This window comes from Cornus florida, unplaced genomic scaffold (genome assembly GCF_030987335.1).
Source record: "Cornus florida cultivar Cherokee Brave unplaced genomic scaffold, ASM3098733v1 CherokeeBrave_3.0.0_Hap2_Chr06, whole genome shotgun sequence".
Classification (NCBI taxonomy): domain Eukaryota; kingdom Viridiplantae; phylum Streptophyta; class Magnoliopsida; order Cornales; family Cornaceae; genus Cornus; species Cornus florida.
Genome location: NW_026775576.1, coordinates 94439298 through 94583476, shown reverse-complemented (window position 1 = coordinate 94583476; position 144179 = coordinate 94439298). Strand labels below are relative to the sequence as shown.

Below are 144179 nucleotides of genomic sequence, written 5' to 3'. Positions count from 1 at the left end.
ACTGTTTTAGGAATTTAAATCTACCCTTTAGCATTATTTGTATGAAGTGATTGCTTTCGGGATTTTAACCTATTCTTTAGCATTATTTACACGGAGTGACTGCTCTCGGGATTTGAACCTACCCTCTCATACTTGAGAGCCCGACCATTTTTACCAATGCTCCAAGCAATGGCCACTTGCTTTAGATCTATCTTGCTGATGGAATTATTGCTTGGACATGATACGGTCCTATTTTTAGCATTATTTTGCATGAAGTGACTTTTTTAGACTTCTCTAGGAATTTGAACCCATTATCTCATTTTGTAATCTTAGGATTTGGTTGGTTTGTAATTATGGAAACAGTTTTCGAAAAACTGCTTGGTTAAGTTTTCTGAAAACTCAAAGTCATAAAAAGACCTGTTTTTAGAGAATAATATTTTATAGTACTATGTTTTTTTGAGTTTTTAAGAACTTTTTTTAGAATTACAAATCAAGCAAGCCCTTAGCATTTTTAGCAATGTACCAAACAATGGCTCCTTTTAGATCTATATATGTGATCGTGAATTTTGTGGTTAATTAAGTTGCCCATTGCCAGTTTTGATTTTCTTATGATGAAGTTACATTGAATCAGAGTTTAATGGATCACTATGGTGGTATTAACCAGAAAAATGAAGGTATTCTATTTAGTTTCCATGATTTAATTTTATTAGGTTGCAGAGCGTATTGGCATGTACAGTGTACTGAGCTGTGATCTAATAATTAATCCATTTGTGGTCACATGCACATAATGGATTATGATTAATCTATCTCTATGTACTACTTGGTACTGGCAAAAACTTGGATGAGATGTGAAACCCCTTTTTTATCTGGTACTATGTTTGATATGAAATACTTTTTAGTAAATGACAAGTGGATGAAAACTCTGCAGATTTAAATAAAGGGAACATAAAATGTAGGATTTATGTAGTTTTAAGGTTTGAAACTGCTTCTGTTTGTTCTATTTTGCTCTTTTGTTTTTTTTTTTTGTTTTGACCTTTTTCCCTTCTGAGTCAGTTAAAAGGAAAATATAATGACAGATAAATGAACAATTTGATCCTGATTTCCTTCAGAATAGTATACTGAAAATACTTCATTTACTCTGTTGAGCTGATAGGGATGTGGTTAAATAACAAGGACACATCATTTGTTACTGGCTAAAATAATAAATAAATTGAAAAACTCATTAAATCAAATTCTTTCGAGCAATTAATGGAACCAGATTGATTGGAAGATTTGATGAATGAGATAATCATAAAATCGTGAGATGAGTAGCGTCATGAGTAGTTTCCCAGTTTTTTAAGTTAGATTGATCGTATTTTTGCTATATTTTTGGCTTCGGCAACACTTCAATTCTTACCGTACTTTCTAGATTGCTGAGTTTGGGTATGTGTTGCGGTAGAAATTATTGCTAATCCATGGTAGCTTATGGTTTTATCTTTCTTATGAAGTTACCCTTGCACTGCAGAGAAATCTTTTACTGTAATGTATATATGCAACTTAATCTTCTACATAATGTTACAAACTGAAGTGTCACAAGAATTTGGACCTCGAAAGTTGAAATATTTAGTTCTTGTAGCATCATACAAACATTATGAAAGCTTAAATAAAAATAAAATAAATAGAAAAAAAAAGAAGAACAAGGTACCATGACAAATACAGTGCATGCATGCTTTCTACTTTTGTTCTAAACTACATATTATTTGTTTGTTTTTTTTCCCATGTTACATGGACTCTTTTAAAATCTCTGAAGTCTGTGTTGAGCACCTGACACTTGGACATATGAGATATGTGCATGACACTTTTGGTTTAACATGCGCCTAATAAGGACATTAAATAATATCTGTATTGAGCCATGTTCCCATGTCCTTTAGCTTGAATATTTGACATAGTCGCATACATACACCCAATACATAACCCTAAATCCATGCAAAATAGGTTATTTCTTATTTCACATGTACCCAAAGACAATTGTAAGACTCCAGTAAAATGCTGCTATGGAGGTACCACAAGCCATTTGGGATAAAAATGCTTAGTATTTGATCCCACGTTGCTCTCAATAGGAGGATGGTGCATTGATAGCACAAAAAAAAACCTTGGAAATTTGTAGAAGATTTACACAACAACTCAGTAAATTAGAGACTTTTAGACATAGTTTGAGCCATATTACTCTTCGAAGTAGAAGCAGTATATGGAGCAAGAATAATGTAGTTGTTTGGTCAATGGATTATAAGATTGTATGTGTTTCAACCAATAGCAATAAAAGCATATGTATTTTGCTTTTCTTTTTAGATTCTATTTATATTTTATACATTTAACTCCTCCTGGATCATTGCTATATCTTGAAATTTTAGTATTTTTATCTATTGGCAAAGAACTGACACATACTTTAATAAACTGTGTCAATCTAGATATGGAAACCTTCCTCTTCACCTCAGAATCAGTCAATGAAGGCCATCCTGACAAGCTCTGTGATCAAGTCTCAGATGCCATCCTCGACGCTTGCCTGGAACAAGATCCAGAAAGCAAAGTTGCCTGTGAGACCTGCACGAAAACTAACATGGTTATGGTGTTCGGTGAGATCACAACTAAGGCTAAAGTTAATTATGAGAAGATAGTTCGAGATACTTGCAGGGGGATTGGGTTCACATCACCTGATGTTGGCCTTGACGCTGATCACTGCAAGGTTCTTGTCAACATCGAGGCACAGAGCCCTGACATAGCCCAAGGAGTTCATGGTCACCTCAGCAAGAAGCCTGAGGAAATTGGAGCTGGTGACCAAGGTCACATGTTTGGTTATGCCACTGATGAAACACCTGAACTCATGCCTCTGACTCATGTCCTTGCAACCAAGCTTGGGTCCAAGCTCACTGAGGTGAGGAAGAATAAGACATGCCCATGGTTGAGGCCTGATGGTAAGACTCAAGTGACTGTTGAATACCGGAATGAGGGTGGAGCTATGGTCCCTATTAGAGTTCACACTGTTCTCATCTCAACCCAACACGATGAGACTGTCACAAACGAGCAGATTGCCAAGGATTTGAAAGAGCACGTGATTAAACCTGTCATCCCAGCCCAATTTCTGGATGAGAAAACCATATTTCACCTCAACCCATCAGGTCGGTTTGTCATTGGTGGACCTCATGGTGATGCAGGACTCACTGGTCGGAAGATAATTATTGACACCTACGGTGGTTGGGGTGCTCATGGTGGAGGTGCTTTCTCAGGGAAGGATCCTACTAAGGTGGACAGAAGTGGTGCATACATTGTTAGGCAGGCAGCCAAAAGTGTAGTGGCTTCAGGACTTGCCCGCCGTTGTATTGTGCAGGTCTCTTACGCCATTGGTGTGCCGGAACCATTGTCTGTGTTTGTTGACAGTTACAAGACAGGGAAGATTCCGGATAAGGATATATTGGCTCTGATTAAGGAAAACTTTGACTTTAGGCCGGGAATGATTGCAATCAATCTTGACCTCAAGAGAGGAGGCAACTACAGGTACCAGAAGACTGCTGCTTATGGTCATTTTGGCCGTGATGACCCAGATTTCACGTGGGAGACTGTTAAGATCCTCAAGCCAAAAGCTTGAGTCCGTGAAATAGACGGAAAATTCTTTCTGCAAACACATTTCCTGTTGCCATTTTATGGATGTGGAAGAATAAAGAGAGCTTCATTGCATACTTCATCCAACATTGAAGTGCTTTTTGTGAGGGTTCTGTGCGAGGCAGGATGATTGTTTGCTTTATATTATCACAGTTTTAGCAGCCCAGGGTGTTTGATTCACGTGTTCTCTTCCCTATCCCTTTTCTGCAAGTGCTTTTTTCAAAATCACCCTTCGGTTTGCTGAGGTTTTAACCCTTTCTTATCATTTAATTTCTCTCAATTTGAATTTATCAACAAGTTCTCATTGGAAATTTAAGTTGTTAAAATTGAAGGGCATTTGATTTTTTATTTTTATTTTTTTATTTTATTATTATTTTTTTTATGCCATACATGTGGGCCATTCTTATGTCTTAATCTTCTTGCGAAAGCAAGTATTAGCTGCTTATGCAGTTGCACTTTGCTTTATCAATAATCAAGACTACTTCAATGTTGGCACACTGGCTGCTTAATGTTTTATATTCCACTACTTGTACTTTTGATAAGCAATTGTTTATGAATAGTTCGGAACAATTTCATTTCAAGCTTGGCTCAAGTTTCTCCCTAAATAAACATTTCAAAACTCATTTAATAATTGAGCAGAATCCTAACATTGTTTTGGATACTATTATGTTTGGTAGCTCCAAACTGGATACTATTATGTTTGGTAGTACCGAAATGGTGCTCGGATTTAGAATTAAAAAAAAATTAATTCAAAATTTGTATTAAATTTCTCGAATAGCAAAATTATTTTCATAAAATGGGGATAATATCCGTGTCCCATGGTTCTAACTTTTGATTCAATTTCAAATAAATTCCAAACTTGGTCCAAACATTGAGGTTTCAATTCCGTGAAATTGTTTGTGTTCTATATTCTAGCAGAACAAACATTGACCTTCGTAAACTATATAAACACCTCAAGAAACAAAAGTACTTCTAGCTGGGCTGCAAAGAACATGAGGGGATCAAGTTGTTGCCATCATCACACAAGGCCATCCTCACAATTACAAAAATGATGCTGCCTCACGGACATCAATCATCCAACATATATAAATGGACCCTCCATTTTGTCAATAAATTTAGCTAGGGCACACAACATGCATCTTCAACACCGCAATGCAGTCAAGGCCGTCAAATCCATAACCTATAAAGTGTCGTAGTGCCCTCCTACATGTCACTGCAGAAGTCATCTTCAAGATTGGAACGCTTCTCTCCTGTACATCTGTTGCTCCAGCAAAACAAACCGCAAATTATTACAACTCCTTTTAATAGCCCACATTGTCCTCTAATAAGGAGCACAAGGATTATTGGTTAAAAATGAAGTATGAGAGTACTGATTTGACTTGATTCAATCAACAAATAAAAAACTCATGAAAAACCCAAAGGTAATTATTCCGACTTGATTGGAAGCAGCAGTACTCAGATTCCATCAAGTTGACTTGGAATCAAATGAAAACAATAAAATCTTACATTTTCAGGTTGTTTAATTTTAAACCTAATTTAGGGACACCATCAGTTGCAAGCGCATCCCACTTCATTAACTGACGAGCATTTATTGAATGTTTTGACCATAGTTAAACATAAACATTTATTTTTATATAGATATAAATAATCTGCACCCACCCCCCGAGTACATGCTTCAACAGGAATCACACAAGGGTAGATTAGAAACCACTGAAGTCTAGATTTTCTATACAATCTTGTTTAAGGAAATCCAAATGGACTACATTCCAAGTTCAACAAACCATCAAAATAACCCCAAAAACCAGTAGAGAGCAACCAAACTAACCAGTCTGCACTTCCAACGCTGAGTGACATGGATCCATATGTGGCGACAAACAAAAGAATAACATATAAGCCAGTCCCTTGCCCGATAAGAAAGGTTACCTGCAACAAAATTTAGGGCAGTAAGACTAAAGCAATAGTAATTGTTGTATTTATTATATTGATTCCCTCACATTAATCATGATCCAACCCAAGTATTCAGAGCAAGGCACATTGATAAAATTATTTCCAATATCACTCAACAATACGAAGCCTGATCTCATTTATCCGGGGTTGGTCAATTTAAATTATCACTTGAAAATATTTTTCTTGACAACATGATGGACTGCTATGAGAAGTTACAGAACCAAAAGCTACGCGTATGTTTGGACATCCCATAAGTCGTCAATGTTTCCATGGCTCTTTGAATACAAAAATCCATCATCTTTAAAACCAATATCAAATCTGAAGCCATCACCACGAATGACAATAAAAATGTTAAATGATGATATTCCAAAATTTTGAATTGGATGCAGGACAATCTTTAAAGGTTAGAATTCGATGTGGATCCTGAGGTGTTATGGGTTGTTATTTGGTGCACAATTTTAAAAACAGTGGTGGTTCAAAAGGTCTAAACATCTTTTAGTCATTTACATGATTTTTGTTGGCTATACAAGGTTTGGTAATTTGTGCATCATGTACACCATTGTCTACATTTCAGTGGGAAAAAATGAAAAACAATACAAAAAATGAAAAAAGCCTCGTAAAAGTTACATTGTTGTAGCAAATTTTAAAAGAGTCAACTGCCAAGTAATATTAAATGGAAAACAAAAGGGGGAAGAAAAAAGAAAGAAGTAAGCTTTGTATTGATCACGAACATAAACATTTAGAAACCTAACTTCTCCCAAACTTGACCAATAGAAACTAGAAAACTTTGGGTAGAGATTCTCAACTTTATAAGTTTTTTCAACATTCTTGTAATTGTTAGCGTGACCAATTTGATGAAAAAGAACTAACTCAGAATCATAGATAAATTAGTAGCAGCATCAATACGCAAGCGCGTGTGTGCTCACACACACACACAACCGTAAGATATAGCTCAGAGAAAAATGGAAGTTTAAGAGTTATAAGCAATTGACATAGCTGGACTGATTCTGTATATGACAAAAAAAGTCCACATAAATGAAGTGAAATTGGAAAAGGACACAGGAAGTCTACTGCAAAAAAGGGAGGGGGTGAAAGAAAGGAAAGTTACCTTTCCACATACTTGGAAGAAAAAAGTTGTATGCTGTCCTCACTCAAACAGCTGAGTAATCCGGTGCTTAAAGCATGTGTATACTTCACATCGCGAATAGGATGTTTCAGTGATTTGAGATGCTCAACGACCATTAAAGAAGGCAAATCTTGCAAGACCAATTCACCTGTTACTTCATCCCCATAAGCAAACAATGGGTTGTGGTTCTCTCTGTCTATAATTGCAGATTTTGGCAGTCGAATATCATTTACATTGGCATATGTAGATCCTAATATTTGATATCCTTTGCTACCCACTCTCTTATAAAGAACATGTGAGCCCCGCACTGCTTGCCCCATGAGAGAATTGGAAGGGGTAAGTGAAATTTGAGAAACAGCCATGTCACTAGACAACTCAACCTTAGGCCGGAATGAAGCAACAATGTCATTACCGCTAGGACAGTAAGCAAGAGATATACAAACTCCTTGATTCTTCGATTCAGGAACCAAAAATGGCCTTCAATAGAAGTTGATAAATTGTTAAATCATTCAATCATAAAGCAGATGGTATAACAAGGGGGGGGGGGGGGGGAGAGAGAGAGAAATTGACCACATAAACATTACTGCCATTCTTATGTTAAAAGGCACTCCGATTTGAATCACTTAGAAAAAGTTGGGTATTTATCCACGATGCAATTAAGCTCCAATTACTCCTGATATGAAGCATTTTAACTTAAAATGTCCATGGAAATTGATTTGATGTGTTTTTTGGTCAAGATTTGAATCTTTGCTTGTAGGAGGGAGTGTCAATAAAAATTGGAACATTTCTAAAGCAACAAAAGTGACGTTCAGTCACGGAGAGCTCTCTAATGACACAGAAACACTTGAATATAAGTGGATACATGTGTATGTTTTAGTTGGTGGCGGTGATTGGAGAGAGGGAGGCCACTTCTAGAAAGGTTGGCAATGTGTCGAGTGAAACAGTGACCCCATAGAATCGGAGAGGTCTGATGACACTATGGCTGCAAATTGTATGTGTAGAGAGTGAGATAACTGGAATTAAAGATCAAAGAATCAGCCAAGAGGGGGTACTTGGAGATGAAAAATATGTGCCGTTAAACCCCCATTTTTTGGCCAGGGAAACTATTTGCTAAGGAAGTTGATATCCACTATGCTTATTCAACTCAGTTTCTTCCCCCTTCATAAGGATGAGATGATTTCTAGAACGAATGAGAAATTCAAGATTTGCCATAACCATAAAGCTCTATAGTTAAATGATCAAAACAAGTACAATTATCGAGTTCAATACAAAGAAGTATATGGACAGACCTTTCTTCAACGCCACCAACGTTCCAATGACACAGGCCAACTGAAGAGGCGGTTAATAGGGTTCTAACACCAGGACAGAGAGTTAGATCAGGCGAAAGAGAGATCACGGTATGAATTGGGTTGCATGTCAAACCAACCATAGATTCAACAGGCCTCATAGTTTGTCGCATATCAAACACCATAAGCATGCCATTCTGCATTATTTAAAAATAAATAAATAAATAAAAATATATAGCTATATGAAATCACCACCCTAGATCATCAAAATCAGCAGAACACAATTGAGAATGGGACCTGTAATCCTGCGTACATATAATGTGAACTGTTGAGGTCCCATGAACATGACCAAGCAGCAGCCTGGAAAAACAACATTAAACAGGAAAATTACTTCTTTCAATCTAAAAAGAGGAAAAAATTTAAAAAGACTGTCTTTGATAACAACTATAACGATTTAAGAAACAAAATAACCAAAAAAAGAGGTCGAAAAGACTGTAATCGGCAAGATCTTAAATCAATAGGTGAAACAATGCTCACATTCACACATAGTAAATCATACTTTTGTTGGCCTCATAAATCAATAAACACATTTTTTTCCCTTCCTCACTTAGTATCATACATTGAAGGAAGGTTTTCCAGCATTTTCACAGCAGTTGCTATGGAATTACCCAATTATTGTACAAGGCCGACCACAGTCACATCGTAAATACATTTTTCCTTGCCTCATAAAGTACTAAACACGTTTCTCTTTCCCTGCTTTGAATCATAACTTGAAGAAAAGTTCTCTACAATTTTCACAGCATTTGCTAAGGAGTTACCTAACTTTGGCTCACACACAATCATTCAAAGTAAATCGGGTCCTGTTAACCGTAGCAATCATCCAGGACCAGAACTATGATGAAATGTACCATTTTTGGGGAACTATGATGAACCATAATCTAATATCCAGAAGTTTATTAATAAACATCAATATCATGACATGGGCAGAACTTTTACCGGTAAATCATAAGTAAGAACGATATTGTTGCTTTCTGTACTGAAACAAACAAAACAACAAACTAATATTACTTCCATGGAAGGAGAAGAATATACAAAAGAAACAGTTTCAAGAAGTATAAAGCTAAGAGCTACCTGATAACTGATAATTTCTTCCCCAAGGATGCCAGTAGTGCAAGTCTGCCATGAGGGGAAACACGCAAGTCCTTAACAGCTTTTGTATTGACAGGAAGCTGAATATTTTCTCTTTCATATGGAGCTATCAAGCTCATCTGCAAAACCAAGGTTTAAAAAACTTCAAGAGACGTTAAGAGCATATAGCCACTAATTTCACTTCATGACAAAGCCAAAAAACTTTACTTTGGTAAGCACATGCATTCCTCCAATTCCGGACAGTCTTCGGGCAATTATAAGAATTTGACTAGAAGCATCCACATCAAAGAATCGAGCACCATCTACCTGCAACTCTTTCTACAATATAATGACATTGTTCAGTTATACAAAGGCAACTGAAAAATGGTACTGGAACGATAACTTAACTCAAGAAATAAAACATATCAGAGGATCATGTAATAATAACAAGTGACGAGCGAGAAACCAGAAAAGCAACATTAATAGTAAGTGTTTGTGTATATAAAGCTGACACAAAACTTTAACTGATAATAAAAGCAGACTCAGAATTATCACTCGAACATCACCCAGAATCTGATCAAAAGTGACACAGAAGGAATGAAGCAACATTTTTGGACCTCTTTATCTTCCAAAACTCTATAAAGCTGACACAAAACTTTAACTGATAATAAAAGCAGACTCAGAATTATCACTCGAACATCACCCAGAATCTGATCAAAAGTGACACAGAAGGAATGAAGCAACATTTTTGGACCTCTTTATCTTCCAAAACTCTATAAAGCTGACACAAAACTTTAACTGATAATAAAAGCAGACTCAGAATTATCACTCGAACATCACCCAGAATCTGATCAAAAGTGACAAAGAAGGAATGAAGCAACATTTTTGGACCTCTTTATCTTCCAAAACTCCATTTCCTTTTATGTAAAGCGCGTTTAAAAATGTTTTAAAAACTTACAGGTGTTTGGCTGACTGTAAAATGTTTATATAAAACACTACTTACCAACAGGCCTGTGGCTTAGCGGTACCGGGCCCCTACTTCCCAAAGGGAGGTCAGGGGTTTGAGCCTCAGTGGAGGCATGTGTGTGTAAGTACCAACTAAAAAAAAAAAACTACTTTTGGGAAAATTAAAAATACTGTAAATTATATGAAAATGAAAGGGATTCCTTTTTTGCTAGTCATTTTTCTGAAGACACTTGGAGCTCAGGCCCAAACATTAAACATGTATATATATGTTTTTTTTTATATATATAAAATTTCATAGAAGGCACTCGGGAGCGCTCCCAAGGAATAGACAAAAATGCCAAAGGCAACAACTAAAGCTTTAAACTATCCACAAAATCCAAAAGATCCCCCAAAGATTTACAATTCCGCCTGTTAACCCAAAAGAATAAAGTATGCAATATAGTGTATTAGAGAGACCAAATAGGAGTCTCCTTGCCCTCAAAATGTCTCCTATTTTTCTCGTGCCACAAACCCCAAAGACAAAGAGGAGTGGTCCTCCAAACAACCTTGTCTCGGCTCCCCACTAGACAACCTTTCCAAGCCTCAATCAAATCCATCATGGTTCTAGGAAGCACCCAAACCATGCCAAAAACACAGACCAAACATCCCTTGCCACCGGGCAGTGAATAAGGAGATGATTCACTGATTCCTCCGTCTTCTTGCACATACAACACCAATTAGCCACGATTTGTCATCTCCTTCTAAGATTGTCAAGGGTGAGAATGCTACCGTGGGCTGCACACCAAGCAAAGAAGGCCACCTTCAAGAAGGCGACTAGAGCAGGGGCTGCTGCGGTGGTGGAGGCGGCGCAACCAGCGGCAGCACAAGCATGACATGCAGTGCTGGGAGAGGAGATATATTTGTATAGAATATCACCTATATATATATATATATATATAATAAATCTATATTTAATTTCTAACTTTCTGTTTAATACACAAACTATATCTTTAATCCAAATATTAATTATTTATCAAAATTTTAAAATGGTAAAGGTATTTCTGTCCAAGATATTATGGTTTAAATGGTAATTTCATATGGTTAATAGGGTTAATTATGTCATTTAGATGCATCTAAAGGCATTTTTGGAATTTCAGAGTTATATCTTTAACTGGACTAACTGTCAACTGGCGGTAGGGAAGGTCAGAGTAATTTCATGCAAAACCTCAAGGGAGGTTGACCACATTTTTCAAAAATCTTTTATGCAGTGTTGTTTTCTCCTACCTCAAGAGAGGTCAGAGTAAGTTACCCACAAAAATAATTAAACTGTGCAACAGAAACCAGTCAATATCAAAATAAAGGAAATTTTCAACATATTCAATTGGTTAGCTAAATCAATATACATATATCTTTTCAATTTGATATAAATTCAATTATATCAATATATAATTGGAACAATTCAAGATATGCAACACAACTAATAAAAAATTCTCTAAAACTGGAATATCAACTAAGAGGATCGGGCAAACTAATGTGCATAAATCCTTCAATATGCATTGTCTTAACCAAATTAAATGTGAAACAATAAAAACTACAATCATGTAGAACTTCAAAAATATATTATCTTAGACATTCAGAATCAAACACTACATTCAATTAATCTTAAGTAGCCAACTATAAATATATGAATTATGTCAAGTACTTTATTTAAACAATATGAACCATTAAATATGATTGTGATTTGATATAGAACATTCTAATTTAATAATCATTAAGAAAATGATATGAATAAATGATTAAAAAATTAAAAAAAAAAAGGTACTTTTTTTCTTTTTTAGCCTGGAGCCTACTAAAAACTGTGAATCTGAGGACTTTATGTGAGTGAGCATGACTGAAGAGAACTGGCAGTTGATCTTAATCCTAATTAAATTCAATCCCAGCATTAGCTCATCCTAAAAGAAATAAATAACTGATATTAATAAACTCAAATACCCGTGATACCTCAGCCACAGTTACGTGATCTACAATAGCTACGTAGTACCAGTAAACAAGAACTGTTAATTTACTATGGAAAGTACTGCATAACTTTCCCAAAATTACTCCTGCATTAGCGTCTTAATGTTTGTAACCCTACCATAAACTAAGTTAAATTCATACTTTTGTGCCTAAAAATAGAAAAGTTTTATTGTCTCCCAAGTATAACTGTCATGATTCACAAATGAAGATATATCAAATTTGTAGTAGATTTTCTTTCTTTTTCTTTGTTGAGCAAAGGAGATATACATTAGAAGAAAACAAAGAAAATGACAAACCTGCAATATAAAGCTGCTAGAGGATCCTTGCCTGCCAAATTCTTGATCATTATGTCCTATTAGACATGTAAAAAGGATCAAAATTTTAATCACAAATCAGGATATAGTAACATATCATTACCATGGAATAAATCACGCAAAAGGGAAAAAATAAATAATCCAAAACAAGTAAATAATTCAAATATCTCATCCATCAAGCAAACATTTTTCATCTAAAGGAATTATTACCGAATATCACTTGTTCTTGACAAACCCCACTTGCAGTGAATGATCCCAGTGGCCTGCTTTGTGAGTCTTCCAACAAACGCTCCAAATAACTTGACCTCTGAACCACAAATTTAAAATTGAATAATATGTTACAAAACGAAAAGAAAAAAAATGGAAATAGCTCCTTTTAAGCCCAAAAGTTAATGCTTAATATTCTGAAAACATATCCAGATATTAGAAGGGAAAAAATCTACAAATAAGCAATAACATACAAAGGGACAAATAAGGGGGAGAAAATATAAAAATAATAATAACAAATAAATAATCTGGTCAACAAGGTGCACAAGGACCAGTTACATCTTCTTAAAAAAGAGTGCGGCGGAAAGGTAAATGTTTGGATGTGTGGTAATACAAGAAAGGATAAATTTATAAGTTCATGGGACAATTGAGTAGCATTTATTGGAGATAAATAAGAGACAATCGATTAAGATAGTTTGACAATATGCGGCAAGGACCAATAATTGCGAGGAAGAAGCAGTCTACATTGGGGGATGCTGAGGGTAGAGGAAGACCAAACCTAATATGGATTCAGTTGATAAAAAAAGATAAGAGAGTGTCTGAACTGACTGAAATTATGCCCTAAGGTAGAGTAGAATACAGAAAAATGATTTATATTGTGATACTAAATAATTGGAAAAAGGCTGAGTTGAGTCAACTAAACTAGAATATGGAAGCCAAGGATTAATGTCAGCACAGTCAGGATATGCAATACATGCAAATTGCAGTGAATCACACTAGAAACATTTTCAAGGAATAAAAAACTGAAGGCAATATCCATAGTACTTCTTGATGCTGAAAAATGTGGGGAAAATGTTCAATTACATCCAGAAAGGAATCGCAAATAAAACTAAACATGCCTCCGTAAGTTGGTTTATTTTTAGGCACAGATCAGCTTCTTTCCTCTGCCACTCAACTTCTTTCTTACACCATTGAGCATCCTGCACACACAAGTGCCACATCTATCAGTAAAAATGCAAGGAAAATGGAAATGAAATCCTTGAAGTAAAGATTGCATTGCTTTGAAAATGGTATCATGGACAGTAGTCACAAAATAATTTGCAATATTGGAAACATTATTTAACAGAAACAAAGGAATCCATAGAACAGAACACCAAAACAATTTTTTATTATTATTTTTTTCTCCGTTTTAAGGGGGAGGAGGAGGAGGGGGAAAGTGTCAATCTCAAACCATATAGAATGTGCAAGTAAATGGGTTTGCCCCAAAAAACCACAAACTTAATTTGTTACACCATCTTCTTTAACCTCAAATACAATAACACATCTCCTACCTCAAAAACAAATCTGCTACCTCAAACAACTCTTTTACAAGGCCTCAGAGCTTAAAATAAGAAAATTTACTTGAAGGTTTGCTATCGCAAAACATCAGAAAAATAAGAAGTTATACAACAATTGTCAAAATCATCTCATGCAAAATATATAACACCATCCTTTTGAAAAAAAAGAAGGATCTAAGAGGCATGGACATGGACACGATATGACACGGATACGCCAACACGTCAAATTCTTTAAAAGTAGGACACGACGTGGACACAGATAATATAAATATAAATTTTCGTCTACAAATCTATTGAATGAGACGATCATAGAACTTCAATTAATTTATAAATTCTATACTAAAGTTACATAAGTTAGAAAATGACAGTATTCGAATATCAAAAAGAAAATGTTATATTTTATACGATATTACTATCCTATCTTATCATAGTTATGGTTTTTGTTCCTTAGAAGTTGAACACTTTGACGTATGTTGTTTCTAGGACTGTCGTGTATTTGTTTTATATAAGACAAAAAGTGTAGAATGTGTTGGTAGAGTTTCCGGAATGGGTTGACCAAGTGACCGAGATGTGTCGACCAAGTGCCCAAATAATAAAATTGATTTAAAATAATGGACACGGCCAGGTATTCTAGGCTAACTTGGTCAACTTTTTTTTGGTTCTGAACCCTCATCTCGTAAACATATAATGACAAGTATGTGCTACAGGGAACAATATTATAATGAGTTATTTTAGCCAAAAACAAAAGAATTAGATGGAAGGACTGATCCCCATCCAGCCATAGATACAGCAGTTAAAAGTCATATAAAATACCATGACTTTGTTGTACCAGTTAAATGGCAAAGTTAATACAACCGGACATTAAGTAATAGAATTGCTGAGCTCCAAGTCCATTAGGGCCATTTAACAGCCATTAGGACTTAAGAGTCACAGCAAACTGTAACAGTTGCTGCACACGGAGGCCATGGGGGTTCATAATGGATGAAGGCTATCTAAGGTCTTAAAAAATCATTTAAGCTCCTTTTATCTTCTTTAATGGTCAACAACTCGATAACCTCTAAAACCTTGCCTGTAAAATGTATCTATTCTCCAAATACCATAAACACGACAACTAAGCATAGTTCTCTATTAAAAACTTTAATAGTTGAATTGATAATTAAGTTTCAAAAGCTTTGGATTTTTTTCCCAACTTGAGTAGATTCAGGAAATCTAATCCAATTTTATTGTTTCTATGTGGAGTTAGATCTAGAAGAAGTTGTAGTGAATTGAGTTGCGACCTGCATATCTACAATCTATAATTTCAACTTCCCATGAAGGTAATATTTTATAATTTTATTCTCTTCTTCTATAATAAATAATTATCCAGATCCAATCCATGTAATGTTGATTTTTTATCAACGATCAATTATTATAATTTTAATGATTTAATATTTTATAAAAGATAATATTTATATATTTTTTCATTTTCCAGTATTTTTGTTTTAAATCACTTGTTATTTTCTCATTTTTTAATTTTACATTTATAGAGCCATTTATTATATATTGTCAAGGTTAACAATTATCACAAATTCCATGTTAAATACTTTGATTAGATAGCATTCAATAATCTATTGATACTGAATAAAATGTTTATTAGAAAATAATAAATAGAAAATACTAATAAACTAAAGATATTAATAAATTAATTACCTACTAGCTACTAGTTAAAAATTTAGTAATTTATTAGATATTATGTGGATACTTGATAGTATTTAATATCATATATATAAATAACAATAAATGATAACATTATATTTTATTAAATATCAAATATTTAAATTACTTCCTCTGTCCCAGAATTCTTGGGCTGTTTGGGGAATCCAAATTTTTATCGTATTGGTTTATTGTATATATAAGAGTGAATTTACAAATTTATCCTTGTTAAAAGATAAAATAGTACTCCATAGTTATTGCACTTATTTAGTTAAAAGGATAGTTTGGGAATGTTATATAAAAAAGAACATGAACTTTTGGAATGGGACATGTATTTTGAGACATCCAAAAATAGAAAGATGGACAAGAATTTTGGGACGGAGGGAGTACTAGTTAGTACTCGCTAGTTGTCAACTTGGCAATTATAGTGAAAAACAAAATTATTGATTTAAAACACATATAATTGTTATGTCAAATAGTCACTATTTGGTTTATAATTTAGAGTACATGATTGACATAGAATATGTAATTTTCATTCCAAATTTAGAAATGACACATCAAATATTGGAAGAGAATATTAATCTGAGTGGTAAATTTGATTGGACTCCCCTCCAGCACCTCAATTATTGGGACAACACTGGGATATGACCCTTTTTCTCTACATATTGGTTGGACTGCTGCAGACATCCTTATAGCAACAGAAATAAGGTTGATTGCAAACTTTGAGGGAAGATTATTGAAGGTGGATCACAGGCTTAAAGGAACACTTGACACTTTAAACAGGAATTATGATACCTTGTGAATGCCTTTCCAAAGAAGCTAGGAATTGGGATAGAAATAATAAAACATCTTCAAGAGAATAAGGAGAGCGAAACAAAAAAGGAGAGAAGAATTAGAGTCTCAACTAGGGGGACTAGTGATGAAGATGTGTGTGAAGTCTTTAGTGACTCAAGAGATGACCTACGCTCAGATATAAAGATAATAATAGCTTGACAAAAAAAAATTTGAAGCCACAACAAAAATATGAGATACAACAGCTCAGAAGAGCAACTGGAACCAACTCATCATATACTGCAGGAGGCAAATCGCGCCGTTCTTCTAAAGGTTCTAGTGCAGCGTTAGTGAAAAGTAAGCAGGTCAAGGTAGACCTGGAGATGGTAGAGGCATCACATCTTGGTCTAGTCGAGCACATAATGCTCGTGATGCTGTTGGGAATGGCCGTAAATGGATTAATAATGATAGCCTTGAAAATAGGTTAAAAGCACCGGATCCAGAATTGCAAAGGAGGAAGTTCTCCAAGCAACCAAAATTAACCGAAAACTATGAAGATGTTGAGGAAGAAATTGGGGGGATGTAGTGTCCAAGTTTATACTCCTTAATAATGTACCTTTCCATTTATGGATGCAGTCCATGCTTAATATTGCTACAGAAGTGGGAAAAGAGTGAAGGGAACTAATGCTCATGAGGCCTGGAAGCTTTACATTGCAACATAAATATGTTGCTGTGAGATAACAAAGAAAGAAAATAACTTTGAGGACATACGAAGAGAGAGAGGTGTAACTTCATGTGAAAATGGTTGAAGGATTGGAGGATTATGACTAGGAAAAACATTATAATCTTCTTAGTAAATTGTACCAAGGGTACAGTATTTCAAAAGTCAATTCATAAGTCAAGCGGACATGCATAATAACTTCAAGGAAATGGAAGAAAACCAATGCCACTACTGGCACTTCCACTTGCGCAACCATTAGCACCACAGGTCCACAACTATGACCATCCAAAGTTTCTAAAAGCAGCACCATCCAATCTGCTAAAGCCAACTACCCCAACTGCACCGTGATGCCTCAAATTTCAGTCCCGTCAACTATTTACAGACAGTATATAAAAGAATTACCAGGATAAAAGAAAATCCTGCAGCCGTTAAACCAGCAATTGAGTTGACTTGTACTTTTTTCTTACCTTCTTCTCAAGAGAAACACATACAGCTTCAAGAGATCTAACTTTCTGCAGTAAAAAATAAAAAATAAAAAGATTCAATTTAATAAAATTATAAGCTTGTGCCAAAAGATTATCTCAACGAGATTAAATATCACCTTCTGTAATTCTTGATCAACAACAACAATTTGTGATGCATAAAGCACTCTAACATCCTTCAAGGAGCATTTCCTGTTGCATTGAGGACACTGGGAGAAGGAAATTTTTGACAAGAAAAGAAATATATATAAAAAAATTTATCTTGATTGTTTGGAAAACAGGGAAATAAGTAATAACAAAGCATACCTTCCTTGAATTTCTACATTGTTTAAACCATTTGTTTATACAAGATAAACCATATAAGTGGCCGCAAGGAAGACAACTGCACTCCTCAAACCATATAATTGGATGAAAAGGAAAAAAGGTTACGTATCAAAATAACCATAACAATAATAATAATAATAATAATATGTAGATTAACAAATTGATGCTAAGTGAAGCAATTTTAAAATGCAATTCTCAAATGAAAATGAATGTGCAATACAACTTTTAACCATCCAATATGTACAGTAATATGAACATAAATGATAACAATAACAACAAAAAGTGCCTTTTGCCTATATACATAAATCGTATTTTTCATCATATTATACTTTATCTAAGGTCATTTTTTTATTTTTTCGATAAGTTACTTTATCTAAGGTCATAACCTCAGTCAAACCAAAAAGGGCTAGCCCAATGCACAAGGCTCCCGTTATTGCGGGGTCTGGAGAGGGTCAAATGTACGCAGCCTTACCACCGCATGGAGAGGCTGTTTCCGATTTCGAGTCTGTGAGGTAACAATGGTACCTCAGTCAAAACACGTCATCATATCTTTCCTTACTAACTCTACCATGTTAATTTTGGTTTTCCTCATCTCAAATGAAAATGTAAGCTTTTTGTTTCATCAAACATCATTATATACACTTCCGGCATTCAAGGCAGATATGAAATAAAACACCATGAGGCACCCTATCATTAACAAGATTCACATCTTAGCTTTGTTGTCATTCTGCGGCTTACATCATATATCCCTTCACCATCAGTCAGGTCTGTGAAAAATGGTGTGAAAAGACAAGGTCAATCAATTTTGAAAGTTTGATCCTATATGCATTTTGAAGTTGGGAAAAACTCGATTCAACTTGTCTAAATTATTGGTGCTTAACAAAGCTGGTTATTTGGACTTCTTGCAAACTGAAGAAACAAAAAATATAAGGTTTCTACTTCTCTTTTTTTATCAACATTCCATAGTACCACCAAAGGGCCTCTAGCCCAATGGTATAGCCTCCCAATCCTCAAAGAGGAGGGGAGGGGTTAGTGCCCCAGCGTGGGCAAAAGCGTGTGTGAGTACATAACTGATCCAAAAAAAAAAAAAACATTACACAATACCGCACCTTATTCTAGGTCTATTTACACTACAATTTCAGCAATGCAGATGGTGGCAACTGTGATTAAAAAAACTAAAAATATAAAAATAATAATAATAATAATAATAATAATAAACCTAATTTGCTCAACACATCAAACTTCTGTAAGAATTCTTGATAGATTGGTGCTGATACTACAACTGATAAAAGAACAGACAGAAGAAAAATTAAGTGAAAGAAATCTTCTTCCTCCTGCCCCAATAAAGTAATTGACAAAAACTCCAAGATGATTTAAAGTTTAGAACAAAAATACTAAAAAGTATAGAAGATTTCCAACAAAATTCCTAACAGGAACTGAAGTAGATAAGATTTCCTACAAAATTCCTAACATGAACTGCGATGGCTTACAGAACTAGGGACAGTGTTTGAAAAGTTGGAAATAGAACTGCTCCAATATAGAAATTGCAGGGACAATCACAAAAGACAGAAAATGTTTTAAAAGGTCATCAAATTTCATGGGAGTCCTAAAATTGTTCCAGTTCCAAATTCATGGTAAGAGGAATGTTTTCCTCATAGCTGCTTCTTCTAGATCGCAGGATTTTTAGCATAGCCTAGTACGGGGCCATCAAGGAAAATAGTCAATCCACATCGAACCAACACAAAACAGCCAGAAGGCCTGAAATACATAACATAGACTAGTATATTTTTGTCAAGACTTAAAGTGCTTGTTTGTCTTCGCACTCCATCCTTAGTAAGCAACATTTTTAAATGTTCCTTAATACAAATTAATTCCAAGTTTTTAATAAAACATATTAAACTGAATCTAGTCCATATACTTCAATACTCCCAAATCATTCTCACACATTGAGATCTTATGAATGAATCCTGCATAAGAAGCAAAAAAATTTCAAACAATTCTACTCAAGTAATAACAAATTTCATTCTTCATATATATAGATCCCTGGTCATCTTCGACAGTCCTCATTATTCCCCCAGCCATTCCTGAATTTCAGTTTGAATGCCAACTAATTCCTTAAATCAGAATTTGTTGCTACGCTGCATAGGTTCAATGTATATATGCCAAAATTAAACTGAGGAAAAGCAATAGTGTACAAGGAAAAGAGTAAACCATTCGAGAAAGTACATCTCGAATCTTGCTTTAAATTTTACTTCCTATGTCTATGTGAACTCCCAGTATTATCGTTTCTAGACCATTATTATGAAAAATTCCTGAAATTCAAAATTGATCACTCGCCCACCACCTCCTTCAATTCAAAGCTTCACCACGCATACAACCATGTGTTGAGACTACATAAAAATCTAAGTCTACGTTTATATGGTATCATATGGGTCATTGCTTGATGCAATGGCAAAGGCTTACAAGCACGAAGAATTGGGTTCAGGTACGAGATCAGTCACTATAGTACCAAAAATTCCCAACCAACTCACATGGGTGGGACCATTAACACTTGTGTTTATTATACATAGCTCTGTAATTTTTCCAAATTTTTAAAGATTTAAATTTTCTAATTTAGAAAAGTTCCTGAATCCAAATAGTTGTCTAGATTTAGTAATTTATGAGGAAATAAATAATGAAGCAAACTCGCACCAGATTTGATGTTCGCCACCGTTGGTCCAAACTTCCATGCAAATAGGGCAAAACAGACCATCAATTTCACTCCTATTCCACTCCCCTCCACTCGAATTCTCTCCATCTTCAACTCTATTACACTGGGACGATGATGTCTCACCCCCTCCCATTCTTCTCTGACTATCTTCATTCTCTTCAACAACATTCTCCGAACTCCGACCAATTACAGGTGCTGGTGAAACCCTAGGTGCCGGTGAAACCCTAGGTAAGACTTCCGCCCGAGGGGTATGTAAATAGTCTTCTTCGTGTGGGTCGTCCTCTTCTCCTTCATCGTTTTCTTCATCCTCTTCTTCGTCCTCGTCTTCGACAACAATGTCTTGGTCTTCGATAACAATGGCTTGGTCTTCGAGGAACTGTTGGATTTGATCGTACATTACTTCTTCTTCGTCGTCGTCGATGCGCTGTGCGTCGTTTGGGAAGTGACCCGCCATTGGAACACCGGAATTTCTTCTTTCTCGAAGAGCAAAAGCAATCGACCTATCGATCTGTGCGTATATAATACGAGTAGTATACAGTATATATATTCTAGAGAGAGAATAAAAGGGTTTCAGAGTTTCGGTGGTTCCTGGGTTTTAGCGGTTTCGCCTTGCGATTCAGCGCCTCTCTCTTTTCCAATCTCACTTTTGAGAAAGCTGTGGTGACGTGGATTTGATTCTCTTCTAAAAACAGTGCCATCATATAGATAAGTGTAACCGGCATACATTTGTCCACTTATCTGAACACTTTTAATGTCTTGTTTGGATTGCATTTCGAAAAACAGTTCAAGAACAAGTTTTAGTTTTTTTAAATTTCAAACCAACTTAGTTAAGAAAATTTACAAAACGAGAAAACAAAAATTCATAAAACTTACTGAATAAAAGTTACACAAATACAATATATAAAGTTTAATTAAAATTTGACTAAATTTAAATACAATAGAAAAGTTACATTAATTACTTCAAGTGTTGAGTTGTACAAACATTAATTTTAGTCATACATAACCAAAACAAAATATTAAAAAATTACACAAATAGGTAATCAAAGCAAAACATTGGAGAATTATAAAAATAACTTCATCTAGCATTGCCTCTGAATAATGCCCACATTTGATTTGTTAGATGAGTTCTAACAGCTCCCATTTGGGTGCACCATCATCAGATAAATTAAGTGCATTTACTACACCAAATGCTTTTTGGTACCTTGAATTTAAAGGAATCTTTGTACTCCTGCGTCAAATTCAAATGCATACAATCTATAAGGTCATCAAAATCTTCATTTGAATCACTAGACGATGTGTCACTCCAATCTATGTCCATCTTGATTTTCCAAGAACCTCGACAAAACAAAGTTTATGTGCTATAATTAAACTAAAAAATTGAAGAACAGTTTTTTGTAACTCCCAAAACAAAAAACTGTTTTTTGTAAACCCTTTTTCAGCAATGAAAGGAGTCAAAATATCACATTTTTTTCCTTCCTTTTTTACTGGGGATAATAAACAATTTTAACAAAGCATGACCTATAATTAAACTTTCACAACTATCTTACACAGAATTTCCTTCATGAGTTTCTAGTTTAGTTGCAATAAATTGCATTGTTAAACTTCTTGGAAATGGCTAATGGATATTTAAAGGTACAATATCAACATTGGAAGAAAAGTGTTGTGGCACTTTTAAACTATATTTTACTGGCATTTTTTCCTTTGAATATTTTATGAACCAGTAAACCATCACAAATCAATCTAGTGACAATTATAACACATTATTCACATAGGTTTGTTAAGCCCAGCTAGTTTGCAGCCACACAGGCAACACTCAATCCCTTAGGACTCTCCATCTCCATGGCATAAGTAAAATTGATTTCTAAAGTCTTCCATATTTGTGTGGAGATTGTGGAGTATTGTAGGGAAAGTTGAAAGATTATAGAACATTAGATAACTTATAGAGATTTCTAAAATATTTGGGAGTTATGTAAGTTGAAAATATCTATGATATTTATGTGGAGAGTTCTAGTTCTAAATAGTAGAATTTAGCCTAGCCACTTAATTGTAATGGGCCTACCTATATATATATATATATATGTGTAGGATCAGGGACGAAGCCAATGAAGGGCCAGGAGAGGCACCTGGCCCCGCCTTCTATAATATATGTAGTAATTTTTTATATTTTTTCTATATATATGAAAAATTATATATAGTGCCCCTCCTGGCCTGGTCCCGCCCTCTATGATATATGTAGTATTTTTTTTTTATATTTTTCTATATATATGAAAAATTTTATACAGTACCCCTTCAAATTTTGTAGTTTCTAAAAAACTTAAATTTTCCTTTCTCAATTGAAACTCTTAACTTTTTTTCTTTTAAAGTTCTCTTATTTTTCTTTTATTTTTCAATTTCTACTTCTTAAAATTCATCTTTTTAACGTGCATATTTGAATTTTTTTTTTTCTTCTTCTTTTGTATTTTATATTTGTAATGTTTACATATATATATATATATTTTGCACGGTGCTCGCCTTGACTTGAAATCCTGACTCCGTCATTGTGTAGGATGAAAGTTTAGTCGAACCAAAAAGGATGACTGTTGAAGGTGAGGGCCACTACAAAACACCAAATTGCTCATCAAATTAACAGTGAAAAAATATGAACTTAGAGTCCAAGATTGAACAAATAGAAAATAACAGAGACTGTAAATCAAAAAACAATTTTTTACATGCCACATATTTTTACCAAATAGGAAACAAAAAGTTATGATCACAATTTTTTTGATATATGTATATCGTATGTCTAATGCATATATAAAATTACATCCGGTGAAAAGCCTAAAAATGAAGAAATTGGGCAAAGTGAATCTTTTCCAAGAACCTACATCAGATGTCTTGTTATAACATGTATGGTTATGTTCTTAGAATTGACAAGAACTAAAAAGCAAATCCCTAATTCTGGCTATGTGCTTAGAAAATTCCAATTTAATCAATCAGATTATTCCGAGGCAATTAACACCATCATATTAATACCATCAAATTATTTAAGCATTTTGTTGTGAAAAAATAATTAGATGATGCCAACAACATTCTGTGAAAATGATTAAAGTAGGATGGACTTTCCATTATGTTTGCCTGAATTAAATCCCAATTGATACAAGTCAATTAACACCATTGTTTTGTTGTGCTGCATAATTTCTGTTCACATTGTTATAAGGTCAAAATGGGAGTATAGAGAACACTAATCTATCAGAAATAAAAAGAACTATGAATAGAAGACAACTTCAGAGTCAAACTGAAAGAGAAATTTAACCCCAAAATAAGAGAGATATAAAGTCAAAATTAAGGAACTAACAAAAATAAAATTAGAGCAATACCCAAAATTATAATTCAGAAAAATCCCAAGAAAATCTAACAAGCACTCAAAATCATCATCAAAAAATAAAAAGAGACTATACCCAGATGATAGAATAAATAACTGGGTTCGATGCAAAATTCTAAGCTTCAGTCAATAGATATGAATTAATAATATAGAACAGATGATTAATCAACAATATCCTCAAGAGCGACAGAGAAAGACTCAGCCTAGCTTCTTCAATTTGCTCTCTGCTTCTCTTGAGAGAGATTAAAATGGTCGAAAGCCACGAAACATCAATCTAATTAGCCTCTAAATATATGCATGCATATATATATATATATATACATATATATATTGCTCTATCCGAAATGAAAAAAAATTCTATCAATTGATAAGATCATAGACGATTGTGAGAGAAAAATCGCAGATCTTGTATGGATTAAAGAAATTTGAGGGTTAGAGAGTTCTACCTGAACAGAGAGACGATTGTGAGGAGAGAAATGCAGATTTGGCTTGAAGAAATCTGAGAGAGGGCTCTTCAAAGAGGAGGAGAATCTAGAGATAAAAGGTCAAAACCCTTGTACAGCTAATTTAACGTTATAAACAAGATCAGAAAGAGAGGTTGAAGAGAGAGATGATGCATTGCAGAGGGGTTGAAGAGAGAGAAGATGGATACTGCGCGGCTTTGTGTTATAAACGACCGAGAGTTTACGTAGTTTTTGTCTGTACTTTCAAGTAGCGTTTAGTTCTCCGTGTTTTCCAATTTTGCATCTCAGTGTTTTCAAAAAATTGTTTTTATAAAACAGATCCAAGCAGACTAATTTTGCAATTTTCAAAATTTTGTTACTATAAAAACAAAAAACAGTTTTTATAAATCCAATCCAAGCAGGGCCTAAGTTTTTTTTAGTAATATTGCATACTCACTCATTTATACCCATTCATTCTCCCAGATCTGATATGGGACAAACTCCCCCTTGTAACATTCTCCTTACCTGAACTCGCAACACCTCATTATGAATCGAGCCACCCAGTCTATCCGGGTAAAGACCCGAACGCCCTCCTGGTCGTGCGCTTGGTGTGACACCGGATCAAGGATTGGGTCTGGCTCAAATACCAACTGTAACGAGTGGACGTTTACTCATTTATCAAAAAATTTAAACTATTGGTATTGCATACTGACTTATTTATACTCATTCATTTTCCTATCTGGATCTAATGTGAGACAAGCTCCCCCTTGAAACAATAAGATATTGGGGGGAGCCAGGCATACCAAGTAGGCTAGGGGTGGCAATTGGGTTGTTTTGGGTTAGTTATAAATGGACAAGTTAGTAATGGGTCAATAACCCATTATCAGTTCATTTATAGCGGATCATAAACGGGTTGGATATTAAATGAGTAAATGAACCCACACCCAACTCATAGAGGAGAGAGAAAACGGAGGAGACCGAGAAACAGATGAAAATGAAGAAAGAGAAAAAAGGAATAATATTGAAGAGAGAGAAAATAGAATTTTGTTTGAGCGCGTTAAGATGGATACCCATCATTGACCCTTGAATTACATGGCAAGCTGAACTCACCTACACTTTTCTTTTTCGTTTCTTTTGTTTATAATTAAAAAAAAATTCAGACAAAATAAAATTACAAAAGCAACCCCAAACAACACAACACTTAGTTTTATATTTTGAATATCAAAATTGCCCTTATCTATTAAGCTTAGGACTATTGAATTTCAAATGATTCATTTTGAAAGCAACCAAAAAAAAAAAAAAAAAAAAGATGTAGAGTACAATAAGTAATTCGGAGGGAATATATATAATGATGATGCAAAAGTTTGAAGCTTCATTAGACATGAGCGGTGGATAATTTCTTGGTTATTCACTGATTTGGCTTCCTCTGTTGGAACAACATAATAGTTGCTTGTGCTTGATTCAGTCATCTGGACACTTTTCCCTATTGGAAAGTTCAACTTCTGATCCATCTATCGAGCTCTCATTCCTCCTTCCCCCTCTATTATGTAGCACACAACTCTATATGGTTTCCAAACCATATACCTCGATACTCTTTCGTCTATTGGCTTGCCCTCAGTCACAAACTCAAAACTAAGGTCAGTCCTTGCCTTGCGAATAAGATTGTTCATAATTATTGCCCTATGTGCCTTGCTAAAGCGGAGAGTCATACTTACCTCTTTTTCAAATGCAAGTTTTTCTCGTTATTATGGATATGTATTTTTCAGCATCTTGTGTGGGATTTATGTTGGGGATTTCAATGTCTTCTATACGCAAATTGGGTCGTTTCTTGTAAACTGCCAAATCCAAATCTCGAGATGCTTTTATATTCAGATTGTGCCTCACTACTTGAGGAGGCCCCGGATGACATGGGCCAGGTCCGACTCGCAAAACACAACCTTCAGTCCGAACAGCTGGGTCAGCCCATAGAAAGACACTGCCATATGGGCCGAGCGGGAGTAAGCCCATCAAGGGTGACCAGGGCTTACAGAGGAATAGGCCCAGGTCCAGCAATTAGTAAATATCTTGTAAATATCTTGTAAATATCTTGTAAGTGTCTATAAATAGGAGTTGGAATGCAGAAGAGAGGGATCTTTCCGGTTTGAGGTGTAAGAATTCTAGAGAGGGAAATAATAGAAGGAGTTTCTTGCATCTTCAATTGGCGCCGTCTGTGGGAAACGCATGAAAGTTTGGTTGATCAATGAGGAGTATCGAATGGATTCAAACCAATTCGGTTGATCGAGACTCGATCTTGCGGATTTGAATCCAGATCTGAGCGATTGTGACCTACTCTGGAGGAATTACGATTCTTGAAGCTTTGGCAGGAGTGACTTCAGATCTACGCAACCACGAGTTGCTCGATTGTGGCAGGATCTGACGGATTTAGAGTTTAGACAATTCAGATCTTGTAAACAGTGAGCATAATTCGGAGAATTAGAAGCCAGATCTAAAAATTCCTACTCACGAAGCTCAGATCTACTCGCGAACTTGAGATTAATGCCTTTACTCCGTTCGGGAATAATGATAGGTGAAAGCTCCAATCCGATGGAGGCTGTCCAGCAAACAAAGCTTGAAGAGTTGATGAACTTGATTGAAGCTCTCAGAAAAGAAAATGCAGAATTGAAAGCTGGACTGCAGCATCGGCAAATACCTGCGGTTTCGCATCCACTTCCGGTCGGAGAAGGAGGTGTTCCATCTAATATCGCGCATCAAGGCGATCAGGACGAGAACAATCAGTCAGCTCACCACCGTGACGAAAGGATGATGGACAATTTGCCGCCAAATGTTCGTCGAGTTGAAGATCACGAAGGATCGACTCACGTTGATCCGCAGCGGGAAAGGTTTGACCGAGAGGAAGTGATGGAGGTTGATCGCCGTCGAGTAGCGTCGCCTTGGCAAAGAGAGTTCATAGAGGAACGGTCGTTCGATCCGTCTTACCGGCCCTCCATGGTTACTGTCACTCATCACGGTTCGGAGGGCAGAACCGTAACTCACAGAGCTACCGCTAGACTCCAGAGAGAGAATGAAGCTCTCCGATCCGCGGCTCGGACGGTGGATTCACCATTCACCGACGAGATCTTGAATGCGCCGCATCCAAGGAAGTTTGCTATGCCAGTCTTTATTCTGTTTGACGGAACGACCGATCCGATCGATCATGTGTATCATATCCAGTTGAAAATGGCCCTGAATACGGAAAACGACTCTTTAATGTGCAAATGTTTCCCTACAAGCCTGGCCGGACCGGCGCTCAGCTGGTTCAAAAACTTGCCTAGGAGCTCCATTGGCAGTTTCAGAGACCTGTGCGATCGGTTCATAAGTCAGTACTATGGGAACAAACGCCCGCCGAAGGACATCTCGAGCCTCTTCACGATGCGGCAGCACAAGGATGAACGTCTCCAGGCCTTTCTTACCAGGTTTAATCTCACTAAGAGTATGGTGATCGAATGCCACCCTTCTACGGCAGTTCAAGCCTTCAAGTTAGCCATGACACGCGGAACTCCCTTTCACACCAGTCTGGTAGTGAACACGCCGGCTACCATGGATGAACTCAATGAGAGAGCCGATGGCTTTGTGCGCCTCGAAGAAGAGGAGGCAGCTAATGCTCGGACAACGTCGCTTGTGTCGACCGAGGAGAAGTCCAAGGCAAAGATCAGGCAGAAGCAGGCTCAGCCACAACGTCAGACCACTTGGAAGGCCGAAAAAAGGTCCAGGGAGGAAGAGTTGATTACTCCGCTGAAGGTCACTCTGGCAAGGCTGTATCAGGAGAACAAGGACAAGTTTCATCCACCACTGCCAATTAGACAACCCCTCGAGCAGAGGGATCAAACTAAACATTGTGCTTTTCATTCTGATTTCGGACATCAGACTAACGAATGCAGGAACCTGAGGAGGCAAGTGGAGATGTTGATAGCTAAAGGGGAGTTTGCGAGTTATGTTCAAGGCTCGGCGATGGAGCAGAATCGACCAGTGGAACAAATAAAAAGGAGTCATAAACAAAGCTCCCACAATTCGCAACCAGTTCGTATAATCAATGTTATCCATGGTCGACCCGAGCCTAGTGAAGAGTCAGATGAGCTGCTACGGGTGCGCCTGCGGCAGGCGCAGATGAAGAAAAGGGTCGGCAATGTGTCCACTCTACACCAGCAGAGCCCGTCAATGCAGATAAAGTTCGACTGGACAGACCTGCAGCGTGTTCAACTGCCTCATGACGACCCGTTGGTAGTCAGTTTGACAGTGGCAGATTGCTTGGTGCGCAGAGTTCTGATCGATCCTGGGAGCAGTGCGAATGTTATGCCGAGGGACACATTTGACAGGCTCGACATTAAACCAGAGAGGCTCAAGCCCACCGGAAATCCCTTATTAGGGTTCGATGGGAAGAGGGTGGAACCCGTCGGGATGGTGGAAGTAGAAGTTCAAGCTGCAGAACGAGCTCTTATGGAAACTTTTGTGGTTGTGGAAATTCACCCCTCGTATAATCTCCTGATGGGAAGAGGATGGATTCACAGAGTCCGGGGTGTACCCTCAACTCTGCATCAGGTCATGAGGTGCCTCGGGCCCGATGGGGATAGAGTAATAGACATTCGGGGGGATCAGGTCGCAGCCAAAGAGTGTTATTCCGTCACACTAAAGCATGCTGGGAAAGGAAAGGCGCCCGTCCGTTCGACAAGCCCCAGATAGCAATTACAGAAACCTCCGCCCGAACAGAATAGGGTGGAGGAGTCAGTCGACTTGACCGAGGAGCCCCTTCTGGATGTGCAGATCGATCAGTCCAGGCCAGAACGAACTGCCAGAGTAGGTATAAGACTGACCAGAGAAGAGCGGCAAGAGCTAGTGGATTTTTTGTCCCACAATGTCGACGTATTCGCATGGAATCACCTAGACATGCCTGGAATTAGTCCTTCCGTATCCTGTCATTCCCTGAATGTCAATCCCAGTTTCAAACCAGTGAAACAGAAGCAGCGAAGATTTGCTCCAGAACGTAATCAGATCATAGCGGAAGAAGTCGATAGGCTGCTTGATGCGGGATTTATCAGAGAGGTGCACTACCCTGAGTGGTTGTCCAACGTCGTTGTAGTGCAGAAGAAAAATGGGAAATGGCGAGTATGCATTGATTTCACCAATTTGAACAAAGCCTGCCCGAAGGACAGCTTCCCGCTGCCTAAGATTGATCAAATGGTGGATGCCACCACTGGGTATGAGCGTTTGACCTTTCTGGACGCATATTCAGGTTATAATCAGATTCCTATGGACCCCGCAGATGAAGAAAAAACTTCTTTTGTCACCGAGCGAGGTACATACTGCTACAAAGTTATGCCTTTCGGGCTAAAGAATGCGGGAGCAACTTATCAACGACTTGTTAGCAAAGTTTTTAAGAATCAAATGGGTAAGATTGTCGAAGCCTATATTGATGATATGGTGGTAAAGAGTAGGAAAAAGGATGATCATCTGAAGCATCTGCAAGATGTATTCGATGTACTAAGGCGATATGGAATGATGCTCAATCCGACCAAGTGCTCGTTCGGTGTGAGTTCCGGGCAGTTTCTGGGACACGTGGTCAACCGCAGGGGCATCGAAGTTAGCCCCGCTCAAGCAGAGGCTTTGATTAAGAATGCCGAGCCAAAGACGATCAGAGAGGTGCAAGCCCTAACAGGACGAATAGCTGCGTTAAGTCGATTTGTTTCAAAGTTGTCAGACCACTGCAAACCATTCTTTGACACGATTCGGAGCCATGGAAGGCAGGTCTGGGGGGATGAGCAACGACAGGCATTGACTCATTTAAAGCAATATATGCAGAATCCTCCAGTCCTGTCAGCCCCAGAACCGGAAGAAAAGTTATTTCTATATCTTGGAGTATCTGGTGTCGCGACGAGTGCCGTTCTGATTCGTTGCAAGGAAGGGGTGCAATACCCGGTATTTTATGTAAGCAAAACACTGATGGAGGCAGAAAAAAGATACTCAAAGGCCGAACGGGTGGTACTTGCACTTGTACATGCAAAAAGAAAGTTAAGGCATTATTTTGAATCCCACCCCATAGCTGTTCTAACAACTTTCCCAATCAGAACGCTCATGCACAAGCCAGAGCTCTCGGGCAGAATGACAAAGTGGGCCATAGAGTTGAGTTCATTTGACATAACGTACGAGCCGAGAACAGCTATTAAAGGGCAAGCGGTGGCCGATTTCCTACTAGAATGTGATGCCGAAGATACGGAAGAGGACCTTAGAAGCGGCTCTTGGAAACTTTTTGTGGATGGCTCCTCTAACCAGATGGGGGCTGGGATTGGGATCAAACTGCAAACCCCAGAGGGTACTTCCTTGAGCCAAGCACTCAGACTTGAGTTCCGAGCCACCAATAATGAAGCGGAATACGAGGCGTTGCTAAATGGATTAAAGTTGGCCAGAGAGCTACAGATCAAAAGTTTGACAGTGTATAGTGACTCGCAGCTGATTATTCGGCAGGTAAATGGTGAGTACGCAGCCAAGGATGACATGATGGGGGCATATCGTTCTACCGTTCTGCGTAGAGCCAAGGACTTTGCAAAGATTGAATTCATACAGTTGCCGAGGGAACAGAATGTAGATGCAGACCGTTTAGCATGCAGTGCTTCGAGTTGCGGTGAAACATTGGCGAGGGTGATTCCAGTGGGAATAGTGACCCAGCCGTCCATTTTCGAAGAACCGATGGACTCGGACCCTTGGCAAGTCAACGTCATACCGTATGAACCGAGTTGGATTGACCCAATCATTACCTATATTCGAGATGGCGTTTTGCCTATGCAAAGGGATGAAGCTAGGAAACTCAAAAAGAATGCTGCCAAGTACGCCATCGTGCGGAACCAGCTGTACAGAAGGTCCTATTCTGGCCCGTACTTGAAATGTGTCACCCCCGCGGAGTCGCAGCAGGTACTGCGAGCTATTCATGAGGGAGTGTGTGGCAATCATTCTGGGGGAAGATCGTTAGCGCATAAAGCAATGACACAAGGGTATTTCTGGCCAAACATGTCAAGAGATGCGGAGGAGTTCTCTCGAAGGTGCGATAAGTGCCAACGATATGGACCAATGATCCACCAACCACCTGAGGAATTGCACGTAATGGCCTCGCCGTGGCCTTTCGCGCAATGGGGGATGGATGTGGTCGGTCCTCTGCCAACTGCAAGAGCTCAGAACAAGTATGTGTTACTGGCCACGGATTATTTCACTAAATGGGTGGAGGCAGAACCGTATCCTAGCGTGACTCAGACTCAGGTGAGACGATTTATCTGGAACAACATTATCTGCCGCTTCGGTGTTCCCAGAACAATAGTCATGGACAATGGCACAAACCTCGACAGCAGGCAAGTAAGAAAGCTGCTGGAGGAGTATGGAATCAACCAGAAGCTGGCTGCAGTAAGTCATCCTCAGGCTAACGGACAAGCAGAAATCACAAACAGAACCATTTTCGCCTGCATTAAGAAGAAGCTGGAAGATCATAAGGGGAAGTGGTTGGATGAACTCCCGAACGTTCTATGGGCTTACAGAACCACCCCAAGGCGGCCGACTGGGGAGAGCCCGTTCGCAATGGCGTATGGTACCGAAGCAGTTATACCGGTTGAGCATTTAGTCCCCACTATCAGAAGCTTAGCATGGAGTCGAGATCAGAACGACAAGATGTTAAGACTGAACCTCGATATGATAGACGAAAGGAGGGACGCAGCGGCTATAAGGCTAGCATCGTATCAGCAAGTGCTGGCGAATAGTCACAATAAGAGAGTAAAACACAGGGATTTTGCCCCGGGCGATCTGGTTCTGAAAAGAAAGGTGGGGATGGTCAAAAAAATGATGCCACCCTGGGAAGGCCCATACAGAATTGCAGAAGTCATTGGCAAAGGGGCATATACGTTGGAAACCATGGCGGGAAAGTTGGTCAGCAAGCCCTGGAACGCCACGTCTCTGAAGAGGTACTACCAATAGAAGCTAAGTTCTGGCTTTAATTGGATGTTATTTGTTGTCAATCAAATACGTATGAATGAGCAAGTTACTGGAATTTACAAAAAAAAAAAGAATTTTCTTTTCCAATGGTCTACTATAAAAATTCAAAGCCAAGTGGCAAGTGGCATTCTAGCCGAGCGCCAGGCACTTAAGCAAGACAAGTGGCAGCTGGCACTATAAGCCGAACGCCAGACACTTGCTAAAAATCTAAAGCCAAGTGGCAAGTGGCATTCTAGCCGAGCGCCAGGCACTTGAGCAAGACAAGTGGCAGCTGGCACAATAAGCCGAACGCCAGACACTTGCTAAAAATTTAAAGCCAAGTGGCAAGTGGCATTCTAGCCGAGCGCCAGGCACTTAAGCAAGATAAGTGGCAGCTGGCACTATAAGCCGAACGCCAGACACTTGTTAAAAATTTAAAGCCAAGTGGCAAGTGGCATTCTAGCCGAGCGCCAGGCACTTGAGCAAGACAAGTGGCAGCTGGCACAATAAGCCGAACGCCAGACACTTGCTAAAAATTTAAAGCCAAGTGGCAAGTGGCATTCTAGCCGAGCGCCAGACACTTAAGCAAGATAAGTGGCAGCTGGCACTATAAGCCGAACGCCAGACACTTGCTAAAAATTTAAAGCCAAGTGGCAAGTGGCATTCTAGCCGAGCGCCAGGCACTTAAGCAAGATAAGTGGCAGCTGGCACTATAAGCCGAACACCAGACACTTGCTAAAAATTTAAAGCCAAGTGGCAAGTGGCATTCTAGCCGAGCGCCAGGCACTTAAGCAAGATAAGTGGCAGCTGGCACTATAAGCCGAACGCCAGACACTTGCTAAAAATTTAAAGCCAAGTGGCAAGTGGCATTCTAGCCGAGCGCCAGGCACTTAAGCAAGATAAGTGGCAGCTGGCACTATAAGCCGAACGCCAGACACTTGCTAAAAATTTAAAGCCAAGTGGCAAGTGGCATTCTAGCCGAGCGCCAGGCACTTGCCGTACAAACACACAGCGAAGCTAATATAAAAAGAAAAAGAGAGAAAAGATATGTATATACTGAAGATAAGTTGAACAGAGCACAACACATAGAGAAAAAGAGTTCGGCCATTTCATTAATATTGAACATTTAGTTTACAAAAGAGAGATGTCCATCATTACAAGAAGATATGAACTAGAAGAATTCGAAGGAGCCCTAGCTAGACGCCTCAGTACCAACAGCATCTTGGTCTTGCCGACTCGCCTCCTCGGCCCCATCAGCCGCCTCACCTTCATGAGGTGGGGAATCCAGGTGAATAACTGAGTCGTTCGGCTGGGGTTCAGCGTCAGCAGTGGCTACAGAGGGAGCCACGGTTGACGATTGGGGAGCGGTCAGTGGCAGAGCGGCAGGAGGAGCTGTGATGATCCTTGAGGATGCAATGTTCTGGCACTCATCAAATATACGTTCCGCTTCGGTAGGTTCTGGGTCGACATAGACCCCCAAAGGTTCGATCCCCAGATCCTTGTCTACCTCATCCGGAGTGGAGCTGGTCTGTCCCTCATCCGGAACCCGGTCGGCGAAACCTTCCCGGAATCCTTGAGCATACCGAAGAGCACCGACCCTGGAGAACCGAGCGTGAAGGGCCAGCATCCCACCACCCACTCTGCTGATAGCGTCGATCAGAGCGGTACGCTCGTCCAGAGCTCTTTTTTCAAAAGCCATCCGAGCAGACTGTTCATCAGCTAGAAGGCGTTGGAGTTCTGCCTTCTCTTCTCTGAGTGATTCCTGCTCAGTCTGCCAGACGCTCTTCTCAAGCTGGAGGGCGTCCTTCTCATCCTGAAGGGAATCATTCTCCTTTTTCAGGACATCTCTCTCTTGCTCGGCTTTGTCAAGCCGAACCAGCACCTCGGTATTCTTCATGGCAAGGAGGTCGTTTTCTTTATTAGCCACCTCCAGGCTGTCAGAATACTTTCGGGCCCTGGCGTTCCCCATCTCCACCTGCTTCTGCATGGCCATCATCCCGAACAATGTCTGCATGGGCGCACAATAAGAACGGTTAAACCAATAGTCAGAACGGGCGAAGGCAAGACCAAGTAATATAAGAGAATTCATGAGTTAGAAAATAAAAGTCACCTCCATAGCAGATTGGGGGAAGCGACTGAACACGTCCTTCTGGGAAAGGCCCTTTGCCGCCTCAATGTCCTTCGGAGTCCACATGCTCCTGTAGTAGGCCATAGCGGTCTGGCCATCCTTCAGCATGGTCTCGTTCGGTTTCACGAACGTCCCATCCGTTCGGGTGTACCGAGGGGCCCATGGCGGTAAGCTGGGGATAGAAGGGGGGCCTGAAGCAGAAGCAGAGCCACCAGCTGCAGGAGGCCCAGAGGGAGAAGGAGCTCTGATCGCTCGGTGCAAGAGAGTACCCGGCCCAGAGACTCGGGTCCTTCTAATAAGAGGCTCCTCCTCAGGATCGATTTCACTGTCAGGATGAGGCCTTTTGCCTCGCTCTTTGTCCCGACCGCCCCCCGCAGCAGCAGGAGCTATGGTAGCTGGGGAGGGCGCGTTCTGGTTGGTAGCAGGGGCGCTGGCAACAGGGTTAGTGGCCACTGCGCTCGGGACAGTGTCAGATATGGTGGCTGAAGAAGAAGCCGACGCTGGAGAAGAGGTCGCCCCAGCAGCAGGAGTGGCTGGGGGAGTATTTTTCCTCCTGCCAAAAGAGGGAATCTGCAGTCTGCTCATATTGTAGCCGAGTGATGAGAGCGCAAAGAGGTTGTCTGAAGTGAGGAGATCTGAGCAGGAAGGAATATCGTTCAGAACGTATCTCTTCAAGTAGTTACTCCTATCCCTGCAAACACTATAGCTCAAATCATCACAAGGTATTCCCAAGGAGCGGCATAAGTAAGTGCAAAAACGAGGAACGCATGTTTCACAGGGGCAGTCATGTTTATGAGATTTGAATTTTTTATAGGAGGAGACAGAGCAGACACCAAAGGCGCTCGGGATTGGGTAATCCTCTGAAGCCGGCGAAGACCAAGCCCCACTAATGCCCACTATGCTATCCCTCCAACCCTTTTCAGATTTTATTGTGTCAGTGCATATGGACATCTTCTCGAACGGGTAGAGGTGGTAGAAGGGCTCGTTAGTACGGATCTTACTGACCTTATAGCACAGAAGGAGGTCTATGAGGTCAAGGTCCAGATTTCTGTCACGCATCAATAAGAGCATAACAGATATGATCCTAAAGAAGTTGGGGTTGACCTGCAGAGGGGATATCCCCAATCTATTGAAGACATAACTAAAGAAAGGGTGCAGAGGGAACCTAACAACATTCAGTTGAAGGTTCGTGAATAAGACTTCGCCGGGCAGGAGGCCGGCGCCGGTCGTAATATTAACGTCTTGGGGGCAAACCCTAACTTCGATGTTGTCAGGAAGTCTAAGTCTCATACGAAGAACACCCAGATCTACAACCATGGTGGAAGTGCTAGAAGAATCTAAAAGAGGGAAAATGGAAGCCTGCCGAAAGTAAAAAGAACGAAACTAACCTCGGAGGACTGCAAGATCGCTGGGAGAATGACTCTCGAAGGATTTCACCGGAAAAGGCTTAGCACAGTTCTAGAAAGAGGGAGATTTGACTGATGATGGAGACGGTAAAGGGAAGTGAAGTGGAATTCTAGAGCATTATAAAGGCAAGGGGGCCCGAGGGCCGAAGCATCGGGAAGGCAAGAAATCCCTCGAGCCCCGGAACATTGATTCTGGATCTGACCGTTCGCTCCCCACGTGGTTATCTCGAGCCGTCAGCGTCATGATGAGACGCCATCAATAATTACCCCTTATTAAATAAGGGGCAATTATGGGGGCAGTTGAGGAGGCCCCGGATGACATGGGCCAGGTCCGACTCGCAAAACACAACCTTCAGTCCGAACAGCTGGGTCAGCCCATAGAAAGACACTGCCATATGGGCCGAGCGGGAGTAAGCCCATCAAGGGTGACCAGGGCTTACAGAGGAATAGGCCCAGGTCCAGCAATTAGTAAATATCTTGTAAATATCTTGTAAATATCTTGTAAGTGTCTATAAATAGGAGTTGGAATGAAGAGGAGAGGGATCTTTCCGGGTTGAGGTGTAAGAATTCTAGAGAGAGAAAGAATAGAAGGAGTTTCTTGCATCTTCACTACTTGTGTCTACTTCATCTAGAGAGAGGAGCAGACAACGTCACTTGGCCAACAAGCAATCTTCCATGGGCACTATTCAAAGATTAATCTATAGTAATGTTTGGAATTTTTTTTTTTTTTTTTGGAAGCTTCGTGACACGAGAACCATTGCTGCAGCTTGGAATCTCCCAAGCTTTGTTTTCAGTAGAAATACTTGAGTGTTTTCAGGCCGCTGCACGGCCAACTGTTTTTCAATAGTCGAAGGTGCAACGGTTGTTTAGGGATGGGCTTTTGGTTTGGTTTTTGGTTTTGTTGGCTTTTTTTGCCTTAGTGGGCTTGTCTGGGCTTTGGCCCTCCTTTTGTACAGTTCTGTTCCTTTTTAATAATCATGGATTTATTGAAGAAAAAAAAAGGGGAGTAATTCGGAGTGATTAAAAACGGTTAATAATCAAAGTGTGAGGGTGACCAATTTGTATAGAGGGGCTGCGGCAGGGTTTGATGTGATGAGAGCACAATGTTGTACTTGGATCTAGGAAGCGCGAATATTTCTACGAAGGGACTTACCTGTGTCGGACATCTACACTTTTTAGATACGTGTCCAACATTTCATATACGTGTTTATAAATAAAAATTAATTTTATTATTATTTCGGAAATACTTCGCCGACACTTTCCGAAACACTTCGCCGACACTTTTCGGATATTTCTAACATAAGTCTTATTAGTAATCTTGAAAATAATATGCATACTACTAACAGGCAGTGGTTTAGTGGTACCAGGTTCCTATTTTCTAAAGAGAGGTTAGGGTTCGAGCCTCAGTGGAGGTACCAGATTCCTATTTTCTAAAGAAAGGTTAGGGTTCGAGTCTCAGTGGAGACATACGTGTATGAGTAATATGAATACTATCTTGACAGAGTAGTGAATTATTAGTATATATGATATAAAAATCATTACAATAATATTATTACTGAATAGATATATAAAAATAAATATTTATATTTATATGTAATCGTGTCCACGCCATATCCTTGTTTTACTTTTTTAAATTTTGACGTGTTAAAGCATCCGTATTGTATCATATCCGTATCTCGTGTCTGTGTCGATGTTACAAAAACTTGGATAAGTGAAGGTGAAGGTGCATCAAAACTTTAACACTTTAAGTAATCTAATGGTTTTTAAAAAATAATAATCTCAGGGGCACCTTGCAAATTTTAAAATATATACATACAAAAATATTTAAAAAAAAAAAGAAGAAGAAAGTGGACAAGAGATATAAATTATAATAAAATAATAATAATAATAAATCACGTGATCAACTCCATTCGTAACGATGAGATGACTTTTACTCAAAACATTACAGATCCAGGAGGGATTTGCTTTCAAATTAGATACCTTTGTACTTGGGTTTAAGCTTGAATTTCGGTGCCGTATTGACTTTAAATTTTTAACATTGTGGATTTTCAAACTAAATTTAAGTATTGAGAGATCAAACCATGAGAGAATTCAACACGTACTACAACAATTTGGCTTACTTGCAACTGTTGGTCGTCGCAAATGTCAAAAAGATTGTTGGAAAAATATTTCGGTGACAGCGAGTTCTGCCGCTATTGAAGAAATGGGGTTGCAGCCATCATAATGTAAAACTATTAGAGACTATCATTGCGTCATCACTAAAATAAGGCATGTGTAACAACTAAGTATTGTCTCAAATATTTGTGACACCACCTTGCAATGACAACCATTTTCACTTTTAGCGCAATAAAAATGACACCTGACTAGTCAAGCTTGAAAAACACCTTAATATTGAGTGTCATCAAGTAATGGCGTGGGTGAAAAATATCAACAAGAAGCCAATTGTTACGAGTAAGACATATCCCACATCGAATTTGGATGGCAATTAGAGCCAATTGTTATAAATGGGACTTGTAACATGTACTCTCTCCACACTGTTTCCAAAATGTCCAACTATTTTGGGATATATATATCATGCACAAGTCAAACAGCATCCATAGACAGAAATATGTCAAGGGCAAAATAGGCAAAATCCATACATATATATTTGAAACTGTCAGAACCTAGGGCAGATATACATCATCAATAAGCAAAAATACATCAAAAATCACAAAAAGAACTGCCCTAGGTCAATATGAAGCCTATACCAAAATCTAGACTCAAAACTGCACTGTATGAATAAAATCATGCATCTGGAGGTGCAGCAGATGAAGTCGAAGCATCCTGAGGCAACCGGCGAAGAATCTCATCCAATCTGCGCTGCAGTGCCGCATACTCCGCCCGACTCTGAGCTCTAGCAGCAGTCAAATCTGTCATCAACTGGGCCACCTTAGCCCGTAACTCTAGAAACGCAGCCATAGTCACCCCTGCAGGCTCCTCTGCAGCCTGTGGATGATCATCTGCATCCATGGCATCATCTGAGTCAGATCCATCCTCTCCATCATCTGCAGCTCTCTCATCAGCAGCTCCACCTAGAGGAGACCCCTCACGAACATACTCCTCTCCTCGCTCCTCTGCCCTCACTCTACGACGCTGACATTTATAAAGGCCCCCAACTAAAGGATGGATTTAGAAAAGTCAATGAAATTCTGGAAATAGCTCCTTTTAGGCCCAAAGGTTAACGCTTAATATTCTGAAACATATCCACATATAAGAAGGGATAAAATCTACAAATAAGTAATAACATACAAAGGGACAAATAAGGGGGAGAAAATATAAAAATAATAATAATAACTAAATAATCTGGTCAACAATGCACAAGGACCAGTTACATCTTCATAAAAAAGAGTGGCGGAAAGGTAAATGTTTGGATGTGTGGTAATACAAGAAAAGATAAATTTATAAGTTCGTGAGACGATTGAGTAGCATTTATTGGAGATAAATGAGAGACAATCGATTAAGATAGTTTGACAATATGCGGCAAAGACCAACAATTGCCAGGAAGGAGTCTACATTGGGGGATGCCAAGGGTAGAGGAAGACCAAACCTAATATGGATTCAGTTGATAAAAAAAGATAAGATAGTGTCTGAACTGACTGAAATTATGCCCTAAGGTAGAGTAGAATAAAGAAAAATGATTTATATAGTGACACTAAATAATTGGAAAAAGGTTGAGTCAACTAAACTAGAATGTGGAAGCCAAGGATTAATGTCAGCACAGACAGGATATGCAATACATGCAAATTGCAGAGAATCACACTAAAAACATTTTCAAGGAATAAAAAACTAAAGGAAGGCAATATCCGTAGTACTTCTTGATGCTGAAAAATGTGGGGAAAATGTACAATTACGTCCAGAAAGGAATCACAAATAAAACTAAACATGCCCCCGTAAGTTGGTTCATTTTTAGGCGCAGATCAGCTTCTTTCCTCTGCCCCTCAACTTCTTTCTTACACCATTGAGCATCCTGCACACACGAGTGCCAGATCTATCAGTATTAAAAATGCAAGGAAAATGGAAATGAAATCCTTGAAGTAAAGATTGCATTGCTTTGAAAATGGTATCATGGAAAGTAGTCACGAAATAATTTGCAATATTGGAAACATTATTTAACAGAAACATAGGAATCCATAGAACAGAACACCTAAACAGGTTTTTTTTATTATTTTTTTCTCCATTTTAGGGGGAAGGAGGAGGGGGAAAGTGTCAATCTCAAACCATATAGAAAGTGCAAGTAAATGGGTTTGCCCCAAAAAACCACAAACTTAATTTGTTACACCATCTACTTTAATCTCAAATACAATAACACACCTCCTACCTCAAAAACAAATCTGCTACCTCAAACAACTCTTTTACAGGGTCTCAGAGCTTAAAATAAGAAAATTTACTTGAAGGTTTGCTATCGCAAAACATCATAAATATAAGAAGTTATACAACAATTGTCAAAATCATCTCATGCAAAACATATAACACCATCCTTTTGAAAAAGACAAGGATCTAAGAGGCATGGATACGGACACGGGACATAGACATGATATGACACGGATATGCCAACACGTCAAATTCTAAAAAAGTAGGACACGACGCCGACACAGCTCATATAAATATAAATATTCGTTTACAAATCTATTGAATGAGACAATCATAGAACTTCAATTAATTCATAAACTATAATAAAGTTACATAAGTTAGAAAATGACAGTATTCGAATATCAAAAAGAAAATGTCATATTTTATATGATATTACTATCCTTATCAATATAGTTATGGTTTTTGTTCCTTAAAAGTTGAACACTTTGACGTATGTTCATAATGTTGTTTCCAGGACTGTCGTGTATTTGTTTTATATAAGACAAAAAGTGTAGAATGTGTTGGTCAGGTATAATGACAAGTATGTGTTACAGAAAACAATATTATAATGAGTTATTTTAGCCAAAAACAAAATAATTAGATGGAAGGACTGATCCCCATCCAACCATAGATACAACAGTTATAAGTCATAAAATACCATGACTTTGTTGTACCAGTTAAATGGCAAAGTTAAGACAACCGGACATTAAGTAATAGAATTGCTGAGCTCCGAGTCCATTAGGGCCATTTAACAGCCATTAGGACTTAAGAGTCACAGCAAACTGTAACAGTTGCTGCACACGGAGGCCATTGTGGTCCATAATGGATGAAGGCTATCTAAGGTCTTAAAAAATCATTTAAGCTCCTTTTATCTTCTTTATTGGTCAACAACTCGACAACCTCTAAAACCTAGCCCGTAAAATGTATCTACTCTCCAAATACCATAAACACGACAACTAAACATAGTTCTATATTAAGAACTTTAATAGTTGAATTGATAATTAAGTTTCAAAAGCTTTGGATTTTTTTTCCCAACTTGAGTAGATTCATGAAATCTAACCCAATTTAATTGTTTCTATTTGGAGTTAGAATGTTAGATCTAGAAGAAGCGGTGGTGAATTGAGTTGGGACCTGCATATCTACCATCTATAATTTAAACTTCCCATGAATGATGAAAGTAATATTATATAATTTTATTCTCTTCTTCTATCATAAAGAATTATCCACACTTATTCCAATCCAATCCATGTAATGTTGATTCTTTATCAATGATCAATTATGATAATTTTATTGATTAAATATTTTATAACTAATAATATTTGTATATTTTTTCATTTTCAAGTATTTTTGTTTTAAATCACTTGTTATTTCTCATTTTTAAATTTTACATTTATACACCCATTTATTATATATTGTCAAGGTTAACAATTATCACAAATTCCATGTTAAATACTTTGATTAGTTAGCATTCAATAATCTATTGATACTAAATAAAATGTTTATTAGAAAATAATAAATAGAAAATACTAATAAACTAAAAATATTAATTATTTAATTACCTACTGGCTACTACTTAAAAATTTAGTAATTTATTAGATATTATGTGGATACTTGATAGTATTTAATATCAAATATATAAAGAACAATAAATGATAACATTATAGTTTATTAAATATCAAATATTTAAATTACTTCCTCTGTCACAGAATTATTGGGCTGTTTGGGGAATCCAACTTTTTATTGTATTGGTTTATTGTATATATGTAAGAGTGAATTTAAAAATTTATCCTTGGATAATTTGGGAATGTTATATAAAAAAGAATATCAACTTTTGGAATGGGACATGTATTTTGAGACATCCAAAAAAATAGAAAGATGGACAAGAATTTTGGGACGGAGGGAGTACTAGTTAGTACTTGCTAGTTGTTAATTTGGCAATTATAGTGAAAAAAAAAAAAAAAGTTAATGATTTAAAACATATATAATTGTTATGTCAAATAGTCAGTATTTGGTTTATAATTTAGATTACATGATTGATATAGAATATGTAATTTTCATTCCAAATTTAGAAATGACACATCAAAAATTGGAAAAGAATATTAATCTGAGCGGTAAATTTGATTGGACTCCCCTCCAGCACCTCGATCATTGGGACAACGCTGGGTTATGACCCCTTTTCTCTACATATTGGAGGTGGATCACACGCTTGAAGGAACACTTGACACATTTAACAGGAGATATGATACCTTGTGAATGCCTTTCCAAAGAAGCTAGGAATTAGGATAGAAATAACGAAACATCTTCAAGAGAATAAGGAGAGCGAAACAAAAAAGGAGAGAAGAGTTAGAGTCTCAACTAGGGGGACTAATGATGAAGATATGTGTGAAGTCTTTAGTGACTCAAGAGATGACCCACACTCAGATATAAAGATAATAATTGCTTGAAAAAAAAAATTTGAAGCTACAGCAAAAATATGAGCAGATACAACAGCTTAGAAGAGCAACTGGAACCAATTCATGGTATACTGCAGGAGGCATATCGCGCTGTCCTTCTAAAGGTTCTAGTGCTGCGTTAGTGAAAAGTAGGCAAGGCAAGGTAGAACTGGAGATGGTAGAGGTATCACATCTTAGTCTAGTCGAGCACATAATGCTCGTGACGCTGTTAGGAATGGCCATAAATGGATTAATAATGATAGCCTTGAAAATAGGTTAAAAGCAACGGATCCAAAATTGCAGAGGAGGAAGTTCTCCAAGCAACCAAAATTAACTGAAAACTATGAAGATGTTGAGGAAGAAGATGGGGGATGTAGTGTCCAAGTTTATACTCCTGAATAATGTACCTTTCCATTTATGGATGCAGTCCATGCTTAATATTGCTACAGAAGTGGGAAAGGAGTGAAGGGAACGAATGCTTATGAGGCCTGGAAGCTTCACATTGCAACATAAATATGTTGCTATGAGATAACAAAGAAAGTTAACAACTTTGAGGACATATGAAGAGAGAGAGGTGTAACTTCATGTGAAAATGGTTGAAGGATTGGAGGATTATGACTAGGAAAAACATTATAACCTTCTTAGTAAATTGTACCAAGGGTACAGTATTTCACAAGTCAATTCATAAGTCAAGCGGACATGCATAATAACTTCAAGGAAATGGAAGAAAACCAATGCCACTACTGACACTTCCACTTGCGCAACCATTAGCACCACAACTATAACCAGCCAAAGTTTCTAAAAGCAGCACCATCCAATCTGCCAAGGCCAACTACCCCAATTGCACCATGATGCCTCAAATTTCAGTCCTGTCAACTATTTACAGCCAGTATATAAAAGAATTACCAGGATAAAAGAAAATCCTGCAGCTGTTAAACCAGCAATTGAGTTGACTTGTACTTTTTTCTTACCTTCTTCTCAAGAGAAACACATACAGCTTCAAGAGATCTAACTTTCTGCAGTAAAAAAATAAAGAATAAAAAGATTCAATTTAAAAATATTATAAGCTTGTGCTAAAAGATTATCTCAATGAGATTAAATATGACCATCTGTAATTCTTGATCAACAACAACAATTTGTGATGCATAAAGCACTCTAACATCCTTCAAGGAGCATTTTCTGTTGCATTGAGGACACTGGGAGAAGGAAATTTTTGACAAGAAAAGAAATATATATAAAAAATTTATCTTGATTGTTTGGAAAACAGGGAAATAAGTAATAACAAAGCATACCTTCCTTGAATATTGTTTAAACCATTTGTTTATACAAGATAAACCATATAATTGGATGAAAAAGGAAAAAAGGTTACGTATCAAAATAATCATAACAATAAATATACTAATAATATGTAGATTAACAAATTGATGCTAAGTGAAGCAATTTTAAAACACAATTCTCAAATGAAAAGGAATGTGCAATGCAACTTTTAACCATCCAATATGTACAGTAATATGAACATAAATGATAACAATAACAACAAAAAGTGCCTTTTGCCTGTCTACATCAATCCTATTTTTCATCATATTATAAGGTCATTTTTTTTTAATTTTTTTTTTGATAAGTTACTTTATCTAAGGTCATAATCTCAAGACAAACCAAAAAAGGGATAGCCCAATGCACAAGGCTCCCGCCATTGCGGGGTCTAGGGAGGGTCAAATGCACGCAGCCTTACCACCGCATGGAGAGGCGGTTTCCGATTTCGAGCCCGTGAGGTCACAATGGTGCCTCAGTCAAACCACATGTCATCATTTCTTTCCTTACTAACTCTACCATGTTAATTTTGGTTTTCCTCATCCCAAATGAAAATGTAAGCTTTTTGTTTCATCAAACATCATTATATACACTTCCTGCATTCAAGGCAGATATGAAATAAAAGACCATGAGGCACCCTATCATTAACAAGATTCACATCTTAGCTTTGTTGTCATTCTGCAGCTTACTTTTTTATTCTTCTTTTTTTCCCCTTTTACATCATATATCCCTTAACCATCCGTCTGGTCTCTGAAAAATGGTGTGAAAAGACAAGGTCGATCAAATTTGAAAGTTTGATCCTCTGCTATATGCATTTTGAAGTTGGAAAAAATTCAATTCAACTAGTCTAAATTATTGGTGCTTAACAGAGCTGGTTATTTGGAGTTTTTGCAAACTGAAGAAACTAAAAATATAAGGTTTCAACTTCTCTTTTCTTATCAACATTCCGTTGTACTACCAAAGACCCTCTAGCCCAATGGTATAGCCTCCCAATCCTCAAAGAGGAGGGGAGGGGATAGTGCCCAGTGTGGGCAAAAGTGTGTGTGAGTACGTACCTGATCAAAAATAATAATAATAATAATAATAATAATTACATAGTACTGCACCTAATTCTAGCTCTATTTACACTACAATTTCAGCAATGCAGATGGCGGCAACTGTGATTAAAAAAACTATAAATATATAAATAAAAATAATAATAATAAAAAACAACCCTAATTTGCTCAACACATCAAACTTCTGTAAGAATTCTTGATAGATTGGTGTTGATACTACAACTGATAAAAGAACAAACAGAAGAAAAATTAAGTGAAACAAATCTTTCTTCCTCGTGCCCCTATAAAGTAATTGACAAAAACTCCAAGATGATTTAAAGTTTAGAACAAAAATACTAAAAAGCATAGAAGATTTCCTACAAAATTCCTAACAGGAACTGAAGTAGATAAGATTTCCTACAAAATTCCTAACTTGAACTGGGATAGCGTATATAATTGGGGACAGTGTTTGAAAAGTTGGAAATAAAACTGCTCCATTATAGAAATTGCCGGGACAATCACAAAAGACAGAAAACGTTAATGGGTCGGATACGGATATTGGGACAATGTGATCACTTTTTTAAAGTGTGGTGATTTTCTGAAACAGGTTAAGATTTTTTAATCAAAATTTAAAAATAATGGAGATTTTATGATTTTAATCCTAGAAACTTAAATCATAAGACCGTAACGGTTAAATTAGCTAATATTTTGTCTTACCTTCTTTATCAAGAGACGCAAAAAAATAAAAATAAAATATTATTTATTCAATAAAAACAAATGTATCACGAGCTTCTAAAGTAACATCTCGATAAAATGGATATGATCCCTGCAATTCTTGATTAACGGTGTCAATTTTAGATGCGTGCAGTACTTTATGTTACGAGCATCTCTTGTTGCATGAAGGGACATGGCAAGAAAGGTTTAAATAAACAGTTAAATTAAAAATATTAATGTTTAAGCAAATCTGAATAGCGTTCGTCGTTTTATATATATATTGTCCACTGAATCTACCTCATGTTCGTCGATAAAAGTCATAAATTTCTTCTTTCTAGGTGTACGTTGTGAGTAATTCAAATTTGCCATTAATTTTCTTTTCTTTTCTTTCTCGGAGGGTTTATGTTTCACAAGCGAAAGCAGTGAATAAGAAGGATGGATTTCATTTACCAAATTTGCTGCTTTTATAATGCGTTGATCAACTAAATTTTTTTTTTTTAAGATCTCGTATTATATTATTTGACTAGCCGCTTTTGGTTATAACTTACTTAAAATTTACCATCAAAAAGTCACAAAATATTTTTTCTTACAACAAACATCCTTAATTAGTTACAAATTAAATTTTTTTTTTTTTTTTAATTAATGCCAAGGAAACTCTTGCATCCAATTGGCATTCTGGTGCAAAGTGTTGACCCTCTATTTCTTGGTAAGTTTTGCTAAACTTTTCTCTATCTCTAGTTCTTCTACGATCTTGGGATCTCTAAGATTCTTTCTTTGTTGTTTAAAAGTTTTTTTATGGTGAAGTTATATCAACTTGTTCTTACCAAGAGATAGAGAGTCATCACATTGCACCCGGATGGCAATGGAAGGAAGATGACTTGGAATGGAGATGGAGGGAAGATTGGTGAAGAAGAGGGGAAGAATGATGGAAGAGAAATGAAGGAAATAGGGTTTGGAAGGTTGGAATTTTTAAGAGTTAATATTTCAAAAGTATCCAAAAAGAAGTCACAAAATAAAAAATAAAAATAAAACAATGGAGTAAAGTTGAAAATAAATTAATAAATAAAATTGGCATGTAAAAGGGATGTTTTACCAATGCCAAAGGAGAGGAGAAAATGGGGAGGAACCACCACACCTCCCCAAGAGCTCCCTTGCTATCTCTTTCATCTCTCTTGGCAAGGAATAGACCACTACTCACACATCTACTTTGCCCATTTGGAAGCTCGAATACTCATCATTCACTTTGAGATGTCTTTTTTGAAAATAACACATGCCACAAGACCCTTAATTCTATAGACCAAATGTCAAGTGGATGATGTAACGTAAGGGTATAATATAGTATTTTAAACTTTAGTTAGGGTGCATGTTGGGATTGTCTAACCTGAGCCCTACTCCAAACCGACTTCAGGTTTTATTAGGCCAACTCGAGCCCGTATCAATTTCGGGTTTTACCCTTACATGATATCATTCACCCCACATTTTACCCTTTAGGTAGTTGTAGATGTATAATTGTATTAAGTATACTCGTATATTAGATTTTGATCTGAATCTGACTCTATAATTAAGATATGAATTAAAACATTGAATTTGATATCTCGTTATCAATTCAAATTCGATAATTCATTAATTAGCTACACAAATTTATATGAATAGTGGTTAATTCGTTACGATAATAATTCGATTCGATATAATATATAATAAATATATTATCTAATGATATAATATAATATTACATAATATTATAATGTTTTTCATCACTATATTCTTATTCTTCTTCCTTCTCTATATATTGTCTCCTTTTATTATTATTTTCCTTAATAAAAAGTCAAATATATAATTCTTTACATTTTTTGTTTATATTTTATTTTTCTTCTCCGACTTCCTCTATTGTTCCAAATCATTGTATATTAATCTCTTTTAATATTATTTCTTTAAATAAAAAATAACATATTTTTTGTATTGTAGTATTATGTCGGATAATCGATTAACAACAAATAAAAAATATATGGATCAAACCTGATTTGGTTCGAATTTGATCACCGACCAAGTAATAAAGATATATATATATATATATATATATATATATATAATATAACGCTTTTCATTGAAACTTCTCACATTTTTCAGATAAATACCAAAAAGCTCTCCCTATGATAAAAACGCCAAAAATATAAAATAATAGTAAGAATAAGAATAATCCAACTGTTTGAACCTAAATGTTAGTTATATACGGTGTTTACCTTCTAATAATAATCTTGAAAATTAATTATTTTCTAGTCTCCGGAAATTCTGCTATTACATCCCCATACTGTAAATTTTTTCTAACATAATTAAATTTATTTTTCAATGCATTAAATTTATATATTTTAGTAAGATACAATGAGTAAAAAAATTGCTTTGCTGAAAAAATAAAATTAGTGTGTTAATAAATTAGAACACCAAATTCGTAAGTTTGTCTCACGTTGACTCAAAAATAAAAAAATAAAACTTAAGAAGAGATTTTTGTTACACAAAAACTTAGTCAACAGACTATATTATAACAAGAAAAAATAAATTAAAAAAATAGCCATGTCTGCACACAAAGACAATATATAAAAGAATAACAGGAACACTTCATTCATAAGGCTGTAACTGTTAAATTAGCAGTTGTGTTTGCAAATATTTTTTTCATATCATCTTTTCAATAGATGCACACTTAGCTTCAAGTTATGTAACTTTCTGTCAAAAAAAATAAAAATAAAAATTATTTATTCAATAAAAAAATTATATCACAAGCTTCTGAAATAATATCTCGATGAAATTGATATGACCTCGTGCAATTACTGATCAATGATGGCAATTTTAGATGTAAATAGTATTCTAATATCATGTAACGAGCATCTCCAGTTACATAAACGATACGGTAAGAAAGAAAAAAAAATAAAAAATAAATTATGGAGAAAATAAATTATGAAAAATATGTAATTATGACAATTTTGGATAACAAGGAGAAAAAAATGATAGTGAACACCAGCTTCTTGCATCTCCAAGAAAAACAACTGCAATATTCAAACCATACAATATATGAAATAACTTTAATTTAATGTAAAATATTTCTTATATAATAAGCAATTTCTATTATCATGTATTATTATTTATTATTTATTTACATTAATTATTTTGATTAAATTAGAACTGATAATATTTTTTTTCAAACTCCCATGTTAAATTTTTTCCACCAGATTTGATGGTCACAACCGCACTTAAGTATCCATGCAAATGGACATTTAACATACAGTTACAGATTTACAACTACAAAGCAACCCCACATATAATATACAGTTGCATGTTTACATATACAAATTGGGTGTATTTAACATATATTACTAACAATATTTCTTTAATTAAGCGAATAATTAGAAATGATTTACGTACCAGGTTTGATGGTCACCGTGGTTGTCACAAGCAAAAATAAACCCTGGTTTTTAGCTGTATTTACCTCTCTCCACTCGAATTCTCCATACCTTGAAATTCGTCACTCCTTCGATTTTTCTCCGAACATCTTCATTCTCTTCAAAAACATTCATTCTACCCTGTTTGACCAGGTTTCCGACTCTGTTTGAGAGAGCTCATATCATACGGTAAAATATCGATGGAGCTTCGCATTAGATAATACATCAGTCTGGTTTCATATTAACGTGTGCGTAGAATCTGAATTGTATTCATCTGTTAATAAGAAGGATGGAGATTTTATGTTTCAAAAGTGAAAGTAGTGAATAAGAAGGATGAATTTCATTTTACAAATTTGCTGCTTTTATAATACGTTGATCAATATTTTTTATATATTTTTTAAATCTCATATTATATCATTGGATTAGCAGTCTTTTGTCATAACTTACATAAAAATTTCTATCAAACAGTTTCAAAATATCCATTATTACAAAATAATAATCTTTTCTATTATTTTTTTCTTACCACAAACTTTTTTAATTTACTATAAATTAAAAATTAACCCTTCTATCAGGTCCATGTTGTAATTATTAAGGATCCCCAAATTTTTATTAAATGAAAAGGGATTATATTAAAAATATGTATATATATAATTATTTATATAAATAACATGGTTATATTAGTAAATTTATGTTGACTATCCTTTGCAAATCAATGGATCAAAAAAATTATTAAATAACCCATCTAATTTTTTACACATCTCAGCATTACATTTTGTGTAATTTGGCGGGATATCATAAACTTATAAAAGGAATTTGTTTTTCTAAAAAATATATAATTTCAAGGTTTATTAGGGAGATATGTTTTGAGAAGATGTTAACTGCATATGTATAGGGATGGCAACTGCATATATATAGGGATGGCAACGGGACAAATATTGATGGATGTGGCTAGACATTATTTTATTCTGTTAAAAAATTTGTTATATCAATTTTATTTTTATTTTAAGACAGGTTTTTAATTAGTATATTAATCCCATTCTTATTACAGTAGATAAAGTACCAACTCCGTCTCGCGTATTCCTTTTAATTATGACAAGGGTGGGGCCTGCTATGCCACTTTTTTTATGCTCTAAAAAAAACAAAAAAAAAAACCAATGTGTTTAAATTGGCCTGAAAAATAAGTTAGCATAACTTTTAAATTAGTAAGTAATGAATATTAATACCACAATTCAAAAAAAGTAACAAGGGTCTTACAAATACTAAATATTATATATATAAAATTTTTAAATGTACATATACAATCGGGGCGGCGTTGGGGCAGGTTTATCACAAATTTGCCCCACCCGAAGCTCGCTTCAGATTTTCAATTATTTTATTATATCCGTCCCAAACTTATTTAAGGGGTTATCAAATTTGCTCCATTAGAGACAAGGAGGGCGAAAATCTATCGGATCGGTGGAAATTGTCATCCATATGCAGGCATGCAATGAAGTTCATTGTTTTATAAATATGATTTCATCTATTTTTTTAAATTACTCCATGTTATATTACTCCCTTCGTTCCAAATTAATATCTATCTTTTCATTTTTATATGTTCCAACATAAATGTTTAATTTGAAAAGTCAAAGTACTATATATATATATATATATCCCTTCAAGTAGAATTATCAATTTAATCTCTTACATTAAACTACAAAAAGTAAACCACCACATCCTTTTAATTTACCATGGACATATTTAAAAATTTATTCCCTATTAATATAATATAAAATATTACTTATCAAAAAATTTATATATATAATATAAAATATTAAATTTTACAATAAAGCCTTAAAAAATTAAAAAAGACGTTTAATTTGAGACAGAGATAATAATTCTTATCGATGAGTGTACAAATTGTATAACATGCTTAACACGCTTAATATCTATACGATGTGAAGGGATTATGATCAAGAGTAATGATAGGTCTTCCGACCTCAATTTTTAACTCCTCCTCCAAATATAATGTGGTTAGGAATGAGTCGAAGAGAAAGAGATGTTTACAAGAATATTTTTTTTAAGAATTCTAACGTGACCCAATCAAGTTGTATTTAAAGAAGGAATTACAATTAAGATCGAAAAATCTATCATTTATTTTATGATCAATTACAAATGCGTTAATTTTATTGGATTTTTTTTTTCTTGTGAATTTACTATTCACCGAAACAATGTAGTCATGAATTATATTCTAGCATGCTCTTCGTGAAGTAAATTTTCGATAAAAAAGGTTCTCCGGGAAGTAGACGGAGGAGAGCTGGCCACGTTTTATAATATGTAAACATGGGAGTGGCATGCGGAATAGAGGTGTCGTGAGGACGTTGTCTGCATGATTAGATGGGATATGAGACTGGCACGTGGGGGGAAGTGGAGACTGGAGACAAATCGTGCCTCTTGGGCAGAGAAATTTATTGGGTCTTGGTAGCAAGTTTTCATCGTAAATCGATACAAGGAGACAAATGTTGTTGGCATATGAGGACGCTGCGTTGGGCATGTAAAAAATGGGACATGAGAGTGGCACGTGGAATAGAGGTGTCAAGAGGAGATTGCGTTTTTTTTTTTTCTTCTTCTAACAAAAAAATAAGTCAAACGCAATACCAATCATAAATATAAAACCACAAACACATTTAATACTAACAGTCATAAAATCAACTAAACTTAACTAACACTTATTATAATCAAAATTACTGTTTTAACAAATTAAGAAAACGTGTCAGTTACAAAAGATTGAGATTAAGAGGAATTTGAATTGGAGCAATTAGACTAGCTGGACACCGAAAATTAACTAAACTTAACTAACACTTTCTATAATTAAAATTACTGTTTTGACAAATTAAGAAAAGGTGTCCGTTACAAAAGATTGAGATTAAGAGGAATTCGAATCGGAGACTAGCTAGACACCGAATCCGAGTGGCAAAAGATTGGGACGATGTCAATGAAAAAGAGTCATGTGTCAAAATGTCCATAGGCATCATAAAAGTGTCAAGAGGAAATTGTTTGCATGGCGGGAAATGGAGACAAATACTGCCTCTTGGAAGAATGGGAGAAGAATTGTTTGATTTATTGGTAATAGTAAATAAATGGGTAGAAGGGGACAAATGTTGTTGGAACTTGGTGGCTTCAGTTGGTTGGGGTTGTCTCTTAGAAGAATGGAGAGTGTGAATGAAGGTTCAAGACTTCTCTCCAAGGGACCTATAACTCTAAATTTATTCTCAAGAAAAATTATAAATATATATATAATATATATTTGTCAGATTCTCATAAAATAGTACGGGAGCAGTATCCAAAGACTCTTGTAAGATAAAATTTTCTCAATGCACGGGGTAGCATAGTAATGTAAGGATGTTATTTACAGTATATATATTTAATTTTTTAATTTTTTTTTTTTTATAAACATATCTCTAATTTCTTTTTGAAACTTTAAAATTTGTAGAATAAAAATTTTAATTTCTTGAAATTTCAATTTACTATTTTTTATTATTATTATTTTTTGGTGTACCAATAATATGAGATGTTTGCCGCACCAAATATTTATTTGATGTGAAGAGTACATGATTCCAACCAATTATAAATGTGTTTATTTTATTTATTTATTCTCTTTTGTGTCAATTTATGATTCATCCGAACAATGGTAGACATGAATTTTTTATTTTTTATTTTTTTTTGACACCATTTCTAAGCCTGTTCGTGAGGTAGAAGAGAGAGATTTGGCCGCGCTTTATAGTGGGTAAAGCATGGGAGTGGCATGTGGAGTAGAGGTGTCGTGAGGACACTGTCTGCATGGGAAAGATGGGATATGAGACTGGCACGTGGTGGGAAGTGGGGACAAATCTTGCCTCTGGGAATTTGGAAATAATAAAGTTTTTTGGTTGGGCAGAATAGTTAGTTCTGATTTGTTGGTAATCGTAAATGGGTACAAGGAGACAAAAGTTGTTGGTACTTGTTGGCGTCAGGGGTTGCCTCTTCGTAGTCAGAAATGGGTTTTCGTGACCAGCTGGCAGCTATGGGCAAATTAATTGTTGGGAATTTTTTTTTTCTTTTGTCAGGGCCAAAAAAAAAAATTTTGTTGGGCTTCGGACCCGGTTAAAATATATTTTCACTCCTATACTCTTTAGATATGCTACATAGTTAAAAAGTATTCTGATTATTAAATATTGCTTTGTATATTATACCCAATTTTTATGTTTAATCTGATTCTCCAAAACAATATTTGTTCAAGTGAGTAAATGTTTGATTTTGCTATTGTATGAAAATGGAAACAAACAATGTAACTCCAATTTCTTGTGTAAAATCTTTATACGAAGTCAGACTTAATCCATCGTAACTTAAGTCCAATTAATCCAAAGTCTAACCATTTATAGCAATAATAATTAGTCAAGTTCATTTAATCCAAAGTCTAACCATTTATAGCAATAGTAATTTAATAATTCGAATTACTTGTATTGGATTGGGCTTTAAATCAAGATTAAAATCGAGTTCATCAGACATGTATAATAATTTAACAAAAATTGATGAAAGTTATTTTTATTAAATTTTAATAATTTTTTCTTCCTAAATATTTTATAACAACCAAAACACCAAAAAATAAAAAAATATAAATATTTTACGTCTAAACAAATGAACAAACAAATGAACAAATGGAGACTTAAATACATTATTGTTGAGCGGCAATCTTCCATTCTATTTGAACAACAAATGCCCTCAATTGTAATATTCCCACTTTCAATTCCGTCAATTCCGTCGTTACATTCAATTCCAACCTTATAAATATAAGTTCCTGCACCATTTAAAAATAAAACACAAAAAGTTAATTAAGGAAGCAAAGCAAAATCACTGTTGAGAATTATATGAAAAACTTTCATTTTCATTTTACCACTCCAAATGCAATTAATTAAACTCATAGTAAATATCAAATCTGAAAATTAATTCAATATAGCATGTAGCAAAACCAAGTCAGTAAGATACATATATATATAGACAGAGAGAGAGAGAGAGAGAGAGAGACATCAAAACTAGTAATGAAACCTAAGAAACTATATAATATTGCGATGAAATCGTGCATATATGATATATATATATATATATATATATATATATATATAATTATATTTGATAAAAGATTACAACTAAGCTCAAGAAGAAGAGCAACATGCAACAGGCAACAAAGACGAAATTAATATGACCTTGTTCTATGACACCAGTTTTAGATGTCCCTCCTTAAATTTACTACTACCACGCTCATATTGTCTGAACTCTGCTTGACCAACACCAGCTTCGTAAGTAATGCGGAGGCGTATGCCAGAACTTTCCTCTCCAACCAGAAAAGACTGTCATCGCTGGCTAGTATCAAAAGTTCATCCGCAGCCGTCCGATCGATCAAATATAACTACAACCAAACAATATTAATTAAACGATTATCTTTCCATGAATGGATACCATCTGAGCTTAGCAACAAATACATTCTAACATTGTTTCACTACATGTTGTCTTAAAAATATAATTGGGGACCCATCAAAACTCGTTATTCGAGTCGGGACAAATTTTGAGAAATTAGTTCTAGAACTGTATAAACTAAGAGAAAGAACCCACACTGTGATGAAACTGTGCATATATATAATGTGTAGATACACACACAAACATCTACACATATACATGAGTATACACTATATACACACACCACAGCATACACAGATTTAACTGTATGAATAAATTACACACATGCATGTATACACATACAAGACATAGGTTGATTAGCAAAACGATGAACCTAAAAAGAGGCCAAGCCCCATCGCACATACTCTCACCATTGTAAGATCGGGAGAGGTTCCGATGTAGTAGGCAACTTTAACAGCATTTGTGAAGAGCCCGTATTCATATTTCAAATCCGTGCACTCCATTTTACCATTATTTCGAATCCTGACCTCCAAGTCAGTATAAAACAACCTTCAAATGCATAAAATAAAAATAAAAATAAAAATAATGTAAATGAAGAAGTTCATGGAAAGCTTTTGATTCATCAATCATCATACGCAGAACTAACAAAGATAAAGTGACAGATATATAAAAAGAAATTGGATATACATAATGAGAGAGAGATGAGATTTGGAGTGTGTTTCGACCCAAACCTGACCGCACTGATGGCATCAGGAGCTTGACAGTTGAGAGTCGGAGAGAAAGTGATTGAAGGGCATAGAAAATTAGAGAACGAGAGTTAAGAGATTGAGAAAGAGAGGGAGCTCAGGGGTGTTGGTTCCTCCTCCATTTATTACCTTGCTAAACTAGGAATGGCAACGGGGCGGGTTTGGAGCGGGTTTCCCTAAATTCCGCCCCGCTCCTTTAATTTTTGTCAAGTTCATGCCCGTCCCGAGACCTGCGACGGGTTGGATTTTCATATCCAACCCCGCCCCGTTAAGAAATACTGTGCCCCCGTACCCGCCCCACTAACAAATTTTTTTCTCCCACTTTTTGGAACTTAAACTCCTGCTATTTAAATGTGCAAAGCCTAGGAATGACACAACATAAATAAAATTATGTATCCTAATAAAAATAAAAAAAATAACATGCACATAATATAATTCAGAGAACATAATAAACAAAAATAAAAGTTTAATCCAATCAAATCACAAGAAGTTCTAAGCTCCAACTTCCACCATAACCAAAACAAAAGTAAATTTAATACCAAGTTTACATCCCAAAATAGGATTGTAAGAGATGGGTAATTGGGTAAGCCGCTAAAATAACTTATTAATATATATGTGGGGCGGGGCGGGGCGGGGCCTCTAGGATATGTATATTGAACCTTTACCCGCCCCGTGACCCTCGACGGGTACAAAATTTGTATCCATGTCCGCCCCAACGGTATAACAAGTGTTCCCATATCCGTTATTAACGGAACGGGACGGGGCGGGGCCTCGGCGGGGCGGTAAAAATTGACATCCCTGTCCCTTTTATAGGCTTAAATTTGGGGTGGATGGTTCTAGTAACAATTTTATTTTATTTTATTTTATTTATTTTTTTCTTTTTTTTTTTGTAGTTTCGCTTGGGACATCAAAATTTAAAATAAAATAAAAATTATAATTCGATCGAATAAATTTTAACACTAAAATTTAGTAATTACAAAATTTATGCAGCAGACTTATTTTGAAACATTTTTATGTTGTCAAGTCGAAGTGTGTGAGATTCTTTTTTTCAATAAATCTAAATTTTAATTACCGAATTATGGAAGTCCATATATATATATATATTTTTGTGCTTATCAATTTTATACAATTTTTTTTGTTGCATTAATTAGTTTGTCATACAATCATAATTAAGATATTTAATTAAATAATATTTACCTATAATCAATACAATATTTCATTTGTTAAATTTGATTGATTTACTCAGGATTAAGAAAAACAATTCACGTTAGTAATTGATTTCAAATATACTTAGAGCCAATATTTCAAATATAGTTGAGCAAATATTTCCGATACCACTGTATTGTTTCTATGTCATTTGGTACCATAATTTAAAACTATACTTATTTTATCATTTCCTGATTTCTAATTATCTTTCTATATATTTATGCCATTCAAATCCACTTAATAAAAGATATTATCAATTTATGAAATTGATTATCCAGAATTATGGAGCTTGTGAGTAGGTGAAATGGGCGGAGGAGATTTGACCGCGTTTTATAATGGGTAAAGCATGGGAGTGGCACGTGGAATAGAGGTGTCGTGATGACGTTGTCTGCATGGTTAGATGGGATATGAGACTGGCACGTGGCGGGAAGTGGAGACAAATCTTTCCTCTTGGGCAGATAAATTTATTGGGGGTTGGTAGCAGCTTTTGATTTGTTGGTAATCGTAAATCGGTGCAAGGAGTCAAAAATGTTGTTAGTAATGGGAAATTATTACATGATTTTAGTTTATTTGATATTTAGTAGGTTAATTAATTATATTATTTAGATTATAATTTTTTTTTTTTAATTTAAGAATTTATATTTAATTGATTCATTAAGTATTAATGAATTAAGATTATATAATAATTTTTCGTTGGTAACAAGAGTTGCCTCTTTAAAGTGAGAAATTGGCTTTTGTGACCAAGAACCAAATTAATTGTTGGGATTTCAATTAGGTTATACTCAGTTTACTTTGAAAATTGTGATTTATAATTTTTTAAAATATTTAATTTTTTTAAAACAAAAAGAGTAAGTACTTGCTGTAAAGCGTAATTGTGGGCTGAGAAATTTATCGAATTTGTGGCAAACATCACGGATAGATTTTAACCCGCTGGGGGCAGTTGTAATTGTCAATAAGAAAATAATTTAATTGACTACACCAGCCTGAAATTAAATCGACTATTATAAAAATTTGACGTTGTTATATAAGTTTTAAATTAAAATAAATATTTTCTTTTATTATAATGAATATAATATTGTGAGTTTATTTTCTATTTTACCATTCAATCTGAATAAAAAATCTCTTCCATTAATCTTTTCTTTTTCAACAAAATAGAGTATAAAAGTAAGAGTAAGACAGTACCATCACGATCATTAAATACTCCTCACTTAAGTACTCATTTAACCACTAAATTGGAAATCTTGTTAGTGTATGATTTACAATGTATTTGATACTCTCCACCCATCTAAAAATAAATATCGTTTTTTTAGAATTTTAATTTTTTACAAGAATAATTTTTATTATATTAATAATGTGAATTAATTATAAAATTTATCTAGTTTGTGAGTGTGGAGGGAAAAAAAACTCCCTCCAATAAAAAGCGCACACGTCACCACCACACATATCCACATTCCAAGGGCATTTAAGGCCCATCATGCGCAAGCCCAAATTGAGGGTACTTACAGCCCAAGACCATCGTTATTTATCCTCCAACCTCCATCAAGGCCGAATCAAGAGGTCATCAGCCCAACTTGTTAATATTTAACATCCGGTCCGTTACTCAAGCCTAGCCGGATCAAAATATGTTCAGCCAGTGATTCAAGAATACACAAGTCCTACCAGTTTAAGGATTTACTGTAGAAGGAAAATTTTGAGATAGGAAGTTCTGTACAAGGCAAGTAATACGTATAGAAAGTTATACAAGGGAAAAGCTCTATTTGTAAAGAAACTCTGTATAGGAAGAATTGGAGGACAAGCAATGCGAGTCCTACCTTAATTCAATCACCCTTTTATGTATAAATAGGGGCTCAGACCTCCGATAAAAGGATCAAGCAATTCCACACTTCTCTATACATTGTTCTTATTTATTTTTATTATTTTTGAGTGAGTTGTTTTATTTTTCTCAATCATTATTGGTTGAGCGAAATTTTGCACCTACACTTTGGCACCGTCTGCGGGAAACGTATAAAAATATACTCCCACTTGTTCTTCAAATCAAATCCTTAGTCGTATCTGGAATGTCAAACGGAGAGTCAGCAATGAATCAACAAATAGAATTGATGCAGAAGATGCGAGAGGAGTTGTTGCACCAATTCGAGACACTCCGGCAAGCAAACGATACGAGTGTCGCCTAGATAGCTGCGCTTCAGCAGCAAACCCATACGCTGCACACGGCGATGGCTGGGCTAACGCCACAACCACCACCAGGCGATGCTGCACCACCACCCCCCACCCAGAATTTACCTCCAAGTCACGAGCCTTCAGCCAACGGGACACTACCCAACGAGGCTCGACCTAATGAGGTTCAGCAACAGCAGGGGACGAGGACCGAGGCAGTTGCTTCGGACAATCTCCCGCGTCGCACACAGGACGAACAGGCCGAGTCCAGCCGTAGACTTACGGTATGGTCCAATGGCATTCCAGATGGCGCAGGCATACAAGATGCCTTCGACGAAAAGAAGCTATTAAGAGTTCAGACACCAGCCGAGATGGCTAGAGAACACAAGAACTCCTTGGTCAAGACCCCCTTTACTGACGATGTGTACCTTGTGGAGAGACCAAGAAGTTCACTATGCCATCCTTCACCCAGTTCGATGGGGCAGGAGACCCCTCTCGGCATCTCGATCATTATGCGCAAAAGATGGCACTGGACAATCATAACGATCCGTGGATGTGTAAGGTTTTTCCTACCAGTTTAACCGGAGCAGCGTTAGAATGGTTCAGGAATAGGCCACACAAGTCTATCCCTGATTATGAGACCTTATGCACTATGTTCTTAGCCCAGTATTGCGGAAATAAGAAGCAGAAGAAAAGTATCGCCAGCCTTTTCACCATAAGGCAAAGGAAGGGAGAAACTCTGCAAGATTTCTTATCTAGGTTTAACATGGAGGCCTCAGAGATAGCAAATTGCCACCCTGCCACGGCAATCGAGACATTTAAGTTGGCAATGATACAGGGAACCAAGTTTCACTCATCCTTGGTCAAATATTCCCCCCCGGATATGCAGACTTTGAACGCTAGGGCATAAGTTTACATTCGGTTGGAGGAAAACGTAGCCCACCGTGCACAGCACGCTACCCTCGTGACAGTGGAGAACAAGTCTCGAGAGAAAGCTGCGAGCACAAGGGTGCAGAAGGTTCCTCATACCGCCACACAGGTCACCCAAGCACCTGAGAAGAGGCGAAGGACAGAGGACAGGCTTACCCCTCTCCGTACTACCTTAGCGCGCCTATTCCAAGAGAATAAGACGAGGTTCACAACTCCTCAGCCCATGAAACAACCCTTGGAGCAGAGGGACAAAAGCAAACATTGTGCCTACCATAGAGACTATGGGCATACCACCAATGACTGCAGGTCCCTTCAGCGACAGGTAGAAAGCATGATAGCGAGAGGAGAGTTGGTGGAGTATCTCGCCACGAAGGAGTATGTAAAGCCTCGGGAGGTTAACCCTCGACGGGCAGAGAGCGGTCAGGTAAAGGTTATCCATGCCATACACGGAAGGTCGGAGGATGATGAAGAGTCTGAAGAGTTGTACAGATCCAGGCTGAGAGAGGCTCACAAGTTACGAAGATTGTCTTCGGTAAATACGGTTGCACCAGGCAGCATCAACATTGGATTCGGTAACAATGATCTGTCTAGAGTCCAGCGCCCGCATGAGGACCCCTTGGTTATTAGCCTCCTGGTAACGAATTATATGATCAGGAGGGTGCTGATAGATCCGGGAAGTAGCGCCAACATCATTACAAAAACAGCTTTTGATCAGTTGGGGTTTTCACCATCATCCATCAGGCCAACTTCCAGCCCCCTAATGGGATTTGATGGTACTAAGGTGAATCCGCTTGGGGTGATCGATCTATCCGTTACTGCAGCAAAGAGGACTCTGAAGGAAAACTTCGTTGTGACGGAGATTCATCCATCTTATAACCTCATTATGGGGAGATGTTGGATCCAACGTATGAACGGAGTCCCCTCTACCCTTCATCAAGTAATGAGGTGTTTATCCCCGGATGGCAGGGAGGTCATCGACCTCTGGGGAGACCAGGTTGCTGCAAAAGAATGTTACATGTTAACGCTACATGAAGCAAAGAAAGCGTCGAAATCACCTCAGTCAGAGGCGAATCCCAAAGACGCAATCAAATAGCAGTTACAGTATCCTCTGCCCAAGTATCTCAGGGCAGAAGAAGAAGCCGAAGCTGAAGCACCTACCGAGGAGTCCCTCGAAGCTATAGAGGTAGTCCTCGGAGACCCTCAGAAGATCACCTACATTGGCTCATCTTGCACGGCCGAAGAGAAGGAAGCATTGATTAGGGTCATTTGGTGCAATTTGGATGTCTTTGCCTGAGATCACTCGGACATGGTGGGGATTGATCCTACAGTCTCATGCCATAGTTTGAGGGTTAACCCAGAATTCAGGCCAGTCAAGCAGAGGCACCGACGGTTCGCACCTGAACGGAATTGCATAATAGCCGAGGAAGTAAATAAATTATTACAAGCAGGATTTATTCGAGATGTGCAATACCCACAATGGCTCTCAAATGTAGTAGTCGTTCAAAAGAAGAATGGAAAATGGAGGGTATGCGTAGATTATACCAACCTTAACAAAGCTTGCCCAAAAGATAGCTTTCTTCTGCCCAAGATTGATCAAATGGTGGATGCTACGACGGGTTATGAAAGGCTCACATTCCTCGATGCATACTCCGGCTATAATCAGATTCCCATGAATCCTGAAGATGAGGAGAAAACCGCTTTCATCACAGAAACGGGCACTTACTGCTACAGAGTGATGCCCTTCGGTCTAAAGAATGCCGGAGCCACCTACCAGCGACTTGTCAATAAAATTTTCAATAATCTGCTGGGGAATACAGTTGAAGCCTATATCGATGATATGGTGGTCAAAAGTATACGGAAAGAGGACCACCCGAAGCACCTCCAGGAGGTCTTTGATACTCTCAAGAGATACAATATGAAGCTGAACCCCACCAAGTGCTCCTTCGCCGTCTCGTCAGGACAGTTCCTTGGGCACGTCGTAAATAAAAGAGGAATAGAAGTAAGCCCAGCTCAGGCAAAGGCACTCATACAGAACCAGGAGCCGAAAACCCGCAGGGAAGTGCAAGTTCTAACCGGCCGAATTACGGCTCTCAGCCGGTTCATATCCCGATTATCTGATAAGTATAAACCTTTCTTTGATGCTATTCGATCCAAAAACAAAGATATGTGGGGACCTCAGCAGCAGGAAGCTCTCAATCAATTGAAAAGCTACATGACAAAACCCCCAATCCTTTCTGCTCCAACGCCCGGAGACACTCTCATCCTGTACCTGGCTGTATCAGCTGTAGCAACAAGCGCAGTGTTAATCAAAGAAAGAGGCAAGGTTCAGAACCCAATCTTTTACACAAGCAAAACGATGATGGATGCCGAGACACGGTACAGCAAGACAGAAAAGGTAATCCTGGCGTTAATTTATGCCAAGAGGAAACTTCGACATTACTTCGAGTCTCACAGCATAGTGGTACTTACAAATCACCCTATACGGGCTATCCTAGCGAAACCAGACCTGTCTGGTCGAATTACAAAATGGGCTATTGAACTTAGCTCTTTTGACATCACCTATGCACCGAAGGTATCTCACAAGGGGCAGTCAGTAGCGGATTTCTTACTAGAGTACGAAGATCAGCCTGAGGAACCGACACTTCAAGAGCCGTACTGGGAGTTACGAGTTGATGGCTCTTCCAACCAAAAAAGGGCAGGGGCCGGGATTGACATCACAACACTCGAGGGTACCAAGCTGCAGCAGTCAATTTTGCTAGATTTCCCATCTACTAATAACGAGGCCGAGTATGAGGCGTTGCTCGCCGGACTTCGGCTAGCTAAACAGCTACAGGTACGGTGTTTAAAAGTTTTTAGTGACTCACAGCTTGTGATCAATCAAGTGACAGGGCACTATTCTCCCAAGGAGGAACGTATGAAGTCATACAAAGATGCTGTAGAGAGTGCTATCCGGGAGTTCGATCAAATCGAGTTCCGTCAGGTACCACGAGATGAAAATGCCGAAGCAGATCGATTGGCCGCAGCCGCATCATCTTCAGACGAAGAGTTGATTCGGCTTGTTCCAATCGATGTCCTCGAAGAACCCAGCATTAATCCCCGGCAAGAGGTGATGGTGATCCCGGAAGTTCCACGCGAGCCCTGCTGGATTGCTCCAATCGAGGCCTACCTCAAGGAAGGGGTTCTCCCAAATCAAAAAGCTGAGGCAAGGAAGCTTAGGCTTACCGCGGCTAAGTACGCAATCATCAATAACCAGTTGTACCGAAGGTCATTCTCCGGTCCATATCTCAAGTGTTTAACCCCTACTGAGGCTCTCACAATTCTAAAACAAATTCATGAAGGAGATTGTGGAAACCACTCGGAAGGAAGATCCCTTGCACACAAAATTCTAACCCAGGGGTATTTTTGGCCATACTTGGCTCGGAATGCCGAGGAATACTCAAGAAGATGTGACAAGTGTCAGCGCCATGGTCCAATAAAGCATCAACATGCCGAAGGTTTGCACGCCATGGCTAATCCATAGCCGTTCGCCCAATGGGGGATTGATATAGTAGGACCGTTACCCAAAACCATGGAAAAAAAAGAGCATGTGCTTCTGGCTACGGATTACTTCACCAAGTGGGTGGAAGCTGAAGCCTTCTCTAGCGTCACCCACGAAGAAGTAAAGCATTTCATTTGAAGCAACATTATTTGCCAGTTTGGGGTACCAAAAGTCATCGTAATGGACAATGGTAAGAACCTCGATAACAGAAGTACAAGAAAGTTCTTTAGTGAACATGGAATCCTGCAAAAATTGGCTGCAGTTAGTCATCCAAAAGGCAATGGGCAAGCTGAAATAACTAACCGCACGATATTCGGGTGCTTAAAGAAAAAATTGGAGAAATTGAAGACAAAGTGGTACGAGAATCTCCCTCAAGTGCTCCGGGCTTATCGAACCACTCCAAGACGGCCCACGGGAGAAAGCCCATTTGCTATGGCATATGGATCAGAAGCTGTCATTCCTACCGAGCCCATAATCCCAATCCTTCGGACATCCTTGGTACTGGAAGGGAACAATGAGCAACAACTCGAACATAGCCTTGATCTTGTGGACGAAAGGAGAGATGCAGCAGCAATTCGGCTCGCGACATACCAACAGCAGGTGTGTAACAGTTATAACAAACGCGTTAGATTCAGGAGCTTTGTGATAGGCGATTGGGTTTTGAAGCAGGAGACAGCTCATGTAAAGAAACTGGAACCTAATTGGACCGGACCCTACAGAGTTACCGAAGTAGTAGGGAAAGGAGCATATCGTTTGGCCGAAGCTGGCGGACGTCCCATTGCGCGTCCTTGGAACGCAATACACCTAAAAAGGTATTTCCATTAGTTAAGTTTGTCAATTTTGCTACAAGTTCTTCACAAATAAGGCTGAATATGTCCACAGTCAGCCAAACTTTTCTTTATTTTGCTTCTATATTCAGTACAACTCTCCTCTATTTTTGTTTCTTTTTATAAAAATGGGGGGCCATACGACTCTATGATTACGCAACTTTTATGCGCATGCCAAGTCGCACTATGCGTTAGAAGCAAGCTGCTAAAAAGCATTTACAATGATGCTTTACAATGATTTTTACAAAAAAACAAACAAACAAAAAACAACAAGCACACAAGACACAAAAAACATGAATTATGACCTGTGCTTAAAACTTTCTATCCCACATCGACAAAACAGTATGTGCTACATACTGTTATATATGGGAATATTCAAATAGTTAATTACGGTGTAAGGAGGGCCCACTGGTATTTAAGGCTGTCAAGCTCAATACCAGAGGCATTCCTTACACCGACTTTTTTGACAAAATTTAGTCTATATCCTACATCGGATAGAAATAGAAAAGAAATATGGTTCATATATGTGTGGTTCACAACAATTGGTTGCCAAGAAGGAAGTATCAGTGGAGGAGGAAAGTCTCCCAAGTCCACAAATAGGAAACTTCACAGCCATTGTTACTCGCTTTCTTGGCATCTTATCATTTTTGAATCCTCGGCCTCATGGTCAGCTGTTTGGGAAAAAATATAAGCAAACTTTCCCTCAGGTTCAGCGCCGGGGGGTAGTTCATCTCGCCTCGGACCCTAAGTGTTCGTCTCGGCAAAACCTCCCCTCAGGCTCAGCGCCCGGGAGTAGGTCATTCGCCTCCGACCCTAAGTGTTCGGTTCGGCAAAAATCTCGCCTCGGACCCTAAGTGTTCGGCTCGGCAAAAATCTCGCCTCGGACCCTAAGTGTCCGGCTCGGCAAAACCTCCCCTCAGGCTCAGCGCCGGGGAGTAGGTCATTCGCCTCCGACCCTAAGTGTTCGGCTTGGCAAAAATCTCGCCTCGGACCCTAAGTGTCCGGCTCGGCAAAACCTCCCCTCAGGCTCCGCGCCAGGGAGTATTTAATTCGCCTCGGATCCTAAGTGTCCGAGACAGCTTCGGACCCTAAGTGTCCTATTCAGCAATATTCCTCCACGACTCAGTGCCGAGGAACAATTCACCTCGGACCCCAAGTGTCCGAGACAGCTTCGGACCCTAAGTGTCCTATTCAGCAATATTCCTCCACACTCAGTGCCGAGGAACAATTTGCTTCAGACCTCTGGTGGCCAGATCAGAACTTTTTCCTCCGGATTCCGAGTGTTTAATACCCTGTGGATGTGAATATATCATAAGTTCATCATGATCCACCCCACATCTGGAACACACGAGAAAGAAAGAGTATGTATACGTCTACTGCAGGCAAGTCAAAGGCAAGAAGAGTTCACTTAACAGTTAGATCATTGTCCATATGAATCATCCTGAGATATCAATTAAGCTGTTAAAAGAATCTCCTTCTTCCCACCATCCTTGCTTTTTCTCGGATAGCATAAATCCGAAGCATAATGACAATGTGTTTTGTTTGTCATAAAAACATTACCAGTCAGAAAAGTATGAACAATCTCAAAAGCATACAGCAAAAACAAATCAGGTATTGAAAGCCTAAAACAAAAATTATATTTATCATCCCAAACATACTGTCAATAAGAACGAAATACATGGTTCTACTTCCTCTTCGGATCGAAGGGAGTAGATTCAAAAGCGTCCACTACAGTAAGACTTGGGGTAGGAGGAATTGAACCTTCTGGTGCGCCTTCACCATCTCGGCAAAGCGAACTTCAGCTTCCAAAGCCTCTAGCCCTTCATCGTATGGGAAGTGCACCCCCACTTTCTTGTCAAAGGCGTCCGGATCCATCGTCTTAGGGCCTGAGCCCTGATTATAGCCAGACCGGAACGCTTTAGCACTGGCCAGGTGTGCCAGACAGGAGTAGCGCCCCTGCATTTGCTTTCCCGCCTTGAAGCAGGTAGTAAGAGCCTCGGTCAGGCGTTGAACTTCGGCCTGAAGAGAATCTACCTTAGCCTCAGAGGCTGACAACTGCCTCTTATACGCATCCTTGGCTTCAGAAGCTATCTTCAGATTGGAAAAGGCAGTAGTGGCTCTCTTCTTTGCATTGTCAAGATCATTTTCCAACTTCTTGATGGAGAGGGATTGAGCTTCAGCAGTGGCGCAGAGGGCCATGGTGTGGTATAGACTCTGTTTAACAGGGGAGCAAATATAAGCATAAATAGAAACATAAGCAAGCAAGAGTAACTTAATTCTGAAGGAGCAATGCGAACCTCTATGGCCCGGACTGGGGCGGAGGGGAATAGTTGCTCCAACCCTATTTGGCTGATGGCTTCCTCGTCCTTTGGGAGTCACATTCCTCGAGCCACCGCCAGTGCAGCTGAAGGGTCTGTAATCACAGAATCCCCTGAGTGCAGGACTGACCTGTCAGCCCTGGTGAAGGAAGGAGTCCAAGGAGCCCCAGTCTCAGCTAGAACAAAGGCCCTGACTTCATCTTCAGGTTCGGCCTCTCCAGCCTTTTTCCCTCTGCTTTTAGAAGGGACCTTGCCCTTGCCAGAGGATGAGGGGTTGAGGCGAGATTTCTTCAGTGGTGGTTCCTCAACCTCCACCGCATCCTCAGTTGATCCAATGACAACCAAGGGTTGGGCATCTTCGGCTTTCTTTTTTAAAGCCTCAGCCCTCCGTATCTCCTCCTCAGTCATGAGGAAACTGTCAAAGGATGGTAGAGACAGATCCATGAGGTCTGCAGCAACGGCACTGGAGGCAATGTCCTTGAGGTTTGAAGAAATTAGCAGGTCCTCGATAGGCGAGGGGTCTCTCCAGACTCGTTCCTCAAGAAAAGAAAGTCTGTTCCTTGCTGCGGAGGACAGGAATGTAGCTGAAAAAACACAAAGAAACTCATAAATACGGCGAAATATTAAGACTTGGCAAGGAAAACAGCCAGAACACTTGGTATGAAGGGAGGTTAAATATTCTATACCTAATTTCCCGAATTTGCGCGGGATGGGGAGCGCAATTGATTGGGACACGAACCATTTTCCTTTAACTATAACCATCCTTTCTTTCTATTTCTTTTCGGATGAAGGAAGGTTCGTGCATATCCTCTGATGAAGGGGAGAAGTAAAAAAGAAGCGACCAGGCTCGGTCCCATGCTTAGATATATTGTAAGTAAGCAGAAGGTCGGCAAGGGTCAAATCCAGAGCCTCTAATTTCCGGCGCACCAACAGTGCCAAAAGGATGCGAAAGACATTAGGATTTACCTGAAGGGGGGCAAGACCTAGTTTATTGAAAACTAAATGATAGAAGGGATGAAGAGGGAATCGGAGGGCGTTAAGGTGCCCTACCGAAAGAAGCAACTCATCGTCCTCAATTCCCTCGCCGGAGGTGAAATCGGCACCCTCGGGATATTCTGCAATTTCTACTCCCTCAGGAATATCAAATTCTTCCATTACCGAAGCAATAGAGAACTTGATGCGGCGAATAGAGATGATTGCTTTCTTCTCTTCATGGGTAAGAACATAATCAGAGCCTGAGGTGGATGTTTCGGTTGGAAGAGGGGAAGTACCTAATGGGTTCAACGAAGGGCGATCTATAGAAACCCTAGGAGGGGGAGCCCTAATGCGAACGGGGGAAGATGAAGGTGTGGATTCAGAATCCCCAAGGTCTACACGTTCGGGAGTAGATGAAGTACTCATAATGAAAGATTGAAGAGAAAGATGCGAAACTAACCTGACAAAGCGATGGAAGCGATGGAATGAAGGACGCAGAAGTGCAGCAAGGGCAAATGTAACTCTTGCAAAATCTTGTGTGACGGAGTAATAATGAAAGACCACGAACCGTTTCTGAAGCAAAGTAAAAAAAAAAAACCAGTTTCAATTCCCTCTTTAATAGGAGCCGTCACTCAATTAAAAATGGAATTTGGGGCAAAGTGTGGAGGGAAAAAAAACTCCCTCCAATAAAAAGCGCACACGTCACCACCACACATATCCACATTCTAAGGGCATTTAAGGCCCATCATGTGCAAGCCCAAATTGAGGGTACTTACAGCCCAAGACCATCGTTATTTGTCCTCCAACCTCCATCAAGGCCGAATCAAGAGGTCATCAGCCCAACTTGTTAATATTTAACATCCGGTCCGTTACTCAAGCCCAGCCGGATCAAAATATGTTCAGCCCAGTGATTCAAGAATACACAAGTCCTACCAGTTTAAGGATTTACTGTAGAAGGAAAATTCTGAGATAGGAAGTTCTGTACAAGGCAAGTAATACGTATAGAAAGTTATACAAGGGACAAGCTCTATTTGTAAAGAAACTCTGTATAGGAAGAATTGGAGGACAAGCAATGCGAGTCCTACCTTAATTCAATCACCCTTTTATGTATAAATAGGGGCTCAGACCTCCGATAAAAGGATCAAGCAATTCCACACTTCTCTATACATTGTTCTTATTTATTTTTATTGTTTTTGAGTGAGTTGTTTTATTTTTCTCAATCATTATTGGTTGAGCGAAATTTTGCACCTACAGTGAGGATTTACATGCTCAATGCAATGCAAGAAAGACTAAATTAATAATAAAATAAAATAATAATAATAATAATAACATTGAGTTTTTAAATTAGGCACTTGTTTTAGAACAGATAAAAAGACTCAAGATAGAGTAATGATGGGAGTACAATATAAAGGAATTGTACAAAGAAGAGACAGGCCCAGTAAGGCAGGAGTGGCCCAAATGCAAATTAAAGGCCTAACAAAAATTGAATCATAATACATCAAAACAAAGCCTGGCCCAACAATAATTGGACTCTAATATATCAAAACAAAGCTGGCCCAACAATAGTTAGACTCTAATATAAAAAAACAAAGTCCACCTGTTAAAGCCCAAAACAATACAACCGTGACCCAAATACATCAATAATCGGACCCAAATATATCAAAACAAAGCCTACACCAAGGGCAGTAGTAATTTAACGGTGTTATTTTCAGAAGAAAAGAAAAAATAATAATTCACTAATAAATTTGTATTTCTCAATCTCTAGGACAGTAGTGATGCCATCCACAAGATTTATATATATATAGATATATTATCAAAAAATTTCATATAATTCATGAGATCGTATAAAAGAAGAAAATACAAGCACCACATGATCGGATTCTAGAGAAAGAATAAAAGAAAGCTTATCATTCTCTTTACAAATAATAATTGTTTACAGTGAGATGTGATAGGAATGACGAAAAATAGAGGTAGGTTGTGATTGTATCTAGGATTATTTGGTAAAAACAAATTAATTTTTTTAAAAAAACTAATAATAAAATCTATATATGGAATTTAAGTTTTTTAAAAAAAAAAAATTAAATTTTTATCAATAAAACTTTTAAATGGGTCTAAAATTTATAAATTTTAAAGAGTAAAGTACAGTGCACACTTTCTAGATTTTCTCTACAAGCTTATTTTTGAATAACGAACCCTGTGAGATTTTGAATAGAAACATAACCTAAAAAGGGGTGAAATGTTTACATTGCCGTTTAATATTTTATTCATATTTGATATATAAAATATCAGAATTATTAAATGAACTAAATAACCTTCTTTGGAAAATATAACCCCATTTCTGTCTACCACCCTCTCCAAACTCTCTCTCTCAATAGGCACAGAGGAGCCCAACAAACACTCCAATCACAACGACCCATCTTCCTCTTTTATACTGGTTACTTCCTTATTCTTTCCCTTTCTTTTCTTTTTTTTCTGCTAACTATTCTACTTTTAAATATACATAATATTTATTTATTCTTACATGTATATACATATGTATATGTATATATAAATTTTTGGGAGGCCGGTGGAAAATTAAGTATTATGTGTTTTGTTGATTTAGAACTTCAATTTGGTTTTATTTTTAATTTAAACAAAATTTTAATCCTACAGCCGTATTGAGAGAGTAAGAGAAAAAAATATATATAAAGGAATCAATTTAGTGTTCATTAGACAATATATATCTACACACACATACACATATCAAGCACTTTGAAGCTTAATAAATTAAGAGGAAATCAATGGCGGCAGCGGTGTTTTTTATTGTTGAGATTAAAGCATGGGAGTTTGATTCCTTATTTGACACCAAATAGGAAATTTTAATTTCTTGAAGTTGCACAAGATCTGGATCAGGTCATTTTTATATAGGTATACACACACACATATATAGTCAATCTACGTATATGTATAATTTGGACAAGAGAGAGATTAATAAATTGATAATTTCATAATTTAAATGAGTCAAGTAACAAGTCAAATGATAACAATATTAATTTAGCATGTCAAATGTAATTGGTGGTAGTTGAGGGTGTCATTAAAAAATGGATTAACTTGTATTTATTTGTGTCATTATAGTTTACCCAATTTTAAAAGCACAATTTAGAATGTCCTAAATTTCACACGTAGATGATTCCATGATATCCTAGCTTTAACGGCTAGATCTTTGTTTGGAAAAATAGAAAATGATAAAAAGAAAATTTTAAGGGCTAGATCGATCTTGGTAGTAAGATAAAACAATAAGACAATTCACTATTACAGTCACATACCCTATATATATATATGTATAATTGTATATTAATTGCGTTGTAAAACAAGTGGAAGGTCTAGTCCAAGTTTTCTGGTGTACAGTCCCAAAAGAGGGGAGAGAGGAGATGGCTCGGAGTATTACATACATAACAGGTTCTCAGCTTCTCTCTCTAAAACGTCGCCCAAATATCGCTGTTGTAGATGTCAGGTATGTATATAACTATATATGTGTGGATATATTTATGCAGATTATATACGAATGATGATATATATATATATCGATCTGTTTGTAATTGCCAAATTGAATGGATAATAGGGATGATGAGAGGAGTTACGACGGGCACATAGCTGGTTCACTGCACTATGCGAGCGATACATTTTCTGAGAAAATTCCCAATCTAATTCAAGCCGCCAGTGGGAAAGACACCCTTGTATTTCATTGCGCCCTAAGTCAGGTTTATTGCACTTTCTCAGCCTAATTCATTGATAATTGCATTCTAATGTTTTCTGTTTCTCAATATTACACTGACACACACGTATGTATGCATGTATATTTGTTTCATTAATAAGTATATTTAGATTCTAGATTTGTATATACGTATGCAAACAAAAAAAAATAGTTTCCGAGGGTTGCATTCAGTTAACTAGATTGGTTACAGCTTGAATTTTCTAGGTTTTCTTGTGTGGGCTCTGGATTGTGGTGATTTTTGTAATGCTGAGTTCTAGGCTTCTAGCAAACACTTGGGGTTCTGTTTGGTTGGTGGTTCTAGGCTTCTAGATTTGTATATGCACACAAAAAATTGGTTTCTGAGGATTGCATTCGGTCAACTAGATTGATTACAGCTTGAATTTTCTAGGTTTTGCTGTTTGGACCGTGGATTGGTGGTGATTTTTGTAATGCTGAATTCTAGGCTTCTACCAAACACTTGGGGCTCTGTTTGGTTGGTGGATTTTGTTTTGGGGAAAAAAAACAAGGCAAAAGGAAATCATTTTTTCCTTGTCTGGTTACCATGGCAATTGGCAAATGACTAAATGGAATGAAATATGAGAGTAAGTAAGGGAGAAATTTTAATTTTTGATGCCATTTTTCTTTACTTTTCCTTACTTCCGACCATTTTAAATATACTTTTAATTTCTAATCTCATTTAAGCAAAGAGAAAATGTGAATGAATTGCTTCTCACTTTCCTTTTTCTTTTTTCCTCTTTTTTCGCTTTATCTTTCCCTCAGTAAACCTGAATATCAAATGGAGCCTATATGCCTCAGATTTTCATTGGGTTTGTTAAGTTTATTAATCTGTTTTAGAAATATTTACATGGTTGATATATTAATTATCTTCCGCACATTGTTATTTAGCTTTCAAGCACTTTGCTCATAAATGGGTTCATGAAGGATTATCACTGGATATACGAGCAATTGTTGAATCATTTCTAATGATTTATAATAAATGTTACAAGTTGATGGTCCTGTTGAATTACTTCTAATGATTTCTAATAAATGCTACAAGTTGATGATCCTAGGATCAGATGACTGCAATGACGGTTTAGGCTTAGTGTGTTGTTATTGGAAACTGATTGAATGTCCTTTTCTGCACTTTCTGAGTTATTTGTTTTATTTTAACTACTGTGCCTATTGTATTAGGAATGAAAAATGTCACCTCATTCAGAGAGGAGAATATGTCCAAAATTTGTGTTTTCTGAATTAAAATAGTGCATCTGCTGTCTCTTCATCTGCAAAGCTGTCATTCATGCTGGATACTGCTGCTTTCCTGTGTTGTGTTTCTGGGTGCAATGGGGCACCCGAATTTACCTAGGTTTCTCATCCATTTGTATTAACGGGTCAATAGTAAAAATTGGACTCAAGAGAATCTTGTTAAAGATGCCTATACAGCCTCCCCGCATTGTCTTTGGCAGTTTGGTTAACCTATCTAATCACGTGTAGTTTCAGATGTTCTTCAAGAAAAATGGAGAAACTGATTGTTGGATGGGTATTGACTTCATTGTTGGTCTGCCCGACTTCTCCATTTATTTTTCCAAACAATTATTTCACACACTTGTTTTGTACAACACAAAAGCAGATCAAGACCTGTTCAGAGGGAGTAGATTTGGAAAATTAACAGAAATCAAACAATTCGAAACACAATATTTAATCAGTTGAGAAGTTCAAAAGCCATATTCCGCATCGATGATTGACCCGCGACTTTCTCTGTGCAAACTCGACCATACTTTGCTCATCTGATATTTCATAGCTGTCCCTCCACTTGTTTTATGTATCATCTACCTTGAAGACATAATCCTAAAAGATTTGTGCACCTCATTTTTCCATAATCTTAAATGGCATTACTGCTGAGCCATTTATATTCCAACAATTATTTCAGTGTGAAGGCATGTTTGAACGGTGCCTTTTGATTATTTACTGAAGGGCTACCTGGGAAAACCCAATTAACCTTGAGTAGCTGAAACTGCTTGTCCCACATATGATATGATTTATGAACAACCACAGAATCAACCAAATCTTTGTCCTCCTTGCATAAGGAATACATATATGCACCCTCTCCCAGTGAATAGGATGTTAATGGTGTAATTTGGAATTCTTGAGTTGGGTCAACAGATGGTCTCTCCATTCTGTTATATCTCTGTTCACATTTCCTACTACTTTTCTAATCACATGATGCTGTGTATGTTCTCACACTGTTGACCACATACTATCCTGTATCAAGCATGAATAAAGTTTAAGATTCCTAAACCACTTGCTTGCTTTATTTACCCAACTCTAGTTCTATTGACAATGATTTGTACAATCTATCCTCTCTCTTGATTGTTGATCAAAGATAACAAAATGGCCACTTTGGATTCTCTTGATTAGCAATTAAGATTATCCATTTGACCGTGTTTTAATTAATGAAAAATTCTGACATTTTGCATATTTGATCCTAATGGGTTGTCCTAAAACTTTCATTATAAAGCATCTCTAAAAAGTATTAGTTTAAATTTCACTTGACTCTTGCCTTGTTAGTCACATACATACAACGTACACAACAGGGCCTGTAGTGGAATATGTTTGATAAATTTATCCATAATCATTGCATTAAAAATATATGTTTAGTGCCAACCCCAGGTGTCGATGCATTGTGGTTGAAAATTCACAAGTTTTTTCTTCAGTGGTTTCATGATGGTATATTATATCAGCTAATGTCTGTTTGGCACCTCATTTTTCTAAAACCTGGACACTTATCTTATAGAACTCTCATATATATTTTTTCCAAGACATAATGTATAAATGTATAGTTTGGAATTCATTTATCCATCTGATTTTTTTTGTTTTTTGGTCCATCACCTACATAACAAAAGTTGTGTATGTGACAAAAGCAAATTGGTTTTGCAATGCCCTCAAATTATCTTTGTTGATTGATTTGTTGACCTCAAATTATCTTTCTTTAATTTGCATCATGTTTTTGCAGGTTCGCGGCCCAAAGTGTGCACGAAAGTTGGCAGATTATCTCACGGAACTGAAAGAAGATGGGGGAATAAAGAACATCATGGTTTTGGAGCGTGGTTATAATGGCTGGGAAGCCTCTGGAAGGCCTGTTTGTCGCTGCACTGAGATCCCTTGCAAGGGTGAAAGCACTTAGAACCAATTCAAACACATTTACCATGTTGGTCCATTTATACACATTCCCTACCGAGTGCATGTCTGAACAATGGTACTTACTTCACACTATAGAATATGGAATTTGTCACCGGTGATAATAACTGATTATATGGCTTGATTAAAACATGACTAAAGGGAGCCCACGGTGGGATGTTTTGTAATTGTTTGTTTGACTTGTGATCATATGTTTTTGTTGAGTATTGCGAGTGTTTATTTCCGATTTATCTACTTTGTGAGAAGGGGTCCTTTATTGGATTCTACTGAAAGATGATTGATATGGATCACTACCCAGAAATCTGGGCTCTGATTTTTTTGCTGTAGATTTATTTACGATGCTTCCTAAGTTTGTTAGCTTGCCGTGAGCTACCTAAGAATGTTAGCTTGCTGCGAGCAATTGCCATTGTTTCTTTCAAATATTATATGAATCTGAGTTGCTGTCTTCTCATAATATAACACTAGCTCACTGTTAAGTCATGCGACTTGGTGTCTAGTGTCTACATAATCTTCATGGGTGGTCTATGCTGCAAGTGATGCATGAATTGTCTGGCGTATGTATGGACATGAAACGTCTTAAATAGTTGAACCAAACTGGTGCAGTTGATCTACAACATTACTTGTGCACATGACTGTTTGGTGTAATCTTGAACTCTTGGAGAGATCGATGTACGCAACTTTACCATGTTTTCGATTTTAAACCCGTGATCTCCACATATCATAATGGAATAATTTTGCCATGAAAATTACAATTTAATATGGGGATTTGTTGTTATTCTTTTGTGATTAATGTGGCAATCTGATTAGGGTGATAACGGTGATTACACAATATTAAGCAACCAAATCTCAGGGGAGCTGATACTGTGAGTAGTGCTCTTAAACAGTAAGTCAAATTTGATTCCCTTATGTTTAACGCAATGTATAAACAAATAGTTTAGCCAGCGTATCCTTTTGCAGCTAGGTGGATCCTTAAAAATGATGATTTTTTTTTTTGAGACATTGTGTAAAGCAAAAATACAAATTTACTGAACTAATTTGGGCATCATTTCACTTTGTTGTGTCCATGCATAATTTTTGTATCACAAAACTGTACAAATTATTTTTACCCGAAAACAAAAAATTTGAACTGTTAAAAAGTTTGAAAGGAAAATGATACACTACCTGTGTCCCAAAAATGGATACTTCTTTTGAAAAATTGCAACTCACGATATTTTTTAAAAGAGATATTCTTTTTGGGAGAGTGTATATTTTTTTAAAACTTTCTCCTAAGACACCTTGGTAATCTTTTCACCATAAAATAGCATTATTCTACTACTTTCTGGGGCTGAGCCAATATGTGTCCAGGAAATAGGATTCTCTCCTTGGGACATCTCTCTCCTACTCTTCAAAATCAATTTGAAGGCTAATATTAAGATAAGTCATTCATTAAGAGACATCATTTACCACATCTCCCCTTTGTCTCTACTCTCAACCTCTCTCCCTCAATCTTAGATACTAAGATCAAATTTTTCTCTTTCCTTTTCAGTAAAATTTTGCTTGCCTGAATCGCCAGCTTCTTCAATTTGGGCTAAACGTAAATAAAAGAAAAAAATGATTAATTTTGGAAACAAAAATAAATAAATAAATAATACATGGTGCCAAATCTAAAATCTTAATTAATTAATTTTGAGAGAGACCCAATGAATTCCTCGATTGATTTATTGGTTTATTAATTTGTTATGATTTATTTTTTTAACTCAACATATATTTATAATTATTCCATGATGAAGTTAGCAAAACCTAAAACGTCAATTGTTGATTTTGAGGATGATACAAAATCAGGAGCAATATCCAAAGAAGATTCACCATTTGAGAAAAAGAATAGGTTATGGGTTAATGAATGACGTGTCATAATAGTTTTGAAGAAGGTAGGAGAGGATCGTATGCGTGTCTAGGGGCATATGCCCCCACGTGGGCCATCCACTACTATATATGGCTATTTTTCAATTTATTATATATGTAGTTGAAAATTGCTATATAATGCCCCCTAAAATTTTTAGTTTCTTAAAGTATCTCTTAAATTTTTTCTTCCTTCTCTTTAATTCTTCAAATTCCTTTGATTTCCTTACAAAAAAGATATATTTTCCTTTCAAGGTTCTCATTTTTCTTCTTTTTTTCCCCTACGTGTAAAAATACTTCTTTTTGCACTTAATGTAACATGTAATTTTTTTTCTTCTTCTTCTTCGTCTTCTTCTTATTTAAATTTATTATAACTGTAATTTATAAAGCCAATGGGTGTAATTTTCATCATTACTTTCAAAATACAAAAACCCTACTACTATATTCTTTGAAAATATTACCGAAAAATATTTTAGTTCCTATATTGGTCAAAGAGGTGTGCTGGTGTACTTTTATTTATTTTTTCACCCAAATGCATTAAAGAAATTATTTTTTCTTTTATTCATTTTACTTTCACTTTGTTTCGTTTTGACCAAACATAAAGGCAAAAAATAATTTTAATCTCTGTTTGTTTGAATCTAAAATATTTTTTAGAAAATATATATTTTAAATATTTACAAATATATATATATATATATATATTAAAATTTAACAAAAATGAATTACTCATTATTTTTTGATAAGTTATTTTTTGATAAGTTAATTAAAATATATATTTTAATTAGAAAAGGAAAATATTTTTCGATGAAGATAGAAACCTAAAAGAAAAATAGACTAGCTTTTTTATTTTTATTGTTATTCAGAGACAAAAAAACAACCCAACCACATGACCCGACACTTGCAATACGGACTAGATTAGGGGAGGGAATTCAACTATTAGAAGGCTTTTTTGTTCTTTTACTTGAAAAAAAAAAAAAAAAAAACACGTGATGTTTCGCATTAGTTTAGTCAACTCTTGGTTGACCAACCGCTATGTAAAAACTACAAAATAAAGGACTAATTTATAATTAACTTTTTAAAGAGACCGATATCAAAATTTGTATAAAATCAGAGGACTAAAATTAAATTAATCTGACAAACATTGACGCCGGCAATAAAATTCTCGAGGAGAATATCATACACGGATACCTTTCGATCATCGTTTCTGGACTCTGACCCTATTACAAACAATTATCAAGACTCAAACAGCCAGTACAAAGATCTGAAGATGGTAATTCCGCCTATACTTTAATATCTCCTGATTCAGTTTGATTCCAATTTTTGCTTTTGAACGATGTTTTTTCTGTCTCATGTTTGATTATTGTTGTTACATGTATGTGTATGTGTGTATGTTTGTATAGGTTTGCTTGATGTGTTTGTTGCCGCTTTTCCTCGTCCCAATCGTGAATGTATTGCCGATTCTGTATTATTATTTCATGGTAAGATTGATCTTCTTTTACTTTTCTTAATAATTTGTTTTTCTTGTACAATTTCATGTTGACCCAATTATCAAGAACATATTTTCATTATTCAATTTGGGAATTTTTGTTCTATGTTCCTTCCCCAAAAAATTAAAATTTTGTTCCATGTTTGTTGTTATTTTTCTTTAATTTTTTGTTTTCCCTTTCCTCTTTGTGATTTCTTTAGGCTAAAGTCTATCGGCTCTTTGGTTGGGAATATCGTAAGCCAGAGATAGTACCCCCGGCATGTCCCTATAAACCTGCGGCCAACAAGAGCAGCATTAGCGTGAGTAATTGCTGTGTGTGTGTTTATGTGTGTATATGTGTTTGTTTATAAGTATGACATATATTAACCTTTTTATTTCATTCTTTATAGTTTTGATCATTGAATTAGTACAAATCCATTGTAGATGTGGCAATGTAGTTTCATTTGGCAAAAATGTTAACTAAAGAGTGTTGGTCAGCTACATTGCATCAACTTAATTTGCTACCATTAGGCTTTAGGAATTTTATGTTAGGAAGATGAAGGTAAACTGGTCTCCTGCTTCGGAATGAACCGACTGCTAACTAAAGAGTGTTGGTGGCCTGCTTTGCTGAAAACACATTAACATATGGTATGGAAGATAATATAATTTATACGATGTTAAATGTCCTGAAGACCTTGGAGATGGTTTTGGTGGTGGCACCATATTGTTCTAGTAGTACATTTTAATGATAGGAAACGTAAGCCTGAATCTTTTTTGCTGGAAAAGGAACTTTCTGACGAGCTGGACAATCTAGAAGGTTTTGAAAGAGAGATTGTCAGCTAAGACAATTTTTTCACTTGTACTTTATGATAGTGTTGGGGGCAAAGGTGCTCTTTTCTGGAGCAGGATTATGTGTTCTATGATATAGTATGCAAGAATCAAAGGATGCTGATGAAGTGGTATCTTTGTTGTTGAAGAAACTGATAATCACAGATCGGTCTGTGCTATCAAGTCCAGGTGTATTAAAATAAAATTTTTGACTTGATGGGAAAATTCTTGATGGATACCAACATTTGTAAACATATTAGGCTTTAAGGGGATTCCATGTAGTCGTTTGTTCTGAATATATGTTTAGTCCGATCAGCAGGCCCCTTTTTTTTTTTTTTTTTTTTTTTTTTTTTTTGTCTCAATGTGGTGAGGGAACCCATTAAACAATTTATGGCAAAAAGGTAATCAGCTATGTGAAAAAACAAGCCATCAAATAAAATCAGTGCTATAGGTAATTGGGGAGTGATGTAGTAATTGTGTGTGTGGGGTGGGTGGGTTAAGGCATTCTAAAGCTTAAAATAGGAGTATAGAAGGTATCAATGAATTCTCAGCAGTTCCGGTCAACAATAATCAATGAAGTGATTACAAGATCCATCTAATGCAATGATAGTTGTTAGTAAAAATGCAGCAAACCAAGAACTTCTAAGGTTTTAGAAAGAAGATAAATTCATATCTATCCAGTATTTGAGAAATTAGTTGAAAATCTATTGGGTAGTTTTAAAGAGCAAGAGGACTAGTGATGACAATAGGTGAATTTGGAATGGGTTACAAAAGAGGCTTGCACTTTGTCACGACTCACTATCATTTTTTGGATGAAACTGGCAATTTTGCTTGGCAAACTTGGGAATTGGATTAAAAATTTCCATTTCCCAAGCAAAATCCATTGTGCGTTAAAAATTGAATGATTTATGTTGTTGATGACATGGTGGGTTGCCTTGATTTTCATATATGTTGGAATACCTTGGAAGATCAACCTTATTTTACTAAGGTGTTATATTGCAGAGGTGGAATTTTATCTAAGACCCTTTTCTTGTCCTGTTAATGGGGATGTTGATCTTGTTCATTGGTTAGATGAGATAAAAAAAAAAAAGAAAAAAAAGAAGGAATTGTAAGAACTGAAGGCATTGTAGCATTTGTGCTGTGAACTTTGTAATGTTCTATGGCACTCGGAGTCATAGATCATTGCTTGTTCTCCAACCATGAGCCACATCCTTATAATAGCATATTGAGAAGGCTACTAGAACGTACAAAGATTATTGACTTCCTAGCTTAGTTGGTTTACCAACCCCCTTCCTCCATTTGCAGCAATATTTGGATTAAGTTAAATTTTGATGGCTGTAAGAAGATTAAAAAATGAGGTAGCTTTAGGTTTCATTCTGAGATATCATTTTGGGATTCCAATTTTATTCTAGACAGGTTAAGGCTTAAGAGTGACCTTACTCTTCTCATGATTGAGACTCGAGGCTTTGAGACTAGTTTCATAGTAGTGATACTGTGATAGAAATATTAAAAATTTGTACACACCGAGATGCTCAATTTTATTTTTATAGGTTTATTTGTCCGTGGTAACATTCCACACAGAACAATTAATATGTCAGAGTTGTAAAAAAATACGATGAAGGATGGTGATTTGGAGTTTTTCGTTAACATATTCTTAGAGAAGCAAATAAGGCAGCTGGTTAATTGGCAAACTTGGGAATTGGATGAAAAAAAAAAGATTTTTTGGGATTTTTTTCTTTTAAAATCGATTGATATTTGTTACGAGGATATAATGCGTAGGACTACTCCTTGATGGTGTTTATTTTGATTAATCTAAATATAATAAAGAAAAATCATGTAGGATACTTGAAGCGCTCATTTTGATTGAAACAAGATACAAAGATCTAGTTACATGTAAAAAGTAACAATAATGTTATGATGTCAGAGCATATGGCCCGATCAAAGAGAGGTTGTCATTCGGTCCATCTTAGTAACAAGTTCCTCCTCCATGTGAATAAACTTTATGTGATTAGAAAGAGGGTTTACATTGAGTATATACCAAGATAAAAGTTAAGTTTCAACTGCATCATAATGCAAGTTATCTTTTATGGTACATATCTTAGATAATTAAGAACTATATACTCAAAATATGAACATTGACTTGGATGAGCAACAATACATGAATGGAGGACATAATAAGAATTGATTGCATTTGTGAGACGTTGCAGGCGTCATTGACCGAAGATGAGGGAAAATGACTTCTACATGAGCAAATAAGCAAGAATCCATTGATGTGGGTGTTTCTTATTGAAAATTGAAGGTGCCAAAAAAAAAAAAAAAAAGAATAAGGTTAGAAAGAACAATTGTTTGAGGGCCTTGAGGTTGTGAGGAAAGACCGAATTGTCAAGGATGTATTAATGGCCAATTGAACTCAGAAGAGGTTGATATAGGTTTAATTCATTTTTAGTTTATTTACTATCAACCATGTTTATAAATTGTAATACTCAGAATTGGAAAAAAACTTGAAATAGTCCGGTCGGTTTACAAGTTCAAAAAAATGTCGTCTTTAGAGTTTAGACAAGGAAGGGAAATGGCTCAAATGATTTGATTATTTAAATTTTGGACAAGTTTTTAAGAATATCTCCAAGCATGTTGCTCACATTGCTTGATAATATGCTAAAAAGAATTTTGGTGGAAGAAGTTTTTAGGAATATCTGGTTTGAGCTTCTGGGTGAAATTGTAATGTCACTATGATAGAGAGTACAGTATTTGTATTGCTGGAACAATCTTATTTATAAATTTTACATACTTGCAAATTTATAATTTTGCATAATCTGCAAACTAATTTTCAAAATCGAATTCATCAGATTTTCGATTTAATTTATTTAATGATATTAAACTTGATTTTGTATTATAGTACGAGAAGGCAAAGAGACGGTTAGAGAGAGAGGAGAGAATAGAAAACATTTGAGGGCATATATGTAACTCGAAATTTTTTCTTTCTAAATACTCTTTTAGGTTTTTCATTTTGAATATCATTAAAGAAAGCAAGGCTAGAAAAGTCATTTGTGCTCACTAGGTTGAACACAGGGTGTTGACAAACGCTGACATGGAAGCTCAGTCTATTTATTAAATGCATTTCTTTCATCCACATCACATGTAATTAGGCCAAATTACGGGGGAGAGTCTGAGCATTGAATTTGAGACCCAACAGTACCAAATGGATGCTTTTATACCTTGATATGCTAGCATCAGCTCATTATTACTATTATTATAGTTAGTTCTATCCGTTCCAATGGAGTGACTTGCAGCGAACTGCAATTCCAGTTTGTGGAAATGGCCTTGTGCTGGTTTCTGGCATCTGATCACTAATAGTATCAAAGTCAACAAAAGGAATGCACCTTGAGGTAGACTGACAAGCTAAAAAGGAAATTTTGTCTTTTCTTCCTTGGATTTGGCTATTCCAATCTTCTACAGGTGCTTTGCTTAAACGAAATTTTTGTAATGTCATAAAATCTTCGTTGTATTATTTTTTACCCATTATATTGTGGATCTAGTATCTGAAAGAGTATAAATCAATGTGTTGAATATCTTAGATGACAATATTTTGATGTAAATTTTGAGGTTTGCATGACTTATCAAAAAAAAAAAAATTTTTTTTTTGAGGTTTGCATGACTCAGACCAATTACTCAGGGAAGTAAAATTTTGGTTATTTCTTAACATGTTTTAGGTTTGTTTGCTGTCTCAGAATTTCATTGATTATTTAAACTTTCATTGTGTGCTTAGGGAATTTGTTTCTATTTAAATCATGGATGCACACCAATAATGGCTTTTGATTTCTGATTATAAAAAGACCAAGAAGGATTATGTGGACAAGTGGTGAAGGGATGTCATTGTTTCCTCCCTTTTTTGTAAGGAAAAAAAAAAAGACGATGGGATTGGGCAAGAATTACTATTTGTTGGTTTGGCTTTGAAGGGATGCTTACTCCATTTGGTTATTTAGTTTGGTTTGTAGACCACAATTGTTATTCCAGAAAGAAAGAACCATCAAGTACAAATTGAGACGGAGAACTGGAAATTACTTTGTAAATATGTGTATTGCTTTATACAGCCTTTAGTCCTTCGTGCTCATTTTAAGCCCTGATTTGGTTGATATGTGAGCAAGCAGCAAATAGGATGCGTTAGTTGATTTGTTATAATTGTGCAAAAATATTTAAAATTTCAGGTGTGCTTAGGGAATTTGTTTCTATTTAAATCATGGATGCTCACCAATAATGGCTTTTGATTTCTGATTATAAAAAGACCAAGAAGGATTATGTGGACAATGGTGAAGGGATGTCATTGTTTTCCCCCCTTCTTTTTTGTAAGGAAAAAAGGAAAAAGAAAAAATGACGATGGGATTGGGCAAGAATTAGTATTTGTTGGTTTGGCTTTGAAGGATGCTTACTCCATTTGGTCATTTTACTTTGGTTTGTAGACCACGGTTGTAAGTCCAGAAAGAGCGAACCATCAAGTACAAATTGAGACGGAGAACTGGAAATTCCTTTGTGAATATGTGTATTGCTTTATTCCTTTGTGCTAATTCTCAGCCCTGATTGGGCTGATATGTGAACAAGCAGCAAATACTAGCACGCGTTAGTTGATTTGTTATAATTGTGCAAAAATATTGATAAATCATCACTGAATTTCTATCATCTGAGGCTATAGCCTTAGAAAGGAGAAATATGATCCATGTAGCCAACCACTAGTTGGGAAAAGCCTTGGTTGAGTTGAGTTGTTATAATAGTAGTTTGGATAGGAATTATGGTTTATTTTACTCATTCATCACTTCTCAATTCTGCAAATTATCTTTGATGTTAGTTAACTAATTCTTAAATCAGTAATTATATTTTCATTGTACTGTTTGTTTCCATTGTTTAATGTTTACATTGCCGCGATTCTATACCTTGGCTTTATAGGTCCATCATGCCATGAAGTTGTTCTATTTGCTTGCTAGTCCTTTGTACTGTAAATGAAATAGTAACCGCGTTGTTTTAACAGGTGACAGCAGAACCTAAACTTGATGCATCACCAGAACCTGTTCAGAAATCAGTGGGTCTAGATGATAGAAAGCTCGACTGAAGTTAGACTGCTCTGAGTGCATAAACACAAAAACTCATGTTATATAGATTTTCCTTGTAATAAACATAAGTTGTTGTGTCCTGATATGAGAATGACATTGAATTATGCTGTAGACAAGATCAGTTGAGCTATTTAATTTTACGGGTAATTGATATCATCTCCTCAAGGAAAAGAAGGCATTAGACATGAAAGAACTGAGCTGCATTAATTAATTGTCGCGATAGATGTGTTATTGTTGAGCCAATAAATGGTTTTCATGCATGGATGCAGATTGTTGGCTCTAATGTGTATTTGTAGCCTTCAAAATGTCTTTGACTAGTACTAGCAGCATATTTTCTGTTTTGAGCTCATAGGTAGATCATCACTTGTGGTTTGTTGGTCTGAGATTTTATAACATGTTACTCTTCCACGTCTCAAAAGATTTAAAAAAAAAACTGGAGTATTGTGGTGAAATTTCTGGATAGACAGACATATATGTGAGTGAGCTTTGCTGCTGTTTTATTCTCTATCTTGATTGGGCTGCTTTTAAAATAATGGTCTTTAGAAAGTTTGATTTGAAGGCCCTGAACCATGCAGTATTTGGGCCCAAAATAGAATTGCATTAATGGACAGACCCAAAAATCCATTGGGGCATAGGACTAGAAGTATTACTATTATATTTTTCTTAAAGCATGTGTATCGGTCTCATAATACACGTTTCTCTCTCTTCTCTCTTCTCTCTTGTTTCTTTAGTACTATTCAAGTTAGAAGTGCGACTCGAAAACAAAATTTCAAGAACTTATCCCTTCGAATTTTTGCTAATGCCGTTATGCCCGTGATAACTAGGACTTGAGGTTAGGCACCTGTCACTTAGTGTTGAAAATATTTTTAAAAAATGAATCAAAATCTTCTCTGTATACCCTTCATGTAGTCTGCTGTGATGCCAATTTTTACCAACCATTATAAATGATAAATTTTTTATTTTGAAAAGTAAATGATGTGGGGCGATTTGTGTCATTCAATTTGTACAGCAGGATTCGATTTTGATCCTTTTAAAAAAGTAGGTTTGCTCAATTTATTTGGACACATTGATGGAATAATCCAACCTATGTACCGTCGAATCTATTGTAACGATTCCATGGGACCTTTTTATATCTGTTATGTTTTTGCCTTATTAAAAAATGTAAGAAAATACACACAAATATACATATAATTGTTTTTTTAAAGTTGTTGCATGTGCGATATGTTGCATTTTTGTGTTGTGGTAGTGGTTGGTGGTGATGTAATTGTGTTGCACCAGTTTACGTAAAACAGTTCCTACCTCGCCCACTCATATACGTATTCTTAAAATAATTATACTAACTTGGGTCCTAAATTTGTTCGGTTAAGCCACATGTAGCGTTGGAAAAGCTCGAGGTGGTCAAACACGTGCTCAAGTAATTATTGAAACAATCAAGTGGATTGATTAAGAACAACCTTATCACAATTAAAATTTCATTTTCAGTAGATTTATAAAACACAAATTCGTTATACTATATGCTTCCCCGTGTTAAACGAGGGTTTGCTTTTAATAGAGGGGGTCCCACATTGAAAATCTTGTTGTCAAATTAAAATCCAACTTTATTGATAATGCACGTACGTGGTGTGACTGGTGGGGAGTAATATTTGAAGAAACTTTTTGGTGAAAAATGAGTAGCCTACAATTTTTGAATTGTATGTCGACTCGATATACGTATATTTACTTGCCTAAATTAAATTACTTTAAGGTCAAAATAATATCTCATTTATGAAAAGAGATAAGAGTCAAAATAATATCTCATTTATGAAAAGAGATAGACTCAAAATAATATCTCATTTATTTCAAATTTGTGGAGGAAAGATAGGAACACAAATTTTCATCCCCTCCAAGTGGAATTATTATAAAAAAAAAAAATTAAATTAAATTACTTTAAGGTCATTTTATATTAGGAAAAATAATTTAAAATTCTTTTTTTCCCTTCAGCTACTATTCTTCTTCTGTTTCTTCAAAAAAAAAAAAAAATTGTCATCTCTTCCTTCTTCCATCTAATTTATTTATTTTATTTTATTTTATTGTCTAAAAGCAAAAGAGAGAAACTACAGAGGAGATGAACTATATTTCGGTTGTGAAAAAGTGATGCAAAGAAAATTTGTGAAAAAAAAAAACCCAGAATAAAATTAATTTATAATCAGATTGATCTCCGATCAAATCCAACACATTTAACAATACCTCAGGAGAATTTGCTTGATAAAGGTTTATCAGAGAGAAAATAAAAAACTTATTTCGGATGAATTAATATCCACCGTTGGTCTTTCTTATCACATGGAGGGAGAGTATATAGTAAAGATTTGGTGTCACTATCAGATCATATTGGTTTATGACTTTATGTGGACATGTCCCTCCTTTATCTGTCATATGTCTTAATCTTTCCGCTCTTTACAAGACACAACCCCATCATACCGACCTTTCTATTGCAAATTTAAATTTTTAGTCTTTTTTTTTTAATCTTTTATTTTTTATTTTATTTTATTTTGTTTTATTTTTTTGCAATATCAAGCCAATCCCAAGTCTTGTTACTCTTTTATGAAATGGGCCAATGTAGGGCTTTCTAAGGCTCAGTCTGAACCCAATATCCAATGCTAGCGCTCTCTCACACACACACATTGTAAAAATAAAATACCAAGAAGATTAGGATTGAAACCTTGTTCTTGTTACAAACAATGGATTTGGATGGAAAAGATTTTGAACTTATAAAGACGGGTATGCATCACTATTCAATATCTTAAGTTTTTGGTTCAGATGGAAAGCACATTATTCGTTACAAGTGATATTAAAGTCAACCTAGTTCCTAATATTTGGGTGGTGTTCGACTCCGAATCATTACTGGGAGGGATTAGGAGGGTACGCCCGTTACATTGTTCTTTAACTTGCCATTTCTTTTATGTAATTGACTTGCAAACTTTATGGATGGATCATTGTTAGGAGATGAGATCTCTTTATTAGGGTTTGAAATGGAGTGAGTTTAACTTGAGACTATTTATTTCAAAGTCCATTTTGAAGGTAAAAAATAGATTGGATAAGATCTTTCTTAAAAGATATGGATATGATATCGGTCTTAAATCAAGTATGGTTTTTATTGAACGGATTTTACATTATTTTGTCCATAAAAATAGATTCTAACAATTTCGAGTTCACATGAATCCGCTCCATTTTATCTTAATTAGACCGAGTTTTTGGATTTTATAAATTTAGAGTCACGTCTAAGCCCATACTTAGTGGGCCTAAACCCAAAATGTCAAGACTTCCACCCTACAAGTTACTATCGATTCCATCAAAAAGAGAGGACCAAAAAAATACATATTTAAAAAGTTATACATTCACATAAATATATATATACTTATAATGGTATGTGACCATGCGAACCATGTTGTCTTGTAGAGATTGGCCTTGCATACATAGTTAAATACATATACACACATATATTATATAAATCACCACTTGCTATTAAAGATTTACAATTGGACCAATAAATGTATGCTAGAAAAGTTAACAGCCTCACTAGAAACATATTTTTGTATGCCCAAAGACAAAATAAGAGCCTTTAAATCAAACTAAAATAATATATTGCGATAACTGCTACATTTTTATGTACTTTCTTGAGTGCCAAACAGAGAAAAGAACAGCATAGTGGGCGGTGCATCAATTTAATACAAAATTGAATATTCTTAACCTTTTAGATTCTAACTTTATTCAATTAACATGATTCCATCCCTCCATCGTGGATTAACTAATCAAATCATTTTAAAATTGCATAGACCAAACACTTGGTACATTGACCTCTAACATGTGCTCGATTTTAACATATAAAGCTAATAATACTGTTATAAAATATTTAACTTTTATTTATTTTGATTGTAACATATTTATTGAAGACACCCTTGGTAGTGACAAAGTATCCACCATCAAGAGTTGTATTGTATTAATAGTTTAAAGTTATGAAATGTTTATAAAACAAATGAGAATATTATTTGTGAGGAAAAACAAGAGAGTTGTGATAGAGTTTGAGAGTTGAACACATTCAATTACATTTACGTAAATAGGGATGGCGTTATTTTTCACCTATATAAGAGAAAATCGAATATGTTCGATTCTCAAATTACTATAATTTTTAATAAAAAAAGGGACAAAACTTAATTTTAAAAAGATGATCGTTAGGTGAGACTATGGTTCACCATCTGAGTTGATACACGACGTATCAACTCGTTAGTAACCATTTTTTAAGGGTTCGATATCGTTGCATATTTTCATAAACAGGCCAGTTAAGTCGGTTTATACCGATATTGGTCTGAATTCGTTACATCGCGACCGTGAAAAATACCGCAACTAATACCACGACTGCGAACCATGGGTGAGACTTATACTTTTATGTATATATATTTTGAGAAAAAACGAGAGCAAATAACAATTAGGTGAGACTATTGTTCGCCATATGAGCTGACAAGCGACGTATCAATTGGTTCGTACTTCTTTTTTAAAGATTTCATATTATTATACGTATGAACTCGCCAATTTGACCAGTTTATAACAATATTCGAATTTATTATATTGCAATAGTAAGTGATACTGTGACTGCGAAACATAGGTGGGAGGTATACTTTTATGTATATTTATTTTGAAAAAAAAGAAAAAAAAAAAGGGCGCACATACAAAATTGAAAGCTGAGACCACGAAATAAAAGGTTGAGAGAGAAAGTAGAAGCTTTCTTGAAGCCTCCGCAAAGTTAGGCACGTGATGGGAACCATCCAGGATAATAAGACACGTGATGGCGGCTGGAAATGGTGTGTACGCACGCACTGCGAGTGCGTAAGGTCAGGTGACGTGTAGCCAATTTCTCGCGGTATAAGTTAAGGTTGTTCCAAGTTATCCGTAAATGAGATAATAGTGGAGATATCAGATATCTATGGTTTAGCAGCATCATCCAATAATGCTAAGCCACGTCAATGCCACATCATATGGTTGGGAAGTTAAACATTATTTTTGTGTGGTAGGCAGAGACTTGAATTTTTTTTTTTTTGTCATAAGGGTATACCCTATTATCAGGGTACCCTATTAGACCAACATATATTAAAATAATCATAATGACATCATGTTTGTTCCCCCCCAAAAAATATATATATATATATATTATCATAATGTTTAACTTTTATTTTTATTTTTATTTGTATAAATTTAAACTGAGATATTATTCAAACCAAAATAAGTTGATTAAATAAAACGAAAGAAAAATGGTGTCTTACAGGATGTTATCTCATCAAAATTGAAAAAAAACAAAGAAAAAAAAAAGTGAGATGGTGTGTTATTGTTGACTCAACTAGAATATAATTATTATATATATAAAAACTGAAATGTATACTTTTCCTACTTGAAAAAGTGAAAGTTGTTTACTTGAATTCAATTTTCAATTTTTCTTTGAAAAATGACATAAATTATTATTATTTTAAACAGGAAAAGATACTTACACCTCTTAATTATAAAAAAATTCCTTTTATTTTTGCCTTGAAAAATAATTCCACCCATTTACTTTTATGAGAATTTAAATTTTCATTTATTTATTTTAAAAGGTAAAGAAAAATCAAAATATCTCCCACATAAATTTTTGTTGATGTTGTGAAATAAAGTTGTTGCACTATATTTGTTTATTTATTTATTATTATTGATACGAAACTTTATACCTCTTTTTAAAGGACTTGAATCTTCACAATTTTTTTAAAAAAGTGAAAAGCATAGCACCACTATACTTCGGACAAGATCTTGACTCCTTTGGAGGTATGCTAAAAAAATACTCTAATTTTGAAAAATAAATTTGTCATTTTATAATTTTTATTATAAAAATGACAAAATTATATGTATTCTAGCTAGACCTTAGATGTCAGTAGGAGACAGAACAGTAATCGCAATCATAGCAGAATAGACGAAGAAACACCACCCAAGCCCAAGTAAACAAGTTCTTAAAAAAGAGTTCTTGAAATAATTAAGTTCCTAGAAATGGCAAAAGCCCCAATCTTTATCTCTCTCAACATGACAAGCCATTTTCATCCAGTATGACAGTATATAACTAACTGAGCATCAAAGCTAGAGATAAAACCCAATTTGAACTCTCCCTTCTTTGTTGCCAAAAAAAAAAAAAAAAAAAGGTACTTGTTTATATATGTATATATATAAATATCAAAGAACAGTCGAATCCCTGTGTTAGAAGATTGAAGGGCTAAAACAATAGCAAGAAGAAGAGATGGGGATTCTATACGACGACGTAGTGATCATCAGACATTCCGAGAAAGAAGGAGATCCAACTGTAATTACTGTTAACTGTCCCGACAAGACTGGCTTGGGTTGTGACCTCTGCCGCCTCATCCTTTTCTTTGGTTTGAGCATTGCCAGAGTTGGTATTCCCAGATCACTCACTCTCTCTTTCTCTATGCGTGTGTGTGTGTATATACGTCCACAATATATCTAATGATCAAAACTAACTGTTATTTTGAACTAGGTTATGGGTATTTTGATTATTTTGAGATTTTCTCTCTCTAATTTTAAAAAATAAATAATAAATGATTGCTTGTGTCTAGGTTATATTAGTTTTGACTCTGATTTGATGTTTAAGGGCATGAGAAATGATACTAAATAGTTTCTCTTTCACTCATTTAGTGGAACCATTGATGGGTTTTGAGGTATTGGTTAATTTGTGTTTTTTTTTTTTCATTGTGTGGAATAGATGTATCTACAGATGGGAAATGGTGCTACATAGTGTTCTGGGTAATTGGGAAGCCAACTACAAGATGGGCTTTGTTGAAAAAGAGACTAGTAGAAGTATGCCCTTCTTGTTCTTCAGCTTCTGGGATATTGTTTTACCGATCCGAATTGCAGCCTCCCAAGCCTCCTGATGTGTTCCTTTTAAAGTTCTGTTGCTACGATCGAAGAGGCCTCTTAAACGGTAATAATCATGTTCATAGTTTATTTCTCATACTTCGATTTGACAACTTGTTGTGAGATGTATTGTGGGTTTTATTTGAATTGTATGGTTTGAATATTTGTGAATCAATTTTGCATATAGTCATATGTTTCACTTAATTGGTTTTTAGTGCGAGTTTTTGTTCTTCAATGACATAGCTTTTTCTTTGTTAAGTCTATGTCTTGAATGTAAGCATCCTTCCCCAATTTAACTTCTAATGAGGTAATTTTACTGTTCTTTAACCTCAATTATGTTCTATTTGGTTGCTAGAAGCAATTTATTTTGTAGGCTATGAGTTCTCATTTATTTTTCCATGTTCTCTCAGTAATTAAAGGTGTACTAGGATTGCATGATCTTCCTTTTTCTTTGATATAGGTGTGTGTGTGTGCGTGTTTTTTGGATAAGTTTTTGATATAGCTATTTTGGTTATGGATTCATCTAATTCACACTTGTTCCTTTTGTGTTGTATTGGCTACTTGATGATTTAAATTCTAGGACAATTATGAGTGATTTAGCTATCATTGAGTGTTAACTTTTAAAGAAATTTTGGGCAGATGTTACACAGGTTCTTTGCGAGCTTGAGCTTACTATAAAGAGAGTGAAGGTATCGACCACACCAGATGGGCGAGTGATGGACCTGTTCTTCATCACAGATACGAGGTTCTACATTCTTGGCACGGTCTCTGCTGAGATAATATTATTAATTTTGCCACTTATTTTTATATGTCTTCTTTTGGGGGTGCAAGTGTGGACTCTCAGCGACATTGATGCTATATACTCTGTTAACTGAGTGAGAGTAATTTGATGACATGAGTATAGCTGAAACAGGAAATCTTGAATGCAAATTTATGAGAACAAGTTTGGTACACATATTTTTGGAACAAAGATCGTCCTGTTTAACCTTATAATGCTTAATTCTTAAGATATGGAAGAGGGATAGTTGAGGACCTTTGGGTATTCGGCCGCTGACTTGGCCTGTCCGATCAGTTGATCACCTCCAGGCTTGAATAGTTGCAATCTTATAATAATGGATGATCTTCCCCATCTCCGTGTTTCTTTAGAAAGTCAAGACTATTATTACACATATTGGTTAGTAAGTAAATGAAGACTGGATTTTAAAGGACTGCTAGTGCATATTTTCCTTGTCATTTTTTATTTATTATTATTATTATTTTTAAGGATGGTGGGGACATCATTACTTGAGTCTGAATTATATTCTTCTAAGAAGAACGTATCCTTTCTCAATCCTTTCTCAGTAATACATAATTTAAGTTCTTTTGTAGATACTCCTAATTTAAAATATATTTAAGTTATTGGAATTGATGTGAATAGATGTGACGAAATCAAGGGGAATGTTCTAACAAAGCCTTTCAAAGCATTCTTGAAATCATGTCTTTTTTTTTTTTTTTTTTTTTTCTCTTTTATCTTGTTCTTCACATTCCTAAACTTTTCGGTTATTTCATTGTCGTTTTATTATCAGGGAACTTCTACATACAAAAAAGAGACAGGAGGATACATATGACCATTTAAAAGCTGTTTTGGGGGATGCCATGATAAGTTGTGACATAGAAATGGCTGGCCCTGAAATCACTGCATGTTCACAACGGCCTTCATTTCTTCCTCCTGCAATCACAGAAGACAAGTTTAACTTAGAGATTCTTAATGAGCGGCAAAGTGGATTGCTCACTTCCAACAATGTATCCATCACAATGGATAACTTGCTCAGTCCGGCTCACACGCTTGTCCAAATTGTTTGCCTAGATCACAAAGGTCTCCTTTACGATATAATGAGAACTTTAAAGGATTACAGTATCCAGGTACTTAATCTTGATAATTTGATCTGATAAATAAAATAAAAAAAAGCGTGAAAATATCGTATCATGTCTCTCAATTTATTACAGTAAATAGATTTCTGTTGTCATCTTTCTTTATTGAAACACTTGCGTGCTTGAATAAATCTCACTCCTATAAATTCTAATCAGAACAATTTTCATTTTTAACATGTTAAACACATAGTAATTGCATACAAATTCTCATTCTTCCTCTTCCATACTCCATGTTGTGCTGTGGTTATAAATCATTCTGTTTGTGCAATATCTTGAAGACCATGTACGGAATCTTGAGTGGAGATAAATGTTAGTAACTGTATGGACTGAGTGTATTGTTTTCTTAGCTTACTTGTCGTCCAATGCTTGAAGTTTGTTTAGTGTTGTGCCAAGTTATCAAATACTTGTTCTGCTGGTGCATTACTGATGTGCAAAATTAGCATGTTTGTGACCGCAATTTTTAGAATGCTTAATCACTTTAATGGCTATTTTGTTTTATGTTTCTTTAACCACATTTTTTTTTTTCTTTTCTAAACTGGATCTAAATTTGTAAATGACAATACCTTATAATATATACCAGATTTCGTATGGGCGCTTCACAACAAAACAGAATAGAAATTGTGAGCTGGACTTGTTCATCATGCAAGCAGATGGGAAGAAGATTGTTGACCCTAGCAAGCAAAGTGCATTGCGCTCTCGTCTTCAAATGGAACTAATTCGCCCCCTTAGAGTAGCTCTGGTGAACCGCGGTCCTGATACAGAATTGCTGGTAGCAAACCCTGTGGAGTTATCTGGGAAGGGCCGGCCTCTCGTTTTTTATGACATCACCTTTGCTCTCAGGATGCTCAACATTGGCGTCTTTACGGTACTTTCCTGATCTGCATACTATGATAGCTCAGAATGGGATTGGTATTTATTGTTTAGAAACGTGGATTGTATCTCAGTGACCGTTTAGTTAGCCTATGAGTGCATTGTTGGAATTGTTAGCCTCACCATGGATTATTGGCCAAGGTGCTCATTTGGTTGCTTTTTGTCCTTGTGATAGTTCCAAGAATAGGGTGGCTAGTGGGACTGTGATAGTGCATTATCCTTGTCCTCTTATGAGATACTGTCATACTGATAATCCCTAATGAGTTGAACTTAAAGGGCTTTGCCCAAAAAAATACGATTTCGCCAACCATCCTTCCTGATGAAAAGCCAATTTTGGTGTATGTGTGAAATGACTTCCAATACGCCATAATGAAAATTTTCAGCAACCAGTTTAATGAATAAACAAATTTCATAATCGGTTCTTTGTTTATTCTTTCACAGCATTTTCTTTTCCCAGAAATAATCTGATTGCTTTTTCCAGGCTGAGATTGGGAGGCACATGATTGGAGATCGGGAATGGGAGGTTTACAAAGTTTTACTTGATGAAAGGGATGGTTTATCTATTCCAGGAAACAAGATCGAGGAAGCAGTTTGGAAAATGTTAATGGGTTGGGAGTGATGAAGACTGGAGATAGTATTTCTTCGGGACTGCAACATGCTCTTTCAACCTCTGTACAGTATACTTCTGCTTGGCTAAATATTTTCTAGATGTATATATGTGATATATATATTGTGAAAAGATGAGCCATACCACGTTTTAGTCAACGACCTTTGTAAGACTAGCATACTAGTATAAATTATGAGTGAAAGTCGGTAGCATTATGTATATGAAAGCTGTAGCTAGAGGGAATTATGGTGTCATATCATTAATGTTGGATCGAATCATGCTGTCCAACGCCACTTCCTCTTTGTAAACGAGTTCTGTATGTATGGCATCGTGCACAAGAGAATGAAGGTTTGTAGTTTAAAACTGACAGGGACACCAAAGTGTTAGCCTGTATATGAATGAAGTAACAGTTTCTCTACATCTATGTAATTTTGTTATTCGGATCAACCACGAACAATCTTGTACGTGTATGTGTAATTTTTTTCTTGAATAATTTCTTGTGTCCCTTTAATGACATCTCAAAATACCCTCTGAACTCCTCCAATGTACCGGAAAAGTTCTCGCAAGTGATGAAGAAATTCTCAGGTTAATAACACCCTTCTTCAGGATAATGCATCTTTCAATTGTTTGTTGCTCTGTTCTATCCCTCCCAAGCTGTAAACATTGGACTTTATCCTGGAATTTGCCCTGCATGGATGGAATTATCAATGCAGTATGCACTAGTTTCCCGGGCTTTTTCTTGATATTTGTCTCATTTCCTATTGCAACTTGAACAGATATGTTGGTTGTCCTATCTTTTATTTTTTTTTCTTTATGCAGAGTTGAAAAAAAGAAAGAAAGAAGAAGAAGCATATTTGCTCCTAATCATTTCGATTATATAATTAACATGATGGAATGCCATTATATGAAATATGTAGTCACATCAGAGGCATCGTGATCAAAGCTTAATATCTTGCATACAGATATTTTGTACCTTTCCTTGCACCATCCATTGTCATTTTCACACAAATATCTTCCACATATATATTTGATATTCTTCAAGGATTCACGCTTGAATTAATTCATGTGGAGCCCCAACTCTGAGTTTTAAATAAATTGCTGATCTAAGGATAGTTTCTACTCACTTGAATTCAACCAAGAAATAGTTTTATAAATTGTGTACATCTATGTGGGCCTTGTCTGCTCTTATGATTGATAATGTTTACCACTGTGGCCTGTGCAAATATATATATATATATATATATCAATCTACATGTTGCTCTTTGCAAGTTCTGTGATGTGAAAATTCTTCTATAATGCGTTAAAACAGCAAGACCCTGTGTACAATTGCTGTAAGATGAGTTCAGAGTCTGCGCACTTATACTTTGATGGATCAAAGAGGATGGTGGTTCTTCTGCTCATGGTGCAGAACAACATAAGTGAGGTCACTTTGTTTTGGTGCATAACACAAACAAGGCACTTGCCAATTAGTTCTAATGTGACGTATCACATCACGTCGCCTGGGGAAAAGGTTATTGGCAGTTATACGTGTGGATGTCCCCTAAAATGGACAATACTTACATTCCCACTCAATTCATGGAGATACAAAGTATAGTTGAAGCTGATCCAAAATTCACATCCCTTCTGTTTAGACTAGTATTGAAAATACAAATGCTTTCTTTGAATAAGTTCAGATATATATATATTCTATTTTACACCATGCTCTAATAAACAAATTCTATGGCACATCCACATATAATGAAACAAAGATACAAGCAATCAAAAGCATAAGAAACCCCACAAGAGTTTACATACATGTAAGAATCTTAAAAGTATGAAAAATACACAGCTCCTTGCTTTGCCTTGCTGCGAATTGGCTCCTCACAGTTTCCAGTATATGCCCAGTTTGTGCAAGATGCCGGAAACCACTCCCCAGAAAGTAATCTCAGCAAATATCACATATAATAATGTCCCTAATCTCTCCGAGTTCCACACATCATTAAAAACATGCTCTTGAATCCAATTAACCTGCTCATTGCAATTTTAATGCACAAAATTAGGTGATATATCATATTTCTAGCTAGATAGTTGATCATCAGATTAATTTGCTGAACATTACTTACCAATGTTTTATCTTCATTCTCATAGTACCATCCATTTACGAACGCTGCAAAGATACCTTGTGCTGCCATCACATAAACTAACATCGCGTTCATTCCTATCCATTCTAGGAACAAGAATGGAGTCCGCCATCCCTTAACATCAATCTGTTCAATTATTCATCTAAAAAGTCAGTCCAAAACATACTTCCTTTAGATAATACTTGTTCAGCATTGGTCTAACGGAGCATTGAAAGCTCGGATTAGATATAATTGTTTACCAGTATGTAGAACGCAGAGAAAACAATTCCTGCTGCACCGGCTGTGAAACAAACATAGCTGAAGCTGTAGAGCTGTTTGTTGATAGGAATAGCTACAAAATAACGTAAACAGAATCACTCTAATTTGTTCTGTCTTCCGATGAAAGATGGTTGGGACTCGTTATCATAAGCTACATTAATATTAGTCAAGAAGCTCACCATCTGTAAAATGAAGAATGATGGCTAAGACAAGTAAGCCAAGCCCCATTGACACCCATTGCTTGAGCCTTTCAGAGTGACCCTGCATAAACACCCCCACTTACATTATCTTCTATGAACTTTGTGTCTTGACTCTCAAATAATGCATTTTATTTATAAATTCAGGATTGTAATGAACCTTGAAATGAATCAGTACGTGTCCATAATGGATCCCAATAGTGCCAGAGAGTATAGCTGATATTGAACTGAGAAAAAACAATAGCCAAATCCATGTTTAGTTTGTAATCATATTAAAAAGTATGAAATTTCATGTTCATTTGGGATGATGAATCAACAAACCTCAACAAGCCTTCGGGTTCAAATGGAGCACGGCACCAACTTGGAGCATTCTCACGTAATGGACCAGAACTCGGAGAACTAAGTGTGCAAGCCTATCCATCGACGAATTCCATAAAAAAAAAAAAAAGGATCAATGTCTATTCGAATGTTACGAATAAAATATTAGTCCTCATTTCTTTCCTGTTTTTGACTGACCTTTAAGCGCGACCAAACAGGTTGCGAATAGAGATGGTTGATGCCCCAAACTTGTCGATCCACATAACCAACTGCATTACATGCTGGTCCTAAATGGCCTCTCATCCCACATTTTACCTAAAAAAAACCACTGTCAGTTTCATTGGCTGCAGTTTAGAAATGTACTGTGTTAATCTTTCTAAGTCATTTATCACATACTGTGTATCTATCCGTTCTATGACGATCGTGAACTGAAAAACTCCAATCTGGCACATACAGTGCATATGTTGTGATCATGTAAACGAGGAATGCGACAAATCCCCCAAGCCTAAAACAAAGAACAAGCCATTTATCACAAAGTTTTAAGGAAAAGTTAAAATTTTGCAATATCACAGAAATAATTCTTGTTATGTTGAAAGGGACATCAAAGCTGTTCTGAATAAAAATTGTGTTAACTTACCATTGCCATTGATATGCAGTGAAAATGGAGAGATGACCTGGTTTTAGCACAGTTGGTCTGAGCTTGGTGGTCAGAGTCTCAATTAGAGCTACAACCAAGTAAACCAGTGCTATCCTCTGCTCACAAACACAAGAAAATGAGTACATGTATGGGATAGGTACATTCAATAATTCATGTTTATTATATAATTGTACATAAAATACCTTATTATATTTTACACAAATACTATTTTACCTAAAAAAATATAGGGAAGAATGCATTACCTGGAGGATGCCCATCCATCTTATCTGCTTCATGTCAACTCCATAAGAGAGATCATCAGGTGCATGAGAGTATCCTCCTGCAGTTCGTATAAGAATCTTCATTTCAAATGTCCATAGCAGAGACTGCTGGTTGATGTGTTCCATTCAATAAATCAGCCTAACGAAAAAAAAGTAGTGAAAAACCACCTTGCAAGAGAATCCCCCAAAAAAGAAGCTTCAATGTCCTTAAGATTATCTTTCTGATTGCATCATTGACCTTGGGAATTTTCTGCAACAGTAAAATTAATTTTTTTTGGGTTAATCCATTTGCCATAATACCAAATTAGGGTTTTTGAATACCTTTTCCAATTTTGAGTACATTCAGACAGTTTATCAAACACATACTCAATAAGAAACATGGGAAATCAAATACAATGCAAACAATTGCCTGATTCATCTGTTTAATTGAACCTGAAACTCCTTAAGGAGTGCAATAACAGAATAATACTACATAAACTATTGAGTACCAATTCTTGCAAAATATATTCACTTCAATTCTGAAAGAGTCGCTTCTATGTGCCACAAAACCATTTCATTGTGAATTCCCATATACTAGTTTAATATGGCATTCGAAAAGGCATTGCCTAGTACTTGTACCAACCTTAAGAGCAAGAGCAATTGCAACCCCAACTATGAAGAGAAAAAATGGCATCACAAAGTCAGCCAATGTGCATCCGTTCCATGGTGAGTGATCAATACGCGAATATGCTCCCCCAGCATCATCCACCAGTATCATCAACTGCACATTTTAACAAAGGTTAGAACTGAAAACCCTACATAGTCCTCTCTATAGTGACTACAAGTTAACACTGTGCTAAGACAATTGTATTTCAATATGATAGCTTAATTTCATTTGCAATATGTCTTATAATCTATAGCATATAAGTGTACTTACTACTATGGTGAGGCCTCTAAATGCATCTAATGTTGCAACCCTTTTGGTTTTCCGCTTAATCAGTGGTTGCTCATCCTTTGGTTCCACCGGCTGATCCAGGGACGCGCTCCTCTCCTCTTTCTCATTACCGCGTTCTTCTTCAACAATCTTTTCCTCTTTCACAGGTACTATTGTGTGGCCTAGACCTTCTTCCACCTTCTTTGGATCCTCCATAGCATACAATTGTTCTCTCTGTGTCTGCTGTCTGCTACTGCTATCACTATAGCCACTGGCTTTTATTGGATAGTTTTGTAACAGAGAGGGAGTGAGACAAAGATTGAATAAAAATGGCCGGCCATAGTTGTGTACTTGACTTAGTTGGATGAGTAGGACCAGGAGGAGAACTGAGAGAGATTGGATGACCAGTGACTCGGACAAATCAAGGGCTTTGTCAAGAAAGACAGAAAATGAGTCCCCCCACACAAAAACACACACACACACACATTACACATATATGTCCAACCATGCTTATCCTAGTATGATAGGCAGTGTAAGTAGCCGTTGGTGGAATAATCAAAGGGTACGTTGGGATGTTGTTATTAGCTGCAAACTGACAGGGAATTCTTTTTTGTTCTTGTATGGCACAACTCTATGTGCTGTACTTAAATAAAATAAATAAAATTTGACCATTCAACTTTGAAGAATTCTTTGTTGAGTGCCTGACGTAGGTCCAAAACTTCATTCGACATATGAGAGTAGAAAATTCCATTGTTTATAACACTCGGTCTTTAAAAACTAAAAAAAATTCATTTTAGTAGTCTAAAGGGATCATGTCATGGTTTGACGAAGGATTGTTAATCTGTGATGGACCATAATGACAAACCTAATATATTTTATGCAATTAAAGTTCAATGTTTGTGAATTGTGGTAACAACAATAAATCATCTGAGCTTTTTCAGAATAGTTTGGACCAAAATGAATAAAATTGATCTTAATCTCATGAACAAAACTGATTATAAAACTATATACAGCAGTGTTAAATATCATTGTAAAGAACACCCCATGGTGTCTAATGGAATGGAAAGTGTGCCCCGGTTGTAAATGAACTTTACAATGAAGCCGGCTGCATTGCACTTTATATTATGAGTTGACAATTCACAAAGAGTCCTTAAGGGTTGGAGTAATAAATTATTATATATAGCCGGCTAATCTGTATAAGCTGTTTAAAAGAAAAAAGAAAAAAATAAAAAAATAAAATAAAATTGAACAATGTGGTACTGTTCTATACATAGTTTTCAGTTAATTAAAAAAAGGGTGGATTAATGAATTATTATTATTTTTCACGGAAATAGTCTTTAAAGCCTGTCAAGGATGGTCATATCTAAAAGCTGTCAAATTCTGTATATATATAAATGAACACTTTGAATGTGAATCCCAATTATTGAGAGTGCAAACAACATTGGCGAGAAATTAAAGACAATTTATTCCCACATCGATTGCGAAGGAGCAACTCATTGTCATTCGGCTGCCACAGACAGACTCTAGAAGAAGTTCACAAAGGGTGAAGCCACGCAGTGAGTACATTGCGAACTATTCTTTTGCCTTTTACTAAAGAATACCGTCTACTCATTGCAGACAGTGGCATACCCTTATTTTTTCAAAGGGGTTTCCCATGAAGCCCCTACAATCAAGTACAAAAGATTATATATATATATACACACACATACATATTGAATATATTTTGGTAAATACTTATATGAAAAATATATATATATAGAAGTTGGGTCAATTTGGGTTCATTTTTTTTTATTATTATTATTTTTTTAATTTTATAAATTAAAGAATATAAGTGCATCTGCGATTAGACCGCAACACTGTTGAATGCACTGCATATTAGTTCATTATTATATTAACGTACAAAAATTAATAGTCCATAGGCATTAGACACTATGTTGTATAATCCCCATATTAGATTTACAATTCTGAAAAATATGCACTACATTCTTCACTAGGGACAATTTGAAAATATGCACTACATTCTTCAGTTGGGACAATTTGACATCCACCATTGTTTCTACTTTCTAACACCAATTTGGGCTGGATTGACGCCAAACAAGCTTGGGGAGCCCAAACAATGACGCAAGCCCATTACCCAAAGTTTGAAAACGAAGAGTGGAGGCCCATAACCCCAACTCAAGCGACCGTAGGCATTCCAACGGCTACTTTCACCAATGAGTCTGTGTGTTAGTCTCAACAGAGGTCCAGTTTCTTAGGAATCTTTTTCAATATTGCTCCAAAAGCAATTAGGTGTGATTAAAAATCATTTAACTGAAAATTTTCTTGATTTATTTATATAGTGAAGTAGGCCCAATCTGGGTGAAGGCTGAGTTGCATTGATAGTTTGAAAAAGTAGTATTTGCCAGCATATGAAAAGTGTTGAGCATAAGTAGGTAGGTATGTAACACTATTCAATATGAAGAGTGTTGAACATGAGTAGGTGGTTTTGTAGCACCATTAAACTTTTGGGTTAGAGGGTATGTAAGCGTTCGATCCGTTGGTATTAAAGTTAAACCCAATTCTTGATCCGGCCTTATGCTACTCATAGACCTGAAGTGTCCGGGACTACTACTCAAATAGACAAGGTGCTTTGATCAAACAAAAACATTACAAGTTCGAGAAGAAAAGAATATTAGAAAAGAACCCAGTCGCCGAATTAATTTGACATTCCTCCACAAGAAAGGGAATGAACACTATTTTTTCTTGGAAAAAGTATAGCTAAGTAGTCCTGCATTTTCTAAAAGTTGGAAAGCCATCCACACAGCATGATGTGCAACTTGTGGAATTTTAAAAGAGTAGGAACTAAAAAAGAATAGGACACAATGCCTTCACATGATATGAAGGTGACTGGTAAGATAGGCTCATTTTTTTTTGGTTTTGATCAGATTGATGTTCCTTCATTCCTTCCATTAATAGACCCTTTGAACTATAAAAGATGAAAAGAGGAGAGAATATGCCTTCCAGGAAGGGCTCTTCTCAGTGGGCACAGAGGGAAATATTCTTTGGTCTTTCACTAAAAAGAATGCCACGTGTTCGCTGCAAATAGTGGCATTAGTCTATTTTTGTTGAATTTCACTTGATTAGAGTTTGGATTAACTACAAATTGTAGTGTTTGGTTGAATATATAGTTTAGAAACTAATTCAAGTTCGTCCCCACCCCAACTGCCAAACAAGTCCTTCTGGCCATTGTCCATCAAGTTGACTAATATCTAACAGTTATCTTCTATAATTACTTTATTCAAGTAAGTCGTACGACACAGTTCACAACTCATAATATATATATATGTGTGTGTGTGTGTTTTTTTTTTTTTTATAACAACTAGCAGCAGAGAAATCAAAGAAATTCAACTGTACAATTGACGTATACAATTGCGTATAAGGGTGTTTAATTTTTTTAAAAAATAAAATAAAGGACATGATTATCAAAATCTTTTACAAATTAATTGGACGGTTTGAAGCGTACTATTCTAGGCAACTGATACGACTTTGTTAAACTTAATTGTGTCATTTGTTGAGTAAGCAATCCAAAACTACAATTTATGGCAACAAAATTTCTCACAACAACCAACAGTCATTAGATATTCGACGTATAAATTATTTTTAATTTTTCACTTGCGTATTTACTTACGAAACTAGTGATTTTGGTAGCATCTAAAAATTTCTTGACCAAACAAAGTAAAGTCCAAAGCTACGTATTAATTTATTAATTGATTCTCAATAAGTAAAGCAAAGTCCATGTCATAACCATTTTAGCACAGCTGACTCAGCTGAGGGTGATACATACAAGGAAAGAAAAAGAGGGAAAGGTTTGAGTATACGAAATATTTTATATATATATATATATATATTTGACTCCCCTATATATATATATATGTGTGTGTGTGTGTGTGTGGAAACAAGATTGATTTTATTCCCTCTAATGCTTATAACATTCCATTCATAAATAAAAATTAGCATTTTTTTAATGTATGAAAATTTAATTCACTTCTTAACTGTTTTGAACCTATTTACGAGAGTCGGAGGAAGCGAATTCGAAAGCGAAAACGCAAAAACAATAAAAACATACTCGAAAGCGTGAAAACGACAAAAATAATAATATACTTAGATTATCAACTATCATATTATTTACTATATTACATACACGTCACCAGGTGCATCATTTAACTCAAAAGTTTAAACCTTTGTAACCAATAATGCAAGGGTTGGTGAGTCTCAGAACAGACGAGGCATAAGCAATAACGATAGCCCGTACCGTATATATACTACATTGTGTCCCATCATTTTAGTTCAAAATCAAGTGATCTGAGTGTTAAAAAAGAAACATATATAGCAATGGCTGAGCTCAGTGGAGGTGGTGGTGGTGGCTGGATAGAGATGAAGGGCTTCGGATCACATGTGCTCACCGGCCGGTGGCTCACCATCTTCGGCTCAATCCTAATCATGTCCGTTAACGGCGCCACCTTCATGTTCGGCCTCTACTCTGGCGACATCAAATCATCCTTGGGTTATGAAACTCTCAATTTGGTCAACTTCTTCAAGGACTTAGGTGGCAACCTCGGAATCATATCAGGACTAATCAGCGAAGTCGCACCACCATGGGTGGTTCTCTTGATTGGCGCAGTCATGAACTTTTCCGGCTACTTCATGATATGGCTCTCCGTCACCGGACACATAGCCAAACCTCACGTATGGCAAATGTGCTTGTACATGTCGAAAATAAACTTGATTTTAGTATTTAGTATTTTCAAGTATTTTTGTATCCATGATGCATGTCTTAATTTAGCATGTTAGTGGGTAGTAAATTGTCTTAGTAGGAGTTAAGGTTATGTAAAATAAAGAGTCATGAGAGTTAAGCCTAACAAATACTATGTTAGTGGGAGTTATGCATATTGAAGATTATGTTAGTGGGAGATAGGAGAGTTATGGACATTTAAATGTAATGGTTACACATACATATGTAAGGCCTATATATTCATGTACACTAGTCAAATAATAGAAGAAGTGAAATAAAAAGTATTTTCCTCCATTTCTATTCTCTTCCAAATAGTATAGTGCTGTGTGTGTAACTAGGCCACTATTTCCAATAAAGTGGTATCAGAGCGAAAACCAACAAAGTGGTATCAGAGCCAGGTTTCATGTTCAAAGCCAGATTTCATGTTCAGAGCCTAGACGATCCTGAAGGCCAGACGAAGTTGATCCTAGAAAGTTCAACATTTGAGAAAAACATGTTTCTCCTTGATGATGATGAAGGGGAGAAAATGTATTTTCTTAGTGAAAAGATGATGTTCTCTAATTACAAGAGAATGAGAATCATCATGACTTCATACCTCAAAGCATGCGATTTGTGGGATGTTGTTGGAGAAGAGCCAAAGAATGGCATGTCCAACAAGCTTTATGAAAAGAAAGAAGATAAGGTATTGGTAGTGTTGCAAAAGGCAATACATCAAGAAATTTGGGAGTATTTTGGAGAGTCCAAAACTCCAAGTTGTATTTGGAAGATGCTCGAGACCATCGTTTCCAATCATAGAGGTGAATCACTACCCATGGAGTATTGGGTACAATGCTTTGAGAATGATGAGTTTACGAAAGATGATTATGAAAGTCTTGAAGACAAAGTTGTGGAGAATGAAGAGGTGTATCATGCAAAAGAAGTTGAAGATTTTGGAGATTCAAAAGTTGAAAGAGAATTTGAAATGGTGAATAAGGAAGAGGTAAGAAAAGGTGTTAAAGAAGAGATTGAAAAAGTGAATGAGGATGAAGTGAAAATAGAAGATTTAGAAGAAGGAAGTGCTAAAGAAGAGGCAAAAGTTCAAGTTGGTGAATTAACATCTTCAGGTATGGTTACAAATTCCACCTTGAAAGAAGTTATGTTTGACTTATTTGATGAAATTATTATTTCTTCATATTCATCAAATAATGCTTATTTTGTGGAGAATGATGAACTTCTCTTAAAGAAAATTGTTCCAAAGAAGTATGAGATTGAAGCCCAGGATGATTAGAAATTCTCATATTATTTTTTAAAAAATAGTTTGGAGAATTTTGTAATTGATACAGGTTGGGTGAATATGGAATTATTTTTTGACTCTAAAGAAGAAGTATATGTGAAGTTGAAGATCCATAAAAAATTTAAGAAGGAAAAAGATCGATGGTGTGCTTGTATAAAGAGGATGATATATGATTATGTGAAGACATCAAACAAGCATTTGAAGAAGTTTCACAAGCCCTACACATCAATGGAAATGGCCAAGAAGATTGAAGCTATTGAAGGAGGTGGAATTGAAGATCAACTATCGAACTTTTGATCAAGCCCCCAAGATTAATAAGAAGGTTTTTCAAGTTACAAAATCAAGTTTAAAGGGGGGTGTTGAAAATAAACTTGATTTTAGTATTTAGTATTTTCAAGTATTTTTGTATCCATGATGCATGTCTTAATTTAGCATGTTAGTGGGTAGTAAATTGTCTTAGTAGGAGTTAATGTTATGTAAAATAAAGAGTCATGAGAGTTAAGCTTAACAAATACTATGTTAGTGGGAGTTATGCATATTGAAGATTATGTTAGTGGGAGATAGGAGAGTTATGGACATTTAAATGTAATGGTTACACATACATATGTGAGGCCTATATATTCATGTACACTAGTCAAATAATAGAAGAAGTGAAATAAAAAGTATTTTCCTCCATTTCTATTCTCTTCCAAATAGTATAGTGTTGTGTGTGTAACTAGGCCACTATTTTCAACAGTACATATGGATTGGCGCGGATTCACAAGCTTTTGCTAACACAGGCTCTCTCATTACCTGCGTTAAGAACTTCCCGGATTGCCAGGGAATTGTTTTAGGCCTCTTGAAGGGTTTTGTAGGGCTAAGTGGAGCCATCATAACACAAATATACCATGCTTTGTATGGACACAATTCTAAGTCTCTTATTCTACTCATAGGTTGGCTTCCTAGCCTTGTTTCAATCATGTTTCTTCCAACAATTCGGATTATTAAGGTTGGTCCACAGTCGAATCAGCTGAAGATTTTCTACCATCTTCTGTATGTCTCACTTGGCCTTGCAGGTTTTCTTATTATCATTATTATCATGCAAAATAGGCTCACTTTTTCTAGGGTTGAGTATAATGTAAGTGCTTTTGTTGTGCTTATACTACTCTTTCTCCCACTTTTTGTTGTTATCAAAGAAGAGTTCCTTGTGTGGAAGAGCAAAAAAAAAGAGTGAAAAATAGTGAACTAAAAGTTGTCACTGAAAATCCAAGTGCAGTAGAAGTATCGCAACTGGAGCCGCCATTTCCACCACCACCACCACCTCCCGAAGCTCCAATTAGCTCCCAAAAGTATTTTGGTTGCACGAGAAATGTGTTCAGGACACCGGAGAGAGGCGAGGACTATACCATTTTGCAAACTCTCTTCAGCATAGACATGTTTGTTCTCTTCATAGCGACCTCATGTGGCATCGGAGGGGCATTGACAGCAGTCGACAACTTGGGTCAGATTGGCAAGTCTAGAGGCTATCCAAGTCGTAGTATAGCTACATTTGTATCACTCGTGAGCATTTGGAGCTATCTCGGACGAGTCATGGCCGGTTTTGCCTCCGAAATCTTGTTGACAAAGTACAACTTCTCTAGACCCCTAATGCTTACATTTGTACTCCTTTTCTCTTGTGTTGGCCATCTTCTCATAGCTAGCTTTCACCATCCCAAATGGACTCTACTTTGCTTCGGTGACTATAGGGTTTTGTTTTGGAGCTCAATGGCCTGTACTTTTTGCAATCATATTGGATATATTTGGGCTAAAGTACTACTCTACATTGTATCAATTTGGGGTTGTGGCAAGCCCAGTTGGGAATTATGTTCTCAATGTGAAAGCGGCTGGTCATCTCTATGATAAGGAGGCACTGAAGCAAATGAAAGCCAAGGGGCTTGCGAGGCGAGCCGGGGAGGACTTGGTGTGCACCGGCGGGGAGAGTTACAGACTATCTTTCATTGTGATTGCAGTGACCACATTGGTAGGGTGCATTGTTTCGTATATTTTGGTGATTCGAACAAGAAAGTTTTACAAAGGTGATATATATAGGAAGTTCAGAATGGGAGCCAAGGCAGTGAAGACGTCTGACATGGCTTCAGCCACCACCGCCAACTGCGGCCAATCTAGATTGACGGGACAATGAGCAACAGTTAGTTGTAATATGCACTTTCCCGTATACTAATTAAATAATGGATAATACTTAACAATTCACTAGTGGGTAGTTTCACCCTACTCACCCCTTGTATGTTCCAATAAGAATTTGCCATATCAACTTTAATAACAAAATAACTCATGTCCTCCTAAATTTTCTCGGATTAACTATTAAATAAAAGTGAATTATTTTGTTATTAAAGCTAATGTGGCAAATTCTTATTGAAACATACAAGGAATGAGTAGAGTGAAATTACTCACCAGTGAGCTGCTAAGTATTATCCATAAATAATTGTACCAACGGTTTATATATATATATATATATATATATATATATATGCTAAATGGATTAATAATTCTACTCCACCGCATAACTGGGATTCTCTCCCATGCAATGCACTGTCCACACGTAGTGGAGTCCAATTTATGTATTAAAATGTGGCGTTGATAGGACATGCTATCCTAAATCATCTATTAATTTGATGTCTGTCATGTACGATAAACATTCATGATGAAAATATTTGATCAATGGTTTTATTGTCAAAGACAAACTATTGGGAGAAGAAAAAATAGGAATACTTTTTTGTTTTTTTCAACAAATGGAGAAGAAAAAAAGGTTATTGATCGATATATGATATACTACTAGAGCAAACAAAAACCTCCCATTGGAAGTACATAGGACAGGCCCAAATAAATAAGCAAATTAGCTAGCCCAAACTTGAACTGGTTTATTCGGCTATGAATCAACTCTACACAAATTTTCAGCTTCAAGATAAGTCGGCATAAAGTGGGGTTGTCACAAGCGATTTGGCTAAAGGTCAAAATGAAACAAAAACGCGTGGTGTGGTAAGACCAGTATGTCAAATTTGATTACAGTAGTCACAACAATGTCCAATAATATTCCTTTAGCCTGCCTTTTAATTTGTGACAGAAATCGATTGCTTATGGAATATGGATCCCTTTGAAAATTAACTCCTCCAAAGTTGAATTAATTTGGTCCTTTCCAATTTTATTATTCATTCCATTGTATTTGAAATCGAAGTAAAAACAGAAATTTAACTATTTGGTTGGTAAGTGGTGGAAGTTATAACGGGTGGGTGTTTGCCCATTTACAATTATATTAGGGGTAAGGGTTGTGTCAAAGCTTAAAAGTTCAAGTTATTAGATAGTGCTGCATACTCACCCATTTATACATATTTCAACTCCCATCCAAATCCGATGTTGGACAAGTCCCACTTGTAACAGTAAACTAATAGAGCTATTGCAATTTGTTGTGATACAAGGAGATTTTGGGAGAAATTGGATGAGACTTTTCCTTTTAAATTTGAACTGTTGTTATATACTTGTTATCAACTCATCCGCATTCATTCAATTTTAAACTAGTCAATTACAGTTGAATTACTGTATTTAATTTGTTTTGCAGTTCGGATTAAAAACAACTCGACTTGACAAAAAAAAAAAAATAGTGTCCGGCATTCCCAATGCTTCTCTATCTCTCTCTCTCTCTCCAACTGGAAACTATAAAATCTACAAGAATCAGAACATCAAAACCCATATCTCGGCATATCATTTTAGATTGTTCCAAAAATCAAAACCAAACTATATATATATATATATATATATATATATATATATATATATATATATGCGAGCCCAGACCAAACTGTTCTTACTTGGGTGCCAGCCCCGTGACTTGAAGGGATGACTGGAGCAATAATAAAGATTAGGATAAAAATAAGACTGGCCCAATTCAATGGGGTCCTGTATGTGACTAAAAGAGGGCTCAATGTAAAATAAGGGATGAACTGGTTTTTCAATGTAGTTATTTGGTGATTTGATAGTGGGTTTTGGCTCATATGACTAGGGGGAGCTTCTAGTAGTTACTTGGAAATGATCAGGTGCAGGGTCAATTAGAGCAGACTTGAAAGTTGGTAACTGAGAAATAAGTGGTTGGAATCTATTGGTGACTGCTATAGCAAAGGATTGTGATCTGGTGACTGGGGCTGTGCCGGAGCAAATATCAAAAGGTTTAATTCGGGGCCTCTGGGGAGGCTGTTTGTCTGCCATCAGCTTTCTGCAAGAATTCTCTTGTAAAAAAATTTGGAATGGAATTGTTACTTCCTTTGATATATTCTATATCAAAATCAAATATATTTAATATAGCTTGCCACCGGGCAAAAATCTGTTTAGAAGCAATATTTTCAACATCTTTTTCTAAAACATATTTTACACTTTGACAATCAACCCTGACTAAAAAATTTTGATTTAAAATATCGTCTTGGAATTTACTAATACATAAAACAATAGATAAAATTTCTTTTTTAATAGTACTATAGTTACTTTGTGCTTTCGTCCAAACACCAGAATGGAATCGAACTAATTGTTCAGGTGCATTTGGACTGACTCGTTGCTTAAGGATGCCACCATAGCCAATGTCAGAGGTATCAATTTCAATTATTTTGAAAGAATCAGTAGTTAGAATGCCAAGACAGGGCAACGATTTGACATAACGTTTAATAGATTTGACTATATCAGTATGGGTAGAGGTCCATGGAGGAGGATTACTTTGAAGTCAATCAAACAGGAGCTTACATTGCTTGCGTAGATCTTTGTAAAAATCAGCAATGTAATTTAGAGACCCTAAGAATCGCTGTAACTGTGATTTCTCTAAAATTTGATCTGGGAATTTATCAGCAAATTGAAGAGACCTATCAATGGGACGAATTTGGCCTTGATAGATATGATAACCAAGAAACCTGATGTTGGTTTGGAATAACTTGATTTTTGTAGCAGAAACAACAAGACCATTTTTTTGAATTGTTGCTAGAAACGATTTCAAATGTTTTCGGTGCTCATCAATGGACTTGGAATAAATTAGAACATCATCAATATAAACAATGAAAAAATGACTGTAAGGATTGAAAATATCATTCATGATATTTTGGAATTCACTAGGAGCATTTTTTAATCCAAAGGGTATTACTTTCCATTCATAATGACCAAATGGAGTAGTGAAGGCAGTTTTGTACCTATCCTTCTTGTGAAGACGGATCTGCCAAAAGCCTGACTTCATATCAAATTTGGAAAAAATAACTGCTTGACTAAGGCGACTAATAAGATCTTTTTTATTGGGAATAGGATACCTAATCCATTCTAAGACCTTATTTAGAGACTTGTAATTGATGACTAGGCGAGGGACACCTCTTTCTATGTTCAGAATTTTTCTGAACATAGAAAACTGGACATGACCAGGGAGACTTACTTTTTTTAATAATCTTCTTATGTAGAAGATCATTAATTTCTTTTTTACAGAATTCCATGACTGTAGGGCTCATTTGGATATGCCGCGCTTTAGTGGGAATGTGCCTTCTCTTAATCCCTTTAATGTAAGGTAACTTCACAAAATGTCTTTTTCTGTGCCAAAAAGCAGTGGGAAGATCAGAACAAACTGTATTTTTAATTTGTTGATCAAAATCGTGAATTTTTGTTTGGAGAACTTGTTCATTTAACTGAACATCAATTCTTTTGTAATTAACTTCTTCCTTCAAGAAGTTCAGCTGTTGAGTTTTACTTTAAAGCAGATTTATTGATTTAGACACAGAGGAATCAATTACTAATTTCAATTCGTTCCTAGAAGGAGGACTAAGGAACTTGAACTGAACTTTGTGTCCAAAAGGTCGAGTGACTAATCCTACATTATCAGTGGTAAATGGGTAGAGGAGATAGATGAATGGAACACCTAATATTAGCTTATCAGTCATATTTTTTACCAAGACAAATGATGTCTTGAAACATACATTGTTTTGGCAAATATGAGCTTTAAAAAACTTGTATTTTATGTCCATTTTACTATCATTAGCTGAGCTTAGCCTTTCAGAGGTTTTCTCATAGTATTTAGTTGGTATGAGACCTTCCTGAATGCAATTAAGATCAGCTCCTGTATCAACCAAAGCAATGACTTTAAGTTTGAAATCTTTGTTGATGATAAGGGTAACTTTAGTATACCATTTTTGGAATGAAATGTGATTTAAAGTCTGGAGTTTATTAGAAGATTCAGAACCAAAGGGGTTTAAATGTTTTGATTCTGCTGAATGAGTAGAAGTTTCTTCATCAGAGGATTCAGAAGAGTCTTTTCCTATAAAAGAAAAAGCAGGATTTTGTTTTAATTCCTAAATATCTTTTTTGGTAACTTGGTGGTCTGTCTTGAGATTTTTAATCTCAGTTTTTATTATGTTAATTTCTGTTTGCAGATCTTGGATAGTGACTTCTTTAGGTTTGTTATTAAATCTTTCTAAAGTTTTATATAGACTAAAATTGGGCTTACTAATTGTTGGGGCTTCAGGTTCTGAGTTACCTAATAATACCTTAAATTTTTTAAGATATAAGGTTTTTAACTAAGGGTCATCTACCTTACTGATTAAATCAATAATTAGATGTTCTTGTTCATCATTTTTTGTGAGAACATTAAGTGACTTATTAGGATTGCAGCAACTATCTTTATATCCTAGTGTAATATTGGGAGAACTAGGAGAATTATCAGATGACTGGGAAGATGAACCAACTTCTGGATCACTACTGCTATCATCTGTGTCTTTTAACTGGAGAATTTTGTAAATTGATTCTTTGATTTCACTAGGGATTTGTAGCTGGTTAATTTTTGTTTTTGCATAGCAATCTTTTGCAAAGTGACCTGTATGCCCATATTTATGGCATTTATCATTTGTGGCAGGGGTATTCTTTTTCTTAAAATCCTTTTTCCTAAATTTCTTTTTAGGCTTAGGTTTTTGAGAATAGTATTCATTTTTAGGAAAGACTGGTTTCCTGTTTTTGTAGTTTCTACGGTAACCTTTGTAACTCTTCTTGTGTGACTTGGGATTTTGTCTAGATGGAGCTATGGGTGGAAGACCGTATTGTTCACAAAAGGTTCCCATTTCATATTTAGCTCTTTTCCTATCATCTTGTAACTGATTACTAATTTTCATGTCAATACACATCCTTAATCCTTCTTTTTGAATTAGGCTGATGATATTGCCATATGTGAGATTATCATAATCAATGTTACCTATGGCTTTACTAAGAGTATCTCGAATCTTATGGGCAAAAAGGTTGGGTAAACTATTAATGAATTTTTCTTTCCAAAATGGTTTGTTACTATCATCTCTCAGCATAACTCTGGACAAGAATACATCTTTATACCACCTAAAATCACTCATGGTTGGACAAGAAAGATTAGTAAGTTGATCATGTATTCTAGAGGTAATGTTACTTAGAGTACCTATGAAATGGTCAACTATGGTGTAAACAAGGGTATTAACACCATCAGGAATAGCACGGCCTACGGCTTCATCAAAGATGGGAAGACCATCATTATATTTTTTAATAGCATTTTTTATCTGTGTTCGAGAATCTTCAGTGAGGTGTTTTTCCCACCAAGATTTTAACATCCTCGAAAATCCCGAAGCAAGAAGATCAACTATTTCAGGTTGACTAAGATTATGTGTAGTAACATAGTTATTAGCTACCATGGAAATATGACTGAGTTTATTAAGAATTTTCTGTTCTGATAAACCATCTATATTCCATTCATAGAGTTTATCAGAGGATACAGAAAATTGATTTTGAATATTTCTTTCTTCATATTGAAGATCATGGGGTGTTGGCCTAGGATATCAATTTTTGGTAAGACTAGTTGGGTTGACAAGTTTATTGACTAATCGGTTAATTTCTATGTTAGAAAAAAACATGTTCAATTTGTTGAATATCAGAGGGGTAACTAAAGGTAGAAGAAAGACTATCAGAATCATCAGTATTATTGATAACAGTGAGTTTTTTTTATCTTCGTTAATGGCTTTGCCTTTCTCCATGGTTTTGAGAAAAGTCTCAATCTAGAGAATGACAGAAGGATCAGGAAGGGCTTTGGGAAGGCCTTTTCGCTGTGTAGGCATAGAAATAATTGGTGACTTCAGTGAGGTGGAAGTGACATGAGGGATAGAAGACTGAGTAAGGGAAAGCTCAATCTTATCAAGTTGAATCCCAATTGTATGCAAATATTGATTGGTAAAATTGTTTTGTTCAATTATTTTTCGTGTGTCATTATCAGTGACTGTGGTGGTTACTATTAATGGAGAGGCAGGGATTTCTGTTCCCATGTGATCTAGAATTACCGAATCTAGAGGAGGATGGGAGGAAGAAGTTACTGATTTATCTGATTTTTTCCATTTGACTTTAGTGAGCACATTGACTTGATTATAACAGTTTTCGAAATAATCAAAAAGTTTGATTTCTAGCTGATGTTCTGTCATAAATTTTTGCCAATGACGGAGGATTCTTTGTTGTTCCTTTTCAGTATGATTTTTCCGAAAAAATTTTCGTTTCTCTTTGTTTTGCTGAGAAGAATATTCATCATGTAACTTGGGGAGATTATATTTAAAAGGTTTACTAATGGTATTTAATGAAGGATCAACTGGGTTGATGTTACCAATAAAATCTGAAGGGGAAGGTGAAGTTGGTGCAGATTGAGACTTGTCTGGAGGAGTCTGCTCATAACAGGGATGACTAATTTATTCTTCGATGTGAATTCCTTTTAATTTAAGATCTTTGAATTGAGGATTAAGTCTTGAATTTTTTCTTTCAAGAGGAGGGATTGAGTTACTATCTTTGTCATGATCTAGCCTGGAGGAAGTAGAAGGACGAAAACGGGTTAGAAGGCGTTGTTCATCACAGCTTATTCTAACTGTTCCGTCAATATATTCCTGGACTCTATCAAGACTGCAGATATCATTTTGTATTTTTAATGGATGATTTTCATTCTCAAGAAACCACTCATTTAGTAAAGAAATATCTTTCCAAGCAATAGTTTTCTTGAGTTGAATATTAGCATCAGCAAAACTACTTTCAATTAATAGAGTATGGCCCTTAGCATCCTTTTTTATGGCCTTAATGTTGAGATTTGTTCCTCTTGTCTTGTAATAAATTCGATAGATAAGACCCAGAGGTTGTGAACCAGGAAGCATTTTGTAACCAGAAGTTTTAATATTAAAGGTTAATGCTTTTAATAGATGAGGATCAGTGAGACTGAGGGTTAGATCAGGGTAGCAATTAAAATGAACTGGACCATTACAGAGACTGGTTTCAACTATTCCTAGGAGACTATCATCATATTCTAGGAATCTGGCATCACGAAGAGTTAAGAGTATTGAGGCATTGAGACCAGCACCACCAAATGGATTAATGGCCACTTGGACCAATCCTATGTGAATGAAATTGGATCCTCGATTTTTTTGTTTTTTAATGGCTTTACTAGTGAGTAACTGGCATTTTTCATGTTCTCTGGATAAGGAGTAGATTTGTTCTACTGTTTTAACTGTGTAGTCACTAAGGAAAGTTGACTTGAAGAAACTAGTTTTGTAAATTTCTCGGGTTGGAATACGAGGAATACTCCAATCACTAAAATCTAAGCTAATATCTTTAACTTGGTATTCTTCTTCATTTATTATGTTTGGAATAGGAGGTAGGCTGGTTCTGGATCTAGAACTCATTGAAGAGGAAGACTTGAATAACCTATTCATGGTTACTTATCTCAAACTATCTGTGGTTGGTTGACTAGATAAAACATACTATTGTTATGACTCTCTCAAAGTAGTATCTAATTCCTATCCACGCACTCATCCGCTCATGCCGTCCTGCTCAGGCCTCTTTTGGGTCTTACTGTTTGGCTCGGGTCTTATTGTTTGGATCTGGACTTACAGGAAGGAGTAAGAGTACAACAATATGAGAATCAATAAACAGAATGATTTAAACAGAACAAACAAGCAAGATAAGCAAGAGAGAAGATATATATATATATATCTCTATTTTTCTATTCTCGTATGGGTTTTGTTTTAATTCTCCACTTTGAATCGAAGTTCGAATCAACTTTTGTTACATTGGTTCAATTCTCAGTTTTTATCTCCGGTGAAGGAGTTCAAGAATTTTACAACTGTGCGATGGATCCTGAGTTGATCAAACTCGCTCAAGAACAAATGAGTCGCATGTCACCCACTGAGTTGGCCAGAATTCAACAACAGGCCTCTCTCTCTCTCTGCAACTGCAAATTACACACACACACACACACACACACACACACACACACACACACACACACACACACATATATATGTATATATTTTAGCCTCCCCAATAGCCTCCATCTCGTGAAGAAGCCTCCCTCTTATATATATGTATATATATCAGCCTCCCCAATAGCCTCCCTCTCTCTCTCTCTGTGCAACTGTAAAAATCAAAGCTCCAGCCGGCTCTCTCAACTCTCTTGCCCCTTGTGTAATTTACTCTATTTCTCTCCAAATCCCTCTAAATCTTGTCAATTTTGGAGGGATTTGGTTTTACTGTTTTTGAAGGATTTGGAGGGATAGGCTATCCCTCCAAATCCTTCCCAATCTTTTCTTTTCTCTTTTATTCCCTCTATCCAAACACACCTATCCCTATCCTTCCCTTTATTTTCTCTCCAAATCCCTCTAAATCCGTCAATCCAGACGAGCCCTAATTGAAACCCAACACATCATTGTGTCACCGACCGTCAAAGTATTTCCTTCATCACGCATCGCCACCGGAAAATCGCAGTCATTCATGCTCGTCGTTGTTTGACGTCGCCAATACCAAACCTGAAATTGCAGGTGCCAATAGCTCCAACTATAGCAAAAGTACTAATACGTAAACAATAATTGCAGTGACCCCAACACCAAGCCATTGCAAGACTGTAACATTTTGATACCTGAAGCGAAATTGAGAGATCTGAAGGGGGATTTCGAGAGATTGTTGTTGCTGAACGAAACAAACTCGAATTTGACTCAAAGGGGTTTTCCCGGAGAAAGAGGCCAGAGGGTGGAGGAGAGAGAAACGGGAAGCGGAGATGAGAGAGAACCAGTGTCTGGACATAGACTTGAACCGGATCGGAGACATAAGGAGCATGTGAACAAGAATCTCCGTCAAGAGGTCATCGTTGCTGGTGGTTATGGCAGCGGCTAACCATTATGTTTGGTAGCAAAGAAGAGAAGGAATAATTGAAGGAGAGAGAAAATGGGTTTGTCTGATGGATTCTACCCGGGTAACCAATTTAATCCGGTATGATCCATTTTATATTTTTTGAACAAGTGTTAAGTTTTCATAAGACTACATCAGGATGGAGGATCCAAGCATTATTCTAAAAAACAAAATGCAAATTTTAAGCATTAGAGGGGATAAAATCAATCTTGTTTCCATATGTGGATTAAACAATAAGTAAGTTAGAGTCGGTCAAAACCAAAATGTAAAGATACTAGGATACTGAAATGGGTTGTTTAATAGATTAGATATGAAATTATGAATTGCACGTATGTGTATTATTAAAATCTAAAACGTCTTATAATTTTTGTTTTCAAAAGACAAACATACATTAGTGTTCATGGCCGTGTGTGTGTTTGTGTGTCGGTGTCGAGCATGCGCTGACTCCACAAACTCTTTATTTTGTGGACAACCCACTCTGTCTCACCACCACACCATAGCCTCCCTCTCTCATCATATCTTCATCTCTTTGTCTGCCACTGCTCGATCATCTCCTTGCTCAAGTTAGCCTTTTGCCCTTTTCTTCTTCTATAATACCATAAAACAAGATAATATTCAAATGTTAATCTCCATTATAGACTATAGACTTATAGTAGTCTCTACATTTTTTTAAATTTTTTTATCCAAAAGGGTATTCCCATCCATTGGGTGGAACTATTTTCCTTTCGAGAAGCTAAATGTTCCAAAGTTACATTTTAACTTTAATTTAGGAAAAAATAAAAATAAAAATCCCCCCTTCAGGTAACTTGAGTAAGTTAACGGCGCCACCTTCATGTTTGGCCTCTACTCCGGCGACGTCAAATCATCCTTAGGTTATGATCAAACAACTCTCAATTTGGTCAGCTTCTTCAAGGACTTAGGTTTCAACCTCGGAATCATATCAGGACTAATAAGCGAAGTCGCACCACCATGGATGGTTCTCTTGATCGGCGCAGTCATGAACTTTTCCGGCTACTTCATGATATGGCTCTCCGTTACCGGACACATAGCCAAACCTCACGTATGGCAGATGTGCTTGTACATATGGATTGGCGCGGATTCGCAAGCTTTTGCTAACACAGGCTGTCTCATTACCTGCGTTAAGAACTTCCCGGATTGCCGGGGAATTGTTTTAGGCCTCTTGAAGGGTTTTGTAGGGCTAAGTGGAGCCATCATAACACAAATATACCATGCTTTGTATGGACACAATTCTAAGTCTCTTATTCTACTCATAGGTTGGCTTCCTAGTCTTGTTTCAATCTTATTTCTTGGAACAATTCGGGTTATTAAGGTCACTCCACACTCGATCAAGTGTCAAAACATCACCCTTAGGATCATCCCTAAGTTGTCACATGGTTTCAAAGTGAATCCCAAAGGTTAGAAGTGGAATACCAAAGAGGGAAAAGCAATGTGGATCAAACAGGGCACTTCGGTCGACCGAAGTGAAGCTTCGGTCGGCCAAAGCAGACCTAATAGGAACCGGTCGACCGAAATAACCCTTCGGTCGACCGAAAGGTGAGATCCCGAGAGTTGAAAACAGTTCGGTTGACCGAACCCCATTTCGGTCGACCGAAGTGGAAGATACTGAGAACACTTACTTGGTTCGGTCGACCGATGCACCATTTCGGTCAACTGAAATGGCTCCCTGATGAGCACTGAAAAGTACACTTTTAAACCCCTTAAACTTGAGTGTTCTAAGACCTTTATCTATCTTATTTACCCGTTTTAGTACTTATTTGTGTTTTTGTCTATTTCAGGTCAATAATGTTAAAATGGGCTAAAAATGGTTTCTTAAGGCCTTTTTGGAGTCAAACTAAGTCTTAGTGATGATCCGGAGCAAAAAATAGGCTGATTTGGAACAAAAGGAGGCTAATGCTGAAAAACTACCAAATTGGATCGATCCAACTTTTTCTCAGATCGATCTAACTTTTTCTCTAATCGATCGAACATTGTTGGCAGCGAGCTGTCTTATTCCGTGCGCGCCCAAAAGTCCACCTGTCACATAGTACGGGATTAGATATTTTTTGAGCTATATTCTTGACTTAGTGACTAAGAAAGGACCTTCTATATAAAGGGAAGAGACCCATTTGTAAATGAGCTTTTTATCTTTTTATTTTTACATTGTAATTTATATTTCTCTCTCTAGCAAAGTTAGAGATTAAGGTTAGAAGAAAAGAGGGAAGTGGAGGCACATCTCAAGATCCATCTCTAGACCACACTCTCTCTCCATCACTAGAGCTTAAAAGAAGAAGAAGAAGAAGAGGAAGAAGAAGATGGAGCCATATTTGGAACTTGATTTCATGACCACATCTACCTCCTCCATGATTGGCTAGATCTACACTTAGGGCTTGGATGAGCCCTAAGTCTTGTGTAGTCTAAACCCTTGTATTTCTATTTTTGGGGATTTATATATATTGTTGTGATTAGTGTTCTAGCCTTATAAATTTCATGAATCTTGGTATATTTCTATAATTTCTATGGTTTAATTCTTTATATTAATTCTCTAGTTTATTTATATGTCTATGTGTGATTAAATTGGGAATTATTTCTTACATGATTTATATGGATTAATTTTTTCTATTGATTCTCTATTTGATTACATGTTGTCTTATGTGTGATTATTTGGGAATTAATCTCTATACTAATTTTTTTTATATTAATTACATGTCTATGTGTGGTTGATTAAAAATCTAATGATGGCTAAGTATGGGTTTTCATTGAATGGGTTTGTCAATTAATTTGATGGTTTATACTTATTCTTGATGGGTTGTTCTACAATTTAATTCATGCTTGTAGGTAGGTAGACAATCTATGCTTGCTTAGATATTCCATGGCTTATTATTGCAAATTCCATGATTCTCTAGATTGATGTGTGCTACAATTGTTGCTACTTAGATGGGTCATGCTTAAAATTGATGGGTTGTGCTAGACTTAGTTTAGGTAGACAATTCATACATAAATTAGATGGTCCATGCTTAATATTGCAATTGGTAGTCGCATTTTGTTCACAACAATGTATTCCCCATTAATGGAAAGCAAATGGTTAATTACACGAGCTTAGTGGTGATTCCAACCCCCTAAGTCCTCTCTTCATATTTCTTAAATCCCTATCTCTAATTAGTTTTATTTCACTTTCATTTTAATTAATTGTTTTCCAGTTTAATCAACCAATCTCTATCTTTTGCAATCTTGTGATACGCTAGAGTTAAAGTTAAATTCCAACACGTATAATCCCTTGGGACGATCCCTACTCACTCTTGCTACTTTAGTAGTAGTGTTGGTAGTGGTTTTTATAAATTTAAACTTGACCCAAAAGGCTTTTCTTGAACCACACATTCATTACATCAATTTGGCGTGTATCAAGCGGGTTTAATCGTTAAATTTTGGCGCCGTTGCCGGGGATTAACGGTTTTGCTGGAATTAAACTAGACAATAGTGTTCATTTGATTGTTTCTATTTTTATTTTATTTTTCATTGTATATTCTTTTCTCTTGTTCTCATTATTATTTGTTTAATTAGGTACTTGACTACAAGAAAGGCAAACTTTGGAACTAGAAGCAATCATTGGAGCTTAAAGCTAACATTAAAATTTGAAGTTGCTTAAGGACCGTTGTGAGCAATTCTTGGAACTCTTGTATTTTAATTGTTTCACTTCTTTGCATGCTTGTGATAGCCCTTGTTGAGGCTTATTATATTGCTTTATCTTTGTCCAAGTATAGGCCCTTGTTGAGGCCATTATTTGTTGCATTTGGGTTTTAATTGTGAATGGAGGAATTGTTTGATCCAAGTTTGGGGGAAAATTATATCCCTTCACCTTATACTCCTCCATCATATATTAATCCTTATGAAATTGAGTCCAATTCATTTCACGCATCACCTTATTATGGACTTGATCACTCATTTAATCATTCTTATGACTATTACCCTCCCCCACTATTTTATGATGAACCAACCCCACCACCTTCTAGGTATTCACCCGGATTTGAAGAAAAAGTGTTTGCTTTACTTGATGTGCATATTTCACAAACTCCACTTATTAAATTCTCATTCTCAAACTTTAGCCAATCTTGAAGCTCAAGTTGAGCAAATTGCAAGTACTCTTTTTTTCGTCGAGAGGAGGAGGAAAAGGCAAATGAAAAAATGGCAAGAACTTCAATGTATATAGATGAGGATGATGAGAGTGAAGAGAAAAATGAAAGAAGTGAGCTAATGCCTAGCACTCTATCTTGTATAGAGGAGGAAGTGACAAGTGAGTTAGTGGCTAATCCAATAGAGCATAACATGATTAATGAGGACTTTCCTTGTTTTGATTATGATTTTATCTCGGACATTGCTACTTTAGAGAATGAGGAAATGTTGACCACACTTGAGGTAGGAGAGAAGGAGGAGGAACTTGTAGAAGAGGGCCTTCCTTCTATTATCTTCAATGATCCTCTTGAGACATACCTTTTTGAAATGTATAAAAATTATGGTGTTGACCTTGAAAGCTCCAAAAATGAAATAAACTCTCTAATGGAATCCTTAGCTAACTTGGAAGGTATGAAGATGATGATTTTTGAGGGAGAGAAAAAGGATGAAGAGATGGTGTTCCTTGATATTTCAAATGAGTCTTTGAAAGACATTGACTTGCCAATTCACAAAGGAAGTGATTCTTTGAATACACTTTAAGAGCACAAAATTGAGGCAAGGCTAACCATGATTGATTTTGTTTTCAAAACCGTGGATGAAAGGAACAATATCATCTCTTTCATTTCTTTTCAAGTCATTCTTTTAGAGGATGATTTCATTATTGTAAGTGGGACATTAAATGAGAAAAGTTAAAAGAGGATCAATAAGGATGTTTCATATCCGATTTTTGATTCTTTTGATTAGTGAGTTGGCCCAACGTTTTGCTAGAGACGTTAAATACTAGTATTCGTAGAGTTTCAAAACTCTATTCCTCTCCCATTTCTTTTTATTATTTATTTTTATTTTTCGTTTTTGTGTACATTCTTCTATCTATTTTTTAATCTCTATTTTTGTTACCATCATTAGGGCTTAGCATAGGGTTTTCTGCACTTTCATGTTGAAAATTGAGCATTTTGCATAAGTTCGATCGATCTCAAATGAGAGTCCGATCAATCAACTTCATTCCTGCAGCAAACCTGCATCCAAATCACTCTCTGTCTCATCGATCCAAGAAAATCTTCAGATCTCAGTTAGATCGATCAGAAGACATTCGATCGATCCAAACATCAAGTTCGATCGATCTGTAGTTTCAACACTTAGAAAAATTTTGAGCCTGCATCAACCTGCATATTTCAGCTCTCTGTCAAATCGATCGAAAACATTCCTAAATCAATCTAAAGTTCTTCGATCGATCCAACTTCATTATTGGATTGATCGAGATTCCACACTTAGAAAATTTTTCAAAAGCACTGCAAATTTCATACTTTCTATCCCATCATGCGACCATAGATCGATCATAACTTTGCCCCTTTGACTTTTTCCTTTTTCTATTTTTTTTTTCAAAAAAAAAAAAAAAATCATTATTCTTTGCATTCTTTATTTTCTTGCATTTTCATTTCTTGGATGTTTATTTGTTTTATTTTTGTGTGTGTATACATACTTGTTATATCACAAAAAAAAAAAAAATAAAAAAAAAATAAAAAAAAAAAAATTGAAAAAAAAAAGTAAGAAAATTTTGTATATACTTGTATTGTACATATTATTTTTCATTTGTTGCATTGTATATATTCTTTCATTACATTTTACCTTCTTTATTTTTCTTTTACTTTTATTTTGTTCATGCATTTATTCTTTGTTTTTCTTACATTTTGTATATACATGCTTTCATAAAATGAAAAATACAAAAATTTGTGTCACCATTGTGCCCTTATGTGTAGTCATGCAAACTTTCATACTTTGGCTAGGGCTTGATCTCATATCTCTTTTTCATCTTGTGATATATTGCCATAGAAGGCTTGATTATTCTTATCCCATTTGATATTTGATGTGAGTTTGCTAGTGTGGTTATTCAAGTAGATTGTTGATTCCAAGTTTGGGGGAGACGTTTTTCAAAGTGGATCACTACCGTGCTTCATGCTTTTGCCACCACGGTATACTCTTTCCATCTTTTCCATTATTCTCATCGCACATTAAGGACAATGTGCGGTTTAAGTTTGGGGTAAGGTGTCTTGTTGCATTCTACTTAAAGTTGAGCTTTAATTGCATGATTGAGATTTGAGATCCATGTTAGCTATGATTTTGATCTTTTGAGGACTATATTGCTTAAAATTCAAAAATTACTTGACTTGAGAGTCCAAAACTCTTTGTATGCCTTGTGGATGCCATTTAGGAGTAAATTTTTCGAAAGATTGATATCTTGCTTGCACTTGTGGTCCACATCATCCTGATTTTGTGATTGTTTTGAGATTCATTCTATAATTCTACACTAGCATAGGCGCACACTAGTATTCATTTGTGGGGTACATGCTTTGTTGATTATTGAATTGGTTATATCCCAATTGAGCTAGTAGTGCATTGAAAGCTTTCATTCTTGATAAAGGTGGATAACAGTCCCTTTTCACTAAGTAGCTGGGATTCTAGCCTCATCAAGCATTAAACTTCTCGCACCGAAAGGTGGAGGGCCCAAACTCTAGGTTAATAATTGAACTTGCTTTAAAAAAAAAAAAAAAAAAAAAAGTGAGGACTTCTCCCAAAAGGTGAGAAGTGGGAAATGATTAGATGGAGGTTGTCTTGATTTGTAGCCTAGTTGATTTGAGTTTGTAAGTTCGTAGGGGTGTTTGAACACTTAGTGCCCTAAAGCCGTCTGATTTAAGAGTCATTGACCTAACGCTCGACCTCATGAATCGCTAGAAAACTTAAGAGATCAACACATTGCACTATGCTTCTATCTTTGATCCTTTATAAAATAAAAAATAAATAAATAAATAATAATAAAAAATATCGAGTGAAAAGAATAATCACACCTAGAACAATAAGCTTTAATAAAAGGTCCACTTTTTGTCTTGATGATTGGTACTAGATTTGTGTGCTAATTTGAGGGTAAGGATGTGATTAATTCTTTAGTTGGCTTAGATAACAACATATTTGATGCCGGACCACTCAAAAAGGATTTTAGAGTTGTTTTGATTTGCATGATCATTTTCTTGATGTGTGGAAGACCATATTTGATTGTTTGATGTTGAAATTTTAGGAGATTATTTGGAAAGAGTTGAAAAATTGCATACTTAAGGTAATTTTCTCCCAATGCTTGTTTGCAATATTGGTGTCTCTTTAGAAATAATGAGCTTAATGTTTGTGGGTATCATTTCTGGAAACCCTCACGAGACTTCACTCGTCCACTAGGGGTAACCTAGGGGTTTAAAAGGCTTGTTGCATGTGCTAAGTGCAATCGTATTCCCTACGAAAATGGCACTATCATTTCATTGCTTTCTAGTTATAGTTGTTTAGTTGTTCATTTCATTTCGTTACTTTGTAGTTCATTGCTAGGGACTAGCAATATTTAAGTTTGGGGGTGTAATGAGCGTTGAAAAGTACACTTTTAAACCCCTTAAGCTTGAGTGTTCTAAGACCTTTATCTATCTTATTTACCCGTTTTAGTACTTATTTGTGTTTTTGTATATTTCAGGTCAATAATGTTAAAATGGGCTAAAAATGGTTTCTGAAGGCCTTTTTGGAGTCAAACTAAGTCTCAGTGATGATCCGAACCAAAAAGAGGCTGATTTGGAGTAAAAGGAGGCTAATGCTAAAAAACTGCCAAGTTGGATCGATCCAACTTTTTCTCTAATCGATCCAACTTTTTCTCTGATCGATCGAACATTGCTGGCAGCGAGCTGTCTTATTCCGTGAGCGCCCAAAAGTCCACCTATCACATCATACGGGATTCGATATTTTTGGGGCTATATTCCTAACTTAGTGACTAAGAAAATGACCTTCTATATAAAGGGAAGAGACACATTTGTAAATGAGCTTTTTATCTTTTTATTTTTACATTGTAATTTATATTTCTCTCTCTAGCAAAGTTAGAGATTAGGGTTAGAAGAAAAGAGGGAAATTGAGGCACATCTCAAAATCCATCTCTAGACCACTCTCTCTCTCCATCTCTAGAGCTTCAAAAAAGAAGAAGAAGAAGAGGAAGAAGAAGATGGAGCCATATTTGGAGCTTAATTTCATGACCACATCTACCTCCTCCATGATTGGCTAGATCTACACTTAGGGATTGGATAAGCCCTAAGTCTTGTGTAATCTAAACCCTTGTATTTCTATTTTTGGGAATTTATATATATTGTTGTGATTAGTATTCTAGTCTTGTGAATTTCATGAATCTTAGTATATTTCTATGATTTCTATGGTTTAATTCTTCATATTAATTCTCTAGTTTATTTACATATATATGTGTGATTAAATTAGGAACTATTTCTTACATGATTCATGTGGATTAATTCTTTCTATTTATTCTCTATTTGATTACATGTTGTCTTATGTGTGATTATTTGGGAATTAATCTCTATACTAATTTTTCTATATTAATTGCATGTCTATGTGTGGTTGATTGAAAATCTAGTGATGGCTAAGTATGGGTTTTTATTGAATGGGTTTGTCAATTAATTTGATGGTTTATACTTATGCTTGATGGGTTGTTCTACAATTTAATTCATGCTTGTAGGTAGGTAGACAATCTATGCTTGCTTAGATATTCCATGGCTTATTATTGTAAATTCCATGATTCTCTAGATTGATGTGTGCTACAATTGTTGCTACTTAGATGGGTCATGCTTAAAATTGATGGGTTGTGCTACACTTAGTTTAGGTAGACAATTCATACATAAATTAGATGGTCCATGCTTAATATTGCAATTGGTAGTTACATTTTGTTCACAACAATGTATTCCCCATTAATGGAAAGCAAGTGGTTAATTACACGAGCTTAGTGGTGATTCCAACACCCTAAGTCCTCTTTTCATATCTCTTAAATCCCTATCTCTAATTAGTTTTATTTCACTTTCATTTTAATTAATTGTTTTCTAGTTTAATCAACCAATCTCTATCTTTTGCAATCTTGTGATACGCTAGTGTTAAAGTTAAATTCCAACACGTATAATCCCTTAGGACGATCCCTACTCACTCTTACTACTTAAGTAGTAGTGTTGGTAGTGGTTTTTATAAATTTAAACTTGACCCAAAAAGATTTTCTTGAACCGCACATTCATTACATCAATTTGGCGTGTATCAAGCGGCTTTAATCGTCACTCTCTCGAGCCCTGAAGCTGAAACTGGCCTGCTGCCTTATGGAAATGAGAGGGAAACTAAGATGGAGACTTTGCAATGGTTTGAAACTCGAGTTAAATCTTCAATCAAGAGTCACACTATGATCACAAACGAAAGCACCAACCCGTGATCACATTAAACATCATTTAGAGTCAATTACATAAGTTTAAAACATAGACTTTACATCATAGATAATTTACATCAAAATGAGTTCAACTTTCAGTTACATTCCCATTTGCATACAAAATGAACCTAATACATTTCTTCTCAAGTGCTTTGCAAAATAAGTTCAAGCTCTACAAAAATACTTCCAAAATGTCCTTCAAATTCCTTCAATTCAATGGTGGATTTTCGTCTGCAATATCTTTACCATGACCTAAAAAAATGATAAGTATAATGGGGTGAGCAAAAGCTCAGCAGGTGACACTTGAGACACGCTTCTTGTAACCCCGTGAGTCCATACAAAGAATAGAGCAATGGGAATGGGGATCACCCAATGTCGAGACAATATCACATAACAATCAAACTCAAGTATACACAATATGATGCAATGGGAGTGCAATGCATGTCAATGTCGCTCCCCATTTTCACATTCAAAAATCATCGCTTTCAAACTGTTAATATAACCTGCCCTTTGGTGACCCCGCAACGACACGAGAGAAGGATTGTCTAGTGTCCACCCCCGTGACGTCATTATGGGACCCATCTAGCTCAACCACGCTAGGGCAATCTCTCTAGTTCCCTCTAGGCTATATTAACCTTCCGGCCCTTCGGTACCATGCGGCGACCGGGTTTTCATAAAACGCTTTAATCAAAAACTTCTTCCCAAAATCTCCTTTGTATCAATTCAAAACGATTTCCTTCCATGCAAACCCAATGATATGTATGTGTGTCTCATGCTTTCAACTTCAATAATACTAAGAAACCTCTCACCACTTAGTTTAGCATGTTTTCATACATCATTTATAGCATATTAACAACACAATAGAATTAAGAACTCAACATATAAGCATGTTTTTCATATAATCTAATTAACACCCATCCACATACATTCACATATACTCAATCAAGTCATTTTAAACTATAATCAAAGCAATTAAATATGCTAAGGCACAATTCAAGTAGATTAACTCACTAAGGCACAAGAACTTCATGGATTAAGAACCCCTGCCTTGATTTGGTGTAAAACCCTCAAATGGGTCAAGAAATTCGAAGTCCCTAGGGAGGCTCAAAGCTGAAATTGTTAGTACTCACGCAGAGAGCTCGTCGTGCTCTCCGTTTTGCCTCAAACGGCACTCAAAATCACTTAAAAATGAAGTTGGAATCAAGATTTGAAGTCTTGAAACCAAAAGAAAAGAAAAATGGAGAAGAAATTGAGAGAGAGGAAGAAGTTACGGGGAGAGAGAAAGTGGGGAAGCAAGGTGGTCTCTAGACCACTTAAACAATAGTGGTGGGTCCCACCAATTTTCTTTTTTTTTCTTTTTTCTTTTTCTTTATTTTAATTTCTACACCACATAAATGTGCAATACACTACCAAGTAAATGTTACATAAATCTCATAAAATAAAATGTATGAAATACAAGTGGACTTAACTAAAATACCCGTACGCGAAACGTGAAAAGACCCAAATACCCTTGCGGCGACAAAATTTTCGAAAAATTGAAAAATACTGAAAATTGGAAACATCACAAATGTAATGTCTATCAAGACTTCCCCGACAATCAAGTCAATCACCGAATCTTTAAAGTAAAAAAAGAAATTCAATTATTTAGTTGGTGAGAGGTGAAAGTTATAACTGTAAGTGTAACGGGTGGACGCTTACCCATTTACTCAAAAGCTCAAATTTTTTGATAGTGCTACATACCCCCACCCATTTATATACACTTCAATCCCCATCCAAATCCGATATGGGACAAGTCTCACTTGTAACATTCTCCCCCACCTGAACCTGGTCAACGCCCTCGTTGCGGTCAAGCCATACTGCCTATCCGGGGTCAGACCCGGATGCCCTCCTGGCCAGGCGCTTGGCGTGACACCGGATTAAGAATTGAGTCTGGCTCTGATACTAAGTGTAACGGGTGGACGCTTACCTATTTACCTAGAAGCTCAAGTTGTTGGGTAGTGCTGCATACCCACCCATTTATATACACTTCAACCCCCATCTAAATTCGATGTATGACAAATCCCACTTGTAACAGTACGCTAGTAAAGCTAATGCAACTTGTTGGGATACAAGGAGATTTGAGGAGAAATTCGATGAGACTCTTCCTTTTTAAATTTAAACTTTTGTTATCTACTTGTTATCAACTCATCCGCCTTCATTCAATTTTAAACTAATTAATCAGAATTACCATATTTAATTTGTTTGGTAGTTCAGATTAAAAACAACTCAACTTGACAAAAAATAAGAAAAATAGCGTCTGGCATTCCCAATGCTTGACGAGCAAGCTCAGGAATGCGGGGCAACTGATAAGGATAATTTGAACAGGGTAGTCCAAACAAATTAGATAAGGTAATCTAACTGTAATTGACCAGTTTGGATGAACTGATAACAATTAGAGAACAACAATTCAAATTTAAAAGGACGAGTCTCCTTGAATATCACCTAGAATCTCCTCGTATCCCAACAAGTTGCAACAACTATACCGACGTACCGTTATAAATATGGCCACTCACCAACCAACATATAAGAGGCAATTAATGTATTAAATTCTTGCTTTTACTTCAGAGCACTATTAACTAATTTGATTGTCGGAGAACTCTTAACATGCACCACACCAGTGTCAATCAAGGTAAGTTCATCTTTGTTACAAGGAAATACAAAATATATATATTTTTTCATAATTGGGAAATACAAAATCTTGCTTCAATATATATGAATCGAACACCGACTTATTTATTAATTTATTTGTTGAAATAGGTGAGCACAATTACACATCCCTTTAGTCTATTTATTTATTTTCTTTTTCTTTTTTTTTAAAAAAAAAACTCACATACTTATTTATCCTTAGAGTAACTTGGACAGTACATCACATTTCATTTAAAAAAGGAAAACTCCCTTAATTAAACTATTTCAAAATCAAGGACCTCATAACACACTAGTATTTCATATATCTTTCAAAATGGAGTCTTCAAATGAGCAAAGTGGTGTGTGAATAATGTGTGTGAGTTTCCTGCCATTCAAAACATCACATAACTACTTATACTAACAAATCACCCACCAAAAACTAACAAAAATGATAATTTTACTCCCAATGTGAAATTACAAAATTAACCCCATGTTAAAATCATAAAACATTCCCCTTGTACTATCGAAAATCAATCATATAACCATCTACACTAAAAATTATATATCTTCACAACTCCATTACATTTTTAAAATCCATCATATCACTCCAATCCTTTTGTTTGTTGTCAAATAATATCATGTGCCAACTTTTAAGATAATATATGACCAAGATGCCCTTTTAATCCCTTAATAACCAAGATGCCCTTTTAAACCCCAAATCGAGTCATTGAATCCATTCAGGGATGGAGTCAGGAATTTTGATTAGGAAGGGGGGACTAGGGAGGGGCAAACTTGTATTATGTAAGTAAAATTTAAAATTTATAAATAATTGCAATATAAATTTCTATATAATGTTAATTTTAGTATATATGTATATATGTTAAAACAATAATCCAAAAATGAGAAAAGTGCAACCTAAATAAATATATGAAAAACTAATATTAGAAAGAAAATGATTTTTAATTTAGTAATTGTTTCAAATTTTTAATAATTTTAATTTCTAAAATATTCTTTTTTGAATACTTTGATTAAACTTTGACAAAGATATATCATTATTAACTTGATGATTTTTTTTTTTTTTTAAATATCTAATTAAACAAATTTCATAAGGCTCAACAAAACAGGATTATAATTATCAGAGAATTAAGTACTTTAGCAGTTTATACAATGGATAGCAATAAATTTTTTTATTTATAGTTAAAAATATTAACATATATAATATCATGGAAGCCTCGAAGAATCACCAAAAGTCTCGAATAATATTATATATATATATAAAATATTATTGTTAGTATTCTTGCCATTAAAACTCAATATCTTAATTTTTTTTTTTTTTTTTTTAATACTCGCAAGACTTTTGGTGATTCTTTCGAGGCTTCCAATTAGGACCCTCAGGTGCTTTTGTATAACTATATTGTGTTTTCCATTATATATTGAGCTTATTTTTAGTTGCTCGAGCTTTGGAGAGGACTTCAAAACCAATATTTAGCCACACCAAGTTATAACAGTCTCCTTATCCACGAGTCCTAATCCCTCATGTTAACTTTGCTAGAATTAATCGAAAGAGGGAGAGTAGAGCAGCCTCAAACTTTTCCTCCGTTCTCTTTCAACCCCCTCTCTCTCTCTCTCAGCCGCTCGTCTCCTCCCGTTTTGTTTCCTTCTCCCTTCAATAAGAATGGGTAGGTGACCTAGCTTGCCTCCTACAAGTTAATAACATCGGCGTGTCTCAATAAGTTCGTCATGTGAGTTGTTTTTCACGTCGTTTTTTGTTTTCTGTGACTAGATCTGCTCTTGTTTGGTTTGTTTTCAGCTCGATAGGATGGATCTGTTGTTTTCCCTTCGACTAGATCTCTAATCTGGGTCGATTTTTGTTTTCCCTGGCTTGATTTGATCTTGTGCGGGGTTGGGTGTGTGGATGTAATGTCTGTGTATATATGTACATATGTGTATATAATTGTGTGTGTGTGGTGTAATTTAAAAAAAAAAAAAAAAAAAAAAAAAAAAAAAAGAAAAAGTGGGACCCACACCCCATTTAAGTGGATTGTGAGACCACATTTGGTCTCTGCTTCCTCACTCTCTCCCGTCTCTATCTGCTCTCGGCTTCTCTTTCTTTTTTTTCTTTTTTTCACTTCAAGCTTTCATTGTTGATTTCTCCCTCATCTCTTAATGTTTTTAAATTCGATTTGAGGCAAAATGAAACCCACGACGAGCTCTACGCGGTTGTACCAACAATTTCAGTTTTGGTGCTCATTTATGCATTCGAGTTTAGAGACCTACTTTCAAGGGTTTTGTTCAATTTAGAGGTAGAGGCTCTTAATCCATGTTTTTTCTTACTCCATTGTGAATTATATCTCTCTTGTTGTGACAAGCATGTTTAATTTGGAAGTTAATTGTTTCAATGATTATATTAATGATGTTTGGGAAAATTCATGATTATGAATATGAGTAGAAAAACATGCTTAGAGGTTGTCTTGTTGTGTTTAATGTGTTGATAATTCATTTGGAAATGTTGAACATGATGTATACTTAATTTTGTGGTGTAAAATTCTAAATGCCATAATATTGAAAGCATGGGACATATATACATGTACATACCATTGGGTTTGCATGAAATGGGAGAATTCACTTGAAACAAAAAGGGAAATTTTGGGAAAAGAGTTTTTACGAAATGGTTTTATAAAAACCCGGTCGCCGCGGGGGTACCAAAGGGTCGGAGTGTTAATATAGCCTAGAGGGGACTAGGGAGTTGACCTAGCGTGGTTGAGCTAACTAGGCCCCATAATGACACCGCAGGGGTACCAAGGGTCAGGGACACTAGCCAATCCTCCTCTCATGCCGCTGCGGGGTCACCAAAGGGTGGGTTGTATTAACAATTTGAAAGTGATGGTTTTGAAATGTGAAAATAGAGAGCGACATCGGCATGCATTTGCATTCCATGGTATTACATTGTTTGCACTTGAGTTTGGTTGAAATGTTATATTATCCCGACATTGTATGATCCCCATTCCTATTGATCTATTCTTTGTATGGACTCACAAGGACACAAGATGCGTGTCTTAAGTGCTACCTACTAAGCTTTATGCTCACCTTATTATTTAATAATTTTTTTTCAGGAAACGGGAAAGAAGTGGCGGATGACTTTCCACCACAGACCTAATTTGGATTAGAAGACTTCTTTTTGCTATTTTTGTATTAAGTCCCATATTTTTGTAAAATCTTAGTTTGTTATATTTGGTATAGAGATTTGTGAACTCTTATTATTGTAACTATATTTTGGGACTGTAATTATGATAATTTGGATTAAACGGTATGTACATGTTACACCATGAGATGAGCCATGTTGAGGTATAATGAACGGATGGATGGAATGTTGGAGTATGTTAATTGTATTATGTGTTGGGACAGGTTTGAGGTGTTTTGAAAGGCCAGGGCCATTACGTTTTTTTTTCGTTATTATTTGAGTAAGTGGGTGTAGTACCCTTTTTAGGGGAGGTCATGCCAATTTTTTTTTAAAAAAATGGTATCAGTTTAGGGTCGTTCCAGTGGATGCGTCTTGTAGATGCAGTTTTGAAGCTGTTGCCTTGATGATGGTCTGATCTTTGGTCCCTCCAGTTACTGCTCTTCTCACTTGGTGGTTTCTGTTCTAGAGCAGTGGCTCTTTCTCAACAATTCTGGAGCCTATGCTTTATTTTTATTGCTTTGCTTCATGATTTGTTTATCTTTATTTAGTTTGGCTTATGCCTCTGTATTGTTACTTTGATTTGGCCTTTGTGCCTTTCAAATAATAAATAAATCGAAAGAGGTATTTTTACCCCAAAAAAATGAATATATATATATATATATATATATATATATATATATAGCTCATACATTATATACTTTTACATACTATCATCATGGACTATCTTTTAAAAAAAAAAAAATCAAATTCGTCTCCTCCCCAACTGCCAAACAAGTCCTTCTGGTCTTGTCCATCAAATTAATTGACTAATATTTAACATTTATCTTCTATGATTATGTGCTTATAATTTATCCAAGTAAGTCGTAAGACACAGTTCACAGCTAATATAATAAAGCTTATATATATATATATATATATATATATATAGTTGAAATGCTAGTGAAGTAAAAAATAATACATGTTGCCTTTGAAATAATTTATGAAATAATCAACCTTTTGTGTCTGGCCTTATCCATACTTCTCCCATAAAGGAAGCCATTTGTGCCCAGCATAAGTAAGCAACGGCCATGAACACTAATTGCCAAGCGCTAAGTGGTTATATATCAATTTATTTAAATTAATTTAAAAATTAGCGAACAACTCTAAACACTATATGTTTGTCTTTTCAGAAAAAAAAAGAAAAAGAAAAAAAAGAATTATAAGATGTTTTAGATTTTAATAATACAAACACATGCAATTCATATCTAATCTATTAAACAACCCATTTCAGTATCTAGTATCTTAACATTTTGGTCAGCCGGACCCTAACTAATTTTTTTTTTAATCCACAAATGAAACAAGATTGAATTGATACCCTCTACTGCTTAAAACATTCAATTCAACATTGAGAAATATAAATAAAAAACTTGGAAAAATTAATGCATCTTAGAAAGTTGTAACACAGCTATATATATATATATATATATATATAAATGTTTATGCTTTTCCCTAAATAAATAAAAACTTGCACATTTGTTGAGTAACTAAGAATCAATTCAACCCTCTAGCTGCTTTGAACTCTAGAATGATTTATAAATTATAAATATATATTATAATATTGATTTGCAAATCATGAACATCATTTAAGTTGTCCGAAATTAAAAATTTAAGGAGAGTGACCCAAAAGTTTGACCAGTTGACTAGTGGGTGTGGGACACATTTGTTCATATTTATCTTATATATTAGATTTGTGCACTCCCCGATCATTTATGAGTCCAAATGCAAGTGATCTCTACCTAATACAGTGTTAAAAAATCGAACATATATCGCAATGGCTGAGCTCAGTGGAGGTGGTGGTCGTTGGACAGATATGAAGGGCTTCGGCTCATATGTGCTCACTGGCCGATGGTTCACCATCTTCGGCTCAATCCTGATCATGTCCGTTAACGGCGCCACCTACATGTTCGGCCTCTACTCTGGCGACATCAAATCATCCTTAGGTTATGATCAAACAACCCTCAATTTGGTCAGCTTCTACAAGGACTTGGGTGGCAACCTCGGAATCATATCAGGACTAATCAGCGAAGTCACACCGCCGTGGGTGGTTCTCCTCATCGGCGCGGTCATGAACTTTTCCGGGTACTTCATGATTTGGCTCTGTGTCACCGGACACATAGCCAAACCTCAGGTATGGCAAATGTGCTTATACATATGGATTGGCGCGGATTCGCAAGCTTTTGCCAACACAGGCTCTCTCATTACATGTGTTAAGAACTTCCCAGATTGCCGGGGAATTGTTTTAGGTCTCTTGAAGGGTTTTGTAGGGCTAAGTGGAGCCATCATAACACAAATATACCATGCTTTGTATGGAAACAATTCTAAGTCACTTATTCTTCTCATAGGTTGGCTTCCTAGTCTTGTTTCAATCTTGTTTCTTCAAACAATTCGGGTTATTAAGGTCACTCCACACTCGAATCAGCTCAATATTTTCTATAATCTCTTGTATATATCGCTTGGCCTCGCCAGTTTTCTAATGATCATAATTATCATGCAAAATAGTCTCACTTTTTCTAGGGTTGAGTATAGTGGAAGTGCTTTTGTTGTGCTTATACTACTCTTTGTCCCGCTCTTTGTTGTTATCAAAGAAGAGTTCATTGTGTGGAAGAGCAAAAAACAAGTGGTAAATGATTCAAATAATTGTGAACTAAAAGTTGTCACTGAAAATCCAAGTGCAGTACAAGTAGCACAGCCAGAGCCGCCACTGCCACCACCACCAACGCCGCCGCCGCCGCCCGAAGCTCCAATAAGCTCAAAAAAGTGCTTTGGTTGCACGAGCAACATGTTCAAGCCACCAGAGAGAGGGGAGGACTATAGCATTTTGCAAGCTCTCGTCAGCATAGACATGATAGTTCTCTTCATAGTGACCTCGTGTGGCATCGGAGGGACATTGACAGCAATCGACAATTTGGGTCAGATTGGCAAGGCTAGAGGCTATCCGAGTAGTAGTATAGCCACATTTGTATCACTCGTGAGCATATGGAACTATCTCGGACGAGTCATGGCCGGTTTTGCCTCCGATATCTTCTTGGCAAAGTACAACTTCTCTAGACCCCTAATGCTCACATTTGTGCTTCTTTTCTCTTGTGTTGGCCATCTTCTCATTGCTTTCACCATCCCAAATGGACTCTACTTGGCTTCGGTGATTATAGGGTTTTGTTTCGGAGCTCAATGGCCTTTAATTTTCGCAATCATATCAGATATATTTGGCCTAAAGTACTACTCTACATTGTATTATTTTGGGGCTGTGGCAAGCCCAGTTGGCGCTTATATTCTGAATGTGAAAGTGGCTGGTCATCTCTATGATAAAGAGGCATTGAAGCAAATGAAAGCGAAGGGGCTTAAGAGGAAAACCGGGGAGGACTTGGTGTGCACCGGCGAGGAGTGTTACAGACTATCTTTCATTGTGATTGCGGTGACGACATTGGTGGCGTGCATTGTTTTGTTTATTTTGGTGGTTCGAACAAGAAAGTTTTACAAAGGTGATATATATAGGAAATTCAGAATGGATGCTAAGGCAGTGGAGACGTCTGACATGGCTTCAGCCACCACCACCACCAAGGACGGCCAATCTTGATTGATGGATGGTCAATGAGAAACTGTTAGTTATAATTTGAAATTTACCATCATTCTAAATAACTGTAGTAACTGTTAATATATGTTTAATGCATGCAAGTTAATTTGATTAACTGGTTTTTGTTTTTTTTTTTACAAGAAGGACTTTTTACCGCGTGACACTTGCGTTGTAAATAATAGCCTGACCTACATATAAACCACTAGTGAGATATATACATTTTTTTACCCAAGTGTTTTTTAACCGTTGATATGTATGATATTAACACATGTTTATTTAGATCAAATTGTCAAATCAGTTTTTTTAACCGTTGATATGTATGGTATTTATCTTTATATGTATTTTCCTCTTTTTATAATTGTGATTTTGCTCTCCACTTCATTTTTTTATAAATAAATTGACACAATTATCCATTAATATTGGAGTGTAAGAATTATGATTATTTCTTGAAATAATTATGAACTGTGAGCTTTCAGAGGACATTAATATCATTTTATTTTTATTTTTTAAAATGTAATGAAGTGTGAATATCATTTCTCTATATATATTTGGTAATTTCTGTCACGGTTCACTTGGTTAGATATGTCCAATTTTTGAATTAAAATTGCACTTGATAAAATATTACTGATATAGTTCTAATTTTTAAAATGTGACGTCATTTATGGGACATGCTATCATAAATCACCCCTTAATTTGATATCTGTCATGTATGGTAAACATGCATCATTGATTAATTTGATATCTGTCTTGAATGATAAACATTCATGACGAAAGCATTCGATCCATGGTTGGATTGTCAAAGAAAAAAATTTCGGAATTTTTTTTTTTTTCTTTTTTCAACAAGGAAAAAAGGTTGTCATTGATCAATAGATTATCTATTTAGACTACTAGTACAAACAAAAACCTCCCATGAGAAGAATAGAACAGGCCCAAATAAATAAATAGCCCAGCCCAAACTTGAACTGGGTTTATTGGGCTATGAACCAACATTATACAAATTTTCAGCCTCAAGATAAGTCGGCACCGTTGTCCACAAGAGAGTTGACTAGAGGTCAAAATGAAACAAAAAATCAAGTAGGGGTGGTAGGACCAGTATGTGAAATTATTGATCACAAGAATCACAACAATTTCCAATTACAGTCCTTTTCCTTTTGAATAAATCAAGTCCACAAAAGTTGAATTAATTTGGTGGTTTCCAATAAATATTCCAATATATCTATTTCTCAGAGGCGAGCCAAATATGCACTTCCAACCCAATTCATGGTCGTTATCAATTTGATTATTCCATTCATGATATTTTAAATATTGCTACACTATATTATATAATATATGTCTACAAGTGTATATATATATGAATAGAAACAGCGACTTATATTAATTTATTTGATGAAATAAATAAGCACAATTACATAACCTCTTAATTTTATTTATATTTTTTTAAAAGAAACTGGAATTCTTATTTATCCCTAAATAACATTTTATATAAAAATAAATAAATGAGATGATTTCGTTTCACTTGAGTCATGGCATCTATTTTGTATTATTTAATTTACTTGCTATTTTTAGAATGAAAATTTTCACTAAACATGTATAACCCACCATCAATCCAACATCATGGTGGACATAGTTTCGATCTTGTGAGATCCTGGTGTTCATGCATGCGCACACCCTTTTGGAATTAAGTCCAACTTTTTTCTTTTGAAACACAACGTCACGGTCCTATGACTCTATTCATACACTTGGCAAAACAAGTCAACGGTGAAGCTAGTCTGAAATTTCTGACTTCCACACTACCATATAATCCAATATTTGTACAACTTATATATATGTAATCATATATACACAAATTTCTTACTTCCACAGCCCATATTATCCAATATTTGTACCACTCATATATATATATATATATATATATATATATATATATATATATATTTGCACACTTCTGGACTTCTCTATCATCTATCTGTCCAAACACATCCCTCTTTGACGGGATGGGTGTATTTATTTATTTATTTTTTAAGTTGTCACACACGTCTGTTCCGTGAAGATTTGAATCAATAATTTTTTTTGAAAAAGTAAGAACGTGATAGTTGAAATCTCATTAAATTATAAAATACTCTAATTGAAAAAAACTTCTCTCAAATTTTATCTATTATTTTCAAAAAAATTAAAAATAAAAACTTTATGAATTGTTTTAACAACAAACCTCCATGAACGGATATTTTAACTTGTTTAAGGAATTATGTTTTAGACGAAAATACCCTTAAATATTACACGATCTCATTCTCGGCCGTCGTTTACAAATCTTGTGTTCTGCACCCACCATCACTTGCGTGATCCATGACTCCTCATCATTGCCGACCGTTCCTCCTTGCTACCCGCTGTTCATCCTTGGTCAGGATCGAGTTCAAGCATCGGTAGGCAAGTGTACCCACTTCAACGCCAAAAATCCACTCACCGCCGTTTAGATTTGTTCTCCGGTTCAAGACCCACTTCTCATTCCGACGTGAAACTCCATCAGCTTGAAGACCGGTGACGACTAGAGAGCCATCAGCTTGACGACGCTTCAAACTACACAACTCAGTTCTATCCGGTGAGCCCCAAGCCTGGTGAAGACCAGTTCAGACCGACCTGTTCCCCGGCGAGTACTCTGAGAGAGTCCGAACCTTGACTCTTGCCTCTGTTTCCGGTCTGGCCTCCTCGTAGTCAACAGTCCATGCTCGTCGGTATAACAAGTCCTCCATGCTCGCCGCCACAAGCAGCCTTGAAGATGCAAGAAACTCCTACTATTCTTTCTCTCTCTAGAATTCTTACACCTCAACCCGAAAAGATCCCTCTCCTCTTCATTCCAACTCCTATTTATAGATCCTTACAAGATATTTACAAGATATTTGCAAGATATTTTCTGATTGCTGGACCTGGGCCTATTCCTCTGTGAGCCCTAGTCACCCTTGATGGGCTTACTCCCGCTCGGCCCATATGGCAGTGTCTTTCTATGGGCTGACCCAGCTGTTCGGACTGAAGGTTGTGTTTTGCGAGTCGGACCTGGCCCATGTCATCCGGGGCCTCCTCAACTGCCCCCATAATTGCCCCTTATTTAATAAGGGGTAATTATTGATGGCGTCTCATCATGACGCTGACGGCTCGAGATAACCACGTGGGGGAGCGGACGGTCAGATCCAGAATCAATGTTCCGGGGCTCGAGGGATTTCTTGCCTTCCCGACGCTTCGGCCCTCGGGCCCCCTCGCCTTTATAATGCTCTAGAATTCCACTTCACTTCTCTTTACCGTCTCCATCATCAGCCAAGTCTCTCTCTTTCTAGAACAGTGCTAAGCCTTTTCCGGTGAAATCCTTCGAGAGTCATTCTTCCAGCGATCTTGCAGTCCTCCGAGGTTAGTTTCGTTCTTTTTACTTTCGGCAGGCTTCCATTTTCCCTCTTTAGATTCTTCTAGCATTTCCACCATGGTTGTAGATCTGGATGTTCTTCGTATGAGACTTAGACTTCCTGACAACATCGAAGTTAGGGTTTGCCCCCAAGACGTTAATATTACGACCGGCGCCGGCCTCCTGCCCGGCGAAGTCTTATTCACGAACCTTCAATTGAATGTTGTTAGGTTCCCTCTGCACCCTTTCTTTAGTTATGTCTTCAATAGATTGGGGATATCCCCTCTGCAGGTCAACCCCAACTTCTTTAGGATCATATCTGTTATGCTCTTATTGATGCGTGACAGAAATCTGGATCTCGACCTCATAGACCTCCTTCTGTGCTATAAGGTCAGTAAGATCCGTACTAACGAGCCCTTCTACCACCTCTACCCGTTCGAGAAGATGTCCATATGCATTGACACAATAAAATCTGAAAAGGGTTGGAGGGATAGCATAGTGGGCATTAGTGGGGCTTGGTCTTCACCGGCTGCAGAGGATTACCCAATCCCGAGCGCCTTTGGTGTCTGCTCTGTCTCCTCCTATAAAAAATTCAAATCCCATAAACATGACTGCCCCTGTGAAACATGCGTTCCTCGTTTTTGCACTTACTTATGCCGCTCCTTGGGAATACCTTGTGATGACTTGAGCTATAGTGTTTGCAGGGATAGGAGTAACTACTTGAAGAGATACATTCTGAACGATATTCCTTCCTGCTCAGATCTCCTCACTTCAGACAACCTCTTTGCGCTCTCATCACTCGGCTACAACATGAGCAGACTGCAGATTCCCTCTTTTGGCAGGAGGAAAAATACTCCCCCAGCCACTCCTGCTGCTGGGGCGACCTCCTCTCCAGCGTCGGCTTCTTCTTCAGCCACCATATCTGACACTGTCCCGAGCGCAGTGGCTACTAACCCTGTTGCCAGCGCCCCTGCTGCCAACCAGAACGCGCCCTCCCCAGCTACCATAGCTCCTGCTGCTGCGGGGGGTGGTCGGGACAAAGAGCGAGGCAAAAGGCCTCATCCTGACAGTGAAATCGATCCGGAGGAGGAGCCTCTCATTAGAAGGACCCGGGTCTCTGGGCCGGGTACTCTCCTGCACCGAGCGATCAGAGCTCCTTCTCCCTCTGGGCCTCCCGCAGCTGGTGGCTCTGCTTCTGCTTCGGGCCCCCCTTCTATCCCCAGCTTACCGCCATGGGCCCCTCGGTACACCCGAACGGATGGGACGTTCGTGAAACCGAACGAGACCATGCTGAAGGATGGCCAGACCGCTATGGCCTACTACAGGAGCATGTGGACTCCGAAGGACATTGAGGCGGCAAAGGGTCTTTCCCAGAAGGACGTGTTCAGTCGCTTTCCCCAATCTGCTATGGAGGTGACTTTTATTTTCTAACTCATGAATTCTCTCATATTACTTGGTCCTGCCTTCGCCCGTTCTGACTATTGGTTTAACCGTTTTTAATGTGCACCTATGCAGACATTGTTCGGGATGATGGCCATGCAGAAGCAGGTGGAGATGGGGAACGCCAGGGCCCGAAAGTATTCTGACAGCCTGGAGGTGGCTAATAAAGAAAACGACCTCCTTGCCATGAAGAATACCGAGGTGCTGGTTCGGCTTGACAAAGCCGAGCAAGAGAGAGATGTCCTGAAGAAGGAGAATGATTCCCTTCAGGATGAGAAGGACGCCCTCCAGCTTGAGAAGAGCGTCTGGCAGACTGAGCGGGAATCAATCAGAGAAGAGAAGGCAGAACTCCAGCGCCTTCTAGCTGATGAACAGTCTGCTCGGATGGCTTTTGAAAAAAGGGCTCTCGACGAGCGTACCGCTCTGATCGACGCGATCAGCAGAGTGGGTGGTGGGATGCTGGCCCTTCACGCTCGGTTCTCCAGGGTCGGTGCTCTTCGGTATGCTCAAGGATTCCGGGAAGGTTTCGCCGACCGGGTTCCGGATGAGGGACAGACCAGCTCCACTCCGGATGAGGTAGACAAGGATCTGGGGATCGAGCCTCTGGGGGTCTATGTCGACCCAGAACCCACCGAAGCTGAACGTATATTCGATGAGTGCCAGGACATCGCATCCTCAAGGATCATCACCGCTCCTCCTACTGCTCTGCCACTGACTGCTCCCCAATCGTCAACCGTGGCTCCTTCTATAGCCACTGCTGACGCTGAACCCCAGCCGAACGATTCAGTCATTCACCTGGATTCCCCACCTCACGAGGGTGAGGCGGCTGATGGGGCCGAGGAGGCGAGTCGGCAAGACCAGGATGCTGTTGGTACTGAGGCGTCTAGCTAGGGCTCCTTCGAATTCTGCTAGTTCATATCTTCTTGTAATGATGGACATCTCTCTTTTGTAAACTCAATGTTCAATATTAATGAAATGACAGAACTCTTTTTCCCTATGTGTTGTGCTTTATTCAACTTATCTTCAGTACATACATATCTTTTCTCTCTTTTTCTTTTTATATTAGCTTCGCCGTGTGTTTGTACGGCAAGTGCCTGGCGCTCGGCTAGAATGCCACTTGCCACTTGGCTTTAAATTTTTAGCAAGTGTCTGGCGTTCGGCTTATAGTGCCAGCTGCCACTTATCTTGCTTAAGTGCCTGGCGCTCGGCTAGAATGCCACTTGCCACTTGGCTTTAAATTTTTAGCAAGTGTCTGACGTTCGGCTTATAGTGCCAGCTGCCACTTATCTTGCTTAAATGCCTGGCGCTCGGCTAGAATGCCACTTGCCACTTGGCTTTAAATTTTTAGCAAGTGTCTGGCGTTCGGCTTATAGTGCCAGCTGCCACTTATCTTGCTTAAGTGCCTGGCGCTCGGCTAGAATGCCACTTGCCACTTGGCTTTAAATTTTTAGCAAGTGTCTGGCGTTCGGCTTATAGTGCCAGCTGCCACTTATCTTGCTTAAGTGCCTGGCGCTCGGCTAGAATGCCACTTGCCACTTGGCTTTAAATTTTTAGCAAGTGTCTGGCGTTCGGCTTATAGTGCCAGCTGCCACTTATCTTGCTTAAGTGCCTGGCGCTCGGCTAGAATGCCACTTGCCACTTGGCTTTAAATTTTTAGCAAGTGTCTGGCGTTCGGCTTATAGTGCCAGCTGCCACTTATCTTGCTTAAGTGCCTGGCGCTCGGCTAGAATGCCACTTGCCACTTGGCTTTAAATTTTTATAGTAGACCATTGGAAAAGAAAATTCTTTTTTTGTAAATTCCAGTAACTTGCTCATTCATACGTATTTGATTGACAACAAATAACATCCAATTAAAGCCAGAACTCAGCTTCTATTGGTAGTACCTCTTCAGAGACGTGGCGTTCCAGGGCTTGCTGACCAACTTTCCCGCCATGGTTTCCAACGTATATGCCCCTTTGCCAATGACTTCTGCAATTCTGTACGGGCCTTCCCAGGGTGGCATCATTTTTTTGACCATCCCCACCTTTCTTTTCAGAACCAGATCGCCCGGGGCAAAATCCCTGTGTTTTACTCTCTTATTGTGACTATTCGCCAGCACTTGCTGATACGATGCTAGCCTTATAGCCGCTGCGTCCCTCCTTTCGTCTATCATGTCGAGGTTCAATCTTAACATCTTGTCGTTCTGATCTCGACTCCATGCTAAGCTTCTGATAGTGGGGACTAAATGCTCAACCGGTATAACTGCTTCGGTACCATACGCCATTGCGAACGGGCTCTCCCCAGTCGGCCGCCTTGGGGTGGTTCTGTAAGCCCATAGAACGTTCGGGAGTTCATCCAACCACTTCCCCTTATGATCTTCCAGCTTCTTCTTAATGCAGGCGAAAATGGTTCTGTTTGTGATTTCTGCTTGTCCGTTAGCCTGAGGATGACTTACTGCAGCCAACTTCTGGTTGATTCCATACTCCTCCAGCAGCTTTCTTACTTGCCTGCTGTCGAGGTTTGTGCCATTGTCCATGACTATTGTTCTGGGAACACCGAAGCGGCAGATAATGTTGTTCCAGATAAATCGTCTCACCTGAGTCTGAGTCACGCTAGGATACGGTTCTGCCTCCACCCATTTAGTGAAATAATCCGTGGCCAGTAACACATACTTGTTCTGAGCTCTTGCAGTTGGCAGAGGACCGACCACATCCATCCCCTATTGCGCGAAAGGCCACGGCGAGGCCATTACGTGCAATTCCTCAGGTGGTTGGTGGATCATTGGTCCATATCGTTGGCACTTATCGCACCTTCGAGAGAACTCCTCCGCATCTCTTGACATGTTTGGCCAGAAATACCCTTGTGTCATTGCTTTATGCGCTAACGATCTTCCCCCAGAATGATTGCCACACACACCCTCATGAATAGCTCGCAATACCTGCTGCGACTCCGTGGGGGTGACACATTTCAAGTATGGGCCAGAATAGAACCTTCTGTACAGCTGGTTCCGCACGATGGCGTACTTGGTAGCATTCTTTTTGAGTTTCCTAGCTTCATCCCTTTGCATAGGCAAAACGCCATCTCGAATATAGGTAATGATTGGGTCAATCCAACTCGGTTCATACGGTATGACGTTGACTTGCCAAGGGTCCGAGTCCATCGGTTCTTCGAAAATGGACGGCTGGGTCACTATTCCCACTGGAATCACCCTCGCCAATGTTTCACCGCAACTCGAAGCACTGCATGCTAAACGGTCTGCATCTGCATTCTGTTCCCTCGGCAACTGTATGAATTCAATCTTTGCAAAGTCCTTGGCTCTACGCAGAACGGCAGAACGATATGCCCTCATCATGTCATCCTTGGTTGCGTACTCACCATTTACCTGCCGAACAATCAGCTGCGAGTCACTATACACTGTCAAACTTTTGATCTGTAGCTCTCTGGCCAACTTTAATCCATTTAGCAACGCCTCGTATTCCGCTTCATTATTGGTGGCTCGGAACTCAAGTCTGAGTGCTTGGCTCAAGGAAGTACCCTCTGGGGTTTGCAGTTTGATCCCAATCCCAGCCCCCATCTGGTTAGAGGAGCCATCCACAAAAAATTTCCAAGAGCCGCTCCTAAGGTCCTCTTCCGTATCTTCGGCATCACATTCTAGTAGGAAATCGGCCACCGCTTGCCCTTTAATAGCTGTTCTCGGCTCATACGTTATGTCAAATGAACTCAACTCTATGGCCCACTTTGTCATTCTGCCCGAGAGCTCTGGCTTGTGCATGAGCGTTCTGATTGGGAAAGTTGTTAGAACAGCTATGGGGTGGGATTCAAAATAATGCCTTAACTTTCTTTTTTGCATTTACAAGTGCAAGTACCACCCGTTCGGCCTTTGAGTATCTTTTTTCTGCCTCCATCAGTGTTTTGCTTACATAAAATACCGGGTATTGCACCCCTTCCTTGCAACGAATCAGAACGGCACTCGTCGCGACACCAGATACTCTAAGATATAGAAATAACTTTTCTTCTGGTTCTGGGGCTGACAGGACTGGTGGATTCTGCATATATTGCTTCAAATGAGTCAATGCCTGTCGTTGCTCATCCCCCCAGACCTGCCTTCCATGGCTCCGAATCGTGTCAAAGAATGGTTTGCAGTGGTCTGACAACTTTGAAATAAATCGACTTAATGCAGCTATTCGTCCTGTTAGGGCTTGCACCTCTCTGATCGTCTTTGGCTCGGCATTCTTAATCAAAGCCTCTGCTTGAGCGGGGCTAACTTCGATGCCCCTGCGGTTGACCACGTGTCCCAGAAAACTGCCCGGAACTCACACCGAACGAGCACTTGGTCGGATTGAGCCTCATCCCATATCGCTTTAGTACATCAAATACCTCTTGCAGATGCTTCAGATGATCATCCTTTTTCCTACTCTTTACCACCATATCATCAATATAGGCTTCGACAGTCTTACCCATTTGATTCTTAAAAAATTTGCTAACAAGTCGTTGATAAGTTGCTCCCGCATTCTTTAATCCAAAAGGCATAACTTTGTAGCAGTATGTTCCTCGCTCGGTGACAAAAGAAGTTTTTTCTTCATCTGCGGGGTCCATAGGAATCTGATTATAACCTGAA

General features: G+C 36.7%; 7 protein-coding genes, 1 non-coding gene and 1 pseudogene across 12 annotated transcripts in view; 7 read left to right on the top strand and 2 right to left on the bottom strand.

Annotated features, from left to right (window-relative positions):
* Window positions 1-4112, top strand: part of LOC132313005 (S-adenosylmethionine synthase 2) — a 4623-nt gene extending 511 nt beyond the window's left edge. Inside the window, exon 2 of the mRNA XM_059811606.1 lies at window positions 2427-4112. Coding sequence (XP_059667589.1) covers window positions 2429-3601 — 1173 coding nt within the window. The 5' untranslated portion in view covers window positions 2427-2428 and the 3' untranslated portion in view covers window positions 3602-4112. The remainder of the gene's footprint in view (window positions 1-2426) is intronic.
* Window positions 4113-4358: 246 nt separating this feature from the next.
* LOC132313004 (uncharacterized) lies at window positions 4359-21314 on the bottom strand. Of its 4 annotated transcripts, XR_009483359.1 has the most exons (15): window positions 20603-21313; window positions 17894-17969; window positions 17707-17796; window positions 17573-17617; window positions 13484-13564; window positions 12588-12684; window positions 12360-12415; window positions 9331-9441; window positions 9106-9242; window positions 8971-9010; window positions 8272-8334; window positions 7978-8171; window positions 6671-7165; window positions 5441-5538; window positions 4361-4873 (listed from the first exon to the last, which is right to left on the bottom strand). XR_009483359.1 is itself a non-coding variant. In XM_059811604.1 (14 exons), the coding sequence occupies exons 1-14, from the start codon at window positions 21073-21075 to the stop codon at window positions 5535-5537; spliced, it is 1962 nt and encodes a 653-aa protein (XP_059667587.1). In that variant the 5' UTR covers window positions 21076-21313; the 3' UTR covers window positions 4896-5534. The 4 variants fall into 4 exon arrangements, 2 of the variants coding, with proteins under 2 accessions (XP_059667588.1, XP_059667587.1); XR_009483360.1 differs by lacking the exon at window positions 6671-7165 and having other exon boundaries at window positions 4359-4873; window positions 20603-21314; XM_059811604.1 differs by lacking the exon at window positions 4361-4873 and having other exon boundaries at window positions 4896-5538.
* Window positions 21315-70714: 49400 nt separating this feature from the next.
* On the top strand, window positions 70715-74634 carry LOC132313003 (dual specificity phosphatase Cdc25). The gene is made up of 3 exons (XM_059811603.1): window positions 70715-70873; window positions 70982-71120; window positions 74124-74634. Exons 1-3 carry the CDS (start codon window positions 70791-70793, stop codon window positions 74292-74294), a joined length of 393 nt encoding a protein of 130 aa, XP_059667586.1. The 5' UTR covers window positions 70715-70790; the 3' UTR covers window positions 74295-74634.
* Window positions 74635-77302: 2668 nt separating this feature from the next.
* Window positions 77303-83737, top strand: LOC132313002 (uncharacterized). Of its 2 annotated transcripts, none has more exons than XM_059811602.1 (4): window positions 77303-77456; window positions 77587-77664; window positions 77873-77971; window positions 82246-82588. In XM_059811602.1, exons 1-4 carry the CDS (start codon window positions 77454-77456, stop codon window positions 82300-82302), a joined length of 237 nt encoding a protein of 78 aa, XP_059667585.1. In that variant the 5' UTR covers window positions 77303-77453; the 3' UTR covers window positions 82303-82588. The 2 variants fall into 2 exon arrangements, with proteins under 2 accessions (XP_059667585.1, XP_059667583.1); XM_059811600.1 differs by lacking the exon at window positions 82246-82588 and adding an exon at window positions 83500-83737 and having other exon boundaries at window positions 77304-77456.
* A 5775-nt stretch (window positions 83738-89512) lies between these two features.
* Window positions 89513-94630, top strand: LOC132313001 (ACT domain-containing protein ACR10-like). The gene is made up of 6 exons (XM_059811599.1): window positions 89513-90021; window positions 90348-90566; window positions 91139-91244; window positions 92065-92401; window positions 92991-93275; window positions 93762-94630. Exons 1-6 carry the CDS (start codon window positions 89868-89870, stop codon window positions 93897-93899), a joined length of 1239 nt encoding a protein of 412 aa, XP_059667582.1. The 5' UTR covers window positions 89513-89867; the 3' UTR covers window positions 93900-94630.
* An 846-nt stretch (window positions 94631-95476) lies between these two features.
* Window positions 95477-99023, bottom strand: LOC132313000 (uncharacterized). The gene is made up of 13 exons (XM_059811598.1): window positions 98615-99023; window positions 98321-98458; window positions 97867-97948; window positions 97681-97757; window positions 97418-97533; window positions 97177-97285; window positions 96979-97095; window positions 96784-96875; window positions 96623-96689; window positions 96445-96526; window positions 96247-96338; window positions 95990-96133; window positions 95477-95894 (listed from the first exon to the last, which is right to left on the bottom strand). Exons 1-13 carry the CDS (start codon window positions 98825-98827, stop codon window positions 95748-95750), a joined length of 1476 nt encoding a protein of 491 aa, XP_059667581.1. The 5' UTR covers window positions 98828-99023; the 3' UTR covers window positions 95477-95747.
* Window positions 99024-100158: 1135 nt separating this feature from the next.
* LOC132315143 (U5 spliceosomal RNA) lies at window positions 100159-100275 on the top strand. The gene has a single exon (XR_009483580.1). It is a non-coding gene; the product is annotated as a U5 spliceosomal RNA (small nuclear RNA).
* A 2707-nt stretch (window positions 100276-102982) lies between these two features.
* Window positions 102983-106816, top strand: LOC132314629 (uncharacterized; annotated as a pseudogene).
* Window positions 106817-116695: 9879 nt separating this feature from the next.
* LOC132314628 (uncharacterized) lies at window positions 116696-134948 on the top strand. Its single transcript, XM_059813468.1, has 2 exons — window positions 116696-117137; window positions 132929-134948. Exons 1-2 carry the CDS (start codon window positions 116696-116698, stop codon window positions 134755-134757), a joined length of 2271 nt encoding a protein of 756 aa, XP_059669451.1. The 3' UTR covers window positions 134758-134948.
* The last annotated feature ends 9231 nt before the right edge of the window (window positions 134949-144179 follow it).

Excerpts from the sequence above, each read along its gene's own strand:
- LOC132313004 (XM_059811604.1), bottom strand. The coding sequence starts at position 21,075 with ATGGCGGGTCACTTCCCAAACGACGCACAGCGCATCGACGACGACGAA. Across the intron at positions 13,565-17,572 it reads GTGTTTCTCTTGAGAAGAAG|GATGCTCAATGGTGTAAGAA; the intron begins GTAAGAAAAAAG and ends TTGTGTGTGCAG. Across the intron at positions 9,442-12,359 it reads CTAGCAGCTTTATATTGCAG|AAAGAGTTGCAGGTAGATGG; the intron begins GTTTGTCATTTT and ends ATTATATTGTAG.
- LOC132313003 (XM_059811603.1), top strand. The coding sequence starts at position 70,791 with ATGGCTCGGAGTATTACATACATAACAGGTTCTCAGCTTCTCTCTCTA. Across the intron at positions 70,874-70,981 it reads ATCGCTGTTGTAGATGTCAG|GGATGATGAGAGGAGTTACG; the intron begins GTATGTATATAA and ends AATGGATAATAG. Across the intron at positions 71,121-74,123 it reads TTCATTGCGCCCTAAGTCAG|GTTCGCGGCCCAAAGTGTGC; the intron begins GTTTATTGCACT and ends ATGTTTTTGCAG.
- LOC132313002 (XM_059811600.1), top strand. Across the intron at positions 77,665-77,872 it reads TTCTGTATTATTATTTCATG|GCTAAAGTCTATCGGCTCTT; the intron begins GTAAGATTGATC and ends TGATTTCTTTAG. Across the intron at positions 77,972-83,499 it reads CCAACAAGAGCAGCATTAGC|GTGACAGCAGAACCTAAACT; the intron begins GTGAGTAATTGC and ends TTGTTTTAACAG.
- LOC132313001 (XM_059811599.1), top strand. The coding sequence starts at position 89,868 with ATGGGGATTCTATACGACGACGTAGTGATCATCAGACATTCCGAGAAA. Across the intron at positions 90,567-91,138 it reads TCGAAGAGGCCTCTTAAACG|ATGTTACACAGGTTCTTTGC; the intron begins GTAATAATCATG and ends AATTTTGGGCAG. Across the intron at positions 92,402-92,990 it reads TAAAGGATTACAGTATCCAG|ATTTCGTATGGGCGCTTCAC; the intron begins GTACTTAATCTT and ends AATATATACCAG.
- LOC132313000 (XM_059811598.1), bottom strand. The coding sequence starts at position 98,827 with ATGGAGGATCCAAAGAAGGTGGAAGAAGGTCTAGGCCACACAATAGTA. Across the intron at positions 97,758-97,866 it reads TTGGGGGATTCTCTTGCAAG|GAGGATACTCTCATGCACCT; the intron begins GTGGTTTTTCAC and ends TACGAACTGCAG. Across the intron at positions 95,895-95,989 it reads AGAATGAAGATAAAACATTG|GTTAATTGGATTCAAGAGCA; the intron begins GTAAGTAATGTT and ends TGCAATGAGCAG.
- LOC132314628 (XM_059813468.1), top strand. The coding sequence starts at position 116,696 with ATGTTTGGCCTCTACTCCGGCGACGTCAAATCATCCTTAGGTTATGAT. Across the intron at positions 117,138-132,928 it reads GTCTCTTATTCTACTCATAG|TGTTAAAAAATCGAACATAT; the intron begins GTTGGCTTCCTA and ends TACCTAATACAG.